Here is a 114,510-nt window from a genome sequence, read left to right as displayed (position 1 = left end):
CTCAATATTTTGAAGATTGTGTTTCTGTGATTGTAAACTTTTCAAAGTCAATGATTTTTTCAGCTTAAGTAGACTACATTTCAATGGCTCTCAAGTTCATTTTTAATTACTAGCACCTTGCATTTTTTTGTCCAAATATTCCTCCCATAAGTTGAAGGATTTAGTTTAAATTATTTTGATATCTTAAGCATAAGTTTCAAGAAACAGTAAGATTTCCAAATAAAGGACTTGAAAAATATTCCAACTTACACAAATATGTGATGAAGCAATGAGCCAAACCGACTGGTACCAAGAATTTTTTAGTTTTGACTCTGACTTATGCAAGTCAAACTTAACCCAAGAAGAATTTTTATAATATCATCTCATAAGCCACTTATGTTGTATATATCAAGGATGTTAAGCACACCAAATCATTGTGTGTAATTATTGATTAGGCTTCCAGTTGAAATTAATGGTTCAGGAAAGTTAAAGTAGAATCATCAGGGAGATGATGGTCTCTGGGAAAGTTAATGAAAATTGTCAAGCAATCCCAGTAGTGGTACATTAAACATGCCCTTTCAGAGAGTCATTCAATATATGCAAAGACTGTTTAAGGCCTTGTTCTAAGCAAAATTAAGTTGTTCCCTCCTAAAACAAGCTCCAAAGAAACAAAAGGCAATCTATTTCACACTTTTCAAAGAGGATGCCTTGAATTGAGATAATTATAAGGAGGAAAATAAAATAAGAACTTATATGGGGAAACCAAAAAGTAGCAGATTATGAAATAAGAAGCCATTCACCCTCAAAAGAAGTCAAGATTTTTCCAAATATCTTATTCTTGTTTTTATTAGCCCTTGTCACTTGTCAAAATTCTCTCAGTATCAATGTTGGTTTCATCAATGCACATGCAGGCCTGGCAGTTTGTATTTTTGTACATGAGCCGTGAATCACTACCCTTATTTGCTGAGATGAGCTAAATCAGTAATATATTCTGATAGTAATGTACTTTGAAGGCAATCGACAGATGGCTGAAGCCCCATTGGTATCTGTCGATTGGCTTTAAATAGCCTTGAAGTCAAGGAGTATGCTATTTTACTTCTTTCAATTTTTATATGCTTTAACAGTGGCTTAAGTACCCCCTTTGTTTAAAGAATTTAAAAGAACTTGCACAGCACAAAAATAAATTCCAAATCTGCTAGATGGAACAACGATCGGGCTCTTTTAATAATCTGAAACATAAAAGTTTTTCTCGCAATCTGGGTTTTCCAGTAAATGCTGCTTTATAGTGGAATTGTATGTTTTAGTTGTCATTTTTAATCTGCAAGATCCAGAAGGCTGTTCTCTTTGGGGGAGTGTTTTGTTTCTAATGCTGGAAGGGACATGCTGTTCTATTCTATCCCCCAATCGATAACTGTTACCAATTTCTTTGATGTTTCTACCAAGGATATGCCTGTTTCTAGAAGATTGAAAGATTCTAGGCTCTGCAAACGTACCTGGCACTTCACTATTCTTTTCCAAATAGATTGAAGTTCGTGACTATCATAACAAAAACCACCCGATAGACAAAAAATTAATTACAAAAATGGCAGCCTCTTTGTTGGTCTATATACAAAACGCAAAGTGGTTGACATTTAATACCATAGTCATTTCATTTTATACCTTTCATACCATGAAAGAATTTGGAATAAATAGAAATCAAGAAATACATATTCAAATTATGCAGAAAAAGCTACATTGGCATTCAAATTCAAAAACTATAATCTTGAGAACAGCAAAGAAACTTTCACTGTCTGGGACTTAAATCTTGGAGCGACATAAAAACCTTCCATCAGGGCCCAACAGTAAAGAGTTTTCATTTTATGTGTAACCTTTTTGCTTGTATTAAAATCCTTTTTATAAAAATAACCATCATACAACACAGGCCAATAGACAATGAAATGTTGTTAATTTGAATTTAAGTTCATAACCTCAATAGGGGATTCAATATATTTAAAAAAATATTTCAAGAATCTGTAGGATGAGAAAATTCAAGAATGCATACAGGTATGGTAAATTTACATTATATTGACTTCTCTCTTTATTTGATCTATTGAAAGCCAAGTCTGTAGCATATGGCCTGTGCACACAGTTTTTTGTAGACGTTTGTCTAATGCACAACAAAAGGTAGGGCTGCAGCAAGTCATTCTTCAAAAGAGTTCTCCCTGTCAAATTTCAACAGGTGAAAAATATCGAAAAAAATTGTTCATGTGGAAAGAAAATAGCTTGGGAGCCATTTGTTTGGAGAGAAGATACAAGAAAAATATCTGAATTATGTTAGGTAGTAGATAGTGTGGTTGAGGGGTACTCTCCAGCCAAGGGAAATTTTTTCTGGATCAGGCCCTTTAGATTACAGTAGATTGGCCCAGTATTCAATTCAAGTCTCGGTATTTTAAATTGATGTTAATTGAAATGACCTACTTTTCTCCTGCTAAAGCCACTGATGAGGTTGTGGTAAAGAGATTTAAGCCTATGAGCTTAGCTATCTAAATTTGCTTGAAACTGTGGGTATATGCCGTAATTAACCGCAAAACGCTTGAAACCGTAAGTTTTCTATTAATCAAATCAAATAATGCATTTCTTTTATCCCTGATTTTACAGAATGCTTTGGAAATAACAATAATCCATTAGGGCCAATAATTAACACCATGAAACTCATTCTGCAGACTGAATTGTGTTGAAATTAACTGACTGAGTAATCTTTCAGGGGGTTACACTTCAATCAAACATCCAAACATGTGTACTCCTGTTACAACCCCCCTAAAAAAGCTGATATTTTTCCTGCAAAGCAAAAAGAAAGTGGGACCAAATTGAATTGGAAAGTGTACCAAAATAAATGAGCAGGCCTGGCTAAAGTGCAAGAGCAAGAGCAATAACGTCTGCTGGTACATCTGAGAAAGCAATTTTTTTCAAAGTTTCCAATTGTTTTAGAATGAGAAACAATTCAGCTACAAGTTTCATCTAAGCTTTACCCCATTGTTAAAGTGATATATTTTGCAAAAAGAGAATAAGAAATTTTCCAAACAGCACAATCAATATGTTCAAATATCTTGTTGTGATTATCTATTCTGTTGGTGATGCTGTGGCAAACTATTGGTTGAATCGATCATTTAATGGAGGCTTCCAAGTGCAAAAGTACAGCACAAACAACCAATGTGGGTGGAGCATGCAAGAGATGGAAATTGTGATTGATGTTATGGTCCAAATATTAAAAAAGCTGAAAGAATCCTTAATTATATAATCAAACAATATCAAGCAATAAAACTGACTGCCATTTCGTTTGTTGCCAAAAAAAATTAATGACTTAATGGTTTCAAATTTTCCCTTTTTGTCACAAGCTAAAGTTTGTTTAAACTCTCTAACGCTATATTTGTTATAAGATAAAACCATTGTCATTCTAAAGTAATTTTCTGGTAGTGATTCTTTGAAAATTTACTGGTCTTTGAACAATAAAAGTGACTCGTGAAAAAGAAATGAAAGCGAATGTTGTATTGCTGTCATTGTTTCCAGAGCAAACAAACTAACTGGATTTTCCAAAAAGAATTCAGGAGAGAAATAAGTTTGCCTACAGGACCTTTCTTATATTCATGCATGATGTATGATGGGTCATTGAGCCTTACTTTATGTCTTTTACTTTAAACAAATTTATATCCTACATATTACATGTGAAAAAATCTTGCAGGCACCTTTTGCAAAACAGTTTGTGCTTGCAGGCTTGAGAAATTTTTTAGGAAAATCTGTAAATGAGTGACCCTATGCTAAATTATAACCAGGAGTCAAAATTCTGTGAAATTCCCCAAAGTGCTTTGGCAGAAATTGATGCTGTGCACACTTTTCAAGGATAATTAAGCTGCATCTTATACATTGGAAGTGCACATCAACAAGTGGGCTCTATCGAGCACGCACTCGTAGAGGGCACCCAAAAAAAGCTTTGGAGAGTGAGCGATTTATAGAGCCCCTCAAATAAAAACAATATTATCACGGGGCAAAATTAATTTTTGACATTTGTTGAATAAACTTGATCAAGCATGAACAATCTTCCCAACAGACCGCAATATTTTCATTTGCGTAAGTTTACCACTTGCATATTCTCCAGCCAATTTATTTGATTTTCAAGATAGTGTCAATATTTTGTTGAAGTATTATTTTCTGTTTCTTCTTAACAATTAAAATCACCTAGATGCAAATCAGTGACCACATTTCAGCCCAAATTATATTCAACTTAAATGTTCAACTTAAAGCCATGCGTTTTGATGAAGCAATATGTGAACATAACAGTAGTGATACTGCCAGTGATAAAAGCTCATCAAGTGATGACAACTTACATATCTAGAAAAATCTGAACAATTTTGAGACTTTGTTTTATAATATTTCTACATTCATAATAATATAGTGTTTAAAAACTGTTTGTTGCATGTTTTGTTATTTTATATTATGGTGCTTTTTGGTATTACCGTTGAATTTCTACCGAAGCTTTCGATATGAAGCTCTCGATCTTCCTAAGCTCTTGAAGGATGCTCACAAGGACATTCTAATATCAGAAGTGCGAAATAGAGCTCCTAGAGTTTCTAAGGGGCTTTTTTTATAGAGCACCTCCATTTTGCTTAGACCAAGGCCTGACATAAATAAAACTTGCTACAAACATTAGACTGAAACTTAATAGTGTGCATACATTGCACAATATGGCTGCACTCCTGCACACATTTTTTAATAATCTTTGACAAACACGAATCTTGTCTAGTTTGCCATGCTCTGCAGACTGGTTTAAAACCAATATGGGCTTGTACTTCAAATATCAGCTAACTGATAGACAAAAACAAGTGATAAAAACAACACTTACCATTGATGATCGAATCCATCTTAAGCTTCTTGATATGCAACACAGAATTCCCATCACTTTTCCACAGAACTTTGGTGCAATGTCATCTTTGCTTCTAGTTGAAATGCTTGAATTGGAAGGCAACTTTTCTTACCAAACCCATGAAGTTGCAAATACAAATCTAAATTAATTAACAATAATGGGTTAAATATATGTGGCAAATAAATTCAACATGAAGAGAACGGAGAACATAAAATTAAAAGAGGAAACACAATCAGCCCTACTTTTACGTTATCAAATTCATGAAGACAGCTGTATGTTTGCATGTGGATGCCATGGAAAAATAAGTTGATACAATAGATTCTGATACAATCTGCTGATATAATCTTTGTCTCATTATCTCGAATGATTCTTGCAAGAGTGGAGACACAGAGATAGTTCCACCAGATTCACTAAATGTCGACCCTAGTGCTGGTGGGTGATTAATCTAACCCTAGAACCCTAACATTTCTAGATAAACTCTTCAGGCATGTTGAATTGCAGGGGGATAAATTAATTATTTTGTAAAAAAAGATTTCATTTTGGTTGAAGCTTTTTTTACATTACTTGCTTGTTGCTAGAAGAAAGGGAATACCCATATACGAAGCCGCGTTTAATTGACACTTGGCCATGGGAGCCCTTATTCTAAAAAATTCTTAGGTAATTTCTTGATTAAATTGTCAGACAAAATTTTGAAATTATTCATGAAAGATAGGGGAATATGTTGATGCATTGATAATGTACATTGGTTACTGTTTTGTGTTTGCTTATCAATTTTGAAAACTCGAAAGGATGCCTACATAATTGAGATATGATCCTTACAACTTGCATGAGCCGTATATACTGCTGCGACCCAACATCAATCTTAAAATTCAAATTCTTGTAATTCAGCAACCACAATTTTGGCTTACAATTTAAATATTAATTGGCTGTCTATAAAAAATTAAAATGATAAAATATCAGTGTTTTTATTAGTATGCCTGCCTAGGATGCTAAGAGAATTGAGATAGCTCTCGAGCCTAGCACCCTATTTAGTTAACGAACATGATAAAATTTACACAAATTAGGTAGCAAAATTACATACAATATTATTCAATAGGGTTTTATGTTATAATTATATGATATAATAAGACCAACAAGATACAATAATCAGTACTTCATAATGTAAATAAACGATAGAGAATTCGAAATTTTGGAAAAACAATTTACAAACTTTATGGAAAACAAATCAGGCTAAAAGGGAATGGAAGGTTTTGAGTATGAATGAAAGAATTGGTGGTTAGGCCTTTAGAAAATAATGGCCTTGAAACTTTTACCCGGGGTTTACTAGTTCAAATATAAGCTAACTGAAAAGCGAAAGAGCATTAAAAACCACTCACCATGGAATTAAATTATCTTTAGCTTGTGAACAACAAACACAGAACTCCCATCACTTCTCCACTCAGAACTTTGGTTGGAAGCCATCTTTGCCTCGGTTGAGTGAGGTTGCTGGCGCCTTCGCATAACCCGTAAAGGTGCCGATACCAATCTATAAAGTTAACAACGTAGAGTTAAATAAATGTGGCAATTCGTCGATGTTCTTTTTGATCAAAACAAAAAGTTTATGGTGAATAGGTCAGAGAATAAAATATCTTGAAAAAAAAGGAAACATCAAAGAAAAAACTTGAAGAAGGGCAAGAATTTTATTCTTTCAACTCAAAAGTTTGTAGCAGAAAAATCAAAGATTAAAGTAACTGAATAACAAATGAGAAGGGTCGAAAAACTTTGATCTTAAACAGCAGAGAAACACCTGGCAACTATTAAGACCTTTTAAAAAATTGATTTGATTAAGTCAAAGGTTTATGGAGAAATAATCAAAGATTAAAATAAAGAATATTGAGAAAAAAATTAGAATAACTGAAGAACCTCTGCCCTAAATCATCCAAAGAAATACCCTGAGAAAAAATCGAACGTTTTCAATCTTATCTAAGTGTTGATTCTAGCATAAAATAAGGCCCCTTATTAACTGAATAAAAATGAAAAAGATCATAGATTCTGTGCCCCAAAAAATTCCAAGAGAGAACTACAAAAAGACAAACTTTTTCGATCGATAGGTAGAGTTGGAAGAGAAATAGTCAAGGATTAAAGTATCTTGAAAAAAATTAGAATAACTGAAGAACGTCTGCTCTAAATCATTAAAAGGAATACCTTAAGAGAAGTCAAACGTTTTCAATCTTATCTAAGTGTTGATTCTAGCATAAAATAAGGCCCCTTATTAACTGAATAAAAATGAAAAAGATCATAGATTCTTTGCTCTAAAAAATTCCAAGCGAGCCCTACAAAAAGACAAACTGTTTCGATCGATAGGTAGAGTTTGAAGGGAAATAGTCAAGGATTGAAGTATCTTCAAAAAAATTAGAATAACTTAAGAACCTCTGCCCTAAATCATCAAAGGAATACCTTGAGAAAAATCAAGCGTTTTCAATCTTATCTAAGTGTTGATTCTAGTACAAGTTAAGGCCCCTTATTATCTGAATAAAAATGAAAAAGATCATAGATTTTGTGCCCCAAAAAATTCCAAGAGAGACCTACAAAACGACAAAATTTTTCGATCGATAGGTAGAGTTTGAAAAGAAATAGGCAAGGATTAAAATATATTGAAAATAAATTGGAATAACTTAAGAACCTCTAAACTAAATCATCAAAGAAATACCTTGAGAAAAATCAAGCGTTTTGAATCTTATCTAAGTATTGAATCTAGTATAAAATAAGGCCCCTTTTTAACTGAATAAAAATGAAAAAGATCATAGATTCTGTTCCCTTAAAAAAGTCCAAGAGAGACCTACAAAACGACAAACTTTTTTGATCGAATGCTGGAGTTTAAAGAGAAGTAGTCAAGGATTAAAGAATCTTGAAAAAAAATTAGAATAACTTAAGAACCTCTGCCATAAATCATCAAAGGAATACCTTGAGAAAAATCAAGCGTTTTGAATCTTATCTAAGTGTTGAGTCTAGTACAAAATAAGGCCCCTTATTAACAGTATAAAAATGAAAAAGATTATAGATTCTGTTCTCCTGAAAAAGTCCAAGCGAGACCTACAAAACGACAAACTTTTTTGATCGAAGGCTGGAGTTTAAAGAGAAGTAGTCAAGGATTAAAGAATCTTGAAAAAAAATTAGAATAACTTAAGAACCTCTGCCCTAAATCATCAAAGGAGTACCTTGAGAAAAATCAAACAATTTTCAATCTTATCTAATTGTTGAGTCTAGTATAAAAAAGGCCCTTTATTAACTCAATAAAAATGAAAAAGATCATAGATTCTGTTCCCCCAAAAAATCCAAGAGAGGCCTACAAAAAGACAAACTTTTTTGATCGAAGGCTGGAGTTTAAAGAGAGGTAGTCAAGGATTAAAGAATCTTGAAAAAAAATTAGAAAAACTAAAGAACCTCTGCCTTAAATCATCAAAGGAATACCTTGAGAAAAATCAAGCGTTTTGAATCTTATCTAAGTGTTGAGTCTAGTATAAAATAAGGCCCCTTATTAACTGAATAAAAATAAAAAAGATCATAGATTCTGTTCCCCCAAAAAATCCAAGAGAGGCCTACAAAAAGACAAACTTTTTTGATCGAAGGCTGGAGTTTAAAGAGAAGTAGTCAAGGATTAAAAAATCTTGAAAAAAAATTAGAAAAACTAAAGAACCTCTGCCTTAAATCATCAAAGGAATACCTTGAGAAAAATCAAGCGTTTTGAATCTTATCTAAGTGTTGAGTCTAGTATAAAATAAGGCCCCTTATTAACTGAATAAAAATAAAAAAGATCATAGATTCTGTTCCCTTAAAAAAGTCCAAGAGAGACCTACAAAACGACAAACTTTTTCGATCGATAGGTGGGGTTTGAAGGGAAATAGTCAAGGATTGAAGTATATTGAAAAAAATTAGAATAACTTAAGAACATCTGCTCTAAATCATCAGAGGAATACCTTGAGAAAAATCAAGCGTTTTGAATCTTATCTAAGTGTTGAGTCTAGTACAAAATAAGGCCCCCTATTAACTGAATAAAAAACAAAAAATCCGACGTTCTGTTCCCCTAAAAAATCTAAGAGGGCCCTACAGAAGTACAAACTTTTTCGATCGAAGGCTAGAGTTTAAAGAGAAGTAGTCAAGGATTAAAGAATATTGAAAAAAATTAGAATAACTTAAGAACCTCTGCTCTAATTCATCGAAGTAATACCTTGAAAAAAATCAAACAGCTTTGAATCTTATCTAAGTGTTGAGTCTAGTACAAAATAAGGCCCCCTATTAACTGAATAAAAAACAAAAAATCAGACGTTCTGTTCCCCTAAAAAAATCTAAGAGGGCCCTACAAAAGTACAAACTTTTTCGATCGAAGGCTAGAGTTTAAAGAGAAGTAGTCAAGGATTAAAGAATATTGAAAAAAATTAGAAAACTTAAGAACCTCTGCTCTAATTCATCGAAGTAATACCTTGAAAAAAATCAAACAGCTTTGAATCTTATCTAAGTGTTGAGTCTAGTACAAAATAAGGCCCCTTATTAACTGAATAAAAATAAAGAAGATCATAGATTCTGTTCCCTTAAAAAATTTTAAGAGGGCCTTTAAAAAGACAAATTTTTCGATCGATAGGTAGAGTTGGAAGAGAAATAGTCAAGGATTAAAGTATATTGAAAAACATTAGAATAACTTAAGAACCTCTAAACTAAATCATCAAAGGAATACTTTGGGAAAAATCAAACAATTTTCAATCTTATCTAAGTGTCGATTCTAGTAAAAAAAGGGCCTTTATTAACTGAATAAAAAAGAAAAAGATCATAGATTCTGTTCCCCCAAAACATCCAAGAGAGGCCTACAAAAAGACAAACTTTTTTGATCGAAGGCTGGAGTTTCAAGAGAAGTAGTCAAGGATTAAAGAATCGTGAAAAAAAATTAGAATAACTTAAGAACCTCTGCCCTAAAGCATCAAAGGAATACTTTGAGAAAAATCAAACAATTTTCAATCTTATCTAAGTGTCGATTCTAGTAAAAAAAGGGCCTTTATTAACTGAATAAAAATGAAAAAGATCATAGATTCTGTTCCCCCAAAACATCCAAGAGAGGCCTACAAAAAGACAAAATTTTTTAATCGAAGGCTGGAGTTTAAAGAGAAGTAGTCAAGGATTGAAGAATCTTGAAAAAAAATTAGAATAACTTAAGAACCTCTGCCCTAAATCATCAAAGGAATACCTTGAGAAAAATCAAGCGTTTTGAATCTTATCTTAGTGTTGAGTCTAGTACAAAATAAGGCACCTTATTAACAGTATAAAAATGAAAAAGATTATAGATTCTGTTCTCCTGAAAAAGTCCAAGAGAGACCTACAAAACGACAAACTTTTTTGATCGAAGGCTGGAGTTTAAAGAGAAGTAGTCAAGGATTAAAGAATCTTGAAAAAAAATTAGAATAACTTAAGAACCTCTGCCCTAAATCATCAAAGGAATACCTTGAGAAAAATCAAGCGTTTTGAATCTTATCTAAGTGTTGAGTCTAGTACAAAATAAGGCCCCTTATTAACTGTATAAAAATGAAAAAGATTATAGATTCTGTTCTCCTGAAAAAGTCCAACAGAGACCTACAAAAAGACAAACTTTTTTGATCTAAGGCTGGAGTTTAAAGAGAGGTAGTCAAGGATTAAAGAATCTTGAAAAAAAATTAGAATAACTTAAGAACCTCTGCCCTAAATCATCAAAGGAATACCTTGCGAAAAATCAAGCGTTTTGAATCTTATCTAAGTGTTGAGTCTAGTACAAAATAAGGCCCCTTTTTAACTGTATAAAAATGAAAAAGATTATAGATTCTGTTCTCCTGAAAAAGTCAAAGAGAGGCCTACAAAAAGACAAACTTTTTTGATCGAAGGCTGGAGTTTAAAGAGAAGTAGTCAAGGATTAAAGAATCTTGAAAAAAATTAGAATAACTTAAGAACATCTGCTCTAAATCATCAAAGGAATACCTTGCGAAAAATCAAGCGTTTTGAATCTTATCTAAGTGTTGAGTCTAGTACAAAATAAGGCCCCTTATTAACAGTATAAAAATGAAAAAGATTATAGATTCTGTTCTCCTGAAAAAGTCCAAGAGAGACCTACAAAACGACAAACTTTTTCGATCGAAGGCTGGAGTTTAAAGAGAAGTAGTCAAGGATTAAAGAATCTTGAAAAAAAATTAGAATAACTTAAGAACATCTGCTCTAAATCATCAAAGGAATACCTTGTGAAAAATCAAGCGTTTTGAATCTTATCTAAGTGTTGAGTCTAGTACAAAATAAGGCCCCTTATTAACAGTATAAAAATGAAAAATATTATAGATTCTGTTCTCCTGAAAAAATCCAAGAGAGCCCTACAAAAAGACAAACTTTTTCGATCGATATGTACAGTTTGAAAAGAAATAGTCAAGGATTGAAGTTATTGAGAAAAAAATTAGAATAACTTAAGAACCTCTGCCCTAATTCATCAAAGGAATACCTTGAGGAAAATCAAGCGTTTTGAATCTTATCTAAGTGTTGAATCTAGTATAAAATAAGGCCCCTTTTTAACTGAATAAAAATGAAAACGATCATAGATTCTGTGCTCTAAAAACTTCCAAGAGAGACCTACAAATAGACAAACTGATTCGATCGATAGGTAGAGTTTGAAGAGAAGTGGTCAAGGACAAAAGTATTTTGAAAAAAAAATTGGAAAGACTTAAAAACCTCTGCTCTAAATCGTACAAGGAATACCTTGAGAGAAATCAAACAGTTTTGAATCTTATCTAAGTGTTGAGTCTAGTACAAAATAAGGCCCTCATTAACTGAATAAAAATGAAAAAGATCATAGATTCTGTGCTCTCAAAAATTCCAAGAGACCTATAAAAAAATGTTTTACGATCGATAGGTAGAGTTTGAAAGAAAGTAGTCAAGGAATAAAGTATTTTGAAAAAGAACAAGAATGACTGAAGAACCTCTGCCCTAAATCATTAAAGAAATACCTTGTGAAAAATCAAGCGTTTTGAATCTTATCTAAGTGTTGATTCTAGTAAAAATAAGTCCCCTTATTAATGGAATAAAAAAAAATATCCTAAATTCGATGCTCTAAAAAATTCCAAGAGTAGACCTACAAAAAGACAAACTTTCTAGATCAATAGCTAGAGTTTAAGGAGAAGTAGTCAAGGACTAAAGTATTTTGAAAAAATTTAGAAAGACTTAAGAACCTCTGCTTTAAATCATCAAAGGAATACCATGAGAAAAATCAAACGTTTTTGAATCTTATCTTAGTGTTGATTCTAGTAAAAATTAGGCTCCTTATGAACTGAAAAAAAATGAAAAAGATCATAGATTCTGTTCCCTTAAAAAAGTCCAAGAGAGACCTACAAAACGACAAACTTTTTCGATCGATAGGTAGAGTTTGAATGGAAATAGTCAAGGATTGAAGTATATTGAAAAAAAATTAGAATAACTTAAGAACCTCTGCCCTAATTCATCAAAGGAATACCTTGAGAAAAATCAAGCGTTTTCAATCTTATCTAAGTGTTGAGTCTAGTACAAAATAAGGCCCCGTATTAACTGAATAAAAAACAAAAAATCATACGTTCTGTTCCCCTAAAAAATCTAAGAGGGCCCTACAAAAGTACAAACTTTTTCGATCAAAGGCTAGAGTTTGAAAAGAAGTAGTCAAGGATTAAAGAATATTGAAAAAAATTAGAATAACTTAAGAACCTCTGCTCTAATTCATCGAAGTAATACCTTGAAAAAAATCAAACAGCGTTGAATCTTATCTAAGTGTTGAGTCTAGTACGAAATAAGGTCTCTTATTAAAAGTATAAAAATGAAAAAGATTATAGATTCTGTTCTCCTGAAAAAGTCCAAGAGAGACCTACAAAACGACAAACTTTTTCGATCGATATGTACAGTTTGAAAAGAAAAAGTCAAGGATTGAAGTTATTGAGAAAAAAATTAGAATAACTGAAGAACCTCTCCTCTAAATCATCAAAGGAAAACCTTGAAAAAAATCAAACAGCTTTGAATCTTATCTAAGTGTTGAGTCTAGTACGAAATAAGGCCCCTTATTAACAGTATAAAAATGAAAAAGATCATAGATTCTGTTCCCTTAAAAAATTTTAAGAGGGCCTTTAAAAAGACAAATTTTTCGATCGATAGGTAGAGTTGGAAGAGAAATAGTCAAGGATTAAAGTATATTGAAAAAAATTAGAATAACTTAAGAACCTCTAAACTAAATCATCAAAGGAATACTTTGAAAAAAATCAAACAATTTTCAATCTTATCTAAGTGTCGATTCTAGTAAAAAAAGGGCCTTCATTAACTGATTAAAAATGAAAAAGATCATAGATTCTGTTCCCCCAAAAAATCCAAGAGAGGCCTACAAAAAGACAAACTTTTTTGATCGAAGGCTGGAGTTTAAAGAGAAGTAGTCAAGAATTAAAGAATCTTGAAAAAAAATTAGAATAACTTAAGAACCTCTGCCCTAAATCATCAAAGGGATACCTTGAGAAAAATCAAGCGTTTTGAATCTTATCTAAGTATTGAATCTAGTATAAAATAAGGCCCCTTTTTAACTGAATAAAAATAAAAAAGATCATAGATTCTCTTCCCTTAAAAAAGTCCAAGAGAAACCTTTAAAACGACAAACTTTTTCGATCGTTAGGTAGAGTTTGAAGGGAAATAGTCAAGGATTGAAGTATATTGAAAAAAAATTAGAATAACTTAAGAACCTCTGCCCTAATTCATCAAAGGAATACCTTGAGAAAAATCAAGCGTTTTGAATCTTATCTGAGTGTTGAGTCTAGTACAAAATAAGGCCCCGTATTAACTGAATAAAAAACAAAAAATCATACGTTCTGTTCCCCTAAAAAATCTAAGAGGGCCCTACAAAAGTACAAACTTTTTCGATCAAAGGCTAGAGTTTGAAGAGAAGTAGTCAAGGATTAAAGAATATTGAAAAAAATTAGAATAACTTAAGAACCTCTGCTCTAATTCATCGAAGTAATACCTTGAGAAAAATCAAGCGTTTTGAATCTTATCTAAGTGTTGAGTCTAGTATAAAATAAGGCCCCTTATTAACTGAATAAAAATAAAAAAGATCATAGATTCTGTTCCCCCAAAAAATCCAAGAGAGGCCTACAAAAAAAAAAACTTTTTTGATCGAAGGCTGGAGTTTAAAGAGAAGTAGTCAAGGATTAAAAAATCTTGAAAAAAAATTAGAAAAACTAAAGAACCTCTGCCTTAAATCATCAAAGGAATACCTTGAGAAAAATCAAGCGTTTTGAATCTTATCTAAGTGTTGAGTCTAGTATAAAATAAGGCCCCTTATTAACTGAATAAAAATAAAAAAGATCATAGATTCTGTTCCCTTAAAAAAGTCCAAGAGAGACCTACAAAACGACAAACTTTTTCGATCGATAGGTGGGGTTTGAAGGGAAATAGTCAAGGATTGAAGTATATTGAAAAAAATTAGAATAACTTAAGAACATCTGCTCTAAATCATCAGAGGAATACCTTGAGAAAAATCAAGCGTTTTGAATCTTATCTAAGTGTTGAGTCTAGTACAAAATAAGGCCCCCTATTAACTGAATAAAAAACAAAAAATCCGACGTTCTGTTCCCCTAAAAAATCTAAGAGGGCCCTACAGAAGTACAAACTTTTTCGATCGAAGGCTAGAGTTTAAAGAGAAGTAGTCAAGGATTAAAGAATATTGAAAAAAATTAGAATAACTTAAGAACCTCTGCTCTAATTCATCGAAGTAATACCTTGAAAAAAATCAAACAGCTTTGAATCTTATCTAAGTGTTGAGTCTAGTACAAAATAAGGCCCCCTATTAACTGAATAAAAAACAAAAAATCAGACGTTCTGTTCCCCTAAAAAAATCTAAGAGGGCCCTACAAAAGTACAAACTTTTTCGATCGAAGGCTAGAGTTTAAAGAGAAGTAGTCAAGGATTAAAGAATATTGAAAAAAATTAGAAAACTTAAGAACCTCTGCTCTAATTCATCGAAGTAATACCTTGAAAAAAATCAAACAGCTTTGAATCTTATCTAAGTGTTGAGTCTAGTACAAAATAAGGCCCCCTATTAACTGAATAAAAAACAAAAAATCAGACGTTCTGTTCCCCTAAAAAAATCTAAGAGGGCCCTACAAAAGTACAAACTTTTTCGATCGAAGGCTAGAGTTTAAAGAGAAGTAGTCAAGGATTAAAGAATATTGAAAAAAATTAGAATAACTTAAGAACCTCTGCTCTAATTCATCGAAGTAATACCTTGAAAAAAATCAAACAGCTTTGAATCTTATCTAAGTGTTGAGTCTAGTACAAAATAAGGCCCCTTATTAACTGAATAAAAATAAAAAAGATCATAGATTCTGTTCCCTTAAAAAATTTTAAGAGGGCCTTTAAAAAGACAAATTTTTCGATCGATAGGTAGAGTTGGAAGAGAAATAGTCAAGGATTAAAGTATATTGAAAAACATTAGAATAACTTAAGAACCTCTAAACTAAATCATCAAAGGAATACTTTGGGAAAAATCAAACAATTTTCAATCTTATCTAAGTGTCGATTCTAGTAAAAAAAGGGCCTTTATTAACTGAATAAAAAAGAAAAAGATCATAGATTCTGTTCCCCCAAAACATCCAAGAGAGGCCTACAAAAAGACCAACTTTTTTGATCGAAGGCTGGAGTTTCAAGAGAAGTAGTCAAGGATTAAAGAATCGTGAAAAAAATTAGAATAACTTAAGAACCTCTGCCCTAAAGCATCAAAGGAATACTTTGAGAAAAATCAAACAATTTTCAATCTTATCTAAGTGTCGATTCTAGTAAAAAAAGGGCCTTTATTAACTGAATAAAAATGAAAAAGATCATAGATTCTGTTCCCCCAAAACATCCAAGAGAGGCCTACAAAAAGACAAACTTTTTTAATCGAAGGCTGGAGTTTAAAGAGAAGTAGTCAAGGATTAAAGAATCTTGAAAAAAAATTAGAATAACTTAAGAACCTCTGCCCTAAATCATCAAAGGAATACCTTGAGAAAAATCAAGCGTTTTGAATCTTATCTAAGTGTTGAGTCTAGTACAAAATAAGGCCCCTTATTAACAGTATAAAAATGAAAACGATTATAGATTCTGTTCTCCTGAAAAAGTCCAAGAGAGACCTACAAAACGACAAACTTTTTTGATCGAAGGCTGGAGTTTAAAAAGAAGTAGTCAAGGATTAAAGAATCTTGCAAAAAAATTAGAATAACTTAAGAACCTCTGCCCTAAATCATCAAAGGAATACCTTGAGAAAAATCAAGCGTTTTGAATCTTATCTAAGTGTTGAGTCTAGTACAAAATAAGGCCCCTTATTAACTGTATAAAAATGAAAAAGATTATAGATTCTGTTCTCCTGAAAAAGTCCAACAGAGACCTACAAAAAGACAAACTTTTTTGATCGAAGGCTGGAGTTTAAAGAGAGGTAGTCAAGGATTAAAGAATCTTGAAAAAAAATTAGAATACCTTAAGAACCTCTGCCCTAAATCATCAAAGGAATACCTTGCGAAAAATCAAGCGTTTTGAATCTTATCTAAGTGTTGAGTCTAGTACAAAATAAGGCCCCTTTTTAACTGTATAAAAATGAAAAAGATTATAGATTCTGTTCTCCTGAAAAAGTCAAAGAGAGGCCTACAAAAAGACAAACTTTCTTGATCGAAGGCTGGAGTTTAAAGAGAAGTAGTCAAGGATTAAAGAATCTTGAAAAAAAATTAGAATAACTTAAGAACATCTGCTCTAAATCATCAAAGGAATACCTTGCGAAAAATCAAGCGTTTTGAATCTTATCTAAGTGTTGAGTCTAGTACAAAATAAGGCCCCTTATTAACAGTATAAAAATGAAAAATATTATAGATTCTGTTCTCCTGAAAAAATCCAAGAGAGCCCTACAAAAAGACAAACTTTTTCGATCGATATGTACAGTTTGAAAAGAAATAGTCAAGGATTGAAGTTATTGAGAAAAAAATTAGAATAACTTAAGAACCTCTGCCCTAATTCATCAAAGGAATACCTTGAGGAAAGTCAAGCGTTTTGAATCTTATCTAAGTGTTGAATCTAGTATAAAATAAGGCCCCTTTTTAACTGAATAAAAATGAAAAAGATCATAGATTCTGTTCCCTTAAAAAAGTCCAAGAGAGACCTACAAAACGACAAACTTTTTCGATCGATAGGTAGAGTTTGAATGGAAATAGTCAAGGATTGAAGTATATTGAAAAAAAATTAGAATAACTTAAGAACCTCTGCCCTAATTCATCAAAGGAATACCTTGAGAAAAATCAAGCGTTTTGAATCTTATCTAAGTGTTGAGTCTAGTACAAAAGAGGGCCCCGTATTAACTGAATAAAAAACAAAAAATCATACGTTCTGTTCCCCTAAAAAATCTAAGAGGGCCCTACAAAAGTACAAACTTTTTCGATCAAAGGCTAGAGTTTGAAAAGAAGTAGTCAAGGATTAAAGAATATTGAAAAAAATTAGAAAAACTTAAGAACCTCTGCTCTAATTCATCGAAGTAATACCTTGAAAAAAATCAAACAGCGTTGAATCTTATCTAAGTGTTGAGTCTAGTTCGAAATAAGGCCCCTTATTAAAAGTATAAAAATGAAAAAGATTATAGATTCTGTTCTCCTGAAAAAGTCCAAGAGAGACCTACAAAACGACAAACTTTTTCGATCGATATGTACAGTTTGAAAAGAAAAAGTCAAGGATTGAAGTTATTGAGAAAAAAATTAGAATAACTGAAGAACCTCTCCTCTAAATCATCAAAGGAAAACCTTGAAAAAAATCAAACAGCTTTGAATCTTATCTAAGTGTTGAGTCTAGTACGAAATAAGGCCCCTTATTAACAGTATAAAAATGAAAAAGATCATAGATTCTGTTCCCTTAAAAAATTTTAAGAGGGCCTTTAAAAAGACAAATTTTTCGATCGATAGGTAGAGTTGGAAGAGAAATAGTCAAGGATTAAAGTATATTGAAAAAAATTAGAATAACTTAAGAACCTCTAAACTAAATCATCAAAGGAGTACTTTGAAAAAAATCAAACAATTTTCAATCTTATTTAAGTGTCGATTCTAGTAAAAAAAGGGCCTTTATTAACTGATTAAAAATGAAAAAGATCATAGATTCTGTTCCCCCAAAAAATCCAAGAGAGGCCTACAAAAAGACAAACTTTTTTGATCGAAGGCTGGAGTTTAAAGAGAAGTAGTCAAGAATTAAAGAATCTTGAAAAAAAATTAGAATAACTTAAGAACCTCTGCCCTAAATCATCAAAGGAATACCTTGAGAAAAATCAAGCGTTTTGAATCTTATCTAAGTATTGAATCTAGTATAAAATAAGGCCCCTTTTTAACTGAATAAAAATAAAAAAGATCATAGATTCTGTTCCCTTAAAAAAGTCCAAGAGAGACCTTTAAAACGACAAACTTTTTCGATCGTTAGGTAGAGTTTGAAGGGAAATAGTCAAGGATTGAAGTATATTGAAAAAAAATTAGAATAACTTAAGAACATCTGCTCTAAATCATCAGAGGAATACCTTGAGAAAAATCAAGCGTTTTGAATCTTATCTAAGTGTTGAGTCTAGTACAAAAAAAGGCCCCTTATTAACAGTATAAAAATGAAAAAGATTATAGATTCTGTTCTCCTGAAAAAGTCCAAGAGAGACCTACAAAACGACAAACTTTTTTGATCGAAGGCTGGAGTGTAAAGAGAAGTAGTCAAGGATTAAAGAATCTTGAAAAAAAATTAGAATAACTTAAGAACCTCTGCCCTAAATCATCAAAGGAATACCTTGAGAAAAATCAAGCGTTTTGAATCTTATCTAAGTGTTGAGTCTAGTACAAAATAAGGCCCCTTATTAACAGTATAAAAATGAAAAAGATTATAGATTCTGTTCTCCTGAAAAAGTCCAAGCGAGACCTACAAAACGACAAACTTTTTTGATCGAAGGCTGGAGTGTAAAGAGAAGTAGTCAAGGATTAAAGAATCTTGAAAAAAAATTAGAATAACTTAAGAACATCTGCTCTAAATCATCAAAGGAATACTTTGAGAAAAATCAAACAATTTTCAATCTTATCTAAGTGTCGATTCTAGTAAAAAAAGGGCCTTTATTAACTGAATAAAAATGAAAAAGATCATAGATTCTGTTCCCCCAAAACATCCAAGAGAGGCCTACAAAAAGACAAACTTTTTTGATCGAAGGCTGGAGTTTCAAGAGAAGTAGTCAAGGATTAAAGAATCTTGAAAAAAAATTAGAATAACTTAAGAACCTCTGCCCTAAATCATCAAAGGAATACCTTGAGAAAAATCAAGCGTTTTGAATCTTATCTAAGTGTTGAGTCTAGTACAAAATAAGGCCCCTTATTAACAGTATAAAAATGAAAAAGATTATAGATTCTGTTCTCCTGAAAAAGTCCAAGAGAGACCTACAAAACGACAAACTTTTTTGATCGAAGGCTGGAGTTTAAAAAGAAGTAGTCAAGGATTAAAGAATCTTGAAAAAAAATTAGAATAACTTAAGAACCTCTGCCCTAAATCATCAAAAGAATACCTTGAGAAAAATCAAGCGTTTTGAATCTTATCTAAGTGTTGAGTCTAGTACAAAATAAGGCCCCTTATTAACAGTATAAAAATGAAAAAGATTATAGATTCTGTTCTCCTGAAAAAGTCCAAGAGAGACCTACAAAACGACAAACTTTTTTGATCGAAGGCTGGAGTTTAAAAAGAAGTAGTCAAGGATTAAAGAATCTTGAAAAAAAATTAGAATAACTTAAGAACCTCTGCCCTAAATCATCAAAGGAATACCTTGAAAAAAATCAAACAGCTTTGAATCTTATCTAAGTGTTGAGTCTAGTACAAAATAAGGCCCCTTATTAACTGAATAAAAATAAAAAAGATCATAGATTCTGTTCCCTTAAAAAATTTTAAGAGGGCCTTTAAAAAGACAAATTTTTCGATCGATAGGTAGAGTTGGAAGAGAAATAGTCAAGGATTAAAGTATATTGAAAAACATTAGAATAACTTAAGAACCTCTAAACTAAATCATCAAAGGAATACTTTGGGAAAAATCAAACAATTTTCAATCTTATCTAAGTGTCGATTCTAGTAAAAAAAGGGCCTTTATTAACTGAATAAAAAAGAAAAAGATCATAGATTCTGTTCCCCCAAAACATCCAAGAGAGGCCTACAAAAAGACCAACTTTTTTGATCGAAGGCTGGAGTTTCAAGAGAAGTAGTCAAGGATTAAAGAATCGTGAAAAAAATTAGAATAACTTAAGAACCTCTGCCCTAAAGCATCAAAGGAATACTTTGAGAAAAATCAAACAATTTTCAATCTTATCTAAGTGTCGATTCTAGTAAAAAAAGGGCCTTTATTAACTGAATAAAAATGAAAAAGATCATAGATTCTGTTCCCCCAAAACATCCAAGAGAGGCCTACAAAAAGACAAACTTTTTTAATCGAAGGCTGGAGTTTAAAGAGAAGTAGTCAAGGATTAAAGAATCTTGAAAAAAAATTAGAATAACTTAAGAACCTCTGCCCTAAATCATCAAAGGAATACCTTGAGAAAAATCAAGCGTTTTGAATCTTATCTAAGTGTTGAGTCTAGTACAAAATAAGGCCCCTTATTAACAGTATAAAAATGAAAACGATTATAGATTCTGTTCTCCTGAAAAAGTCCAAGAGAGACCTACAAAACGACAAACTTTTTTGATCGAAGGCTGGAGTTTAAAAAGAAGTAGTCAAGGATTAAAGAATCTTGCAAAAAAATTAGAATAACTTAAGAACCTCTGCCCTAAATCATCAAAGGAATACCTTGAGAAAAATCAAGCGTTTTGAATCTTATCTAAGTGTTGAGTCTAGTACAAAATAAGGCCCCTTATTAACTGTATAAAAATGAAAAAGATTATAGATTCTGTTCTCCTGAAAAAGTCCAACAGAGACCTACAAAAAGACAAACTTTTTTGATCGAAGGCTGGAGTTTAAAGAGAGGTAGTCAAGGATTAAAGAATCTTGAAAAAAAATTAGAATACCTTAAGAACCTCTGCCCTAAATCATCAAAGGAATACCTTGCGAAAAATCAAGCGTTTTGAATCTTATCTAAGTGTTGAGTCTAGTACAAAATAAGGCCCCTTTTTAACTGTATAAAAATGAAAAAGATTATAGATTCTGTTCTCCTGAAAAAGTCAAAGAGAGGCCTACAAAAAGACAAACTTTCTTGATCGAAGGCTGGAGTTTAAAGAGAAGTAGTCAAGGATTAAAGAATCTTGAAAAAAAATTAGAATAACTTAAGAACATCTGCTCTAAATCATCAAAGGAATACCTTGCGAAAAATCAAGCGTTTTGAATCTTATCTAAGTGTTGAGTCTAGTACAAAATAAGGCCCCTTATTAACAGTATAAAAATGAAAAATATTATAGATTCTGTTCTCCTGAAAAAATCCAAGAGAGCCCTACAAAAAGACAAACTTTTTCGATCGATATGTACAGTTTGAAAAGAAATAGTCAAGGATTGAAGTTATTGAGAAAAAAATTAGAATAACTTAAGAACCTCTGCCCTAATTCATCAAAGGAATACCTTGAGGAAAGTCAAGCGTTTTGAATCTTATCTAAGTGTTGAATCTAGTATAAAATAAGGCCCCTTTTTAACTGAATAAAAATGAAAAAGATCATAGATTCTGTTCCCTTAAAAAAGTCCAAGAGAGACCTACAAAACGACAAACTTTTTCGATCGATAGGTAGAGTTTGAATGGAAATAGTCAAGGATTGAAGTATATTGAAAAAAAATTAGAATAACTTAAGAACCTCTGCCCTAATTCATCAAAGGAATACCTTGAGAAAAATCAAGCGTTTTGAATCTTATCTAAGTGTTGAGTCTAGTACAAAAGAGGGCCCCGTATTAACTGAATAAAAAACAAAAAATCATACGTTCTGTTCCCCTAAAAAATCTAAGAGGGCCCTACAAAAGTACAAACTTTTTCGATCAAAGGCTAGAGTTTGAAAAGAAGTAGTCAAGGATTAAAGAATATTGAAAAAAATTAGAAAAACTTAAGAACCTCTGCTCTAATTCATCGAAGTAATACCTTGAAAAAAATCAAACAGCGTTGAATCTTATCTAAGTGTTGAGTCTAGTTCGAAATAAGGCCCCTTATTAAAAGTATAAAAATGAAAAAGATTATAGATTCTGTTCTCCTGAAAAAGTCCAAGAGAGACCTACAAAACGACAAACTTTTTCGATCGATATGTACAGTTTGAAAAGAAAAAGTCAAGGATTGAAGTTATTGAGAAAAAAATTAGAATAACTGAAGAACCTCTCCTCTAAATCATCAAAGGAAAACCTTGAAAAAAATCAAACAGCTTTGAATCTTATCTAAGTGTTGAGTCTAGTACGAAATAAGGCCCCTTATTAACAGTATAAAAATGAAAAAGATCATAGATTCTGTTCCCTTAAAAAATTTTAAGAGGGCCTTTAAAAAGACAAATTTTTCGATCGATAGGTAGAGTTGGAAGAGAAATAGTCAAGGATTAAAGTATATTGAAAAAAATTAGAATAACTTAAGAACCTCTAAACTAAATCATCAAAGGAGTACTTTGAAAAAAATCAAACAATTTTCAATCTTATTTAAGTGTCGATTCTAGTAAAAAAAGGGCCTTTATTAACTGATTAAAAATGAAAAAGATCATAGATTCTGTTCCCCCAAAAAATCCAAGAGAGGCCTACAAAAAGACAAACTTTTTTGATCGAAGGCTGGAGTTTAAAGAGAAGTAGTCAAGAATTAAAGAATCTTGAAAAAAAATTAGAATAACTTAAGAACCTCTGCCCTAAATCATCAAAGGAATACCTTGAGAAAAATCAAGCGTTTTGAATCTTATCTAAGTATTGAATCTAGTATAAAATAAGGCCCCTTTTTAACTGAATAAAAATAAAAAAGATCATAGATTCTGTTCCCTTAAAAAAGTCCAAGAGAGACCTTTAAAACGACAAACTTTTTCGATCGTTAGGTAGAGTTTGAAGGGAAATAGTCAAGGATTGAAGTATATTGAAAAAAAATTAGAATAACTTAAGAACATCTGCTCTAAATCATCAGAGGAATACCTTGAGAAAAATCAAGCGTTTTGAATCTTATCTAAGTGTTGAGTCTAGTACAAAAAAAGGCCCCTTATTAACAGTATAAAAATGAAAAAGATTATAGATTCTGTTCTCCTGAAAAAGTCCAAGAGAGACCTACAAAACGACAAACTTTTTTGATCGAAGGCTGGAGTGTAAAGAGAAGTAGTCAAGGATTAAAGAATCTTGAAAAAAAATTAGAATAACTTAAGAACCTCTGCCCTAAATCATCAAAGGAATACCTTGAGAAAAATCAAGCGTTTTGAATCTTATCTAAGTGTTGAGTCTAGTACAAAATAAGGCCCCTTATTAACAGTATAAAAATGAAAAAGATTATAGATTCTGTTCTCCTGAAAAAGTCCAAGCGAGACCTACAAAACGACAAACTTTTTTGATCGAAGGCTGGAGTGTAAAGAGAAGTAGTCAAGGATTAAAGAATCTTGAAAAAAAATTAGAATAACTTAAGAACATCTGCTCTAAATCATCAAAAAAATACTTTGAGAAAAATCAAACAATTTTCAATCTTATCTAAGTGTCGATTCTAGTAAAAAAAGGGCCTTTATTAACTGAATAAAAATGAAAAAGATCATAGATTCTGTTCCCCCAAAACATCCAAGAGAGGCCTACAAAAAGACAAACTTTTTTGATCGAAGGCTGGAGTTTCAAGAGAAGTAGTCAAGGATTAAAGAATCTTGAAAAAAAATTAGAATAACTTAAGAACCTCTGCCCTAAATCATCAAAGGAATACCTTGAGAAAAATCAAGCGTTTTGAATCTTATCTAAGTGTTGAGTCTAGTACAAAATAAGGCCCCTTATTAACAGTATAAAAATGAAAAAGATTATAGATTCTGTTCTCCTGAAAAAGTCCAAGAGAGACCTACAAAACGACAAACTTTTTTGATCGAAGGCTGGAGTTTAAAAAGAAGTAGTCAAGGATTAAAGAATCTTGAAAAAAAATTAGAATAACTTAAGAACCTCTGCCCTAAATCATCAAAAGAATACCTTGAGAAAAATCAAGCGTTTTGAATCTTATCTAAGTGTTGAGTCTAGTACAAAATAAGGCCCCTTATTAACAGTATAAAAATGAAAAAGATTATAGATTCTGTTCTCCTGAAAAAGTCCAAGAGAGACCTACAAAACGACAAACTTTTTTGATCGAAGGCTGGAGTTTAAAAAGAAGTAGTCAAGGATTAAAGAATCTTGAAAAAAAATTAGAATAACTTAAGAACCTCTGCCCTAAATCATCAAAGGAATACCTTGAGAAAAATCAAGCGTTTTGAATCTTATCTAAGTGTTGAGTCTAGTACAAAATAAGGCCCCTTATTAACAGTATAAAAATGAAAAAGATTATAGATTCTGTTCTCCTGAAAAAGTCCAAGCGAGACCTACAAAACGACAAACTTTTTTGATCGAAGGCTGGAGTTTAAAGAGAAGTAGTCAAGGATTAAAGAATCTTGAAAAAAAATTAGAATAACTTAAGAACCTCTGCCCTAAATCATCAAAGGAATACTTTGAAAAAAATCAAACAATTTTCAATCTTATCTAAGTGTCGATTCTAGTAAAAAAAGGGCCTTTATTAACTGAATAAAAATGAAAAAGATCATAGATTCTGTTCCCCCAAAAAATCCAAGAGAGGCCTACAAAAAGACAAATTTTTTTGATCGAATGCTGGAGTTTAAAGAGAAGTAGTCAGGGATTAAACAATCTTGAAAAAAAATTAGAATAACTTAAGAACCTCTGCCCTAAATCATCAAAGGAATACCTTGAGAAAAATCAAGCGTTTTGAATCTTATCTAAGTGTTGAGTCTAGTACAAAATAAGGCCCCTTATTAACAGTATAAAAATGAAAAGGATTATAGATTCTGTTCTCCTGAAAAAGTCCAAGCGAGACCTACAAAAAGACAAACTTTTTTGATCGAAGGCTGGAGTTTAAAGAGAAGTAGTCAAGGATTAAAATATATTGAAAAAAATTAGAATAACTTAAGAACCTCTGCTCTAATTCATCGAAGTAATACCTTGAAAAAAAATCAAACAGCTTTGAATCTTATCTAAGTGTTGAGTCTAGTACAAAAAGGCCCCTTATTGACTGAATAAAAAAGAAAAAGATCATAAATTCTGTTCCCCTAAAAAAATCCAAGAAAGGCCTACAAAAAGACAAACTTTTTCGATCGATAGGTAGAGTTGGAAGAGAAATAGTCAAGGATTAAAGTATATTGAAAAAAATTAGAATAACTTAAGAACCTCTAAACTAAATCATCAAAGGAATACTTTGAGAAAAATCAAACAATTTTCAATCTTATCTAAGTGTCGATTCTAGTAAAAAAAAGGCCCTTTATTAACTGAATAAAAATGAAAAAGATCATAGATTCTGTTCCCCCAAAAAACCCAAGAGAGGCCTACAAAAAGACAATCTTTTTTGATCGATGGCTGGAGTTTAAAGAGAAGTAGTCAAGGATTAAAGAATCTTGAAAAAAATTTAGAATAACTTAAGAACCTCTGCCCTAAATCATCAAAGGAATACCTTGCGAAAAATCAAACGTTTTGAATCTTATCTAAGTGTTGAGTCTAGTACAAAATAAGGCCCCTTATTAACAGTATAAAAATGAAAAAGATTATAGATTCTGTTCTCCTGAAAAAGTCCAAGCGAGACCTACAAAACGACAAACGTTTTTGATCGAAGGCTGGAGTTTAAAGAGAAATAGTCAAGGATTAAAGAATCTTGAAAAAAAATTAGAATAACTTAAGAACCTCTGCCCTAAATCATCAAAGGAATACCTTGAGAAAAATCAAGCGTTTTGAATCTTATCTAAGTGTTGAGTCTAGTACAAAATAAGGCCCCTTATTAACAGTATAAAAATTAAAAAGATTATAGATTCTGTTCTCCTGAAAAAGTCCAAGCGAGACCTACAAAACGACAAACTTTTTTGATCGAAGGCTGGAGTTTAAAGAGAAGTAGTCAAAGATTAAAGAATCTTGAAAAAAAATTAGAATAACTTAAGAACTTCTGCCCTAAATCATCAAAGGAATACCTTGCGAAAAATCAAGCGTTTTGAATCTTATCTAAGTGTTGAGTCTAGTACAAAATAAGGCCCCTTATTAACAGTATAAAAATGAAAAAGATTATAGATTCTGTTCTCCTGAAAAAGTCCAAGCGAGACCTACAAAACGACAAACTTTTTTGATCGAAGGCTGGAGTTTAAAGAGAAGTAGTCAAGGATTAAAGAATCTTGAAAAAAAATTAGAATAACTTAAGAACCTCTGCCCTAAATCATCAAAGGAATACCTTGAGAAAAATGAAGCGTTTTGAATCTTATCTAAGTGTTGAGTCTAGTACAAAATAAGGCCCCTTTTTAACTGAATAAAAATGAAAAAGATTATAGATTCTGTTCTCCTGAAAAAATCCAAGAGAGGCCTTACAGAAGTACAAACTTTTTCGATCGATAGGTAGAGTTTGAAGAGAAGTAGTCAAGGATTAAAGAATATTGAAAAAAATTAGAATAACTTAAGAACCTCTGCTCTAATTCATCGAAGTAATACCTTGAAAAAAATCAAACAGCTTTGAATCTTATCTAAGTGTTGAGTCTAGTACAAAATAAGGCCCCTTATTAACAGTATAAAAATGAAAAAGATTATAGATTCTGTTCTCCTGAAAGAATCCAAGAGAGGCCTACAAAAAGACAAACTTTTTCGATCGATAGGTAGAGTTTGAAAAGAAATAGTCAAGGATTAAAATATATTGAAGATAAATTGGAATAACTTAAGAACCTCTGCCCTAATTCATCAAAGGAATACCTTGAGAAAAATCAAGCGTTTTGAATCTTATCTAAGTATTGAATCTAGTACGAATTAAGGCCCCTTATTAACTGAACAAAAATAAAAATGATCTTAGATTCTGTTCCCCTAAAAAATTTTAAGAGGGCCTTTAAAAGAAAAATTTTTCGATCGATAGGTAGAGTTGGAAGAGAAATAGTGAAGGATTGAAGCATATTGAAAAAAATTAGAATAACTTAAGAACCTCTAAACTAAATCATCAAAGGAATACTTTGAAAAAAATCAAACAATTTTCAATCTTATCTAAGTGTCGATTCTAGTAAAAAAAGGGCCTTTATTAACTGAATAAAAATGAAAAAGATCATAGATTCTGTTCCCCCAAAAAATCCAAGAGAGGCCTACAAAAAGACAAATTTTTTTGATCGAATGCTGGAGTTTAAAGAGAAGTAGTCAGGGATTAAACAATCTTGAAAAAAAATTAGAATAACTTAAGAACCTCTGCCCTAAATCATCAAAGGAATACCTTGAGAAAAATCAAGCGTTTTGAATCTTATCTAAGTGTTGAGTCTAGTACAAAATAAGGCCCCTTATTAACAGTATAAAAATGAAAAGGATTATAGATTCTGTTCTCCTGAAAAAGTCCAAGCGAAACCTACAAAAAGACAAACTTTTTTGATCGAAGGCTGGAGTTTAAAGAGAAGTAGTCAAGGATTAAAATATATTGAAAAAAATTAGAATAACTTAAGAACCTCTGCTCTAATTCATCGAAGTAATACCTTGAAAAAAATCAAACAGCTTTGAATCTTATCTAAGTGTTGAGTCTAGTACAAAAAGGCCCCTTATTGACTGAATAAAAAAGAAAAAGATCATAAATTCTGTTCCCCTAAAAAAATCCAAGAAAGGCCTACAAAAAGACAAACTTTTTCGATCGATAGGTAGAGTTGGAAGAGAAATAGTCAAGGATTAAAGTATATTGAAAAAAATTAGAATAACTTAAGAACCTCTAAACTAAATCATCAAAGGAATACTTTGAGAAAAATCAAACAATTTTCAATCTTATCTAAGTGTCGATTCTAGTAAAAAAAAGGCCCTTTATTAACTGAATAAAAATGAAAAAGATCATAGATTCTGTTCCCCCAAAAAACCCAAAAGAGGCCTACAAAAAGACAATCTTTTTTGATCGATGGCTGGAGTTTAAAGAGAAGTAGTCAAGGATTAAAGAATCTTGAAAAAAATTTAGAATAACTTAAGAACCTCTGCCCTAAATCATCAAAGGAATACCTTGCGAAAAATCAAGCGTTTTGAATCTTATCTAAGTGTTGAGTCTAGTACAAAATAAGGCCCCTTATTAACAGTATAAAAATGAAAAAGATCATAGATTCTGTTCCCCCAAAAAACCCAAGAGAGGCCTACAAAAAGACAATCTTTTTTGATCGATGGCTGGAGTTTAAAGAGAAGTAGTCAAGGATTAAAGAATATTGAAAAAAATTTAGAATAACTTAAGAACCTCTGCCCTAAATCATCAAAGGAATACCTTGCGAAAAATCAAGCGTTTTGAATCTTATCTAAGTGTTGAGTCTAGTACAAAATAAGGCCCCTTATTAACTGTATAAAAATGAAAAAGATTATAGATTCTTTTCTCCTGGAAAAGTCCAAGAGAGACCTACAAAACGAAAAACTTTTTCCATTGATAGGTAGAGTATGAAGAGAAGTAGTCAAGGATTAAAGTATCTTCAAAAAAATTAGAATAACTTAAGAACCTCTGCCCTAAATCATCAAAGGAATACCTTGAGAAAAATCAAGCGTTTTGAATCTTATCTAAGTGTTGAGTCTAGTACAAAATAAGGCCCCTTATTAACAGTATAAAAATGAAAAAGATCATAGATTCTGTTCCCCCAAAAAACCCAAGAGAGGCCTACAAAAAGACAATCTTTTTTGATCGATGGCTGGAGTTTAAAGAGAAGTAGTCAAGGATTAAAGAATCTTGAAAAAAATTTAGAATAACTTAAGAACCTCTGCCCTAAATCATCAAAGGAATACCTTGCGAAAAATCAAGCGTTTTGAATCTTATCTAAGTGTTGAGTCTAGTACAAAATAAGGCCCCTTATTAACTGTATAAAAATGAAAAAGATTATAGATTCTTTTCTCCTGGAAAAGTCCAAGAGAGACCTACAAAACGAAAAACTTTTTCCATTGATAGGTAGAGTATGAAGAGAAGTAGTCAAGGATTAAAGTATCTTCAAAAAAATGGAAAGACTGAAAAACCTCTGCTTTAAATCATCAAAGGAATACCTATAGAAAAACCAAACGTTTTTCATCTTATCTAAGTAATGATTCTGGTATAAAATAAGTTCCTTATTAACTGAATAAAAATGAAAAATATCATAGATTCTGTGCCCCAAAAAATTCCAAGCGAGCCCTACAAAAAGACAAACTGTTTCGATCGATAGGTAGAGTTTGAAGAGAAGTAGTCAAGGATTAAAGTATCTTGAAAAAATGAGAATAACTGAAGAACCTCTCCTCTAAATCATCAAAGGAAAACCTTGAGAAAAATCAAACTTTTTTTAATCTTATCTAAGTATTGATTCTAGCATAAAATAAGGCCCCTTATTAACTGAATAAAAATGAAAAAGATCATAGATTCTGGGCCCCAAAAAATTCCAAGCGACCCCTACAAAAAGACAAACTTTTTCGATCGATAGGTAGAGTTTGAAGAGAAGTAGTCAAGGATTAAAGTATCTTGAAAAAATGAGAATAACTGAAGAACCTCTCCTCTAAATCATCAAAGGAAAACCTTGAGAAAAATCAAACTTTTTTTAATCTTATCTAAGTATTGATTCTAGCATAAAATAAGGCCCCTTATTAACTGAATAAAAATGAAAAAGATCATAGATTCTGTGCCCCAAAAAATTCCAAGCGAGCCATATAAAAAGACGAACTGTTTCGATCGATAGGTAGAGTTTGAAGAGAAGTAGTCAAGGATTAAAGTATCTTGAAAAAATGAGAATAACTGAAGAACCTCTCTTCTAAATCATCAAAGGAAAACCTTGAGAAAAATCAAACTTTTTTTAATCTTATCTAAGTATTGATTCTAGCATAAAATAAGGCCCCTTATTAACTGAATAAAAATGAAAAAGATCATAGATTCTGTGCTCTGAAAAATTCCAAGCGACCCCTACAAAAAGACAAACTTTTTCGATCGATAGATAAAATTTGAAGAGAAGTAGTCAAGGATTAAAGTATCTTGAAAAAATGAGAATAACTGAAGAACCTCTCCTCTAAATCATCAAAGGAAAACCTTGAGAAAAATCAAACTTTTTTTAATCTTTTCTAAGTATTGATTCTAGCATAAAATAAGGCCCCTTATTAACTGAATAAAAATGAAAAAGATCATAGATTCTGTGCCCCAAAAAATTCCAAGCGAGCCATATAAAAAGACGAACTGTTTCGATCGATAGGTAGAGTTTGAAGAGAAGTAGTCAAGGATTAAAGTATCTTGAAAAAATGAGAATAACTGAAAAACCTCTCTTCTAAATCATCAAAGGAAAACCTTGAGAAAAATCAAACTTTTTTTAATCTTATCTAAGTATTGATTCTAGCATAAAATAAGGCCCCTTATTAACTGAATAAAGATGAAAAAGATCATAGATTCTGTGCTCTGAAAAATTCCAAGCGACCCCTACAAAAAGACAAACTTTTTCGATCGATAGATAAAATTTGAAGAGAAGTAGTCAAGGATTAAAGTATCTTGAAAAAATGAGAATAACTGAAGAACCTCTCCTCTAAATCATCAAAGGAAAACCTTGAGAAAAATCAAACTTTTTTTAATCTTATCTAAGTATTGATTCTAGCATAAAATAAGGCCCCTTATTAACTGAATAAAAATGAAAAAGATCATAGATTCTGGGCCCCAAAAAATTCGAAGCGAGCCATATAAAAAGACCAACTGTTTCGATCGATAGGTAGAGTTTGAAGGGAAGTAGTCAAGGATTAAAGTATCTTGAAAAAATTAGAATAACTGAAGAACATCTGCTCTAAATCATCAAAGGAATACCTTGAGAGAATTCAAACGTTTTCAATCTTATCTAAGTGTTGATTCTAGCACAAAATAAGGCCCCTTATTAACTGAATAAAAATGAAAAAGATCATAGATTCTGGGCCCCAAAAAATTCCAAGCGAGCCATATAAAAAGACGAACAGTTTCGATCGATAGGTAGAGTTTGAAGGGAAGTAGTCAAGGATTAAAGTATCTTGAAAAAAATTAGAATAACTGAAGAACGTCTGCTCTAAATCATTAAAAGGAATACCTTAAGAGAAGTCAAACGTTTTCAATCTTATCTAAGTGTTGATTCTAGCATAAAATAAGGCCCCTTATTAACTGAATAAAAATGAAAAAGATCATAGATTCTTTGCTCTAAAAAATTCCAAGCGAGCCGTACAAAAAGACAAACTGTTTCGATCGATAGGTAGAGTTTGAAGAGAAGTAGTCAAGGATTAAAGTATCTTGAAAAAATTAGAATAACTTAAGAACCTCTGCTCTAAATCATCAAAGGAATACCTTGAGAAAAATCAAGCGTTTTGAATCTTATCTAAGTATTGAATCTAGTACAAATTAAGGCCCGTTATTAACTGAATAAAAATTAAAAAGATCATAGATTCTGTGCTCTAAAAAATTCCAAGCGAGCCCTACAAAAAGACAAACTTTTTCGATCGATAGATAAAATTTGAAGAGAAGTAGTCAAGGATTAAAGTATCTTGAAAAAATGAGAATAACTGAAGAACCTCTCCTCTAAATCATCAAAGGAAAACCTTGAGAAAAATCAAACTTTTTTAATCTTATCTAAGTATTGATTCTAGCATAAAATAAGGCCCCTTATTAACTGAATAAAAATGAAAAAGATCATAGATTCTGGGCCCCAAAAAATTCCAAGCGACCCCTACAAAAAGACAAACTTTTTCGATCGATAGGTAGAGTTTGAAGAGAAGTAGTCAAGGATTAAAGTATCTTGAAAAAATGAGAATAACTGAAGAACCTCTCCTCTAAATCATCAAAGGAAAACCTTGAGAAAAATCAAACTTTTTTTAATCTTATCTAAGTATTGATTCTAGCATAAAATAAGGCCCCTTATTAACTGAATAAAAATGAAAAAGATCATAGATTCTGTGCCCCAAAAAATTCCAAGCGAGCCATATAAAAAGACGAACTGTTTCGATCGATAGGTAGAGTTTGAAGAGAAGTAGTCAAGGATTAAAGTATCTTGAAAAAATGAGAATAACTGAAGAACCTCTCTTCTAAATCATCAAAGGAAAACCTTGAGAAAAATCAAACTTTTTTTAATCTTATCTAAGTATTGATTCTAGCATAAAATAAGGCCCCTTATTAACTGAATAAAAATGAAAAAGATCATAGATTCTGTGCTCTGAAAAATTCCAAGCGACCCCTACAAAAAGACAAACTTTTTCGATCGATAGATAAAATTTGAAGAGAAGTAGTCAAGGATTAAAGTATCTTGAAAAATGAGAATAACTGAAGAACCTCTAAACTAAATCATCAAAGGAATACTTTGAAAAAAATCAAACAATTTTCAATCTTATCTAAGTGTCGATTCTAGTAAAAAAAGGGCCTTTATTAACTGAATAAAAATGAAAAAGATCATAGATTCTGTTCCCCCAAAAAATCCAAGAGAGGCCTACAAAAAGACAAATTTTTTTGATCGAATGCTGGAGTTTAAAGAGAAGTAGTCAGGGATTAAACAATCTTGAAAAAAAATTAGAATAACTTAAGAACCTCTGCCCTAAATCATCAAAGGAATACCTTGAGAAAAATCAAGCGTTTTGAATCTTATCTAAGTGTTGAGTCTAGTACAAAATAAGGCCCCTTATTAACAGTATAAAAATGAAAAAGATTATAGATTCTGTTCTCCTGAAAAAGTCCAAGCGAGACCTACAAAAAGACAAACTTTTTTGATCGAAGGCTGGAGTTTAAAGAGAAGTAGTCAAGGATTAAAATATATTGAAAAAAATTAGAATAACTTAAGAACCTCTGCTCTAATTCATCGAAGTAATACCTTGAAAAAAATCAAACAGCTTTGAATCTTATCTAAGTGTTGAGTCTAGTACAAAAAGGCCCCTTATTGACTGAATAAAAAAGAAAAAGATCATAAATTCTGTTACCCTAAAAAAATCCAAGAAAGGCCTACAAAAAGACAAACTTTTTCGATCGATAGGTAGAGTTGGAAGAGAAAAAGTCAAGGATTAAAGTATATTGAAAAAAATTAGAATAACTTAAGAACCTCTAAACTAAATCATCAAAGGAATACTTTGAGAAAAATCAAACAATTTTCAATCTTATCTAAGTGTCGATTCTAGTAAAAAAAAGGCCCTTTATTAACTGAATAAAAATGAAAAAGATCATAGATTCTGTTCCCCCAAAAAACACAAGAGAGGCCTACAAAAAGACAATCTTTTTTGATCGATGGCTGGAGTTTAAAGAGAAGTAGTCAAGGATTAAAGAATCTTGAAAAAAATTTAGAATAACTTAAGAACCTCTGCCCTAAATCATCAAAGGAATACCTTGCGAAAAATCAAGCGTTTTGAATCTTATCTAAGTGTTGAGTCTAGTACAAAATAAGGCCCCTTATTAACAGTATAAAAATGAAAAAGATCATAGATTCTGTTCCCCCAAAAAACCCAAGAGAGGCCTACAAAAAGACAATCTTTTTTGATCGATGGCTGGAGTTTAAAGAGAAGTAGTCAAGGATTAAAGAATCTTGGAAAAAATTTAGAATAACTTAAGAACCTCTGCCCTAAATCATCAAAGGAATACCTTGCGAAAAATCAAGCGTTTTGAATCTTATCTAAGTGTTGAGTCTAGTACAAAAAAAGGCCCCTTATTAACTGTATAAAAATGAAAAAGATTATAGATTCTTTTCTCCTGGAAAAGTCCAAGAGAGACCTACAAAACGAAAAACTTTTTCCATTGATAGGTAGAGTATGAAGAGAAGTAGTCAAGGATTAAAGTATCTTCAAAAAAATGAAAAGACTGAAAAACCTCTGCTTTAAATCATCAAAGGAATACCTATAGAAAAACCAAACGTTTTTCATCTTATCTAAGTAATGATTCTGGTATAAAATAAGTTCCTTATTAACTGAATAAAAATGAAAAATATCATAGATTCTGTGCCCCAAAAAATTCCAAGCGAGCCCTACAAAAAGACAAACTGTTTCGATCGATAGGTAGAGTTTGAAGAGAAGTAGTCAAGGATTAAAGTATCTTGAAAAAATGAGAATAACTGAAGAACCTCTCCTCTAAATCATCAAAGGAAAACCTTGAGAAAAATCAAACTTTTTTAATCTTATCTAAGTATTGATTCTAGCATAAAATAAGGCCCCTTATTAACTGAATAAAAATGAAAAAGATCATAGATTCTGGGCCCCAAAAAATTCCAAGCGACCCCTACAAAAAGACAAACTTTTTCGATCGATAGGTAGAGTTTGAAGAGAAGTAGTCAAGGATTAAAGTATCTTGAAAAAATGAGAATAACTGAAGAACCTCTCCTCTAAATCATCAAAGGAAAACCTTGAGAAAAATCAAACTTTTTTTAATCTTATCTAAGTATTGATTCTAGCATAAAATAAGGCCCCTTATTAACTGAATAAAAATGAAAAAGATCATAGATTCTGTGCCCCAAAAAATTCCAAGCGAGCCATATAAAAAGACGAACTGTTTCGATCGATAGGTAGAGTTTGAAGAGAAGTAGTCAAGGATTAAAGTATCTTGAAAAAATGAGAATAACTGAAGAACCTCTCTTCTAAATCATCAAAAGAAAACCTTGAGAAAAATCAAACTTTTTTTAATCTTATCTAAGTATTGATTCTAGCATAAAATAAGGCCCCTTATTAACTGAATAAAAATGAAAAAGATCATAGATTCTGTGCTCTGAAAAATTCCAAGCGACCCCTACAAAAAGACAAACTTTTTCGATCGATAGATAAAATTTGAAGAGAAGTAGTCGAGGATTAAAGTATCTTGAAAAAATGAGAATAACTGAAGAACCTCTCCTCTAAATCATCAAAGGAAAACCTTGAGAAAAATCAAACTTTTTTTAATCTTATCTAAGTATTGATTCTAGCATAAAATAAGGCCCCTTATTAACTGAATAAAAATGAAAAAGATCATAGATTCTGGGCCCCAAAAAATTCCAAGCGAGCCATATAAAAAGACCAACTGTTTCGATCGATAGGTAGAGTTTGAAGGGAAGTAGTCAAGGATTAAAGTATCTTGAAAAAATTAGAATAACTGAAGAACATCTGCTCTAAATCATCAAAGGAATACCTTGAGAGAATTCAAACGTTTTCAATCTTATCTAAGTGTTGATTCTAGCACAAAATAAGGCCCCTTATTAACTGAATAAAAATGAAAAAGATCATAGATTCTGGGCCCCAAAAAATTCCAAGCGAGCCATATAAAAAGACGAACTGTTTCGATCGATAGGTAGAGTTTGAAGGGAAGTAGTCAAGGATTAAAGTATCTTGAAAAAAATTAGAATAACTGAAGAACGTCTGCTCTAAATCATTAAAAGGAATACCTTAAGAGAAGTCAAACGTTTTCAATCTTATCTAAGTGTTGATTCTAGCATAAAATAAGGCCCCTTATTAACTGAATAAAAATGAAAAAGATCATAGATTCTTTGCTCTAAAAAATTCCAAGCGAGCCCTACAAAAAGACAAACTGTTTCGATCGATAGGTAGAGTTTGAAGAGAAGTAGTCAAGGATTAAAGTATCTTGAAAAAATTAGAATAACTTAAGAACCTCTGCTCTAAATCATCAAAGGAATACCTTAAGAGATATCAAACGTTTTCAATCATATCTAAGTGTTGATTCTAGTACAAATTAAGGCCCGTTATTAACTGAATAAAAATGAAAAAGATCATAGATTATGGGCCCCAAAAAATTCCAAGCGAGCCCTACAAAAAGACGAACTGTTTCGATCGATAGGTAGAGTTTGAAGGGAAGTAGTCAAGGATTAAAGTATCTTGAAAAAAATTAGAATAACTGAAGAACGTCTGCTCTAAATCATTAAAAGGAATACCTTAAGAGAAGTCAAACGTTTTCAATCTTATCTAAGTGTTGATTCTAGCATAAAATAAGGCCCCTTATTAACTGAATAAAAATGAAAAAGATCATAGATTCTTTGCTCTAAAAAATTCCAAGCGAGCCCTACAAAAAGACAAACTGTTTCGATCGATAGGTAAAGTTTGAAGAGAAGTAGTCAAGGATTAAAGTATCTTGAAAAAATTAGAATAACTTAAGAACCTCTGCTCTAAATCATCAAAGGAATACCTTAAGAGATATCAAACGTTTTCAATCATATCGAAGTGTTGATTCTAGCATAAAATAAGGCCCCTTATTAACTGAATAAAAATGAAAAAGATCATAGATTCTGGGCCCCAAAAAATTCCAAGCGAGCCATATAAAAAGACGAACTGTTTCGATCGATAGGTAGAGTTTGAAGGGAAGTAGTCAAGGATTAAAGTATCTTGAAAAAAATTAGAATAACTGAAGAACGTCTGCTCTAAATCATTAAAAGGAATACCTTAAGAGAAGTCAAACGTTTTCAATCTTATCTAAGAATTGATTCTAGCATAAAATAAGGCCCCTTATTAACTGAATAAAAATTAAAAAGATCATAGATTCTGTGCTCTAAAAAATTCCAAGCGAGCCCTACAAAAAGACAAACTTTTTCGATCGATAGATAAAATTTGAAGAGAAGTAGTCAAGGATTAAAGTATCTTGAAAAAATGAGAATAACTGAAGAACCTCTCCTCTAAATCATCAAAGGAAAACCTTGAGAAAAATCAAACTTTTTTTAATCTTATCTAAGTATTGATTCTAGCATAAAATAAGGCCCCTTATTAACTGAATAAAAATGAAAAAGATCATAGATTCTGTGCCCCAAAAACTTCCAAGCGAGCCATATAAAAAGACGAACTGTTTCGATCGATAGGTAGAGTTTGAAGAGAAGGAGTCAAGGATTAAAGTATCTTGAAAAAATGAGAATAACTGAAGAACCTCTCCTCTAAATCATCAAAGGAAAACCTTGAGAAAAATCAAACTTTTTTTAATCTTATCTAAGTATTGATTCTAGCATAAAATAAGGCCCCTTATTAACTGAATTAAAATGAAAAAGATCATAGATTATGGGCCCCAAAAAATTCCAAGCGAGCCATATAAAAAGACGAACTGTTTCGATCGATAGGTAGAGTTTGAAGAGAAGTAGTCAAGGATTAAAGTATCTTGAAAAAGATTAGAATAACTAAAGAACCTCTGCTCTAAATCATTAAAAGGAATACCTTAAGAGAAGTCAAACGTTTTCAATCTTATCTAAGTGTTGATTCCAGCATAAAATAAGGCCCCTTATTAACTGAATAAAAATGAAAAAGATCATAGATTCTTTGCTCTAAAAAATTCCAAGCGAGCCCTACAAAAAGACAAACTGTTTCGATCGATAGGTAGAGTTTGAAGAGAAGTAGTCAAGGATTAAAGTATCTTGAAAAAATTAGAATAACTGAAGAACGTCTGCTCTAAATCATTAAAAGGAATACCTTAAGAGAAGTCAAACGTTTTCAATCTTATCTAAGTGTTGATTCTAGCATAAAATAAGGCCCCTTATTAACTGAATAAAAATGAAAAAGATCATAGATTCTGGGCCCCAAAAAATTCCAAGCGAGCCATAAAAAAGACGAACTGTTTCGATCGATAGGTAGAGTTTGAAGGGAAGTAGTCAAAGATTAAAGTATCTTGAAAAAAATTAGAATAACTGAAGAACGTCTGCTCTAAATCATTAAAAGGAATACCTTAAGAGAAGTCAAACGTTTTCAATCTTATCTAAGTATTGATTCTAGCATAAAATAAGGCCCCTTATTAACTGAATAAAAATTAAAAAGATCATAGATTTTGTGCTCTAAAAAATTCCAAGCGAGTCCTACAAAAAGACAAACTGTTTCGATCGATAGATAAAATTTGAAGAGAAGTAGTCAAGGATTAAAGTATCTTGAAAAAATGAGAATAACTGAAGAACCTCTCCTCTAAATCATCAAAGGAAAACCTTGAGAAAAATCAAACTTTTTTTAATCTTATCTAAGTATTGATTCTAGCATAAAATAAGGCCCCTTATTAACTGAATTAAAATGAAAAAGATCATAGATTATGGGCCCCAAAAAATTCCAAGCGAGCCATATAAAAAGACGAACTGTTTCGATCGATAGGTAGAGTTTGAAGAGAAGTAGTCAAGGATTAAAGTATCTTGAAAAAGATTAGAATAACTAAAGAACCTCTGCTCTAAATCATTAAAAGGAATACCTTAAGAGAAGTCAAACGTTTTCAATCTTATCTAAGTGTTGATTCTAGCATAAAATAAGGCCCCTTATTAACTGAATAAAAATGAAAAAGATCATAGATTCTTTGCTCTAAAAAATTCCAAGCGAGCCCTACAAAAAGACAAACTGTTTCGATCGATAGGTAGAGTTTGAAGAGAAGTAGTCAAGGATTAAAGTATCTTGAAAAAATTAGAATAACTGAAGAACGTCTGCTCTAAATCATTAAAAGGAATACCTTAAGAGAAGTCAAACGTTTTCAATCTTATCTAAGTGTTGATTCTAGCATAAAATAAGGCCCCTTATTAACTGAATAAAAATGAAAAAGATCATAGATTCTGGGCCCCAAAAAATTCCAAGCGAGCCATATAAAAAGACGAACTGTTTCGATCGATAGGTAGAGTTTGAAGGGAAGTAGTCAAAGATTAAAGTATCTTGAAAAAAATTAGAATAACTGAAGAACGTCTGCTCTAAATCATTAAAAGGAATACCTTAAGAGAAGTCAAACGTTTTCAATCTTATCTAAGTATTGATTCTAGCATAAAATAAGGCCCCTTATTAACTGAATAAAAATTAAAAAGATCATAGATTTTGTGCTCTAAAAAATTCCAAGCGAGTCCTACAAAAAGACAAACTGTTTCGATCGATAGATAAAATTTGAAGAGAAGTAGTCAAGGATTAAAGTATCTTGAAAAAATTAGAATAACTTAAGAACCTCTGCTCTAAATCATCAAAGGAATACCTTAAGAGATATCAAACGTTTTCAATCATATCTAAGTGTTGATTCTAGCATAAAATAAGGCCCCTTATTAACTGAATAAAAATGAAAAAGATCATAGATTCTGTGCTCTAAAAAATTCCAAGCGAGCCCTACAAAAAGACAAACTGTTTCGATCGATAGGTAGAGTTTGAAGAGAAGTAGTCAAGGATTAAAGTATCTTTAAAAAAAATTAGAAAGACTGAAAAACCTCTGCTCTAAATCATCAAAGGAATACCAAAAGAAAAATCAAACGTTTTGAATCTGATCTAAGTGTTGATTCTAGTAAAAATAGAGCCCCTTATTAACCTAATAAAAATGAGATTCTGTGCCCTAAAATGTTCCAAAAGAGATCTATAGAAAGATAATTTTTTTTTATCGAAGGCTAGACTTTGAGGAGAAGTAGTCAACAATTAAACTATATTGAGAAAAAAATCAGAATAACTGAAGAATCTCTGCCCTAAACTATCAAAGGAACAGCCTGAAAGAATACAAACGTTATGATCGAAGGCAAGAGTTTATATACAAGTAGTCAAGGATTTAGTCATGTTGATAAAAATATAGATTGACTGTAGATACTTCTCTTTAAATTTAAACTTCTTTCGTGTCTTAGTTAAGTGTTCATGCTGAATAAAATTAAAGATATTTTGAAATGTGTTTGCCTTTCAACTTCTTGAAGATACAACTTTGTATGGCACTAGTGTTTACAAACATAACTATGATTTAATGTTCTAAAGTTTAGCCAACAGCAGAAAAGGTTAGAAAATTCCGTGTTTTGAAGCCAAATATGACACTTTGTTGCTGAAGAGACATTCCATAGGTTAACGTTTTAGAAAAAACATTAGGTTAGAAGAAGTAGAGGAAGAAGAAAAGGTAGAAGAAACATTTAAAATTAAGACTTTAATCATTAATTTTTAAACTTTGGTGAAGGTTTATCAAACAAGAATTTACTATGGGAGGAAAAAACGATAAGAAATCAACTGTCAAGGAATTAACTTGAAAGGTCAAGGAATAAACTTAATGTCAGGTGCAGGCACGTAAATAATAGGGAGCGTGGTGGCGTGACCCTCCAAAGTTTGGAAAAACCAATTTCAGTTGGAAAACTTAACAGATTACTTGGCTTTTTCAGAAAAGTCACAAGGGTTGGAACTCCAACGATCAAAAAAAGGAAAACTGAAAGCAAAGTTTGATTTCCATGGCAAAGAGTTGGTCACTCACAATTCGAATTGAAATTTGTAAAAGGTGCCTCAAATATTTAGAGAAGAACCTTCAAATGTTTAAAAGCCTGTGTATGTTGGTAGGCATTAATTCCTGTGATCCTTCTACTTATTTTCAGAAATGAACAAAATAACACTCACCACTCCTAGATTCATCAACGGGCTTTTTTTGCCATATTTCCTATTGTGTCCTTTAACCAATCAAGTTGATGTTTTTGAATCAGCACTTCTTGTTTAGCAATTTGAGGCTCTCCTGTAAGATTACTATCTTCTCGTGACTATGATTTTTTATCTGTAACAGAATGAATATTTTGTGACTTCTATTGCACTGAAAGAGCTCTGATTGTTAACAACAGAATCGCATGACCATAATATCAAATGCTTTTTAAAGGATATCGCCAATTTGCTGTTTGGGATCAACATTATTTTTTGACACCGGCAATCCATAGTTTTGATGTATTAGTGTTTACCATAGCTTTGGAGAGGCGACAGACAGATTAGTTTACATAGATATTTATGATATAAAGTTTGAGTGAAAAGATTCTATCTAATGAAATTACTGTTTACCGGTCTGCCATAAAGGTCTTGATGCTGTATAGACAAAGCAGTACACGCTTTTGATGTATAGAACAGAACGGTTGTAAGTTGCTACTCCAAATTTCACACTTAATGCGAACACCAGGCAACTGTTCAGGCAATTAGTTAATTATATTTTATCTATACCATCAAGAAACCCAGGCATCATTTCTTTAACCTGATTTAAGATGCGTCAGACAGCAATAAGAATGCAACCCATAGATGAGGCCCTATAAGGGGTATTTGAAATATGAAATAATTGCGATTTTTGGAGAAAAAATATAAATATTTAGGTTTTTTAGCTTTGAAATATAAAAAAATAAAGATTCCCAGAATGAAATATCAAAATAGCAAAATAACTGAGTGTTTTATAAATTCTATATGAGGATTATTTATTTGATCGCAGAAGCCACACAAAACAGCGATAATTGAGCTGTTTAGATTTGAGGTCAAGTTAATTCTGCGTGTCAGTTCACCTTTAAGTGTTTCCAGAACCCCACCCAGCTATTCATAGATAGAGCGAGTAGCAAGTTAAGTTCAGTTAAGTATACTTCAGTTAAGTTGGTATCAAAGAATTAATAAACCCAATTCCTTAATTGGAAGCAGGATGGGCCTTTTGATAATTTTGAAATATGAAATAATGTCAACCCCCCTTGTAGGGCCTCATAGAAATGGAAATGTTACAGCATTTATATAAAAGCTACACAGCTAGACTTCTCTTCGCAACCATCGCTTCTCTTCCATTTTTACGCTAAAACTAAAGCTTTAAAACCATGGTTAAAAGTTTAGATCCAATGGGAAACTTGCAAGGACATGGGAAACTTCTTCTCTATACCAAAAACCAACTGATACATGCATGCATCGCTAATTATGTTACAATCATTTTCATCCAAGGAGCAGAAAAAGCAGAGCTGCTTTCAGTATTGCTACAAGGAAACTTTCTGAAGAGGTTTGATCAAGTCATGAAACTGTCACGATTACAACAGCTTAAACAACAAACAGTAGAAGCCTTTAACTAGCCCCCCCCCCCCATATTTTTGCGTGATACATTATTGGCCATATTTTCGTGATTTTTTATGCGCGATTTCGTGAATTAAGATTCCTACGTAAAGCGTGGAACATGAGTTTTTGTTGCTTTATGTCGTGAAACGGCTTTAACTATCCGTGAACTTTTGAATGAAACTTTGAATGATAATTTTAAAAATTGTCTCAATTTGGTGTGTAATAAACCAATAATAGTTAAATCTCAAATTAGCATTCAAAGTTTGAAAGTTGTGTTGTAGTCTTTCAAACAGAGCTCTGATGAGCAATAGTTGATATTACATTTGTTGTTTGCGTGAGAATGAAAATCCAATTTTTGCAATGCGTGAATGCGTGAAAAGTAAAAAAATTGTGCGTGAATGCGTGAATCACAACCACTATGGGGGAGCCCCTAAATAGACTTATTTTTAAAAAACTCGCTCTAAGAAAGACGTTCTAGTCACTCAGAAAGAAAATTAAGAGACAATTAAACATTGAAAGATACAGGATTCCAAAATTGAGTGATTTTTTATCAAAGTGATTGACGAGTTGAAACATAACTATACGAGTAGTCTCACAGAAGCTTCACAACTCGCATCTTATCTCTTACATTCCATTATAAGATAATGTGGAATACAATAATTTTTCAAGAAAAACCTGATCTTCTCATTAAGGTAAAAGAATCTTTAAAAAGTAATGAATAATGAAATTTTCCCATGATTAAAAAATGGAATACTCAATTTCGACTCTTTTATTCATTTTCTCAAACTCTATGAGACAACATCGGTAAAAAGACTCATTAGGGTATCATTTCAAAAACTGAAATCGTTATGAAAACAAGTTTTTGCATCTAATTTTTACCTGGATGTAGTGCTAGCATGGGCTCCGACGCAGGTTGGAAATTGGGGGGAGGGAACAAGGGAGATGATTACAATCATAGCAAAAGATTTATGTTTAGCAAAACTCTATTGTTTCGAAAAGCTCTATTGTCTTGCTAAAATTTGAGGGGTATGGCTCCCTGGCCCCCCTTTGTCGTAGGTCCTTGCCAAGGGGCTCAGGGGTGCTGAGCCTTCTTTTTAACGCCACAAATTATCCGATTTCTATATTTCCAATTGTCTTTAGCAAACTTTTCGCAAGAGCCCTCCTTGTTATTTTGATGGCACATATTGACGCAGCCTCATATACGTGCAAGACTTTTTATGCTTATATATATATAATATGCTTCCCACATCTAAATACAGCATCAGAACGGAAGCGAATCTCTTGATGTGATGATAAAGGTCACGAACATTTCATAACACCATTCATGACATCATAATTAAGAAACTCTTAAGAAACAATGAGTATTGAAATTTCCAGAACATTAGGAAACTAGAGTGCTCAACATTGACCTTCGTTTCTTATAAAAAGATGAGTGTATACCAAGAAGAGATACCAAGGAAGGACTAGATTGGCATATCATTCAAAAGCCACAAAATCCAACCTGGAAGATCACCTGATGACCTAAACCTGCTTCTTTGTAATAGCTGTACAAAATACAGTCAGCGCATTTAGAGTGAACCCACACACTTATTTTGGACTTTGATCAGTTTTACATTCCAAAGAATTGCAGGTCAGTTGACGGTACTTGATTGTGTCTTCCTACTTTTTTCGTGAGTTTCTTGTTGTTTATAAACAAATTTGGCAAGAAGGCCCTGTGGTTTTACAAGATTTTAGACGGAATTTCCCTGCAAATAATGAAAATCTAATCAAAACTTAGAAAGATACTTATTTCTTCACATCACTTGAATTTTTTATATACTGGGGGCTGGTCCGATCCATCCGATATTTGGGGGAAAGAATTTTCTTCTTGATCTGATAATTCTGGGTACCTGGTTCGATAATAATGTTCCTTTTTGATATTATGGGTCCAATGAATACATAACAATATCAAAAACAGGAATAATAGATATGTTCAAACTGATTATTATAGGAAACAGTCAAAATTACTATGACTAATGGTATCTTACATGCTCGACACAAAGATTTGATATTTTGTGTGTTTGAAATTTTTTAGCTGAGAAATTTGGATCTGTAAAGTTTGTTTTCGTTACTTTTAGGTGAATTTTGATGAATGCAGATGGACCTCACCGTACAAAAAAGTTTAAGCAACTCCCTGGGCCCCATACACCCCTGATCACAGCAAACCCCGTATGAAGTAAGAATATTCAATTTCAGATACGTTTTCAGTCCCGGTGTTACCTGAAACCGAATTCTTAGGGATTACACTTATTTTTTTCTAAAGAAACAAAGGTCGATGTTGAGTACTCCAGTTTCTAAATGTTCTGGAAATTTCTAAAAGTTTCTTAATTATGATGTCATGAATGATGTTATAAAATGTTCCTGACCTTTTTTCTCATGTCAAGAGATTCGCTTCCGTTCTGACGCTGTATTTAGATGTGGGAAGTATATTTTATCCCTTGTGTCTTAAGTTTTAGGCCAACGGGGCAATCATGTTCTTGGATTTTATTGTCCTCAGCTTTATCACGGTTTAATAGTTTCTTATTTCTTCGAGTACTGGAGTTTCTGAAATCTTTCTGACTATCCAGTACTCGTTTCTTATAACCAGTTTCTTATAAAAAGAAATGAGTGTATGCCTCTTGGATGGTTGGCAAACCAATGTATTGGGTATACAGTCAATACTTTATGGCAGGGCCAGCATATTAAGGTCTTAGACAGTGACACTAACGCGTAAGCCTCATCGCAAAAGAAATGGAAACGAATAAAAATTAACAATATTCACCTCATTACCGGGACACCTGAACATAATACAGGAAAGGGTAGGGCTAAAAGACTTCGGGGAGGGGGGCTCGATATGTTAAACTCATAAGCAGGTTAATTGCATAATGCTTTTTTTATTTTAGCATAATATTACCCTGGGCTAATTGTGGCCAAAACATAAAACGTTGAACTATTCATTGAACCTGGATTTGTTTCTCCTGCTGTGTAGCAAGAAGTTTTCACTGAAATAATATGAGAACCTAATTTTGTTTGCAAAAAAATGGAAAAGCAATAAAAGTTTGAGCAGTACAAATATATGTCATGTGAAACAGTCCTTCCAAAGTTGGCTGGCAAAAATAAAACTAAACTGTAACACATAGAGCAGGTAAAATGATGGTTTGAAAATAAACAAGGTCCAAATATTGTCTTAAATTGATACTACATACCTTCATAATATTATGTGTCATCATCAAGTGCCTCGGATCTGATTGCGTAGGATATTTCTACTGGGATAAGTACACCAGTCTTCGATAAAAAATGTTTTGGAAGCCATGTTGTTTTTCAAATCGAAAAGTTTAGACGGCACGTGCGTTGCAGGGCATGATGGGAAGGCAAGTCTCCTTCGTAGGAGAGAAACATTAGTATTGAAACAAATCGAGTAAAGATGTAGTGATTTGAGCTTCATTGTCTGTGCATATCGCAGCTTATTGCGATCTAATCAGAGATTAATTCATATATGTAGAGGTGGGGAGGAACTATTCCTCAAACCCTCTTAATAAACAAACACCAAAAAGAGGGGCCTAACAAAGACTTTTGTTGAGAAATTAGATGCATATTTTCTAGGATTTTGTGCTAAGGAGGCACAGAGAGGCCCCTTGTTAATGCCAATTTCTACTCTTGCAATTGTTTTCCAACATTTTACAATAGGATTACACTGGGTACTCTGATAATTTCGACAGCACTACACCCCTGGATTTTATGCACCAACATTGGAGAGACATTCAGATAGGGATGAAGAAAAAACAGTACACAAAAAGAACCTACAAATTCTTATGGTTAAAGTACATGTCGGAATTCTTTATTAAGAAAGACATTGCCACAACCTTTACATTAAAGAACTATGCAAGCTCTCCTTGACTAGCGTCCATGAATAGCTATGTAATCAATTTGCTATCTTTTAGAAAGAGTCCATTGTGGAATGCCGTTAGTGATGACTCGAAATTGAAAACGCCCATCATAAAGTTTAAAAAGAAAATACAATAATTGGATACCAAAAATTGCTACTTTTGCATTTGGATTTGTTACATGTTGGACAAGTTTCTTAAACTCATTCAGCTGGTTCACAAATTCTTTTATCGCTCAAAACAACCTTAAATTGCGTTCCCAATACTACTTGGGTGTTTCGAATCAATGTCTTGCTTATAATTTGAAAAAAGAACCTAGTCATTATTCAAAAAACCTGTGGCCCCAGACCTCCAAAACTTCAAAAATTTCCAATTTTCCTAAGTATTTTTTGGTCAAAACAAACAATGCCTTAATTTACCTTCGCAACATCATTTAAAGTGGAATGAATCATTTATCATTTGAATGAATTTCTAGCTCACATTCTAAAGAAAGGTCCTAGTCATTTTTAAGAAATCCATGTCCCCAGACCTGCAAGAAAGTTTAAAAATTGTCAGTTTTCACAATTCATATTTTCGCTCGAAACAACTTAAAATGCCTTTTAGTGAGGATAAATAGTCACTTATATAAAATCCCGTATATTCATACATTTTATATCTTTTTAGATGCTCTTTCGGCAAAAGAATCCCCCGTCAATTTTCTCATCAGAAAAATGCAATTTTGCCAACCCTATATCCTCACTTTTTTATCAAAAACTTGTAGGCTCGTTAAAAGGGTGTAGATGAAATCTTATATGAGAATTTAATAGAAAAAACCAATAAAATCCCGTATATTCTTTCATTTTATGTCTTTTTGGATGCATCTTTGGCAGAAAAACCTCACATCGGAATGAGGCAACTTTATTAGTAAGGCTATAGCCTCACTTTTACCAAACATTTGAAGTCACGTTGAAAGGATCAGGATGGATCCTATAGTGGGGATAAAATGCCTTTTTAGATACTCCTTGGGCAGAAAATATCCAAATAAAAAAAGGCCAATTCGTCAAACCTATAGCCATATTTTCAAAAGGGGCAAATGCAGCCATTTGTACTGTGAAGCCAAAAAAGTACATAAATCTTCAGTCTGGTCAGAGCATTGAACACAAGACGAACAATGAATGAACTTAAAGTATTTCAAATATATCCATCCACAATCGTGGCCAAAACTCATTGGTACTGGATTAAAAATTTGGCATGTTATAAGCTGTTGCCCAGAAAAAAGGGACATATCAATTTCTCCTCTGCCCTTATATCAATGTTGGTGTGGCGAGAGAGCTAAATGTCTAAGCATTGAATTTGAGCTCATACAGTCCCTTCAAAAGTGATATATGGGGGGGGGGGGAGCATGTTGAATAAGAAAGGGTTTGAATCAGTAATACAGTTTCGCGATTGCAGTCTTGATGATCAGCTGTATTGAAAAACAGCAGATTGCTAAGAAAACACGGTATGATAAATTAACTATAGATAAATTGATTTCTGAAAAAAAACAACTGTTGCTTGTAAGAAATCTGTTTATACTACGGTCCCCTTGTTTATTAACAAGGTTCGAAAGTATCCATGACACTACCGTGTACGGGGGTCTGGCTTTAGGCACAAGTATGTTTGATTTGCGGCAAATGAATTGATTCCAAAGTTGCCGGGAAACAAACAACCAGCTGACGACTTAAACCGACATTTGATGGCATCTGGCCAAGATCAGCTTGTCAATGATTTAAACCTTTGGAAGACTTCAAGGATATGCGACTCTAAATCAGTGGTGAAAAGCAAACTGGCCAATGTGTCTTCATACTTTTGGATCTCAGAATGGTACTGAAAGGGAAGATAGCAGAATAACTGAAAAAGAAGAGAGAAGTTCTAACGGAAAGGAAGATAGCAGAATTAAAGAAAGGAAGATACCTTAATAACTGGAAAGAAAGAAAGAAGTTCTAATTGAAAGGAAGATTGCAGAGATACTTAAAAAAAAGTGCAGTATAAATGGAAATCTGAATAGTGGCATTTATGGAAAAGAAGATAGCAATTGTCATGGAAAGGAAGATATCGGAATTAATGGAAAGGAACATAATTACTTTGAAGGAGGATGCTAAGAAGTATTTTCTGAAATTGCAGCTCGGTAAAAAGGTTACAGCATGTTGTAAGACGAGAAAATGTATTTGGACAATGTAGAAAGCAACATATGAAGAAAGACTTGAAAATTGAGGAATTAAAATAAATGTCTCTGGTAAAGAGGCCTTTTAAGTATGCAAACGAACGTATTTTGGATGCATTACTTACAGTTAAAAAGATCTCCTGGAGCCTCTGCAAGGTAAATCTGAACCACGAGTTGAGCTTGCTTTTCTGCTGTTGCTCACATTGTACTGCATGCTCAGTTAGAACAAGGATGAACCGCTGCAGGAGACAAAAATTAATGACGTCATACAGTGATAAAAAGCACGCAGTTTTTATATGAATTACAGATCGAAAAGCGTGTAATCAGGGTATTCATTAATTTTTTAAGTAGAAAATTGACAATTAAAAGCAGGCATCTATAAGTTGACTGAAGTTTGTGCAGTCTTACTAAAGTGAGGGTGAAAGTAAGCGGCGAAGGTTTTGGGAGCAAGCCGTGGACCTTCTAATGAAATCCCTGTGTAATACAGATAAAAATAAGCCGAGTAAGTCTGCCACTAGACGGAGAATGTCGTTTTGCTACGGCATGAGAAGAAGAATGCGTCTTTTCTTTACACATTAAATTGACAGCTGACAGTAACTTCTATAATTTGTGGGTTTTTGTAGCATTTTGGCCTTAATTCACCATTACACCTAACGTTTTATCAAGGCTCTTTCGCCATTCAGCTAAACGCGTATTTTTCAAACCGCCATGGTCACAACAGCGGGAGACTTAAAGCCACAGGGAAACAAGTTTGGTATTGGGGCAGTCAAAATAAAGAAAGAAACAACACAAATAAGTCAACTAATTTATCATGGATTTTTACAAACAATTCGATGTTCCCCGAGGAAATAATTTCAAAAGTTTCAAAAATAAGCAGTTGGAATATGAAGTCTCTATGAACAAACCAACTAACCATGTCTTTGCAATCGCCCAATTTAAAATTTTCACGAGGAAGATAGGCATACCTGGAAAAGTATCAAGAAAAGCTCTTTCTGGTCTCGTTCTGCATTTTCCAGCCTCTCTGACAGCTCATCCGTCTCATACTCTTTTTGCTCAATCTCAGCATTCATGTCCTCCTTCGCAGAATCCTCTCCGCTGTCACTGCTCGAATCTCCCTATAACGATAATGGTTAAAAATGTTCTATCAAGATCTTGAGGGGAGGGATGTGGATCAATACATGGAAGTTTTCGATGAAAATCAACAACTGAAGACAAGAAAAATTATTTTAACAAGTCTACCAAGAATTCTCCAAGAACCCATAAACCTATAATCTACCTCACTTTCTCTCTTCCCCTAGCAACACAAGCTCTTCTCACCGTATCGTAAACTATTACAGCTTTTTCTTCTTCTACGAACGGTTAACACAAAAAAAGTGCTCAATGGCTTACCTGCTTTTTGGCTTTCTCTATTAGTCTGTTCATTTTTTCTTTTGTATCTTTAAACTCTTTAAGAACCTAGCAAAAAACTCCAACCTTTTACAACAAAAAATGTTCCCTGATGTCCATAATATCTTTGGAATAATTTCTATTCTGAAAATGATGAATAGTGAATTTTGATTATGATGTTTCAAAACTGCTCCGATTTCCTATTCATCAAATTCTGAGAGTTCATTTGTGAAAACATTCAACAACTGTTTGAGGTTCTGTGCCAAACAATTTTAAAAAAGTTTATGCTTTCTTCACCTGCTTCTAATGAAAATGGGTTGGATTTTGATTTTTATTGAAGGGTCGAATTAAATTTTACATCGTTGTCCCATAGTTACTAAAATACTTTTGAGAAAGTTCGTTCTCACAAAGACCAAACTTTTTCTCTTGGCTTTTTACCCTCTAAGTTCCAATTTACGGTCTTTTCCAAAGAAACTCCAGCCCTCTTCTCAACATCCTAAAATACCCTTTATTGCAAATTTACTCGTAAGGATTCTTCAAATGATCTTCAATCTGATATAGATAATATAATCAGACATTACAGAATTCGATAAACGAAGCATTGCGTGTTTGGTTTGTAGAACAGAATGGTTCGAAGTTACCATTGAACTTGTCCTGATCTATACATCAAAAGGGTGAGCCGGTAAATGCTGACCGGTAAAGAGTAATTTTAAAAAACGAAATTTTTTACGACATAATGAGCAAAGATAATACAAAATCATATTATATTGAGATTCTTAAATTTTTGTTAATCGCTTTACTTTGTTTTTATGTTTGATCATCTTCTTGAGTGTACTGTGGAGCATTACCCAGATATAGCATCTGCAGAAAGAGAGAAATTTATCCTGTTAACTGTTGTCATATTCTTGCTTATTGTTCGAAAAGGACATTAATCAATAGAACTAAACAATCCTAATGCTTAAAGTAAACAAAGACATATCTCAAGAAATGTTGAATGTAAAAAATGTTCTTTATTCCAACTTGTAAAAATACCTATCAGAAAAACAGTCGACTCCCCTCTCACTAGGACTCATCCCCCCCCCCCCCCCCCCCCATCATCTGGTCTTATAGCATATATTGTGTCCTATAACTCCAGAGTAATCCTGATACTAGAGAGAGAAAGGCGACTCGAAGAATAACGTGCGATTCGTGCCTGAGGTTAGCGTATGACTGATCTTAACACAAAGAAACTATACGACTTATACACATATGATTACGAGGTTAAACTATTACGAGGTTACAGTTACGTTAAAGGTAATGTGCCCATTTAAAAGGACTGCGTGTACCCAACTTGTCAAGCCACCCATCAAAAGAACGGATTGCGATTGGTTAGTGTTCTTGCAATGCAAAACTGCTCACATGAAAAGCTGACCTCGCAGCAGGTTAGATAATCAGAACGACCGTAATGACTGGGGCAATGACATGAAAAATCACATGTTTCTAAAAACCTCCGCAGAGTCGCTTGCTTTAGCTGGACACATTACCTTTAAGCCTACTACACTGGGCTACACTGGCTAGAGGCCTGAAATATGCAAGATTGATTTCTGATAATCCTTAAACCCGAACTAGTGTAATGAACTGAATTTGGCGACTGAGGTAATTTGCAAAGCCCAATTGAAAATCTGAGAATGATTATCACATACCTGGTGAAATCAGCATTCATCTCTTTCGAGAATATCCAGTTGACAACTGTGCTACAGTTTATAATTTGCAGGCGAATCAACTTGTCAATGACTATTGTTAACATCTGAAATGAAAGTTGAAGTTTTAAAATAACTGACAATGTTCGTACGAGTCATCGATCTGATAAAAATGGCGCCAAAGGTAATAGGTGTGTAGTTTGATTGATGCATTTAAATAATAGATTGATGCTAAACGATATGACACTTTTCTTCAAACAAAACTCGGCTATTTGAAGAACTATCGGCTCTTTTGAATTATCCAACCAACATTTGCACAAGGCAGACAGTTTCCCTCACATTGGATGGAGAGAGGCTTTCTGCATAAACGGAAGCTAAATGTATGCTCCTACCTACGATATACACTCCATTTGATCCTCTTTAAGCTCAAAATCTTATCCTGACTTAGTAACAATGTGAAACAAACGAAGTTAAGCAAAGTCTCTAAAAGATCTGGTTATTTGTGGCAATGACGTCATCCCAACCCACTTTCTATACTTTCTTTTAAAAAACGCAACAAGCAAGGTTTATAACAAGCAAATATCGAGCACCTCACGAGCAGCTCACAGTGCATACGCCTTGAAACTGTGTAGTATTGAAAGCATTCGATAAACATAGATCATTTATTAAGAGAAGTCAATACAGACCAAAAAGCTTAGGGTGAAAATCGAGCAGTTACCTGTGGATTCCTTAGCCAGAACTCTCTTATGGCAAAAAGACACTGCAACTGTCCATTTGGAGATGTGATCAAAGATTTGAAGATTGAGTTAAACCTGAAAATAAACAAAGAGATGTTTTACAGAAACACTGCCAAACGGAAGCATCAATAGTGAAGCATTAACAGTAGAAGCCAAGATTTGCTAGAACGAATAATGGTTTGGTCAAAACGTATTTAAAAATTCTCTTTCAAAGCACTGTTGCAAGAGGATTGCAGGGAAAACCTGAAGATGTTTTGTTCTTTTACACTTATTTAAAAACAAACGATACTCCACGAGCAGACTGCTACTGAGCCCCGATTATTTTAATATATCTACACCACAAGTGATTTCTTCTCCTCGTTAACAATATGTCCAAGTTAATAAATACAACCATAGGCCTTGAAAGACTACAATCCCGGACAAAAATGTTGAGATAAAATGTAATTTTTGTGATTTTCTACTTTACCTTACCCCTGTAAATTCGAATCCCCATTTCCCCCTAATCAATGTTGGATTTGTAAATTCTATCATTCCTCCTTCAAAAACATGCGTTCAACATTGAATTGGGGGTGGGGGAAGTTATTTTTTAAAGGAAAACGAAAATATAAGCTTTCCTTGAAAAGTCTTACATGGATACATGGCTCGATAGCTTGCCCAAAGTTCTTTCCATGTGTCCATCAGCCTAAAATTGTTTAATTCTCATTGCTGTTCTATAAAATATTGCGGTTGACCATTCATTGTTATTTAGCCAAATTAACTTGGATATTGTATATTTAGTATAATTATGTTAACCGGTATATTGTAATTAATCAATTTTATGTTGAAAAAATATTTTGAGTTTGAGTTTTAACCATTTTTGTCCGGGATTGTAGCTGTTTCCTTTTGAACCGTGTTAGTTGGATTGAGAAAACTTACCATAAAATAGACGGCGGCATGGAATTTTCTCTCTTTATTGGCAGGGAAATCTCCAAGATTCAGTATTGAGGATTAGAATCTAAAATACTTGCTGAATACTCACTTGGACAAAGCACTGTATGTGTGACTGATTGACTTGACACCCGCACGCAGAATTGTTAGGGTGGAGATTTCAACTCGAAGCGGAGCAAACGTGCCATCGTCAAGCTGGTTCCCTATAAGATAGAAATTCTCTGTGAAAAACTTCTCAACCCTACTTTATAAAAACAGCAGTTGTTTTAGGGGCTATTCAGTAATGGGAAACATGTGAAAACATCTGGAAGGGTGTTTTCAAGTTTTTAAAGAGTTTTGGGAGATGGGGTGAACGGGTTGAACTAGCCCCCCAGCAGAAAACACATCAAAGTTATTGCCAAGGAAAGACATCGATTTAAAGCTAAAATCAAAACAAGACAACATTGCAATAATACTCTAGTGCTATTGTTAACTGTATAATTATCTAAAGGTTATTTTCAGTTAACAAACATGACGCAACAACACTGTGCTAACCAATGGTGTATCCCCATCCCATCCTTGACATAATCTTGCGCCTTGCCTTGTCCAGGGTAGGGCTGACCCGTTGTACAGCTAATTAGTACTGTTTCTATATCCTATAGCTTCACACAGTGGCGGATTTAAGGGGGGGCAACTAGGGGCAGTTGCCCCTCCTTCGACGAGTTGAAACAAGTCTGGCGCCCCTTTTTTGGAAAGTGTGCGCTTCTTTTGAAGAATGAGAATCAGGTGAAAACGTTTCTGAGACCGATAGGCTAATTTGCTTCAAGGGTTACCTCAAAGTTATGTTGTTTATTCCGAAAATGGATCTGAAATTGTTGCATACAGCGTACTCTCGTCATCAATTTTTGAAAATGTTTCAGCGCCCCCAATACCAACTGCCCCTCCTTCAAGTGTGCTCTGGATCGGCCCCTGGCTTCACAAAGAACGAATATCCTGTCATTGTTTCGATATCGGGCAAAACCAAAGCACAAACATACCTTCATCATTGGTCAGCATGTAAAAAGACTTTTCTGTATCCGATATTTCGTTGATAATGTTGATTAATCCTTCATTGTTGGTTTTCGATTTGATCGCATTGATGAGCGATCTGACAGTCGAATGTCCAGGCTCATCAGCTATAAAAATATGCAACAACGAATGCCATTTAAAATTCATCCTAACCTACTCCAAACTCGTGCATTTTTGATAAACTTAGTATCAAGGCTGGTTTTCATAAAACTTAATTCGACGCATTCATCTCAATTCAGGGTCCACTATTATCATGACATTTGAAAAACGAAAATCGTGTTTCATCTTAATTCAACGTAATTCAACAGATTTTGTCGGGAGAAACAAATTTTTTGATTTCTTCCAATGAATTACGTTCTAGTAGGATTGTTTCAGATAGGTGGCTTTCATAAGATAGATGGCATATAATTGATCATGGACTCTGAATTGCGATGAAATACGTCGAAATGCATTAATGAAGACCAGCCTTAAAGAGGAAGAAACATAACCAGTCTAGCAAACCGTTTATCAGAAGTAAGAATCAAAACTTGTATTTTATAGAGAAATATCTTGATAATAAAGTACGACTGAAAAATAATTTGGAAAAGCACGCACTAGCGCCTATCACAAAATTGTACTAATATTTGAATTTTTCTCATCTACTGGAAGTAAGTATTTATAAAAGGAAGGACGTTTAAAAGGAAGCAAGTCTAAAAGGAAGTTGGTTTAAAAGGAAGTAAGTTTAGAAGAAAGTAAGTCTAAAAGGAAGAAAGTTCAAAAGAAACTAACTTTAAACGGAAGCAAGTTTAAAACGAAGTAAGTTTAGAAGAAAGTAAGTCTAAAAGGAAGTTAGTTCAAAAGAAATTAAGTTTAAACGGAAGCAAGTTTAAAACGAAGTAAGTTTAGAAGGAAGTAAGTTTAGAAGGAAGTACGTTTAGAAGAAAGTAAGTCTAAAAGGAAGAAAGTTCAAAAGAAATTAAGTTTAAACGGAAGCAAGTTTAAAACGAAGTAAGTTTAGAAGAAAGTAAGTCTAAAAGGAAGTTAGTTCAAAAGAAATTAAGTTTAAACGGAAGCAAGTTTAAAACGAAGTAAGTTTAGAAGGAAGTAAGTTTAGAAGGAAGTACGTTTAAAAGGAAGTAAGTTTAAAAGGAAGTAAGTTTAAAAGGAAGTAAGTTTAAAAGGAAGTAAGTTTAAAAGGAAGTAAGTTTAAAAGGAAGTAAGTTTAAAAGGAAGTAAGTTTAAAAGGAAGTAAGTTTAAAAGGAAGTAAGTTTAAAAGGAAGTAAGTTTAAAAGGAAGTAAGTTTAAAAGGAAGTAAGTTTAAAAGGAAGTAAGTTTAAAAGGAAGTAAGTTTAAAAGGAAGTAAGTTTAAAAGGAAGTAAGTTTAAAAGGAAGTAAGTTTAAAAGGAAGTAAGTTTAAAAGGAAGTACGTTTAAAAGGAAGTAAGTTTAAAAGGAAGTAAGTTTAAAAGGAAGTAAGTTTAGAAGGAAGTAAATTTAAAAGGAAGTACGTTTAAAAGGAAGTAAGTTTAAAAAGTAAGTTTAAAAAACAAAGTAGAGGTAACTTACTGCTCTCCGGATCTTCATATCTAAAATTTCCTTGCGGATTTAAAGGCATCAGTGAATACAAGCTTTCTGGAATCTTTTCGATGACATATTGGCGATAATACATTCTAAAGGGGGAAACACATTTAATTAAAACTGATCATTTTAATCTCAAAAGGAATCAGTTAATTGCGAGAGAAAATGATGAGGAATCAGTTAATCTCAAAAAAAATGACGACGAATCAGTTAATCTCAAGAGAAAATGACGAGGAATCAGTTAATCGCGAGAGAAAATGACGAGGAATCAGTTAATCGCGAGAGAAAATGATAAGGAATCAGTTAATCTCAAGAGAAAATTGACGATGAATCAGTTAATCTCAAGAGAAAATGACGAGGAATCAGTTAATCGCGAGAGAAAATGATGAGGAATCAGTTAATCTCAAGAGAAAATTGACGAGGAATCGGGATATCGATATGGATATTCATTTGCAGGTGTTGATCGAAAAGTGTGGGACAGAATGAATGCCTAACCTTGTGCAGCGTTCGAGAACCTCGACAATAAATCTGACTTTAGTTGATTGCCTGTCAGCCTGGGCGAATTCACTCCTGGAATACAAGGGAATATGATGCTAATAGATGGAAGGATGGGCAGAATAAAAACATTATAGAACGGTGGGACATTAATCTACTCTGTGTCTTCGTGTGAGATTGCCACACGAAACATGTTCAGTGACACTGGAAATCATTCGCACCATTTGTCTCTGAAATAATCTGATTTAAAAAAAAGCATCAGTGAAGGAATGATACAATCAGAGACGAAACGATCTTAGTGAAAAAAAGCTAAACATAAGCAAAGGACCTTACAAAGATCTTTTCTCTAGCCCATGAGTAACTTACGAACTACTTCAGAACACTACGAACACGAAACCAGGAGAAGCAAAATCTCATCGATCATTAGCTACCTATATAGTTATTCAAATATTGATTACTGTTTACCGGTCTGTCATGAAGTGCTCGATGCACGAAGAGAGTTGTACGCCGTTGATGCATAGAACTGGGCAGTTCTATGCTGCTACTCCAAGTTGCCTGATGATCGCATTAGGCGTGAAAAAACGGAGTTGCAACTTACAACCGTCCTGTTCTATACAAAAAAAGCGTACAAGCAAATATCAATTGATTAGCAGCTTTCCATTGGCCCAAATTTAGCCGTGAAAATAACATGGTGAAGCTGGCCTTGATATTTTTTTAGTTCGGAACAACTAGTGGTGTAAAAAAATACAAAATAGCAGTGTTTTAAAAATAAATGTAGAAATAAGTAGTGTTTGCGATCGTACACCAACTTTATGCTTCTGGAGCAAACTTATCAAAAACTTAAATTTATCTTAAAATATTATGTTGATCTTATCTGGCTGTAGCTTGTTGTGCTGGATTTCGCATAGTTGAGATAACCATAAATGAAGATTAACTGTCTCATAACCGATGAAATAAGCACGAGATACAAAAAGAATACTTTCTAACTGCTCGTTATAACATACAATCTCTGCCAAAAGTCTTGGGATACTAACGTCAACTTTCAAAGGCAAATTCAGCCCCCCCCCCCACCCCTCGTAGAAACAATGTTGATTTACTGTAGAAAATAGAATGGGGTTATTGAGTACGCTGTTTCTTGTGGATTGTATTATATTTTTCTATACTTTCAACATTATTCTGGGGGAAAAGGGGGACGGAAGTAGTGGTATTCGGGGAAAAAAATGAAAAATAGAAAATCAGAGCGCAAAATGTTGGGTGTTCCAAGCAATTTTGGCGGTGATTGTAGCAATCCTAACCAGATAAAAGACTTTGTCTACAAAAACCACATATTCGTTTACAAACTTTGCATCAAATGTCACCGCTTTGAGAAGGGTTTGAATAAATTATCAAAAATATTTTACCAGTCGTCCCAAGACCATTTGCATTGGAAGTTGCCAAGATGGTATGTGAACCAGTCGACAAATCTGAAATGGATCAATCAATACTGGATTATGGATTATTTTTATGTATTCCTCAAACATAAAAAAATTACATTTTCTAGCATATATGATACATAGATATACTAGCTTGCGTGTTGTACAATATAAAGTGACAATGTACTTTAAAATAAGGTGAAATAGTACAAGGAAAATAAGAGCGAAATTTAAAAACAAAGTTTCGACCGTAGCATGTTATCATACATGATATAGTTTACAATAACTACGGGATTTGTTCCTAATGTTGAGCCCCGAACAAAGTGTGGAATATAACAAAGCTTAGCCCTCGGTCGTGGTTTAAGAGATCCCACAAAGAGATCAAATTTGTAGGCTACACTACTTCTTATATTCTGTTGTAGAAAATGCAAAATTGTTAGCTAACGTTTACGTTTTTTGAAAACCTGACACATTTTAGTGGCCAAAACTGCTCTAACACCTCTTACGATATCAAGGGGTGCGCGTAGTGGTAAAAAATTTAAAGGCACTTTGTCCCGACGAAATTTCGATGGCCATTTGAATTTCCCATTGGCTGGACTACACAATAGACCTATTGTTACCCATCCAATCGGCAACGTAAGGCTAATTCTCTATTTTTCTAGATCGTAAACGCGCTGTAAAGCCTATTGTTAAATCTAAAAGGTTGACTGACTAGACACAGTGCCGTTAACCTTATACACATTAAACTGACTTACCGATCAATGCACGTGACATTCATTGAATCGAGTCGGTCAAACAAGAGCTCTACAGCATGTGCTACCTATCAGGTTGGTTAAAGGAAAAGAAGAAAACAAACACGTGGAATTAGGTGGACTACTGATAGATCCCTCCACTGCTAATACCTTAAGATGCTATTAAAGATTAGCTTCTCAATCGATGGATAATCGAATGCACCTCTGTTTTTGAGGCCTAAGGCACTGTTTACACGAGCCCGGGTTGGCTGCCACCCACCTTAGAGGGTCAGCCAGTCTATAATCAAATCTCTTCAAACGTTTACATGATAATAGCAGTCAACCTGGGTCAACCCGTCTTGCCGGGTAACCCTTGTCCAGGGTAGGGCTGGCCCGCTGAGATGCTTTAAAATATTAGCTTCTCAACGGTTGACCAATAAAATGCGTAAATTTTTTTACAGGAGCATGTTGACCTGAACCAGAATGAAATCTAGCCAGGGCTCGTGTAAATGGGGCCTAATTTTTGGTCAACACTTTGGAATTCAGCATGCTACCAAAAGAAAAAATTCTATCACGGCTAACCCCTTGAGATGCTGTAAAAGATAAGATGCTCAACCGATGGCCAATCAAATGCATCTCACTTTTTGATGATTAACACAGTTTAGAGTTCGAGAGTAAATGTAGGCTAAAATAAAGGAAATGTCGTATAAGAAACAATGAAGAAAAAATCCAGAAATCATCTTAAAAAACTAAGCAAGGATACAACTCCTGGAAAAGAATTTGGTTGTAGCTTGCATAATTCAATGGTGAGCGAGCCATAGAACAATGGAATATGCTGCGGCTGTGGAAGGCGGAGGAGATTGCCAAGAATAACCTAGAAAAAGAACCAAAAGATTGCTAAGATACACAATATAAGAGATAAGGATATCAAAGCTTGAAAAATGGTTTATAGAAACATAAGAAAACTGGTATCTGTATTCCAGTTCATAGCAAGGAACGATCCTTCCCAAAATTGCTATAGCACCTAGACAAGATCTCTACAATTTTGAAGTTCCCTCCCCTCCACCACCCCCACCCCCATATTACAATATGAGTTAACATAGAAACTTCTTGGGGTTCAGTGACAATTTAGCCAGGATTGGAAACATACACACTTCTTATGAAGGAATGATCATTTGGTGACGTCATTAATGACTTGGAGAGCTAGTTAAACCCTGGAGTTGTCAATCATTGAAGGTGTATACTGTTGTGCTTCTACTAGGCTTGGCAAGGATTGTGGATACAGAAAGATAAGTCGATGCAACCCGTTGGAGCAACTGGTTACATGTTGGTTACAACATCGCCATATATATTGATCGTGAACCATTTCATACAGCCTTACCATACAGTCATGAACCATTATTAGGCCTTAACAGAAACACTCCACAGAAAAACAAACTCACTTCCACAATGATGTGTTCAAGAGGCACTTTCCCTTTCATGTAATAACTCAGTAACTGGTTTGCACTGCAATAAAAAAAACATTCTTCTTACGAACTACATTATACATCATCTATCTTCTTATGTATTATCGTCGTTCGGAATTCGTATAAAGAAAGGTAAATTCGGAAAGTGTACCGATTCAAAGCTTAGCTCAATCAAATAAGAATTGTGACTACGAGTCAAGATAACCCAAGGCAAGCAACCAATGTCGCCAAAATTGAAATTGGATGAGATTAATTCACATGGGACTCTTGTGCTCAAAGAACAAGCTGGCACCCTGTTTGTATCATGGGCTTTTGCAGCAGGATTTACATAGCTATAAGCCAATATTTTTAGTAATTGAGACACCTATAGATATCTAATGAGTCTTGTGCAAGGCATCTATCATTCTTAAAGAACAGTACCTCAGATTTTAAGAAAACTCTATATTTATTGATTGGCGTATAAGGAGAGTACATCAAGCATATCATGATTATAAAAATATGAAAAATACTGTAATTAAAAATCAGGAAAAAAAGTGTACATGGACACTGTGACTTCTCGAAGCAGGAAATCTGAAACATTACTAGCTGAAATAATTGATGAATTACTTGAAACATTTAGAAAACAGGTTAAAATTTATTATGACAAAATGTTTTGACTAAATTGACTGTTATCAAAAGCTCAAGAAAAATCACTGATCAATGAAAATTAACTCAACAAATTTCATGCTGGGACCTCTCGATGGTAAACTGAACTTCCATTGGCTGTAGCAACCCAACGAAACAGAGCACCGATTCTTTCAAGGATAAACAGTGATATTTGCATATGAACCTTTGGCATATGAAAATTTCTCACATTTTGGTCTTTAATAGACTCAGTTGTTTGTCGGACGAAAAGAACTTTAATGTGATGTATAAACCTTTCGCTCATGCCAGATTACTTTTTGATTAAAAAATTAATGAAACAACTTAGAAATTTCACGAAACCGCATTTCAATTAACCCGTGTGGATACTGTAAAGGGCAATTCTTTAATTCTATTGTACCAATATGAAATTGTTTATTTTTCACCGGCTAAAACAGTGCAACAAACAAATTCAGATATACATTTAAGCTCAGGAAGTCCATGAAACTGTGCATATAAAGTCTTCAAGGGTATAAAAACAAGCATTTACCATTCCTTCCTGTCCTTGTAATGAGCATCCATTACTCGAGAAATACTTTCTTCAACCAAATAACGCTCCACGGCATGCGACCCTGGTAGAGGCAGTTCCTGCAATCATAAGATTCATAAAATTGCCTCAAACCAATATCATCATCATCATCATCATCATCATCATATTTATTCACGAAAACCCTATCAGCTACTAGTTTTTAACCTAAACGAAAATGCTGATTATATTTCCATCTAGTGGCAAAGAAAGCAAAAATAGAGACTAGAACAGTATGGATTTGCTGGTCTTCCTAGAGATCCTGCTTCGGGAAGGATGCTAATTTTGTAGGAAATCCTTCAGTTTTCTTTTGAATGTAGTGATTGTGGGATTTGTTCTAATTCGCAATGAGATGTTACTCCAAGTCTTTACTCCAGAATAAAAAAATTCGTTTTGGTTGAAAGTTTGATACGGAATCTACTGGTCAAAACAAAACTGTAGGAACAATAAATAGAATTGCCTTACAAATTTCGACTAAAACAGTCTTGATAAAGGCACTAGATTCAGATCCACAGTTATCAAATCAGTGTGATATAGACCGATGTTTTTATGAATCGCTTTAATACAACCTCTTTAATAAAGGCACAAAACATTCAAGGTATTAAAAAGAACGAAAATGATGCATATCAAGACCAACTATTACTGGACAGTTCCATTTGTGTAGACAAAGCTTGTATTTAGTACACTTGAAGCCTAGAAGCAAAGTCGAAATGCTCCATTGGACGCAAATGCTACAATTTGCTCCAAAGGACCAAAGTGGTCTGATCAACGCATGCGCATAAGGCTGGTTGGAGCAAACGCGCGAACAAAGCGATTGTGGTCAGGCTAAAAATGCGCTTCCCTTCATTTCCTTATGGGAAGAACATAAAATTTTCATATTTCATGAAGTTTCTGAAATATTTTAGAAAGAATCAAAAATTTATTATCTAAGTATTTATTATTCTAAAGAAAGAAAAAAACGCATTGGCAACAATAAATCTACAACCCCTGCCAAAAATCACTGGAACACCCTGCTGTCAATGAACGAATTGGAAAACTAAAGTTTTAAGCCGAAAGATACAGTATTACACCCCAAATAATGTTGGTTGAAAACAGTGGCGGACACTTGGTCAAATATTGGGGGGGGGGGGCAAGCCTATTGTTTTAATAAGATGACGTCACATTTCCTATTGTTTTAGAACAAAAGACAATTGTTCTCTAAAGTATTGGGGAGGGCGATCGCCCCCCCCCCTCGCCCCCCCAAGTGTCCGCCACTGGTTGAAAAGCCTGTCACTTAAACCATCTGATAGAACGATACATTTAACGAATTCTATGTTTTGAAACTATTCAGGAATGTTTCCAGGGTAGGGTGATGCCAATGAAAGCATGGTAACTTTTAGAGTAGTGTACCAAGACGATACAGCCGATAGAACGATACAAGAAACTATGATACAGTTGGTCAAAAATAGAGGAAAAAATGAAAATGACTTACCTCGGGACAATCTGTGTAATCGAAAATTCGAAAGACCACTGATGGCAAAGGGTACGAAATTCTATCTGAATGTGGCGGAATTTTGAAAGGAGGTATTGGATGCTAAAAAAGAAATAGGATTGAAATAGAATAAGAAATAGATTGAAATATAACATGCTTGTTTGAAATAGAATTGAAATGCTAAGGAAGAGCTCAGATAGGGGGAAATTTACAGATCTTTAGAATGATCTGATTAAAAAATATTTGTCTACATTGCTGGTCAAACAATCGACCTCTTTATTATTATCGCTAGTAGTTCTTTTTAGGCCAATTAGGCTAATTTAGGCCAATTTACAAAGCATATACTATCAAAAAAATACACCATAAAACCCTAACCCATAAATAAAAGTTTTACAAATCCTACAGTTGCAATACTATCATTCCTACTAATGGAATCGCAAAAGTTTTTATCTCTTTAGACGAAGGAAGTATTTCGAAAGAGACAGGGGGCACTAGTGTGTTTTCTTTCGAAAGACAAACTGCATGAAGGAACCAAATGGAGAGTTGGGACTAAGGCAAGTCCAAATGTTCATAATAGGTCTCATGATAATAAAGGCATTTTGTCCCACAGTTCCACAAAGCACTTTGGTACATTTATATAGAAATCTCTTTGCTTCGAGGAAAACACAGGACTGTTTAAAAATACAGGAAACCTCTTAAATGAATAATTGGAGTGAGCAATAGTTAATCAGAATAAAACATTACCAGACGTGAACTTTCAAAAATTTCCAAACAATAAAATTTACTAACAGGACATCATGTTTGATAGTGTTTTAATGTTTGAAAATGATTAACGACTTACAGGCATGGCTTTGCACAAAACAGCGTGAAATTCAATGTACGGTCGGCGTATATGCTTTTCCTACCAGACAAAAAGATTTCATTTTATCTTCTAAAAGACTGTATCTATCAAAAATCTGATTACAATTTATAAAATGGGCAAAATTACTTTAGATAAAAGAACAAACAAGGCAAGCAATTGATAAGAAACGAAAAGGGACAAAAAGTGGTAACAAATTTGGCATTAATAACTAAAAGATAACAAAAAACCGAAACGACATGTAAATATAAAACAAATATTGCATCACATAGAAAATCTACAATTTATTTTAAGAATTACACTAATTTAAAGCTCAAAAATGGTAAGATAAATAAATTATCAAGAACAAAGCAATACGACGATGAGAATCCATTTACTCTGATGAAGCCCTGTATGCTGGGGCAAAATATTAGTAATCGTTTTATTTCATTTATTTTGAAAATTTATCTCATTACATTGGATTCTCGTCGTCGTATTGCTTTGTTCCTGTATATCTTTCGTGTTATGATTCATCGCAAGATTCACAGAATCTGGCGGACAGTCTATTTTGCGGTTCTTCCTTCTTACACAAGATCCATCATGTCGGAAAGTGGATTGAAAATGGAACCTACCTCCCATCCATCACTCTTCATCTTCTCGATCTGAGCCCATAAACAGTCGATGTACTGTGATACAAAAGAAATCCCATTTTAAAGTTACAAAAGGTACTATTAACAAGTCTAGTCTCTCACATAGTGCTCGATGCCGTATAAGCAGGGTTTTGAATGCTTTGGTGAATAACGCAAAAAGGCTGAAGGTTGCAACTAAAAGTTTCAAGCTCAATGCGATCACCAGGCAAACTATTTAGACGTTCTACCCCCTAATGGTACTGAAACAACCATATTAGTTTTTCAAAAAAATAAAGCTGTTTAATCAATGATTGGATAGAATGACCGGACAGCAAAGGCCTACTTGTAAGAATGATTGACAGGGCTTGTTCACACATTTGATTGGCATGTCATGACAATGAATATGTCAGTCATGGTCGTCACGACAAAGAAAAAAATTCAGCAAAGACATAAAGGCTGCAGACTGAGAAGGGATCAAATCGGTATCGCGGGGTATTCATTGAATGAGAAGAACTGCATTCAGAGTATGTAAGTCAAATGGTATGTTCTTGCCTCTTCTTGAGGATGAGGGTCATCAGTCGACCAGACACGGAGGGCCTTTGTGTGACGTTTGCTCCTCTTACTAAAATAACAAAAACATTAAAGACAACATCAAACATTATCTTGGTAGTAAAAAATATTAAAAATGGCTCAGAAAAACAAACTTTTAAGTCACATTAAAGCTGTTTACAAGTCATTTAATAGATTTTTCCACACAATAGGTGTTTAAATGGTTCAGGTTCCCAAGATAAATAAAAGGACCCTGCCGACATGTAGGTCTGATCATATTACTTATTTGTTCGATTCATATTAACCTCATTCTATTACTAGATGCACAGCCACGCCATTCTGATATATTCAATCCTTGTTTTGTTAGCCTGCTCGAGAAGAATCAACTTAACTGCGAGCAAGATGTATAATTAGAATTATATCTTAATTTGTAACTTTTCACTATAGAACTGTTTTTCTTTTAGATTACAAAATAGTACTAAGTGTATTCAGCTCGTTGCATTCCTTTACAATAATTTTAGACTCTTTTTATTCAATATATTATTTAAGAAATACAATTCTACACCTCATATTTATTAGGCAGTGTACAATTGGGGGTTTATTTTTCGAAAAGCAAAGTGAAACGTAAGGAAACTTTTCATTTTGAATTCCAATTAAAACTACAATTAAAAATTGGCGGCCTTCATTTCGAATAAAAAGTAACAAAATGGAACTTAAAATGACAGTTAGGTTAATCATTACAATGAGAACGCGTTAAAGTCCATTAAATCGGGATTCGGCCAAGGTTTATTTCTTTTACAGAATACATAATAAGTACAGCGTATTGCTATGTTCATGACTTTCGATAGAAGCCGGCGTTGGCGAGTTTCATTAAAATCCAGATCTTTGAGCACATTAGAGTGAGAATCATAGGAAGAAGCAGAAAGAATGCCAAGGGCTCCTATCGACACGTAAACAAAGTAAAATAATTTCAATTCTTTGAAGACCTTCAGCAGAGCTGTTTTTCAAGGGGCCGCCATAAACTATAAATGCTAAAGTTACAAGAATACAAAATCAAATTACTATTCACTATTTACGGAAAAAATACATTAAACTAAAAGCCTTTCACAATATAAAACCTGGTACAATACAGATAAATTAAAAGCATTTTACAAAAGACATTTAATTCCTTGATGTAAAGTCTTCTAGCAACTGGTGAAACAAAGCACAAATACAGAAAGCAAACCAATTGAATACAAAGATAAGGAAAATTCAACATTTATCAGTTTGCACTCGCAACAAAAACCAGAGTCAATAAACCATAAATCAGTCAAACTGAAATACCTTATGATCTCTTCCAAGGCTGACAGTAGCCTCTCTAGCTCCTTGCCTCGTTTCGACGCAAGTTCTTTACCGCACTGGAAAAGGAGATCGCCTTTCTTAACTAAAGATTGCTATCGATTGCGCTGATTAAAGTTCAATTATAGCTATAAACTGAAATACAAATGGGTACAAAAATAACAAAAAAACCAACAAAATATCTTAACACAGTCTTGAAAGGAAAGATGTAGCTACATTTTGCGAATCAAATGAGCCCCTTGTCTTTCTTTATAAAGCATAAAGATTGCCAGCCATTAAGGCATGAACGACCAAGATATTCAACGAAATATTGATAGGGTGCCTCATGGCTCAGTAGTTAGGGTCGCGGACAACAGATCCAATGGCTTTTGAATCGAGTCACTGGCATGACCATACTTTCCCTCAGAGGGAGTAGAGTCACCAGCTCTCTGTAACGCCAGGCGTAGAATCACGAGATGTGGTCACATCGAGAAAATGGACCAGGACACTGTTCGATAAGCATAGCTTCTCAGTGTCCTAAAAACTACATTCGTAAGCTTGGTAGTACGATAAAGATTTCCACCTACCCATGGCAAGCTTGAGAGCACAATGTAAACAAACCAATCAGATCGCACCTGAAAACCATAAACATTCAATTCTGATGGAAGTCATAAATCAGAAGCAAATAATTACAGATTTCGTTAAGTCAATACAGCAAAGGGCAATACGTTCTTTAAATTTAGAGACTGGACTGAAATTTAAAGAAAGATTATCAAAAACAAACATTGGTTATACTTATTAAGTTCGTGTCATTTAGCAAGAGAAATAAGATAACAAATGTAAGCCATTTGCCAACAACAAATCAATCAATTCACTTTAATCTGGCCCCAGTGAAGAAATGGCTGCAACTGCCATTAATTATCTGGTTTTGCATTTAACTTGAGATTAATCTGTTTGCTCCTTGACCAGGGGCGGCAGTTGGTCAAATACTGGGGGGTCAAGCCTATTGTTTTAATAAGATGACGTCACATTTCCAATTGTTTGAGAGCAAAATACCATTGTCCTCTAAAGTATTGGGGGTGGTCCACCACTGTCCTTAACTCAGCACTAGCAACATAAGTGCACACCAAGACATGAAATCCAACCCGACCATGTGACCGGGCGGACACAGGAAATTTTTCATGAATAAAGATCTGTAGGGTTTTTTTCAAAAATATACTCTTTTGCAAGAAGCGCTTGTCTTTCTTTCGTGTTCGAGTAAGGAAAAAAAACATGAAGACAAAAAAAATTTAGCTCCCATTCACACAGGAAATTTATGCATGATTTTTGTCTGGTTGCAAGAAGGAAAATTTTTTTTCATGCCCTGGTGTACCCCCTCCCCAACATGACCCCACAGCACCCCACCCAACAGCAACCCCCATCCCACCCCACACCAGCCCCTACAGTAGCTTAGGTCATGGATCAGAGCATTTGCTTGCTTTTATGATCTTAGCAGCATGGAAAATTTAGCCGCTTAATATCTCCTTTTGCCATTTGATTGAAGCAACATATTTTTGGGGCATTATATGAGGCATTCCATCTATTTGAAATTATGAAAAACAGATGTTGAAATGGGAGAAATTTTTATACTTTTAGTTAACTTTTACCTCAGTTTAGAATGCACATATGTAACTGGGTTCATACCTGTGGAATATTTGGTTGCCCAGCCATGTTTATGAAGTTTTCCAGGAAAGAAATCAAGGAAGTAGCAACAAGGAAGTTGCAGTTAAGCAAGTCAGATATGAACCGAACCTGTGAGGAGATACAATAACAAAATCAATATCAATGATATTGCCTTTTAAGACGGGATACCATACATATATGTATATCATAGAGAATACCATATTTACAAAGATAACCATTTCAGTAAAGAAAAAACAGTAGTCATCTTAATTGTATTATATAAGACTCCATAGCATATGATTTCTGAGAGGAGTTTCAATATACAGTTTCGAGGGGAAATTTGTTCAGGAAAAAATGTGTTCAGGGTCAGCTGGACTGCTTTTTTCATTTTCCATGTTACTTAACAACATTATAACATCTGTGTAACAGGGACAGCTTAGTTGTGCTGATGATGATAGATAAAATCTTTTCTGATAGAAGATAAAAGAGCATTCTGATAAAACTCTGGTCATGCATGCATAGTGGAAAACTTCAATACACACTCTTTTTTAAAAGAACAAGTATTATGAAGTTCAGACTGGCTGTTCTTAATTTTTCCGAAAATCTGAGTATGGATTGTCCTTGACTTGTTCTTAAATTTTGACCAACTTTGAGGCTTGTGTTCTTACAAAATTGTTACTTATAAAAAAGGAGTGAAACAGACAGAGTGTACCAACAGTCTGTTATTGACAGGTTGTGTTACTGGAAGGTGTTTGAAGTCAGGTTGTGTCTGCTATAAAAAAAGCTCTGTTATTAAGTGTGTCCATTCTTGGGGTATGTCCCTTATTGGGAAGTATCAGTCAATGGGGGGTTACCATTAATGGAGGCTCTACATAGAGAAACAACCCACCATCAAACGTGCCCTTTCAAACTGTTGAGCAGCCATCATGTCTTCAAGGTTCCTTATTGCCATTTCCAACAGCTATGCAATAAAAGAAATACAAAAATTATTTTAAAAACTGATTTTTATTCAAAATAATCAATGACTGGGGTGATAGAGAGCCATCAAGTATTTTCCAGATTCAACTGTAGTATCTATCCACTTGGCATCCTTACAACCAAAAAAAAGTTGAATCTCTTTTCCCTGTCAAATTATTTGTGTAGACTAAAGATATTGAAAAGTCATACAACAAAGCTTCCCAAGGGAGTAGTAAGTCTTGCAAAATACAAATCAAGTATACAAACTTTCTTTCTAGTTCATAATACCTCCAACATAAAGATGAAGTACAAAATATTTTAGTTACAAAACAATTGAAAATACCTCTCCTCCAAAATCAAAATTCTTCTCATTGAGCAGGCCAACAAGTGTTGAATATATAGTGATCTTTTCTGGTAAATTTGAAATGCTACAAAAACATCAGCAGAGAAGATTACTTTAAAGAGAGCTGGCATAAAGAACAAACGAACAAAAAATAAGGGAATATTTAAAATTCAAGACAAGTGAAAGCAAATGACTATGATTTTAGAAGAAATGTGTATGGAGCAGTATATACAGGATGTAATCATTGCAACTATAAAAAGTTTTTGGAGAACTTAAAAATAATGTTTGCAAACATTCTTTTGGAAAATTGATCGTGGAAAATTCTCTAGACCTTTACCCTAGTTAGTAATGTCATAACCTCACCCCATCTTTAGGCAATTTTGGCACTTCCACAGATACTTAACAAGTAGGCTAAAAATTGCAGCCTCACACACTAGAGGGCAAGAAGATATTTAAATGTATAGTTTTTCTGAGATTATATTAATTGCTTACCAGGTACTTAATATTCTAAGGATAAGATCCTTATAGTTTGGAATATCAGTCTCTAAGACAGCAGCAAGTCCATCCAAATTGCTTTTGAGTGAAGAAGTGCTCTGGAAATATAGATTTTAAACAAATGAAAATCAAAAACCAAATTAAAATGTTGTCAAGTTATCTTTAAAATTTTTAGCAAGTGATAGCTGATGCTATTGAAACAAATGGACCCAAACTTTCTTCAGTGTTTGAAGTAGTTTGCACTGAATCATATAGATTTACAAACACAAGTAGGAAGAAATGCAAGCACTTGAAATATCCCCATGGAACTTTTTTGCTGCTTATATCAGTACATGGACTCATATTTCCTAAAAAACATGTCATAATGTCTGTGAAAAGGCTAAACATTTCAGTTGAAGATCCATATAATATTAATTTTGCATCCTAAACTATTCTGACATTGTGCTATATCTTCAACAGGTACACTAGACATTCAAAGTGATAATATTTTCATTCCCAAATACCAACCAAGTTTCCTGACAGGTGAAATTTTTATATTTATAAGCATCTTTAAGTATGCATATCATAAGGCTCGGAATGTTACCAGGAATGTTCAGTGCAATATCTCTGGCTCTCTTAAATCATATGAAACTATGATATTATAATGCTTAAATCAAAACTTGAAACGATAAGCTATGTTCATTTCAAAAAAACTCTTGCTTGAAGGCATTGAGTCATGGTAAATATGCCTTCTTCAAGCCGGTCATTTGCTTTCAGCATGACCGGTGTAGTTTCATATGACACAGGCATCTGTTGTTGACAACTGGCTATTGACAGAAGCTGCTTTGTAAATCAGTACAAGGTGGGCACATGCGATCAGTAGCAGATCAACAAACAGCATTACAGCATAAGAATCATGACTCAGCATATTTGGGTATACCCTTTTTCTTTTATCATGACACAAAGCCTTTGATGGTAAATAATATAGTCAGGCAAATTTTCAGATTTGACCTTTCATCTATAAGTTGTAACACCTTGTTCTTTTCACTAGATATCAGCTGTCTGTACTCATCATTAGTTGAAAATAAGTACAAATTTTGACCTGACACTTTCAAAAAAAATTCCAGTTTGTTCTGAAATAAATTGTGACAACATTTAACATTGAAGTTACACAGCAGATTAATATATTCATATTATCTACAATATAAACAGATGTTGCCTTATAAAGACATTCAATTACCTTCTCTCCAACTCTTGTGATTAAGGACTCCAGTCGATCTTCAACATCAATAGGCTCAGGACGTCTTCTTTTTTTCTCCCTTGAATCTGTTAACAAAGCCTTCTGTTACTACATTTCTTCTCAAAATATTTTCTAGAAACTTCTATCATGATGATACAAAAACAGATATGGCATGATATCCTCGTGCCAAGTCACACTTTGAAAATAAGTGACCTTCGCACGTCAATTTTTTCAAAGCTACCAGAAATAATATCGCTACTTGATTCTAAGTCAACTTAGCATCATGAAAAGTTATTATCACTTCTGCCAATTTGAGACACTTTTACAAAGATTGCTGGTTGAAAAAGTCAATGCTGGAATGATACTAGCCTACAACACAGATTATGAGAGAAGGCTTTATAAACTAAGAGGTTTTGTACAAAAAACACACTATTAACCTTAAATACATTTCTAAATACTCCCTACCCCCTTACTGGTTTCTTGCGACCTTTTTATTATTCTACTTTTATCAATTATCTTTACTGTTCTGTTATGTTCACTTCAAACTAAAATCTATACATAAATAATGTTATTGAGTACTTCAAACTGGGCACATGACTCGATAGCTCATCGTGAGCTTTTCATGTGTCCTTCAGCATAACAATTAAATACCAATCGATTTTCTGATCTTTTAGTGTTCTAATTTCAAAATTTCTATAAATTATATTTTAAATCAGTACATTGTGATTAATTTGTTTGCTTGCTGGAAAAGATTTTGAGTTTCCTCGATAACAGCACTGATTGTAAGTAGAGCTTTTTCGATTATATCGTTGGGCCTAAACCCTAAATGAGAAGACTTACCATTATCTGGATCAAAGTTTCTATATCTCTTGCGATCCATAGTTGCTCTCTTAACAGTTTAGTTTGATTTTATCCGTAATTTATGTGTCTCGCTGTTGAAGTCTTTGTGTCATTCTATCACAGTTGAGCTGCCATATTGACTGTCCAATTTGGCCCAACCGCATGCGCCAGAGCCTCATTATCAAAGAGAGATATTGTTACCAGGAAACAACGAACGCTATTAACACATGTTGTCAAGTTAGGGACCTGTATTTGACAACCGAACTTGATTGCCATTTTGGGATGGTAAGCTAGTTAGTGCAGTATCCAGAAAGGTAGCCACTTTTAAAATATTCCTCTCATGGTAACATAACCGAGACATTCACATCAAGACTACTTCTGTTAACGAAAGGAGTATGCCTGATAGCAAATTTGGCCAACTGCCCGTTAACTTGGTTGAAGATACAAGGTACAAAAACAAGTCGATGTATGTGTCTGATTTCTGCTCAAGAAGACCACAGATTCCTGCAAGACGCCGAGCAAAGACTAAAGAAACTTTACGATATGCAGAGGATGTTGTAAGTATATTGTCTTCGTCTCCGTTAAAATAAATGAAAATATTATAAATTTAGAAATAACAAAAAAGCGACAGTAGGTCATAACAAGTGTTTTCCTTTATCAAATTGGAAACTAAATTTGCAATTTTCTCAAAGATTTCATCGAAATCTATTTCAAAATACACTCATTTTTTTATAAGGAACAAAGGTCGTTGTTGAGTGCTCCAGTTTCTTAATGTTCTGGAAATTTCAATACTCATTGTTTCTTAAGAGTTTCTTAATCATGATGTCATGAATGATATTATGTTCGTGACCCTTTTTAACACGTCAAGAGATTCGCTTCCGTTCTGACGCTGTATTTAAATGTGGGAAGTATATTTTTTACCTCTTGTGTCTTAAGTCCTAGGCCAACAGCGCGATCATGTTCTTGGATTTTACAAAACTTCGTTGCTCTCAGTTTTATCACGATTTAATAGTTTCTTAATTTTTTTGCTTCGAGTACTGAAGTTTCTTAAATTTTTTTCTGACTGTCCAGTACTCGTTTCTTATAGCCAGTTTCTTATAGAAAAATGAGTGTATTGTGGATTTTCAAACAAGTTAACTGCATGTGAAAATTAAGGAGAATTTTGAAACAGGGTTTCTTCTGTTTTGTCATGTTCAATTCATGAGATCATAATTTTTTCAATAGGTTCTGTTCCATTCGCTTATTCTTGTTTCTTCTCTCATTCCATTCTGAACTTTATTTAGCGCATTTGAAATGGCAGTCTTTTTGTATGAAACTAAATACATTTCTGTATTCAATTTGTTGAAGAAAATAAAATCAATATTTCATAAGTTGACCTTTTGTCTTATCGACATTTTGAATTGAAATGGCGTCGGGCTCCCACGTCTCAATAACACAGTCTATCAAATAGACAATAAAATAGTTTGACCAAAACAGTGGTTTAATAACATGACTAGTTCAAGAAGCAAGAGAATGTTGCCTGTATTGACATAGGAGCAAGTAGCCACGACTCTGTAAATAACAGCCCTCAATAAGAAATGGCTTGAATTCAGTTAATGTAAACGGTAACCATGTGAAGTTGATCTATACAAACAAATTTCTTGTCAAACAAAGTCATGTTTGCGATAACACGATTGTTCTGAAAATGCGGTAACCCAGCTATTTCTTGAAGAAACGTATACGAACAAGGGAGAAATAATGTAACCAAAGGTTTACTTAAATAGAATCTTGCTTTTGTGATAGCCCAGTAGCGTAACCAATTTTTTGAAGGGGTACGAATGGCCTTGGGGGAGGGTGGAGCTGCCGAGTGTTCGAGCGATGTGTATCCTTTTAGGGGAGTCCGGGACAGAGTTCTGAAGAGACGGTCAATGAAGAAGTGGGGAGGGAGGTTATAACGGCCTTTCTCGAGATTCAGTTAGATTTAGAGCTAGCATTATAAAAAATTTTTACTGAATTCTTAGACCTATGTGTCCGCGTCCACGCAACCCCCTGATAATGCCACTGTACCCGATGAAAGAGGTTAATTTGTTCACAATGTTGGGAAAATTATATGTTATGTCTCGCCAACTTGTTGGCATGGCGACTAAGTCAGCGTGGAGGAGTCTTATATCTATGCCACACATCAGACTTAAACAGTTTAACGTAAATACATAAATTGCAAATGATCGTTTTTCTTTGTCTCATGTCTCCTGAAAAATATGGCCTTATTCTAAGGCTCAGTGATAACCAGTCATTGAAAAGGGCAATCGAAAATGCAGTGATAAGTGAACAATTGCTCACAATAATCAAGAATTTATAGTACATAAAGATATATATATTAAAAGGCAGAAAGACACAGCATTACTCGTAATAGTGTGAAAAGCAAAGCAAACTAATCGAAAAGAATCTTTCATATTGGCGAGCGAAGGAGCGCAGCTTGCAGCTAGAAAGACCCATAAAGAATCAATCTTATAGTACCACTGATCAGTGCATAGCACGGACTAGACGACATAAAACCTCGGTTTCGAAATGGCTCGGTGTCGAATTGAGGTTCGGGATACAGATCTTGGCAACAAAGTTCAAAATGACAAAAAAAATCGAACAGCTACTTTCATCAGAGATCACTCTGTTTCCCTAATAAAAGAAACCCTGTTCTGAAAGCAACGCTGCATAGTATAACTCTGGCCAGAAATGACGCAAAAAAGGTGCGGTCTTAAGGATTTCTCATCGGCTACGCCCATCACCCTGCCACACTGAAGTAGCTAGAACTTCCAATGGATGATTTACACTCATGTGTCTTTTGTTTTTAGCATAACCCAGCGACAAGATTTTTGAATGACCACTATCAAACAAGCGACCATATCGACTTAAGGCGACACTGTCAAAAGGTTTTGAACACTATCGAGCGAACAAACAGTCGGCAAGATGACCTTGGAGTTACGAGAGGTGAGTTTTCTATACAAAGTGATGTGAGACAGTTTAGCAAAATGGTTTTGAAATTAGTTGAAAAATTTGAGGAGACATAAAAAGAGCCCTTGAAATACCAACATTATCCTAAAAGACAAAAATCTGCGAATGGTCACATCCCCATCAGCCCCTACCCCCTATTGTACAAAGAATAGGCTTTTTTCCTCCCACTAAAGTTTTTAATAAATTTTATATCGTTGTCAAATTCTTTACGCAAATAAGACCAGCTCGTTTATTACCAATACTGAATTTTCAGGTAGAAAGACGCCTTTGTATAACGGCATACCAGCCACTCCTGTTGAAAGAGACGACAGTGAGCCCATAGCTGAGCTGCTGCCAGCAAGTTTGAGGAGAATCGAAAGTGCATGGAGGGAGGAAGTCAATGCAACAAAAAGAGATCGAGGTACTTGATGGTGTTGATCCATGCCTTTGTATGAAGAATATTAAACATTATTTTACAGCTATATTTTACAGAATAAACGTATTTAGTTTATGCTACTCAAGCTTTTTAGCCAAGGCCCCCCCCCCCCCCGGTATCTCGGTCCTTTGTTACATTCTAGTTCATCCTGTTCTATTATATTTTACTATATCGTGTACTATTCTATTTCAGGTAATATTTATGGAAAGGCGGGGGCAAAGCAGTGGTATCATCAAAGATTGGTAGGTACACTATGAGTTTAAGAAATAGCAATAATTTGACAGATGTTCATCAATTTTATTACCAAAATATAACTGACTCATTGACATAAAAGAGAATCTCTTAGTTTAACGATAAATCATAACAGCAGTTTTGACGCACCATAATTCGAGGCGGTAAGAGGAAGATTATTTAATCAAAACTCATGTGTCAAAACACTGCTATTTGTTTTTGTTGCTGACATTTCAAATCTTTCAAAATACAAACTCAATTATATCTCTTATGATGGTTTTGAATATTTTTAGAAAGAAGATGCTGCCAAAAGAAGCTACCCAAAGCTCGTACCTGGGTTGAATACCTGGCTGAACGACGCAAACGAATACGGTAAACATAAACTAAATCAGATCTAGCTGGCCCAATTAGTGTAGCCAAGCCGGCCCAAAAAGGAACGGTTGAAAGTAAAATGAACAGGGTTCCATGGACCTACTTTTACGAAACTTGGTTACGGTCATGGACAACGCACTTAAATTCTCGGAAAAACTAATTTTCATGAAACGTGTTCCTCTAAATAAAAAAGCTAGAGAATTGCCAGCAAATTTTACCCCCATGGCAAATATCTACTTAGGAATCACCGGGAAATTTTTATCTAAACCAAATCGATCGTTTTTAAAACCATATCAGTAGCAAGGTCCTAAATTGGGACTTTTGTGCCAGACAGCAAGCAAAACTGCGTTTTGACAAGTCGAATACCTCTTCTAAGTCTTCCTTCTCAATGTACAGAGGGCCCCAGCTACTGAATGTAAGACTTGCCATTGCAAAAAGGAGAATGCAGAAACATTTGTTTTAATTTCAAAAAAGGCTTGTCGTTAAGAAAACAAGAAAATCTTGCTTCTATAGCAAAATAACCTATTTACGAACATTTTAAGATATTATCTAAGCCATGTCGACGATCCAAAAGTTCCAGAAAGCAATTAAAACAAGTGAACTATCATACTCGTTTGCACTATCCTACTCGTTTTTTCTCCCTAGTCCAAATCCAACAATGTCCTGCAGTTACATGAATAAAGATAAGGCAACATGGCTTCGCTTTGTAACAAACGGGTAATTAAAAAAGTACCCCTATCTCAAATATAACAGAGTTCTACTACAGTATCTTAAAGACCAACTAAAAGTATTTTTTTTAACTGATTTTATATTTTCCCATAGAAAAAATGGTGGTCCATGACTTCATGAAGAATGTGTCAGAAACCATTAATAATGAGCCTCCTTCTCGCGATGTTCAAAAATTCAAAGAGGCTGATTTTCCAGTGCCGCCGTATAAATCTGATTATCCCAAAATTGAAGAATACTTGGATACAAACATTGACAAAAACGAAAGGTCTGGCTTTGATGGTATCGTCAAGGCCCCGTCTCTGCCAGACGAAGAGGACTTATTTCTAGATGAGCAAATCATCCAGCAGAGCCTTTTAGATAACCAACTATCGCAAGCAGCTCTGGAAAGAGAAGTAGAGGAATACAAGAACGTCAGTTTCAGGCATCCAACAAGAGAAACTATCGTTTCACCGCCTGATAGAAAGCTGCTTTACTCAAGGGGGTCGTCGCGGAGCTCTATTGCATTAAATAACAAGAAAACAACTGACGGAAGGTTAACGGATGATGATTATCATTATGACCTCTCGAAACAAAGATCTCACAGTGCGATGTCTATGCATGCAACTGGAGACAAGGTTTCAGATAGGCAAAGGCCTAAAAGCTCTTTAGGAATTTATGATCCAAAGTATTCAAAGGGTAGGCCAACTAGTTCCAGCTCCTCTTCAAGGCCATCGATAAATATAACGAAACGAGCAAAGAGTGTCGAGGTCCCTTTTCGTGCTGGCACACCTGAGGTAGTACAAAGAGTGCATTCTGCAGGCTCAGGTAGGAGCTCTGTATGCAAGCTACGGAAGCATTTTCACAACGACCCAACATGCTCTAGTTGCCAAGAAAGGGAAATAAAACGGATGGCTGAAAAGTTAGCAGAGTAAGTAATATAAGGAAATTTCTTATCATTTAAGGGTTTATTTCACAGTGGAAATTTAGCTATGCGTTTGTAGAGATGATAAGTGACGCTTTTTAAAGGGATTTTGTTAAGGTCAATATGCATTTCTGTAATCAACGCATAAAAGATGGCGAGACGAGTCTGGATTCAGACATTCTTTCACAGACAAAATGGGCGTTGCAATAAGTTATTCACCAACCTTTTTGAAGATCGCTTTCTTTGAAAAAAGCAAACGTTTTACAGCATACTGAAGCTATTCCTCTGACACATTTTAGAGTATAAATCCTTAGAATAAGGACCGAGAAAATCAAGAATGAAAATATATACCAAGTTGTGGATCGAAATAGGCTAATAAGAACATCGCGAGCACATGGCCGGCATAGTTATCCAATCAGTACCACGTGCCTATAGAAAAATATCAGTTTGTTGTAAAATGTTTGCTTTTTTCATAACAAATTCTTTACCACAAAAAATTATTCTTTACCACAAATTCTTCTTCATGTGTCCACTAATTTCTCGACAGCAACAAGCTCCATTTTGACAACAGGAATATTGGACGGGGATTTACACAAGAAAATTATCATGTTATCAAACCTTTTTACAGAAAACATTGTTTAATATTGGTTGCACAATATGTGCAAGTCCGTCCTTGTAAGATTTTTTTATTTGTTTTTAAAAGTCTGTTATCGAAGCACACAAGGCCGATTTCGGTCTTTGAATGGCAAGATCTTCTAGCTTCAACATCGAAAACATGCCGTTGTACGCTGGGCTCTGGTACTTCTAATTGTAGACTCTCTGAAGAAAACTTTTCTGCAGAAATAAACCTTTAGGACGGAATCTTAACTCTTAAAAAGTTAGGAAGCTACACCCATTACTATAGTTCTTCCAATTAAATAACTTCTACTCTTCGAATTTGCAGCATGCAACCGAAATCTTACGACAAGCTGAAGAAACAGCAACGAGACCAACCAAAGATGGCGGTTTCAAAGATGTACAAAGCATCTTTTGATGACTACAGCTTTCCTGCAGATGACTATATCTACAATCAATCTGTGTTTGGGAAAGTTTCTGCTAAAGATAGAGGTTTCTTTATAATCCATCCAGAATGGGTTTCTGAGAGAGCCAAGCCGAAGAAGGGCTACAGATGAAGCTAGCGAAAGGACCGCTCGAATCAGGGTATTTTCAGCAAAATACCCGATCGAGTATTACATTTAAATAAGTTATTAAACATTCATAGGTAGTCAGTTTATGATTTTTAATAAGATATGATCTTTATAATTTATACGCTATTAGTGAACTGATTAGAACATATTTAACAAATATCGAGGTCTCTATATTGGTACAGAAAATGTCAAAATTCACCTTGTCTAAATGTCAGATTTCCGCAAGATTTGTAAGAACTTGTTTATTGTAAATTTTGTCGTGCGAAGTAAAGTAAAAGCGTTTTATAAGATATGACAAATGTGATTTGGATTGATTTATTTTATTATAGTAAAACCGGGTAATGAAAATAGATTACTGTTAATTGCGCCCTGGTCTATGTCTTTTTATTTATTCTTTGTTAACCAAAGTGGATTTGATCAGCAAAACGTAATATTTCTTGCAAGGAAGCAAAGAATACAAGCGCCAACTTCGAAGGTCCTATTGGTGTATTGGAGTAACGCTAAAACTTCAGAAATTGACAATGATATCGGAATTACATGGGCTCCGACAAAGGTTGAAAAGTGGGGGGCCAAGGGAAAATTTAACACCCATAACAAAAGATTATGAAAAAAACTCTATGTTTTGCAAAAAATTATTTCTTTAACTAGAAATATATTCTTTAACAGCAGTGTCTTCAGAATGATATTCATATTGGGAGGGGGGTGGGGGCGTTGTATTGATCCTCATTTCACTCTTAAAAATGAAAAATAGTACAGCGTGACAATTATTTGGGGGATGCAAACCCTCGCTACAGACAGGCCTGAACATAATCTTAGGCCAGCAGCAAAGAAATAATGAGGCAGATAATGGCATGAAACTTGTATTTTAGAATTTATGGAGAAATGAAGATTTTTGGGATTTGACCGCAAAAATCATTCCGGTTGAAACTTTACCCCACTCTTATAAAATTTTTAGCTTTATGTCGTCATAAAATCAATATCATGAACAATAACATAGTAAAAAATTCCAAGTTTTTGTAACTAAAATTCTTGCCCTCAATCCGAATCATGGGTCAAAAACTTTGTACAAAAAAATTTGAAGAATTTTTAAAAATGGGGCTGTAAGTTTAATCGGTGTACTGAAAACGAGTTCGAGAACAGAGCTCATTTAAAGGAGCCCAACATAAAAGGAACTCATTACTGCAAAACGAAAAGAAGAAATGCAGCCTGAAATGCCATCTTTCGGTTTTCATCTTATATGTGTCGTAGTTGGATTAGAAAAAATTAGCTTTCACAAAGTTTTCACAAACATTTTCCGTTGCATCTTGAAGCTTGACGATTTGTTAAACGGTGGAAAAGCTATGGCTCCATGAAAATCTACTTCCTAATACTAAAAAGTCTATAACAACAAAAAAGCATTGTAAAGGACAGGATAATTTAGTTTGCGTAAAATTTAGTCCAATGTCACTAGAATGTCTGGCGTTATGCAAAGAACAGGGTTTCAAGCAAAGCATATCACAAATAACAAAATACCAAACTAGTCGAAAATTGGCATTAAAAATTGGGGGCTGAGTCCCCCTTATATACTTACTTTTAAGAACTTAAATTTGCTCCAACTTGAACATAAGATGGATTTGGATAGTTTGTTTCGACAAAAAACTAGAAATGATTCGGATGGGTACAGTTTCTAAAGCTAATTATGATGAAATTTTGGGATTTTTGCAGTAGTGTATCTCAAAATATCACCTTCAAACTGGCATTGAAAAATGTTGATTGAAGTTAATCGAAGTAAAATATTTCATAATATTTTCGTTTTGCGTAAGGATTGAGATTTGATTAATGTTTATTCATATGACGTAAGGTTGTCAAATTAAACGTATGAGTCAGCACAGATAGATGCTTTTCTGAGTGCGAAAAACCATCTTTATTGCAGCGATGCTTAAAGGTCAAGATCCCGCAGCTCCCAGGCAAAGGCAGTCACATCCCTTAATACACAGGGAAGATAATTGCTTGAAATGCCGGGAGAGGCTAGTAAAAGAAATAGCAGACAATATAGCGAGGTAAGAGGAAATTTCATAGTACAGCGAGTTTCCACTCTTAAAGGGTCTTTAGAACCTTAATTTGTCTACAATAGTCACGTTCAAAAGTTGACAACCCATGGCCTAAAATAAGCGTGGGTCTGACTCACTTTGTGGAGTTATAACTTGAAATTGTGGAACAGTAATTGTGCAAAGTGTTGATTTGTTAATAGTGCACGTTCTTAAAAGTGCAGCATAGAACTAAGATAGAATTAGGAACATTTTTTCAATGCGAAGTGAATGTCCAATCCCAGCCTTATGTATTGCACTCATTTTTCTATAAGAAAATTGCTATTAGAAATGGGCAATGGGCATTAGAAAAGAATTCAGAAACTTCAGAGCTCGAATGTTCAGTACACGCGAAGAAAAATGAATTGCGCTTTATAATATTGTCGTGCTGTTTTGAAGGAAGATGGACCCTGTATACAGCTTCAATATCAAGACAATATCTCAAATTAGTTTGCTGGTATGACTTCTCTCGGTGGTAGCTGGAAGGAACATTTACTTGGGAATGTTACATAGCAGTGACTATAGTCCTCCCCAACCTTTTTGCAAAAATAGGTGAGAAAATGTTTTGAAAGACTACGCCAGCGAACCAATTAGTAGCAGTTCTTCTTGACTGGGAACACGTTTTTGTTCTTTTTCATGGTACATTATCTTGTTTGATCAAAGATAAATTTGTATTTTATCTAACTCGCTTTTGTAATTTTACATTAATTGAAGTCTTCTCTGAATCATTATGTTTATGAATAAGGACAGAAAGAGGCAATTTTTTCTGAAATGGATGTTTTCTGGTGTTTCAAAGAGCGTGGTCGTAAAAAATTTAGGGGCAAGCCCCCTAGCTCCGTTCAAGTCAACACCTTGTGGGCTGGTGCGTGATGTCTGCGTTACAGACAAGATTAGGGTACAGATCATACTTTCAATTTACGCGAAAAGGGAATAGGAAGAGATAAGCACAACTTTTACATCAGCGAGAGAATAGATTATTTGCCATCCGTAACGAGGTTCTCGTTTATAGTATCAAAATGTTCTGAAAAACAGATTTGATGACAAAGGAGTTGATAGGCTGAATGCAATCAAAAACTTTCCATAAAAAAAAGAGACTTAAGAAAGCTTCACCCAGCTTTTGTCCCGGACAAAAAGTTTCATCCAATCATGCATTGAAATAAATGACTAAGATCACAGAGATCTGAGACTTGAGCAAACCCTAATTCAGGTTGATTCCCACCTAAAACAAGATACATGCAGGTGGGGAAAGCGTAACAACAGAAAAACGTAACAAAACAATTGCAATAAATGTGCTCGATCTTCCAAGTTTCGAGTTCTGTCAACTACTGCAAAGATGTGGCTCCGAAAAACCAAAAACACTAAAGTCTGGGAAGCAAGATTGATTTAGAAGGGGGTTTTGAAGGTGAAAGGAAATAAAAAACAACTTTGACAGAGATCCGAAGAGACCATGTAAAAGGGTTTCCTTTCGATAACTTTTTGCTGACAAGTTAAGACATCTTTTTATGGTGCTAATGTTTTTATCAACTCAATCCATATATTGAAAAGAATCAGCTTCTACTACCTACACTTCGCTCATTTAAGATTTCTCCTAATTAGGACATGCTATTTGCACTATGGTGGCAGTTTCTATATTTGACCCGCCCATTGTGCCAATCCCAGCAAGGTACCAGACCCAATTTTTATAAAAAATGCGGATCTGTAAAAATTTCTTATTTTAGGCCCTGTGACAACCCCAGGTTTAAAAACCCCTTAAGTCATCAACGCTGCTGCTATATTCTCAAGCATCCTCCCCCTGTCAAATTTTGATTCCCTCAATAGAAGTGGTTGCTAGAAGTGTTCAATAGAACAATCATAGAGGGAATGGAAACAACTTTGAAAATGCTGAGGATTTTTTCACGTATTTCAGCAATTTTTACAATTTTGTTTCTTTGTTTGGCTTTCTGTCGATTATTTTACCTATTTAGAGAGCTCCCCCTTAATCAATCAATCTTAAATACAGCCATATAAGTTTTGAATAAAACTGAAACTGTAAACTGTAAACTGAAAACTGAAACTGAAAACTGAAACTGAAAACTGAAACTGAAAACTGAAACAAGGCATGTAGCCTCTTCTGAAAGAATATATTTACTCAACGGGATATTTGCACTAAAATGTTTTAGACTTGAAAACACTGTATAAGACGCATGAAAACATGCGTATAATGAAAGCCCACTTCACTTTTCGACTCTTAGATTGATGATTTTAAATCCTTTAGACTGAATCGCTTCACCTTCGAAGCCATGTCTGCATGACCTTCATGGTACCACAGGCCGATATGCATTTCATGCTTTATAAAGAAAATCTCTAGTTATACATCAAAAGTTTTGAACTTTATAGTTCACATAGCTTTAAATTACTGTTTACGTTCTCAAATGAAACTCTATGTTGGGGACAAAGAAAAAAGGTGATTAACTATTATTTCTTTTATACTGGATGTATGTCAGTTTAAATTTGGTTCATTAACATGGATGTTATGTAGCATAGCAAAAAAGTCAGGATAGATAGAAAAAATAAATGAGACGACTAGCATTTTCTGACTATTCATTCTCCTAGCGACAAGGATCTAGTTGCCAACTCGAAGGAAACTACAATCCATATTTAATCAATAAGAATCTTGGAATTTGCAGTAAATAAAAATCACACCCAGTAGCGGCGCCATGGGGGAGGGGACGCATCCCCCAGGCCCCCCAGTTCTCGGCAGGACCAATTTTGTATTTCGTCTAAATCGATGAGAAATATGGGAGAGGGGTAATATTACCTCAATGTGCTTCATGTGGTGTAATCCTTTGATTTTCAAACTGCCTTACGTAATCATAAGCTAGTCATGGGCGTTCCCTTCGGAGAAAATTGGCGTTCCCTGTTGTGAAAAGGACGTTTTCTGTTGGGAAAAAGGGAGTGGCCTCAATTTTTTGATTTTGTCCCCCTCCCCTAGAGCTTAGTTGCTGGCGTCGCCATTGCTTACACCAATCAGAATCATATTCTTAAGAAGGATCGTTTTTTGCTAAAACTAAAGAGTCATAGCTTTTGAATTCAATATCCTTTAGTGATACCAAAGTTTAGATTTTTGGTGGCAGGTCAGATCACTCTGTTCCCAAGAGCCGAAAATCTGATTAAAGCCTGGTTCATGAACTTACTCAAAAAACCCCCTTTACATTCCAAAAGCCAGAACTACCAATAATGGTATCAGATCATTAAGTTTTCAAGGGCCTAAAATGTGGAATTCACTCCCGGAATCAATAAAGATAGCACAAAATACTAGAAAATTTAAGAATTTGATCAAAACTTGGTTCCTTGAAAACAAGTGTGCATGGTCGTTTTGCATTGAATGAACTGTCCTATGCAATCCTTGAAATTGCTTCATGTTAGTCTTAATTAGTGTATATTCACTATTGTAAAAACTATATAAAAATTAAATAATTTACAATACAAATACAAATATAAATACAAACTTGAGATCCTTTCGATGCTCCTCATAAAAAACTAAGAAAGGTATGGCTAGAATACGAGCACGAACATAGGAAGGGTTTGAAATCAGAAATTCACTCAGGTTCAATCTTGGTAAAGGGACTTGAAATATGTTTTTTGGTTTTTTTAGACAAGAAAATCAAAGTTTATCGCATTCATTAACGGATACCATCAAGGACCGCGACGCAGGGAAATTCACATATGAGCAGGACAAAGAGAATGGTGGAAGGAACCAAGAAAATACAATGAGGATTGCTTCAAGGGAACTAGAAGATGGGCCAGCCCAAGGCTTCTTCACAATCCACTCAGACTGGGTCTCTGAAAACAAGAGGCCCTTTCATGCTTATCGACCATCAACAGGATTTTATAACGAGCTCTCACGCTGGATAGAAGAAAATCAAAGTGAAATCATCAGCAGACCTCAGTAATGATGAGAAGTAAGAGAAAAAAGTCGATGTAAACAGGGAACATTCGAATATTGCTGCAAGTTAATGATATACCATCAATGAAACTTCCTCCATATAAAACTGATTCATCACATTGCCTTATAAACATTTAAAGCTTCAAAAGGCCTCAAAATTTCACTTCTTTGCTAATACGAATGGTAACGAAACAGATGTGCTAGAGTGCCGTGTGAAACCGCAATAAATTAAATCGAATTAAAGTAGACTTAAGGTTAAAGTCACACCAAATGTTACTTCAAAATTTGTGACTGTAAACGGAGTGTGACTGTAAGCGGAGCTAAATTAAGTAGTTTTTGCATATTTGGGTCTAGATTTTATGTGACTGTGACTTTAGGCGGAGTGATGATAAGCGGAGTCGCCTGTACCAATTTCAGATAAAAAACTTTAATGGCAAGGGTGGCGAAAAATATTGACATGTAATATCAGTTATATTTTTTAACCTCGTCAAGGGAAAATTCAGCAATCATTACAAAAGATTTTGAAAAAGCTCTGATGTTTTGCAAAAAAATGACCATCCACAGATAATTTCCCCTCCAGCTAAAATGAAACACCTAAATTTAGACAAAAGAGGACTATATTCTTAAACAATAATAAAGGGTTGTCCCCACTAATCACATATCTAGTGGGAATCACGTTCAATTATAATCCTGATCTATAAAAGATTTCACCATGTTTAAAAAGTCTGTTTTGGGTGAGTTACAGACAAAGAAATTCGTCCACACCCTCGTTGGGCCAAGGAAACACCAATTTTAGAAATGAATTGTGAATAGAAGGTGATCCTTCAACTATTTGGAAATCACCATACATTCAAATACTGAATTACAAATATATGAACTTCCGTTGCCAAAAACACTTTCCAGAAAAGAGAAAGGTGACACGACAAGCTACATCTGATTTAAATTATTTAAATGCCAATTTATCATTGGAAACGAGATTTAGGGTCAGTAGATTGGCACAAGCTTACGAGGGTTTGGATTGGGGAGGGGACTTGGCAACTTACAAATTCATTACTGGCGTTTTTGTAAAAAGGATTTTTATTTGATAAAATGAAGGCCACTCTCCTTGCTAAACCATCGATGGGTCTGTATAAATGTATGATAATTTCATTTTATCATTTACACTCTCTTTTTAATAATAACAATTTTATAAGAACACGAGCCTCAAAACTGGTCAAAAGTTAAGAACAAATTAAGAACAAGCTGAGGCTGAGCTTCTGCAAAATGAAATTTTGAACGAAGTTTTTTCTCAAAATCGAGGATTTTTAGCGATGTGTGGGTGCTTTTTCGGTGAACTTTGTTGGCAAATGAGGCCTGAACATCCCCTTAGAGCGAAAAGCTAGCAATAGCACTGCTTACCTCCCTTTTAATTTAAGAACAAATTAAGAACAATCCAGCCTCAGATTTTCGACAAAAATTAAGAACAGTCAGCCTGAACTTAAATTTACTCGTTCTTATAAAAAAAGAGTGTACTGCCAAGATATGAAACGAAAGTTGCTTTCTGGGGCGACCCCTAATCCTCTTTTCACAAGGGTATTTCGAGTGGAAACCAAGTACACAGTGTTTATAAGAATAAATTTACAAGAACATTGAAGCTAGAAATTGGCGAACTTTTAGATTTGGTTAAGCATTCGCCATTAAAATTCGAAAATGAATGTCAAACAAATCGTCACTGGAATTTTGTAATGATGACAATAGGAAATGACCTTATCCTTGATAAAGTTGTATTCGGCATCTCTCCAAATTCTTTCAATGCTCTTGGGAGACGAATAACAAAACCAGCTATCCCCAGAGCACAGCATAACCAAATATTTATTTCCTCAAGCGAATAGGTGCCTCAGAAGGAAGTCACCTGAGTATTGATGAGAAAATGATCTGCTAATTTCCGATTCACGGCCTAGGAAGGGACCTTTTAGAGACCAATTCTTTCCTATTATCGTGAGAATTACCTTAGGACGGGCCTAATTCCTAATCAATTTAACGTTATTCTCTTGAGATTAGATGCTTCTTCCTTCTCGTGCAAAGATGGTGAAAAGATTTTACCATCAATGGCCGCTACTCACATCCGCCAGACATTTTCTGAAGACAGGGTGATTATGTGAAGTTTGATGATGGATACCTTGTCAACTTATTGAAACCAAAAATGACAGAAAAACAACAACTCTAATGACACTGTTTCTCGATACAAAAGATTTTGAGATCGAAAATCGAGATCTAAAATCTGGGTTTGCTCGATGAATTGTGGCTTGACAATTTCGTATGACAATTGATCGTCCTTTTCAAAGAATAATTTACACTCATTTCTATACGTACCAGATAAATTTAATCGAGGCTTTATGCTATAACTTTTTTATAAGGAAGTCTGATTCTTTGATGTTCTTGATGTTAATGACAAAATCTCCTTTGTTTTGTTGACAATGGAGAAAATTTCCAAAAGAACATACTGGCATTTTTCTAATATTGATTTTATGTTTTTGGAAAGTCGTTCCTCGGTGTTCTTACAAGATGTGTTCTTATATAAAAAGAGGGTAGCTACATTGCAGCGAGCTGTCACTGGAATGCCTTCATGAAATTTCTATTCCATTACATTGACCTATTCTATTACATTACCAAGGAAGGTTGAAAAAATGAAATAAAAATAAGCAAAGTGCAAAAACATGAACAAAATCATAAACAATTTCAAAGAATAATAGAATAAACATTTTTCTGCTGGTATCAATTAATCAATTAATTGAGGTTAGTGAAACGTAGGCGAAATTATCGCAACACTGCGCTTTGTAACTAAGCCAGTACTGCTACACAAATGGTATAAAGATGATGAAACCAAGACTTCTTTCCCCTTTTACTGCAGCTTTAAAACTATTTGCTTCGCAAAAAGCGGGTGGGTGGGTGGGTGGGGACCCTGACGGCGTGGACCCTGATACAGCCCCCTAAGAAACCATATTTTTCAGAAAATTTAAGAAATGCCACTAGTTTGGTTAGAAGATGAAGAATGGGAACAAAGATAAAAACGGTTTAGCAATGGATTTATTATCCAATGATAGTTTTAGGTAACATCAACAATGATTAAACATTGGTTCATAATAAAGAACCAAACAAAGATATTCATGAAAAAGACCGAAAATATGATGAACAAACTTGTACTTGAATAAAATATTAAGGAATGTTTCAAGTCCGCATATTGAAAAAAACGCATAAATTAACAGTGTAAAAGTTGTTACCTCGATTTTTTGCTGATGTTTAAATAATTCCCTTTTTTAAGAACCATTTTCTTCTCTCGCTTACTTTTCCTAGGAAAAATACAAAACATAATAAGATATTGATTAACAAGGAGTTTTAAAAGTAGCATTGAAAAAGCAAACATTTTAAATATACTTAAGCTTTAAGTCTGACACTCTTCAGGGTATAAAACGTCAGAACATACATCGAAAACTCTACACTAGGAAATATATATACCCAGTTGTGGATCGAAATAAGCCAATCAGAAACGCGAGCAAATGACTTGTTCAAGCAAATGAGCCGTTGAGGTTACCCAATCAGTGCCGTTTGTCTGTTGAAAATATTACCAAGGGTAAAAACTAAGTCGTATTATAAACAAAATGGCAACTTTTTCATTCTGTTTAGATATTTGCTTTTTCGGAAACCTTTTTTTAATTTCTGTACCAGCAAATACTAGTTTAAAAACAATTAATATTTGTTCCAGGTTACTAAACAAAAACCATTAGCAATTAGGGGTAAGATGGTCCTCAGAATTTTTTACCATTGTCAATCATAAGACTGAAGGTGGTGTTCTCTCATCATTTGGACCATTTATTTTTGGGCTGTCGGTGCGCCAATCGCAAAGCGGCCATAAATAAAACCCCAACCGTTTTTGAGGGGGTTGAGAAGAAAAATAATGGCCTTCGTCCGCCGACTAGCAGCACCTTGTTCATGCAAAAAGTCGCAAGCCATACGGCCATTAACTAATGCACGAAAAAAAGAAGTAGAAAGTCAACATGCATTTAAATAAAAACCCTGAAAAATTTCTAGACATGGGTTGGGTGGGCAGGGTCGCAAAGGAAAAACCTTTCCTCTCCAAAGTCCAACTTTGAGTTGTCGTGCAACGTGTGAGAATGAAACTGTGCTAAGACAAAGTTTATATACCCAAGGCCAATGCACACTTGCACGCTTGTTACTTTAGCCGTAAAAATAACACAATGTAAAGCTTACTCGAGCACTGCTACAATAAACACAAACTCCACAAATGTGCAATCTGTGCCCAAAAAACAAAAGCCCAAGGGGCACCTAAAAGGCGTACCCTGTCACATATTAAACGTGATTAAATTTCATTTAATCAAGCTTTATTAAGAAAATTCAGTAGCCAGATTCGACACACTGTTTAGGAAACATGTCACTTTATTCATTCATTCATATTGAAACAAAAGAATTTTTGAGTCTACATCACTGACCACGAAAGGGTATTTACTGACAAGTTGAGTGACCCCTCCCTCTTCATTTTGCAGATACGCAACAAACCCCCACACATTCCGTGCACAAACTACCCACAATCTATCAATTGCTTTCCCACAAATTGCGTAAATGACGTAATGAAAGCCAATCCTCAATGGTTTTGCCATTTTCTGATTTTAAATGTATAAGAAAGTGTTGAAGGATATCAAAAAGGAAAGGACAATAAAAATTATTCAAGAAATATTACAAGTCTCGAAGAAAGTCGTTTCTTATCTAAATTGAATAGCTGACTTCAACCCTTTTTAACCCTTTTTAATTAGGGCTAAAATTATTTGGCTGAAGACATCTTTTTTGACGTACCTTTTAGAGCAAATCAACCCGGTTTCCAGTGCCAACAAATGTTATGTCATAGATTAAATTCCAACACTCGTCCTATTTGGTTCCAAAGTAAACATATTACTTATTCACCAAGCGTGCTTTAAAGTTTGCAATTTTTTACAAGTAAACAACATATTGATAGTCAATCTTAAAATGAACCCTATCCCATGCCAAAAGTTAAGGGCGCAAATCCGAATAGTTGGTTGGTTTGTCCGGATTTTAATCCGGATTCGTTTATTGTTTTCAATAGTATCAAGAGCTAAATGCAACTAACAAACAGAAAAACATTGACAAGAAGGAATCCACATCAAAGATTAATCATGACGGCGAGGAAGATTACAGTTTAACAATAATGTGAAAGTCGCACAATCATTTCCGTTCCCTCTAGCTACGCCGAAAAGGTCACGTTTAGCTAATAATCAAGTCATTTATAAAAGACTTGACGTTGAAAATAAATCCAGAAGAAATCGTTCACAGAGACTGAGCATCTTGAGATTTTTGGACAATTTTCTATCTATGCCCAACATGCTGCAATCACAATTTACAACCATACTTTTCCTATGCGGAGTTCTGTCTTTTCAAGTATTTGTCCAATGCGGACCGTTGGAGGACCAGCTCTTTCTGAATGGTAAGTCGACAAAAATTCAATTCTCTATTCTATTCTTCTGTGTATTCTATATATTCTGATTACTCTATTCTTACTCTATTCTTCTGTGTTTTTCAGTGCTGCCTTATAAATACTTTTGTTTATGTTCCTCAACTTTATACTCGCAAAGTTCGTTTTTATCAGGAAAAGGGCTCAGATTTTTGTCCCAAGGCTTTGCTTAATCTAAAAGCATTATTGCATTTTAGTTATGTATGTATGTATAATTTTGCCATCAAATAATTACAATTTAAAAGAAAAAGATCTAATTACAGATGTATAAAATTTACAGATAGAAGTTAAAAACATAGACTAAAAACACCCCAGGTTAAAAATGGCAGGGATAGCATTAAAAAGATCATAACGATCTTGTTTCCATAATGGTCCCTCCAGAGGTGTTATAAAAAAATGTGTACATGAAAAATTGATTTGTATCCAAAACTAGGAAAAAAGTAATTCTGGAAAAATGTTAACTAGCACCTTTTCGTTGACTGAATTTGGGTTTTCAATAAAATGTGTAGGGGCTATCCTCCTGACTTTGTAGATCATCAAAGAATTTATCTTTGAGCTTGTGTTTGAAACTATTGACGTTCTTTGCAGATTTTAGTTTTGACGGTAGATTGTTCAAATTTTGGGACCAAGATATGAGAGGCAATTTTGCCCTATGTTTTTCTTTCGGAAAGGTTGATTCAGTTTGTTTTTAGATCTTCGAGTGATTCTGTTCTGGCCAACTGGTAAGAACATTCTGACATGTAGGGTGGGGCTGAATTATCAAAAAAATTGAAAACCTTTGCAGTCATACATTGTTCAAATCTCTCTTTCGTGGGGAGCCAATTGATATTTGTGAATTCCTTCATTCCTATATGTGCTCTGTTATTTAGATTCAAACAAAATCTGATACATTTATTTTGAGCTGTCTGAATTCTTTTGGTCAATCTTTTGTTTAAGTATGGAAATCAAGCACTGCTTGCATAATCAAAATGGGGCTGAATTAGTGAGTTTGCTATAAGTATGGAAATTCTGATTAAAGTGTTTTCAAGATTCTGATTAAACATTTAAAGGTGTTTTCTTTTGAAACATTTAATCGATTGCAAGGGAGAATGAAATCATGGGGGCACATAGTCGAACAATTGCTGAAGCAGTTGGCAAATTAAAGGTTCAGGCACATAAGAACGCAATCGAAGTAAAAGAACAAGGTAGAAAGCCTAGGCAAACCCCAGGAGTCACGATCAATTTTCTTAAAGATGAGGGACCAAAGCTACAAAATCTTAGCTATGTGGCCAATCAATGGTGGTCGACCCTTTTTTTTCTCGCGGACCTAAATTGATTGTTGCGCCACTGGAGCCAGCAATTGTCACAATAAAACGTATTTCCTCTTAAGAATAACGAAATATGTGATTTGATATCAGAATAGAACGATATCTTAAGTTTATTATAACACATGAGACACTTTAAAGGAATCGCCCATAACTAGGGATTGGCACCTCATCTTTGGTATCTTTAGAATACTAGAGAAGATGCAAAAACGCAACCTTCTTTATCTTGTAATAAGATTCTTTTTACAAACGAATCTTGAAATCTGATAGTCTCTTTTTTAGAGAAGCACGCTAAATAAGAATACCGAGGTTTAATTTTCCAAAACAAGGATAATAAGAAGAAAAAACATCGTGCTTTAGAAAATTTCCTCCCATGTTAAGGGACTGAGAATATTTCATCAGAGAATCAACCATTCTATTAAAAATTACTTGCTAAACTATTTTTGAGTAGAGAATGTAGTTGTAGATAAGAATATCGCGTCTCGGCAAAAATCATCTGGTTCTCACAAGAAATAGTAAATTTTGAAAACCACGAATTTTAGTTTCAAGACGCAGGCACTTGGGATAGTTGACTCCTATGAAGTAGCAGTTCTCATTGACCGGGAACCATTTTTGTTCTTTTTCTGGGTGTTTCATCTTGTTCAATGATATGATATATTTTCCAACTTGGTTAGCTTGGTTTTTTTACCCTCAAGCTAATTTTATCTATTTTTATAGTTATTGATATCTTCTCTGAACCAGACTCTTTATAAAAATTCAATAGAAATAAGCAAGCATCTTCTAGAAGGGGCGTGTTCCGGCGTTCAAGAGGGCGTGGCCTCAAAAAATGTCGGTCTCACCCATTTCAGCCCCTCCGCTTTTAGAGTAGTGCGCGGCCCCTGGCAAGACGAATCTTTACCAGACCAATAGGTTTCAGTAAGTTGGTCATCCCAAAGAAATCATAGTTACCTTAAATTTTTGACATGAATGTTTTGTAAGATAAAAAGGGACAATGTGCAAATTACATGACTTCCTTTCAACTTCATTAGCTAAGCGAACTTTATTTAAAGAGCCCATCTTGCTTCAATTCAACAACCAACTCAGTAACTTGGCAAAACCAGTTTTATACTTGAGGTATCTTGAAACTGTATTTTGAAATAGTATATAAGATACTGCTTGATGAGAAATAAGTATCCTGTAATAAGACACTCTTTTAAAAATGCTTGGTTATTTTAAAGTCATTAATAATTTCTTTATCTAGTAGGAAAAGCTGAATAAACATTATTCATGAATGGACAGTGAGAATGGCCCATAACGATTATCAATCAACTTTTAAAGAACTTTTAAGTTATTACAAGAATCAAAAAATCGACTCTCGTAAGAAATTTCACAATATCTTGTGATAGATATAAATTAAACATTTAACAGTTTAACTATATTTCAATTTCTATGAAAGAATGGCCTTATAGCTTCCGATTTAGAAGTGAAATCCCAACTAAAAACAACAAGGCCCCATTACAAAATTTATGGATTTATTACTGTGTCATGTAGATGTTGCCAGATATGGAAACTCGATCCCCCAACGAAATGAAATACTCCCTGTCATCACATATATTCAAGAAAAATGTCTTCATCGTTCGATTGTACTTGTTGCTTTAGCAAATAGTACATATGCAATATGAACAATTTTTTTGCGGTACAGAATTTGAAAATGGCTTTGAAAAAAGCAGACATTTTACAACATACTAAAAGCTTTTTCGTCTGACACTCCTCAGAGCATAAAACGTCAGAATAGGTTCCGAAAAAACACGATGGAAAAATATATACCCAGTTGTGGATCGAAATAGGCCAATCAGAAAAACGCAAGCACAAGACCGGTATAGTTGACCAATCAGTGCCGTGAGCCTAAAGAAAAAAATTACCAATGGAGTCCAAGAGAGAAAACGAACTCCTTTTGTCTACACAATGGCGGCTTTTTCGTTTTTATGTAGATTGACTCCAAAACTGCTAGATGGAAGGACGACCAGGCTCTGCCAATTATCCGAAACATGTCGTCATTATAGTGTTTTGCACAATCTGGGTTGTCTAAAAGATGTTGACCAATGGCAGAATCACTTGTTTTAACAGTGTTTCTAGACCTACAAGATCGAGGAGGCTGTTCTATTTGAGGGGCAGTTTTGTTTCGTATGTTGGAAGGGACATGCTGTTTTATCCTATCCCCCAATCTTTGGGTTGTGCGTCCTACGTAGCCAGAATCACACTGGCACGTAAATTCACATATGCAATAATGATGAAGTATGATTTATACTGAGAGATGGCAATTGGTTTTGATTAGCATGATATGTTTTAATTAATTGGTTTTAATTAGTGTCAGTGTAGCAAGGTATTGTAACAACTTTGAATAAAGAAACAAATCAATCTTATTTGCATATTCATTTGCTATCGGTTAGATGTTTGGGCAATTCTTGTACGTCAGCCCAGCCCAAACCGGAGACCATCGTCAAATATTTAAAGAAATGACTCAATCTTTTTCAAAAATACTTGGCACCAACGAAAGGTAAATCAAAGGTGTCATCTTTTGTTGCTAAGCAACCATCACAACAAAGTACGTTACCACAGCAACAACCGAAAGCATTTCACTTTCAACGTTACAAAGCACTAGGCCCAGATGAATTAGAAAAAGAGAAACAACGACATTTCTACATGAAAGCTCAACTGGCTTATAACTCCCTCTTTAAGCTCGGAATACATTGCAGTGGGCTTAAGAGGAATCGAAAACAGGGGGAAATGAATGGCTCCATTTTTGCAAAGTTCATATGGCTAATATGTTAGGGGATTTATATAATACAACAAAACCTAGCCCCATAAATTATGTTTCCCTAACAGTTATAAACCGCGAAGAAAGCAGCCATAAAGATTAATGGCTTCATGTCTTCTTACGTAGATTTTCTACCCACGCCCAAACCACAGTGTGAGGTAGATTTTCATAGAGGAATCCGAAAAAGGGTTTAGTACCTCGTAGGATTGATTTTCACCATTCCCAGAGCTTAAAGATATCATCCAAAGCTCCTTTTGACATGCAAAAGAGTTGATAAACTTGAAATTAGTATGGTGAAAATAGTTAACTTAACAAACATAGACATTGTTGGCCAGAGTTTAAGTAAAGTTGAAGTTTAATCTAGCTTATTCATGCTTCTAAGTGGCTAGAGCTAGAAACTGTAGACTCCAGTTATAGTCACGCCATGAAATGAAAGTTTAGCATATTTGGGCCTAATTTTTTATGTAACTGCAATCAGTAGTGTATCTTAAAGCGGAGTGACACTAAAAACAAAGTTTAAGGATTGGCTGATACGTATATGGCTTGTTTAAGAACAGTCTTAGAGCAGTCAGAGGAGCAACTTAGGACCGTCCTGCTTTGAGGCTGATCTCCACGAGGTGAATTTCGCAGCGAATTCGCGGCGAAGTCGCTGAGAAAGGATCAAGGCATGCGCAGTTTTAATTTTTGATTTCGATGCGAATTCACACTAAAGTAGAAAAGAGTTCTACTTTTTCGCGACGAAATATTTCGCAGCACCTAATAACGAATTGAAGCATGGTAAATTTGCTTGATTTGTAAGAAGAAAGTCTTGAAACATTCGCCATTCTTGCAGTTCTGTAAAATGGGCGCCTTAAGGTTGAGTTTTGGGAGAAATCAATAGATTCTTTCGCAGCGAATTCGCAGTCCCGTGGAAATCAAAAGACAATTTCTAAGAGAATTCGCAGCGAATTCGATGCGAAATTCGCCTCGTGGAAATCAGCCTTTATACGGCAAGCGTAAGACTTGTTATCGATTTGGCTTTAATTTTATTTTATCCTATATTCTTTCTTTTAGATACCAGAGACATCGCAAACAGTGTGTCGGTGGAGAAATCACCCGAAGAGCAAAACAACTTGATTAGTGGTAGGTTTGAATTACATTGTCTAGACAGTTAGCTACCCAAGAATGTAGAAAAATGTGCTGCAGGCTCTAATTGTTCCTTCATTAATTTTAAGCTTAGTTAATTTTCGATGCCTCGATCAGCAAGACTCGCTGCTTTTCAGGAGGCTGTTGCAAAATCAAATTACAATGAAAGAGAAATATTCACAATGTTAAGCAAGTGTAAAAATTAAACGCTATTTTATATTTTACCTACATTTAAAGGTAATTAAACTGGGCCTAGCTTGACCTTATGCTCTAATTCTAAACCTTTGTCCCATAAAACGAAAATGCCCGTAATGTATTTTCTTACATTGGGCTGCTGTTATCATAATTCGTCTTAATTCAGACACTTTAATATGCCATTCTCAGAAAAGCTAACGGAACTTAGATACCCAAAGGTAAATGGTTTCCCAACTTCACGCCTATCCGGTTTTCATGAGTATAAGCGGACAGGCGTCATAATCAAATTAGTACGGAATCTTAAAAGCAACGGATTACCAAATCCTTAATCCACAAAAAAGCTTTCTTCCGGCACTTTAGTTCTACAAAAGCGAGAATCGATTAACGTACACAGCAATGAACCGATACTGAAAACGTATGAAGCTGGGAGGAGTAACAACAAACTAACGTTTTTTACAAAGCAATTCTAGGACAATATATTAGGGTTTCCTTGAGGAGTTATACATTTTTTCGCGGTACAGAATTTAAAAATGGCTTTGAAAAAAGCAAACATGTTACTAAAGCTTTTTGTCTGCCACTCTTCAGAGCATGAAATGTCTGAACATAGATCGAAAACTCTACGCTAGGAAATATATACACCCAGTTGTTGATCGAAATAGGCCAATCAGAAACGCAAGCACATGACTATTAAGATTGCCACCAAGGCTACCAATGGAGTCCTAAGGTGAAAACGAACTCCTTCTGTCTACACAATAGTTGTTATACATCCCATTCTGCCGGCAAATATGTATCATATTTTTACTTGAAGGCGTTCACATAATATGAAATCTTCTATAGAAACAAAGATACAGAAGACTTCTGACACATATGCAGTACCTTCACATCTACCAACAACTGTGGTCACACCAATAAGAGAAACAGGCATTGTGAATGGAAATGCGAAGGAGCTGAGTACGTCATCAAAACCGACAGAATCATTTGAAACAACATCACAGATAAGTATGTATGAAAGAATGTTATACGAAAGAAGCTTGAAATATTAGTGACAAAATACCACATCAGTAACATCTTTCTATTATTTTTACAAAATATTTTCTTCAAATAAGAATCAGCTAACGAAAAAATGTCTCCTTTATTAGAAACTATAACTATTTTTTCACCAAATAACTAAACTGTCTAGGCCGTTGAATATCTAAAACTATACAAAAATTAATATGGATGCATGAAAAGGTAAAACATGCCTGAAGAAAGAGACCCTGAAATAGGCCGTCCATCGTTTTCCATGAATCTTGTGATGAACAAAACAGACAGGAATAACGCAAAACAACGAGAAGCTTATATTATCAAATAAGTTTTTCATAACCGTATATTTCATAAATAAATTCAAATTTTAGTTTTTCTTATTGGGATTATCTTATTGCATTGGTACTCGTCAAAAAAGGTGCCATTAGCATGCAGTGTTATGGTTGAGCTTTTTTCGTGCCAATTGGAAATTTTGCTTTTACAAAAGACTTTTAAGAAATATTACAGTTTGCAGTAGATAATTGTGCTTATTAAGTTTAAAGGCAGTGTGTCGCGCTGTTCGTTTTGTTGAATTTCGCGGGTCCTCGAAATTAGAGAAGCGTGACAAATTAGAACAACTCATCGTTAGCATCATTAAGCGTCCTTTGTTACGAAATGAAAATTCACTGAAATAGAAATTTTGTTCTTTGTTTCGATAAACCATTGAACGGCGCGACGTACTGCCTTTAATAACGGTGTTCATTCTACAAAAGGTCCTCTGAAGAAGTCATCAACAAAAAGCACATTAAAGAATAAAGAAGTAACTACACAGTCAACACAGATTACCGAAAGTGCAAGTAATCCTTCAACGCTTGCTCCCAGATTGCAAGTTACAGAAACCTCTAATCTTCCAATGAAAGAAACCAACAAAGGTAACTTCATAACTTTTACAAAATTTTGAAAGATTTTTCAAGCTTTTACAAGATAATCCAGTTCTCTTCATCTAAATAGTTTTCCTTCGATTTCACGGTACATGTTTCAATGGATTTATTCATTCGCATAAACTGTTCATCCAATTAATTTTCATGGCTTGTTTCAACGAAACACCTGTTTTCCATATTCCAGCTATATTATCGGAGCAAATAACCATTTCTGAAAGAAATATTACAAGCATTAAACAGGGGGCTGGCTTTCTTGTTTTGGCTTAAAGTCCGCGCAACTTTCTCTGTTTTTAAATCAAGATATTTTAGCTCTGCTTCTTAAAGGGTAATCTGTCGGCTTTGGGCTCAGCAAACCTTTTGGGCTCTCTCAGTGCCATTGGAAATCTGTCACACACAGTGGCGGCGCCAGCTGCTGCAGAGTGGGAGGGTAATGGGTGTTACCCGTGAGACCACGCCCTATTGGCCTCGTTTCAGTGATTTGTATAAGGTCAAATTTCCTTAAGAAATATGATCTACCCCTACCTAGTGCTTTTAATCCGTTTTTAGACGAAATATGTAGACCATGCTTCGACAAAAGTGGGGAGGTAATTACTTCCCCCCCCCATACCACCCCTTGGCACCGCCACTGGTCAAACATTGTGTAAGAGTGTATTGTATTTATCAATCTTTAACTTTGTATCTTTAATTGCCATATCTTTGGTAAAAATGTATTGAATAAATTGGAAATATATTGCTAAATTTTAAATCATACTTGAAAATGTTTATCACTTTGTTGAATTCAGGTGTTTAAAGTTACATTTCTCCTTGTTGCTATAGTTACAAAATCCAATGCAACAGTGACTGCTTCAACAAACCTAAGTGCAACACCAACAACAAAAAGGCTTACCACAGAAATCAACAGTATGTATCAATATATGAGTATAAATATATATATTTATAATCTCAGGTTTATTTCTTATGTAAAGCGTTTCTATTTTTCTATTCAGTCATCATTTATGCACACCGTAAATCCTTGAATTGCCCCCCTCAAAAAGCCCCCCTCCCCTCGAATAAGCCCCCACCCTAGAACTACAAAATGTCAATAAGCCCCCCCCTCCCTCGAATAAGCCCCCACTGCTACCTTAAAATCTCAATTGGACCCCTCAATTTGATGAGTTTTGCAATTGGCATTACCATCACAACAAATTCATACTTTTGGTGGTAATTAATTAAATGCTCATAAAGAAATTCCTACTAAAATAAACCAGGTCTTTCAATAACGTCTTCTTAATGTCAACAATAATTCTATAAGCCTCCCCCCTCGAATAAGCACCCATCCAAAAATATCAAATATAAATAAGCCCCCAGGGTGCTAATTCGAGGATTTACGGTATTCTCATATTTGTTAAAACTACACATTTTCACAACAAACCTAATAATATAAGATTAATTTACTTAAGGTTTTCAAAACACAAACACTAATAACAAAGAAATCAATTGATAAAAATGCTCAAAACCAAATAACTATTTCACCATTGAGAGCAAGATCAGATGTGCTTCAGCAATCAAAAACTAAAATCGACCAAAAAGATCAATTTTCAGACAAATTTTAGCAGACACATTGGTGCAAGGATTAACATGTTTTTCAACAATTCAGATTTCAATTTTAAGAGTGGCATGGACACCATGTCCCGGACCATAACACCACTGAGCCTGATGCAGATGTCAACTGATCATTTTCTTTTGACTGCTAACCAACCATAACAAGGACCTGTGTTGATTGCTTTTTCGGGACTATCACTGGTGGACCCCCTCAATGTACCCCCTACACCCCTACCATAATCATTTATATGAACCTTTTACTTCAACTTGATCCATTATCAAACTTTTATTGGGCTTGCTAACTAGGTCTAATTTTGCTTCATCTGAAGGTGACCTAGTAAACATTTTAGAAACTGACTATAAAAATTAGGGACAAATCTTGTTCAGCTTATTAAATACAATAATAAATTTCAGTTAAAATTATGCAGCTGTCTGTTTAAACCTATTTGATCCACAGCAATAATAACCAATCTGTGTGATAAATGTATGAAGTCTGTACGTTTTTCTATAATATTAAGGGGTTATCAGCACAATTTCTTAAAGCAATAATTGTTTTTGTCAGATCAAATTAAAGAGAATATCGCCAACAGAACAACAACAGCCATACCAACAGCTACAGAGACACCAGTGAAAGCAAGTTAGTATTCAAAAGAAATTCAACTTATTTTTAAATGCACTGAAACAAAAAGCTGCATCTTGTAAGAAAGGCACTTTAAGATTATTGAAAACTTGTGATTATCCTTAAAATATGACCTCATGTGTCAATGAGTGGAGAAATATAACTAACTTTCATCAAGATAATAAGAGCTCTATATTGAACCTTTTTATAATAGATAAAGGGTTGGATAACGTGTTCATAGAGTTGTGTAGTAGACGATTCACAGGACCGGTCTTGTTACCAGTGCGTGTGTTTCTTATATGCAGTGGTGTCGCATAGCTATTCTTGCTGGGGGTGTAAGAGATGCAAAACCATATTTTACCGACAGAAAATCTTTTGTTACATTAATATTTTGTTATACATTAAATTCTACCAACGAGTTCTCTGAAAGTTGAGGGTGTACACCCCGAACCCCTCTCCCACCACATGCTACGCCCCTGCTTATATGTTCTTTGTAGGGTTGCCATCCTAAAAAGTTAGGAATGGGGGCTTTGCTGTAGGCCACTTTTCAGGGGCACATGTATACAAGATACTTTTGATGACTTGAACTTTCTGATATTGTGTTGTATTCTTTTTGCAGAAAGTTGTGTAGACAAACTTGGCACTCATTCCTGCAAAATTTTGGCAAAAAGATATCCTAATTACGATCTTTGCAAAGTACTAAAAGTAATGAGTATCCACTGCACAAGATATTGTGGTCTTTGTGGTAAGTTTCACTATTTGCATACCTCATGTGTTACCTAAACGCACAAAGGGGCCAAACAACAGTAACAGAGCAATAAAAATACAGATGAAAAATTGTATTTATAACACTACCGTAGAATAAATGAAATGGTTGGGAACATCATAGTGTGAGAGCAATTAGGGGCAAAAGCGGTTGTTCATTGCAAACAAAGGACTCGTGTACCCCAAAATGCCTTTTTGACTTTAAGAAGCATTCTCCAGGACATTTCAAAGTTTCAATTACAAAAGGATTTTGTTCAAGGCTTGGTTCTGAAATTCCTTAACCGACTGCCAAATTTGTATACAGAAAATCCCTTAGCCGTTTTTTAATATTCTCTTAAACTATTTCTTAACTTAACGTAAAAAACCGTGCAATGAATGATCTATTTTCTTCTTACATTTTAAAAGTCTATACCGTACCAAGCACAAGGCAAAGAGGAAAAGCTTTTAAGACTCACGATATTTTTTAAGAGAAGTGCCGTGCTTTGAAGACTGGTTTAAGGGCGTTCCACGATCTTTAACTTCGAAAAAATTTATTTTGTAAATAGCCATCAGAAAGAACTCGCCGCTCACTTCCAGTATTGTTTTGCTCACATGATTGTGCGATTAGAATTTCGCGCCATGTTTCTGTCTCGATTTCGTAAACGTCTATTCTATACATTATATGAAGATAAAAGTTATCTTGATTTTATATTATATATATGAGATAAAATTTGTTGCAACCAGGCACAAATTTTCTGTAATAAAATTAACATCTCTGAATTGGCAATAAACACTTCGTGTTAGAGATACTTTGATCAAATTAAAAAGCACCTTTTAAGTGGCTTCATGCCGAGGTCAGTTGGTCTTTGAAGCCTTTTAATGCAATTTTTGGAACTAAAACACAAACAGGATACATAGCTGATCCCGTAAGATTATTTGATAAAATTTTCAAGAACTTTAATCTTGATAATGCAATTAATACTTCCGACAATAACATGTTATAAAACGTAACACAAGTTATAGACAAACAAGTTGCTTTGGGTTTGAAAGTAAGCAACCTGGAATTGATAAGACTGGGGAAAAAATAGATGGCTGAGAGCAAAGATGTTATCTTTGCTGAGAGTGATTCCATTTTGCAGAAACATTTATAAGAAATTAGCCATTTTATATTGCTTTTAATGTGAGTAAGTTAGGTTTTCACATAGTTTTCACACGATCCACTACTGTGTTTCAGGGGTGCCGGTGTAATATGCGTTTCGGTCCCCCCATGCGAAAGTGTCCGGGGGGACCGAAACGCATAGCAAAAAGACACTATGCAAAAGTGTCCCCTCTATAAAACAATAGGGGGACACTTTTGCATAACAAAACTGTATGCGAAAGTGTCCGGGGGGACCGAAATGCATAGCAAAACGACACTATGCAAAAGTGTCCCCTCTATAAAACAATAGGGGGACACTTTTGCATAACAAAACTGTATGCGAAAGTGTCCGGGGGGACCGAAACGCATAGCAAAACGACACTATGCAAAAGTGTCCCCTCTACAAAACAATAGGGGGACACTTTTGCATAACACAACTGTATGCGAAAGTGTCCGGGGGGACCGAAATGCATAGCAAAACGACACTATGCAAAAGTGTCCCCTCTGTAAAACAATAGGGGGACACTTTTGCATAACAAAACTGTATGCGAAAGTGTCCGGGGGGACCGAAACTTATAGAAAAACGACACTATGCAAAAGTGTCCCCTCTACAAAACAATAGGGGACACTTTTGCATAACAAAACTGTATGTGAAAGTGTCCGGGGGGGGGGACCGAAACGCATAGCAAAACGACACTATGCAAAAGTGTCCCCTCTATAGAACACTATAAAACAATAGGGGGACATTTACCTAAAAACTGATTGCCCTATCCAAAACATCTATGGAAGAGGTCAATAATTGAAATATCGCTCTGGTTAAATTATTCATCAAAATGTCTTATTGATAGGATCAATAAAATATGATTGACTTTCTTCAAATTTGTAATGGTATAACTATTGCTTCAGTGAAATTACCATCAAATTCTTAAGAATTGTAGTTTGCAATTTCGACATTAAGAATTGTAGAAAATATCGTGGAAATTGAATGGAAACAAAGTAACGTTTATTCATAACTGTATGGCAAAAATTTAAGGGAAACGTAGAACACTTTATTTAGATCTTATAAAGAGAGGAAATTACAGCTGAAGAGGTAGGACTATTGACACATGAACATAGCATACAGTGGAATCCTGATACAATGAACCCCTGGTTTAACGAACTTCCGATATAACAAACTATTTTCTGGTTCCCTTCAGAAATCGTTATATCGGGATTCCACTGTATTTGTTATGTCAAACGAAATCAATAGGTAAAACCAATATATTGTTTCATATTCATGTGAGACCATGCTATCCACTATCTAGGTCTTGGCTACCGTAAGCAGACGTATGGCCTTATAATGCGATTCAAGGTGCACACAAAATTTAGCCTGGGTATACATTCCACTGCAAAGTTCCCAATGGCAGAGACAGAGAAAGAGTGGGTGGGACATCTCGGTGTAATTGATTTTGTATTTCGCCGAATTCTGATGAGATAATTCTGGGAAAGGGTAATATTTTAGGAAATTATTATACTTTATTCTGTGTAACCAAAAAAATTAGTCTTGAGGGCATCCTACTTGTAAAATAGTTACTTTCTGGGGTTAAAAAGGCACTTTTTGACTGCAAAAAGGTGTGGAAATTTTTTCATTCTGTCCCAACCAGTTCCATAACACTCTCTTGTCATATACTTTAATCATGTCATGTACTTTAAACAAATTAATTTAAGTTTCTGATCCATCATTCTCCAAGGCCTTTTTTGTTAAAAAAAGGAGAAAAGGTGGGTTTTTTTCAAGTCTTAACCTGGGTTGTACAAGAACAACTATAAAGTAAATTACCATATGATTATATATTAGCATTATTGTATTAACTCCTTACACTGGTTAATAATAGAGCCGCACTAGCATATTTAGTCCCAAGCATAGATGAGCCTATGAACTAATGTGAAAATGAAATCTAATGAAATTTGAATAATCATTGAATGCTGAATTTTTGTCTCTGTAGTTACAAAAAGGCATTTTATGAGTCGAATAAAAACATTTCATTATTATGTATATGAACAAAAAGAAGTTATTTCTCAAATTTTAATAGATAAATATATCTCCTTAATCATGCCTCCTCGATTTACTTGCGACACGAGGCGACATTCTGTGACTTATACAACTTTTCTCTTCAAATGAATATTCAAGGGCGGAAAGCTATTTCAAGGTTTTGATAGATTTTGAAATTGAAACTTTGGACTTGAATATTAATTTGTTTTTGTGTTTCCATTTTTGTATTCCGTTTTTGGTTAAACTTCGATTTATTGCTAATACTCCGATTCTTTCTAAAGGGAAAAAAGTGGAGTATCTGTCTTCAATTCTGAAATGAAGAAAAATTGATAAAATTCAACGAGGGCTATGTTAAATGATTACTGTGATTTCTTTTAAAGACAATCAGCAAACATTAGTCTTGTTGTTCTGGAAAAAATCAAATCTCATCCAATTTGTATTTGAATTGACCTGTACCAAAATACACCATTGTATGGAATTTCTCGTAGCGAAAAGAAGTTTCATTATGATGAGTTTTCAGTTGCCTATTTATAGGCGCGAAGGTGTCCAGCTTTATCTCCGTTGATTCTTTGTAAGCAATAGCGAGATAATGTTTTCAACTTTAACGTTGAAAAATAATCCCATTTTACTCAGACTCTTTGATATCAGAAGGAAGAATGTAATTCTTTGTCAAAGAAGTTTATATGTCCCCTCCTTTGCTACCCAACTTTGTCGTTGATATTCTAGTTGTACCTTTACATAAAACCTTTCAGTAAGGGGTCTCTGATTGGGCAATTGCAAGATACAATTCGCCATTAATACATGCTGATGCTAGATAGTTTGATAAAAAAGGGTCGAGTTTCATATATGGTGATTTGAAGAGATGTGTACATATTGCGAATTTTCCAATTTAGGGGCAATATTATGCATGCTTGTATCGTGCATAAAACAGTTTTACATAAAATTTGATCTTTAGAATTAATCGAAATTCACTTGCCTGAATCTAAACTCAGACTACGATATATTTGGTAGTTTTCAATTTGAAAGCTCGGTATTGCGGTAAAACGAAAATTTCCTTGCAGAATTGCGTTAATAGGAAATTTTCTATGCGGAATCCTGGTATCTGATCTCACCCAAAGAGCCACCCCCCCCCCGTTCCCTTGAAATTTGAGGGAAAATTGCAATTTATAGACATCTGTTACTGAAACATCTTGTCTCCAGAAAGTCAGAACAGCTTCCAAAGGTCCTTGTGCCAAATAAAAAATTTGCAGCCCCCATGCCTACAGTAGGATGGTCTCCACTCCAATAAGTAACTAATCTTTTTATATTGAGACTTTGTATGAAATATCAGTTGTAAACCTCTTCACTCCCTTTATTTTTTTCAAAACCACCACAATTTCCTTTACCTCTTCTGAAAGATACACTGAAAGGCTAAGTGGCCATATTGAACTTTGTAATGCCCCTATTTGCATTGAAATCTGTTATTTGTTTGCCAAACAGGGAAATGCCTAGGTACTACCTACCCCTGATGTGGCTAACACAGTTGATTTTGTGCATTTTATATTCATATGCATTTATTCTTATCATATCCATAAGGAATATTATTGATATGTTTTTTTTAATAGGTCTTGCTAATGAAAGTTAAGAACCACAAAATTAAACTAACATTGTAGTCTCTGAACTGGTTAGAAGGTTTACCAAAGATCTCCCAAAGGTCTGAAAAAAGGTCTGAAAAAAGGTCTGAAAAAGGTCTGCCAAATACCTGAAAGCATTAATAAGAAAAGCATTGAAAGTTTATATTACATAAAATCTTTATTTGTCTGATAAATCTGACAATAAATACATGCATTTTGAGAAAAACAGCTCTGATTTTATTGTTTTTTCTCAATTATTATTTCTCATTTTTATGCAAAAAAATCTGAACACAAATGTCTATTGTGTAAGAGCTGTGCAATAAACCCCTTAGTGAATGAGGGCTAAGTCAGAGATCATGTCAGGCTTATTCTAGCAAAAAAGTACAATCTCATGGTATTATACAGTAAACATTATGACCCCACAATTGTACAAAACAAATAAGAAAATTTTTTCATGATTGTCAATTGTTTAAACCATTTTAAAAATTTTAAGAAACAAAAATAATGTATTCTTTCCATCTATCAAAGTAATGTGAACCCTAAGACAGTTGTAGTGTTTACATATTATTAATGATGATGACATCGTCATATCAAATTTACACTATACAAGAAACATCTCATCCATTGTTGTCTTGTTTAAGTTTATTGAGTAAGAGTTTTCAGAAGATGTATTATTTGAAAAAGAAAATGCTCAGCTCAGCATCAATAGAGAGTGTTTGAAAAACCAAGAACAATAATTGTCAATGTCAAGAACATCCAAATTGAAAAGCAGACATTCTGAACAATATTACCTCTTAAGCAAAACAAAATTAGCAATATTTTATGTTTATACTTGTAAATATCAGTACAGAATATTCAAGATAAAATGTTTTCAGACAAAAATTTCCTCAATTTAAAAAAATTAATAGGGGGATTTGGATCATTTATTGATATAGAAGATGCCTAAACTTGAAAAGTATACAGTTTATATACACATCTAAATACTTTGCCTACTTTGTCTCTTAGTTGAAAAGAAAGGATGCAAAAATTCCACCTTGATTCTAGAGACTTTGATAACTTTTTTCAGAGGTGTCATAAAGTTTAATGGAGGGGCTGTCCCTTTTAACATGGGGTAGAATATCTTCCCCGTCTAATGTATGCATGCTTCAAGGGGGCACTAGCCCCATATCTTTTCAGTAGCAGCATCTTGGAAAAAATACTATTAAATGGGCATGATTAAAGACAATGTCGATATTCACGATAAAGTTTACTATATATTCAAATTGTAGCAAGGCTTAGGCCAAACAGAGCAGGGACGAATAAATTATATGTCAACATTCACGCCTTTCATATGCAATTAATGTTAGATTTGTACATAGCTTTTCTTTACAATCAAGTATGCACGAGTAAAAAAATTGATTTTAAACACAAGGGAGCGTTTCTTGTGAATAAACCATCAGTTTTTGCCACGATTTCACGAATCAAGCTGATGGGCCTAAACTCACCGTATCAACTTTCTATTTCGGCTTACTATTATCATCTACCGCAAGAAATCTAAGCAATCTTTGCATTATAAATAATATATTTTTGGATTTCCAGTAAATTTAACAGTCATCTTGAACTTTAGAATATATCAGCATCTTGAACTTTTTCTCGAAGCTTCGCTATACACTTCCGCCATTACCACTTGGTCACTGAAACGCTACCCGTTTCACGAAGGTTACTGAAACGCATATACTTATCGCCTCAAAGGGGACACTTTTGCATGGGGGACCGATTAGCATACTACACCAACACATTTTGGAGTGAGGGGCTCTAGACAAATTAGCAAACATTAATGGTGGTTTTTCCACCCTCATCCCTGATGCCACAAATTTAATACCATACTTAAGCAAGAGATTGAGGGGGCTACAGCCTTTAGCCCCCCCCCCCCCCACCCCAGCTTCAGCTTGCCTAAAAACCACGTATTTCATGAATTTATGCAAGGTACTCAGACCACAGTATATAGTAAATCAATTTTTTCTCACTGAAGACCGATCATCGATAATTTGCTATCTTATTTTATCGTTTCAGGTGCCAGGATACAAGAATTAAATAAACACGTCATAAAACCAGGTAATCCTTGATAACTCATATTGATAAACTTCTGAAATTAAAAACAAAAATTTCATAAAACTTAAATATTATTCTTTATTGACCAACGGCTTTGCTGTAATATGAGCTCATAAAAAGGAAGAGAAATTAATTTCGGAGAAACATTGATGAAGAATCAGCCATTTTATATTTTGGCAATGTGAGAAAGGCTCTTGCACGATCAACCATTTTGTTAAACAATACGAGCGTAATTCTTAAAATATATAACGAATTCAGACATATGTAGATAGTAAATCATTTTCTATAGCTATAATTTGATATCTTCTTTGATCCTTCAGGTACGGTAAAGCAAGAATTAAAAAAGCAAATCAGAAAACCAGGTAATTCTTAACTTCAGAATTTAGCAATTACTATTTCATTAAATTCAAATTATTCTTTTTTCGTTATCAGTGGCCGAAATGTAGCAAAAATTCAAGCAATCTTATTCTAGAGATTTCCTACGACTGCTTTCCCTCTAATAGGCGGGGTTTGGGTGGGGAATTTGGTACAAAATTAGGTACAACCTATAGTAGAATCTACCTGGTTTGTCATTTCATGGTCCTAAAACATCTATATTCATGAGAAAATGGCTTTCTGATGAAAAAAGAGAGACTTCTTATAAATCATACCCCAGGGGCGGACACTTTGGCAAATATTGGGGAGCAAGCTTATTGTTTTAATAGGATGACGTCACATTTCCCATTGTTTTAGAACACAAGACCATTGTCCTCTAAAGTATTGGTGGACAGTGGCCCCCCTCGCCTCCCCCAAGTGTCCGCCACTGTCATACCCTACATAAATCTTCTTATATATCATACCCCAAAACTTTATTAGAAACCAATCTTTAAAATGGGATTTTTAAAACCAATGCTTGATCCTCTCTTGTTTATAGTTTGCAAAGATTTTTCAAAGATATTCTGCAAGCGGTTCCAAATACATTGTGATGAGGATTCGCTCAACGGGAAAAGGATGCGATACTACTGCCGTAAGAGGTGCAAAACATGTTAATGTGAGTAGCACATTTTGCAATTTTACAGAAAAGTTATAGAGATCTCACTGAAAACAGCATGTTCGAAAATTGCGTCCTTGTGACATGTCCTATACCATAAATCCTCGAAATGCCCCCCCCCCCTCGAAAAAGCTTCCCTCGAAAGCCTCCACCCTAGAACTACAAATTATCAATAAGCCCCCCCCCCCCCTCGAATAAGCCCCCACTGCTACCGTAAATTCTCAAATTGTACCCCTCAATTTGATGATTTTCGCCATCTGAGGTTGCTTATGGCGTTTTATTGAATTGCCACAACAAATTCATACGTTTGGTAGTAATTAATTAAATGCTCATAAAGAAATTAATACTAAAATAAACGAGGTCTTTTAACAATGCCTCTCTAATGTCTCCAATACTTTCATAAGCCCCCCGCCCTCGAATAAGCCTCCATTCAAAAATTTCAAAAATAAATAAGCACCAGGGAGCTAATTCGAGGATTTACGGCATCTAAGCCTATCCTGAATACATATCACAAGCTCTGGAAGGGGGAAAGAAAAGAAAAAACTTAGACCAAGCCTTTTTTACTGTCAGAAAAAGCCCGTTTACCAACAAGGAACGTCAATTTTGTCAATAAGGAAAGCCAATGACCAACTTTTGGTTACGTAAAGCCAGTTTCAAAATCATAAGAATGCATCACAAAAATACATTGCCAAAATTGTACCCCATCCCTAACCTTTCCTCATCGAAATTAGACGGAATCCGTTGAACCGCTACTGTTTTAAACATTTACATTGCTTTAAAAATTACCATTTGATTCCAAATTTTCTGCAATGAAAAACTTCCCCTACAATATTTTTACCATTTTCCTACAAAGTAACATTAAAAAATTCAAACAAAGTAAAGTTTCTTATAACCAACTTTCTCTTCTTGCCATAAGTATGTATTCCTAAAATTTTGAAACATGTATTTCGGAAATTTGGTAGCATGTTTGCTTGAACATGGAAACAAAGCATAGGAAAGTACTTTTTCCTCTGCCACAGAGTCATGCCATGTTACGTCAATGTAATGACTAAAGGCAAGCTAGCAAGGTATTTCCTTTGTTGAGGTAAACGGACATTGATATCCAGAGGCGGATCGAAAGTAACGTGACAAGGAGAATGACGCATTTGATTGGTTCCTTCTTTTTGACCAATTGGCTTTTCGATGCAAATTTCTATTTACCTTTAGAGATTATCCGATGTTTTAACTTTGAGGAGTATCGGACAAAGTGTGCTTAAAGACGACATGCTTCCGCCATTCCGGTCATCTTCAAATTTTGTGGTACAGAAATTATCTGGACATGTAGAGCTTTTATGACAATATTCTAATGCTGGCATTCTTTTTCAGCCCTTGGCAAAAGACAGAAGGAACTTGGTTAAAAATGCGGGTGGAGAACTCAAGTCATGACTACTTTATTTATTCTTTATGTTGTGATAAATATGCTGAAAAGCTGGAATTTTCTGTAAAATTTCTTATTGGCATCATTAATAGTTTCTTATTTTAAAGAAACTTTATGTAAACTTATTTGATGATATAAAAAAGAATTGATGATTGCTACATTTGAAAATTCTTTGATTTATCATATTTCTCCAACAGCAATACACCATTGTGCTAGATTATAGACGAAGTAGCAAAATGATTCATTATATACCTACTCAAAATGTTTGTTTTTAATTTTGTGGTGTTTACACTGAGTTAGATGTTTTTGTTTGCGCTTTTATTCTGCATTCATGTTGAAACAAATAGATAACGAATGAAAAAAATACGGTTTTCTTATAACTAATTATCATTTTACACGCAAACTGGTTGCTTAACGCACGAATTTTATGGCTGCACACCACAGTAGCTTGACAAGAAGAGTGACAGGAGAATTGACATCTGTGAACCATTCTGCATGCGCCATCCAAACTACGATTATTTTTTAAAAAATCTTTTAACATTCAAATTGGCAGAAACAGACTGTATCTCGCAATTCTGATCTCTCACGAATCAAAGCAATTAACCAGGGAGTATACTTTAATATGACCATGATATGAGGGCTCAGCCTAGACTTTATCACGGACACCCAAAATATAAATATCTGCCAAAATCAAAACCGAAAGATCTAAATTTTGCGAAATAGCATTTCAAAAAGTTTTGTGCCTTAGCATGTGTATTCCAAAGCCAACGTCCTTAACGAAACATAGTCAATTTAAAACAGCAAATTGAAATAATATGGGGTATAGAAATTTAGAACGTTTTGCCAAACCAATTGAAAATAAAAAAGTCGAGAATTTCAGTTCCAAAAAATAAGCAGAGTGCTCCAGTGAAAAAATTTTCGAGTACACTCCATGGGGATCATTGAACTTTCTTTTTTGTAAGAATACATTAAAATTTTTCAGCCTCGATTTTCTTGAAAAACCTTCGTTTTTGAGTCTGAATACCTTTTTAAAGTATTATTACTTTTTCAAACCCGATAAAGGAAACATCTCCTGCGCTTGAATGAAAGAAAAACAGGTTTTTAAAATAGCGAGATTTTCCCGTCATGCAATTCTCTGTTATGAATATGGCAAAACAGGCAACTGCTGGAAATGACTCACAATTATGCGAGCTGAGGCTGAGCAATATTCTTACAATATTCTTAAAAATTGGATGATTCCGAGTCTGAATACCCTTATAAAGAAAAAGAGAGCACCAGTTAACCATTGAAGTAAAGTATTCACTTTAAAGTTTTTACGTAGTATTAAGTATTATAAACTTATGTGGTTTGTAGTGTTATACTAAGACTACAGTAGAAACTCGCACTAAAGAACCTAGGTTTTTTTCTGGCAGCCTGAATAGGTTCTTAATTAACTGGCTGCTATTCTAAATTCCAGTCTAAAAGGTTCTTAACAAGGCTCTTATATACGTACAGGCCTTGCACACATTAACAATGTTTTCCACCGCAATAATTCTCAAAAAGGGACACACTTAAACCAGCTTTTTTAAAGTTAAATTTTAACCAATCAAATGAATTTGTGTTGTTAGATTGTCCAATTAGAATACAACATACCATAACCTGATTAACTCTAAAAACCCTTTTTTCTTATATATATTTATATATATAAGAACCTTTCAAAATTTCTTGATTATGGGGTTTAAAAGATTAAATTTCAGCCTCAATGTTCTTATAAAAACAGGTTCTTTTATGCGGGTTTCTGCTGTATGAACTTCGGTTTCTTTTGGCATTGTGTTTCCATAACTCTGATAATGAGGACAGGACAAATATGATACAAAATATCACCTCTACTAAAAACTGTACATATTACAGCTGGGATTGTTGATGAAGGTTTGTTTTTCATTTTTTTTAATAAAAATGTTCTTGAATTGCTTCTGGTTTATTTGAGTTCTTTAAGCAAAATCTTTCCTTTTGAAATTGGAAACATTCAACGAATATTAGAAACAGAGTTATCGCCAAAGGTGATTCCGGAGAAGTGGTTTTTCTTGATGTAAGATCTAGATAACATGTAAAAAACTACTTTGTGGCTAGGGGATCTTTTAGGAATTTTTGCTGATGGGGATTTAGATGAAAAGAGCCTTTTCAGAACAAAAAGGAGTATAAACGAGACAAAAAGGAAAGGAAGCAATGTACATAAAGCAAACAGTGCACTTAAAGCAAATGGGAACATTTGGGCCTTTTAAAATTCAACTTCATTTTGAATGTTTAGCTACACCAAAAAAAATTCTTCGCAAATGTTGTAATTTTTGCTGTAGACAGCCGAGTGTGGTTTGTCGAACATCGGTCATTTCAGGCTTATGTTTCAAAAGCAACACGTAAGGTAAAAATTATAAATAAAGAGATTCTTACATAAAAACAATTTTTTTTGATAGAAACTATTCTGTAAGAACACGAGCCTAGAAATTGGTTGGAAGTTAAGAAAAAGTTAAGAAAAAAAATTGACTGAGTTACTGTCAAATGCAAATTTAAAAAAGTTGTGAAACCCCTTTAAAAAAATTCATCTCAGAAATAAAAAGTTTTTGCCATGTAGGGGCTAGGGATGCTTAGTCGGTAAATTTTTCCAACTTGTCAGCGAAAAACGGATGCCTCATTCACTTTGTTGACAAATGGGACTTGACTACAACAGCTAGCAATTACACTGCCTTGCTTACAAATTCATAGTTTAAGAACATATTAAGAACAATCCAGCCTTAGAGTTTTGAAAATTATAAAACAGCCAGCCTGTATCTTGATTGTACTGTCAAACTTTCATATTATGAGTTCTAAGCTCCAAACGCAAAACTTTTTGCAGTACAAAATGTTGATAATAATAATAAAATCTATACATTTTGTTTAAAATTGATTAGAAAAAGTAAATAACGAAGAAAAATTGTACGTTGACTCCAATTTTTGCAACTAGTAGTCGGTCACATAAAATTAAAGGTAGCCAAGCCACGTAACCAGGTAGGAGAAAGATTCAGTTGTCGTGGTAATTCTTACATCACTGGACCAATTAGTAACGGAATTCCTTTCCTACTCATAACTGCAAAAAGAAAGCGGTATTCTAGCAACAGGATGTTTCTGTCAGTTCTACGAAATGCACTGGTATCTTACTCATCAAAAACAATGAGTTTGTTGTCATAGTTGTCATGACATGAAAACAAGGGAGGCTATTATTTAAAACGAGGTCTCATTCTGGACCTTTGATCGTGCCAACATTTATTCTATTTAAAGCCCTGAGCTGTCAAGTTCAGTTGAACCAAAGTACTTTAAATATTTTTGTGAAACTGAACACGTTTCTATTGTATAAATATTGTTGTCAATTGAAGCTGAGTTGACAGTTGAAATCGATAAACAGAGGGCTGAGGAACGACAGATGGCCTAACCACTACGCGGTTGGATCGAAAACAAAGGTTCACGGTTCAGATTTTAAATATTTAGATAGCGGAACTGGCGCAAATATCAGGGCTTACCTTTTAGCGAGGATTGTTGATGGGATTCTACAAAGATAATCAATTTGCATCCATTATGAAGTCGAGGAAATTCTCTGTTGCCGGCATGAAATTCTTAAAAGATAACAGCAAATTATCTTTGGCTGAAGACGATATTATTCGTGAAGGATATTTGTTTAAATACTCATCGTCAGTTCGAAAGCAATGGCGTGCAAGATATGTCGTACTCACAAACTCCGGCCTGTACTTCTACAAGCACATGGGTGATTTTAAGTCCTTCCCTTTGGAGATGCTTCCTGTTCAGAACCTTACAATGACTTTGGAAGAACTAGGAGTTGGTAAATCGAAAATGTTTTGCATTAAGTTATCAATGCCAACTCTTCTCAGCAAGAAAACCCTCTTACTGGGGTGTCATAATGGCGAAAACCGAGATGAGTGGATGACAGCTATTCTTCAAGCTTTAACAAACCAAAGGATGGAAAAGCGAGATCAGGAAAGAATTTCGGGTGTTTTCGACCAACTAGACGGACATGCCAAAAGACATTCGAGATCGTTGACTGACTTGTCGTTGTTTGGAGCGAAGAAACCTGATAGACCAAAATCGGCTGAATTCTCATGGCTGCTTAATGTCACTCAAAATAGAGACAATGCAGATTTTAAGAAACTGCGAAGAGCGAAAGCACTATCACTCGTTGAAAACATAAATGTCCGCAATGATTTTTTTCTTGAATAAAAGTATACTCAACCACAACCCTCCCTTTCAGCGGTTACCAATTTCAGTATAATGTCAGATTAAGCAACAAGTTTCCAAGGAGACTTTTCTGATTGATTCCCTGTGTTTCTTCCCAAAATTTTTGCTATTAGTAAAATAATATTTTCAATCCAAGCAAATATTCAACAGTGGAAACTATGAAATGTAGTCATTGTTATATAACTTGTTGCTGCAGAAGTTTGTAGTCATATGATTAACAGGCTCCTAGCATCATGTCAGCCATGCTCATAGGCAGTTGGGTACATTGGGTGCAGCCATACAAGTGACACCCCCTTGGACTCAAGTATAGAGTTAATTATTTATCTAGTTGTTAGAACACAATGTACTTAATCTGCAAAAGCTGTTTTTGCTAGGAAGGGTGTATCTTTTGAGGAAAACAATTTACAGTATTTCCTTTCCTACTTTACAGTATTTGGTATATGAGAACCTCAGTGAGTATTCTTATACTTCTGTTTGTCTTACTCAAAACCCCAGATTTTAGATGCTTAAAATCTTAAATTGATCGAGAAAAACTTATGTTAAATAGTGAATAATATATCAGATATAAATGTAAAATTATTCCTTCAGTATCTTGTTTTCAGTATTTGTATTAATCAGAATTGTACACTTCACTATCAAGAGAAAACAATAATATATTTAATGATCTTTAGTAGTTGACTGTAAATATATCAAGTTTCAGAACCATCATATATTATTTAAGACCTATTTGGTGTAACTGTGATTCTTGTTGAGTTTTCAATGTATCTCAGATTTTTTTAAATTTCTTTAAGAATCTGAATGCCTGTATCAATATTTTAATTTCATGTACAAATGAAAGAGTAATATAACTGAAGACAACTTTTCTGTTTCTGTATACCAATTCATGTTTTCTTAGCAACATCATACCTTAAAGGAAATTTTTGTTCTGCCTGATATTTCATTCATTGGTTATGGTAAAAGAAAAAATATTTGTCTTTTTCAATCAAAGAGCAACAAAGATCACAGAGCATATTATGAATTGAGGGGGCTTAACAGTTATCAGGGGCTAAACATACTAAAAACGAAGAGCAATACGATTTTTGTATGGTTTTAAGTATATTTTGGAAAATATTTGAGGGGCTAAACCACCTCAACCCCACTACTTATGTGGTCTGTAAAGGAAAATATCTGTAATTATTTGTAGTTTTTGTTAGAATTCCAATGTATGATGTAGGCAGTACTATCTGGACAGAAAAGCAATGTTTGTTACTGAAGATGATGATGATGAACTTTTTATCATGGTTGTACTTGCAAGCATGCTAGAGCCAAGGGGCACTTGTTTACATAAGCATGATATTGTGGCATCAAAAATAATGGGGAAAACTACAACAGGAGTTAGCAAACTCGCCTACAGCTCCCCCCCCCCCCCCCCACACACACACACACATACTCCAAAATGTGCTCCGGCGTCCTTAACTTTTGAAGATCGATAATCATAGTCAAAGTTTATTTTCTTACAGCGTAAACAAGCACACTGGTACTTCGTCTCAGCGAGGTAACGAT

At 34.2% G+C, this 114,510-nt stretch overlaps 5 protein-coding genes and 1 long non-coding RNA gene across 7 annotated transcripts in view; 4 read left to right on the top strand and 2 right to left on the bottom strand.

The window, feature by feature from the left end:
* LOC148957812 (uncharacterized) overlaps positions 1–6,383 on the bottom strand; it is a 9,178-nt gene extending 2,795 nt beyond the window's left edge. Inside the window, exons 1-2 of the long non-coding RNA XR_016145134.1 lie at positions 6,253–6,383; positions 4,856–5,015 (exon numbers count right to left, since the gene is read on the bottom strand). This is a non-coding gene — a long non-coding RNA (uncharacterized LOC148957812). The remainder of the gene's footprint in view (positions 1–4,855; positions 5,016–6,252) is intronic.
* Positions 6,384–47,084: 40,701 nt separating this feature from the next.
* Positions 47,085–100,027, bottom strand: LOC135687097 (nuclear cap-binding protein subunit 1-B). Of its 2 annotated transcripts, XM_089114588.1 has the most exons (30): positions 99,867–100,027; positions 86,822–86,890; positions 70,748–70,921; positions 69,908–69,993; positions 68,686–68,786; positions 68,194–68,278; positions 67,783–67,854; positions 66,915–67,022; positions 65,819–65,866; positions 65,238–65,311; positions 63,918–63,987; positions 63,369–63,422; positions 62,740–62,799; positions 61,899–62,000; positions 60,392–60,489; positions 59,197–59,260; positions 58,518–58,628; positions 57,779–57,843; positions 57,012–57,074; positions 55,612–55,686; positions 55,105–55,208; positions 53,529–53,666; positions 52,604–52,715; positions 51,567–51,660; positions 50,852–50,955; positions 49,970–50,030; positions 49,173–49,238; positions 48,749–48,898; positions 47,909–48,022; positions 47,085–47,446 (listed from the first exon to the last, which is right to left on the bottom strand). In XM_089114588.1, exons 3-30 carry the CDS (start codon positions 70,785–70,787, stop codon positions 47,333–47,335), a joined length of 2,433 nt encoding a protein of 810 aa, XP_088970714.1. In that variant the 5' UTR covers positions 70,788–70,921; positions 86,822–86,890; positions 99,867–100,027; the 3' UTR covers positions 47,085–47,332. The 2 variants fall into 2 exon arrangements, with proteins under 2 accessions (XP_088970714.1, XP_088970713.1); XM_089114587.1 differs by lacking the exons at positions 86,822–86,890; positions 99,867–100,027 and having other exon boundaries at positions 70,748–70,933.
* LOC135687098 (uncharacterized) lies at positions 70,988–77,932 on the top strand. Its single transcript, XM_065203555.2, has 7 exons — positions 70,988–71,304; positions 73,576–73,711; positions 73,989–74,135; positions 74,343–74,392; positions 74,675–74,753; positions 75,576–76,389; positions 77,327–77,932. The coding sequence occupies exons 1-7, from the start codon at positions 71,143–71,145 to the stop codon at positions 77,553–77,555; spliced, it is 1,617 nt and encodes a 538-aa protein (XP_065059627.2). The 5' UTR covers positions 70,988–71,142; the 3' UTR covers positions 77,556–77,932.
* LOC148957811 (uncharacterized) lies at positions 78,083–85,075 on the top strand. The gene is made up of 2 exons (XM_089114593.1): positions 78,083–79,609; positions 83,271–85,075. The coding sequence occupies exons 1-2, from the start codon at positions 79,485–79,487 to the stop codon at positions 83,566–83,568; spliced, it is 423 nt and encodes a 140-aa protein (XP_088970719.1). The 5' UTR covers positions 78,083–79,484; the 3' UTR covers positions 83,569–85,075.
* LOC135687099 (uncharacterized) lies at positions 88,704–108,866 on the top strand. The gene is made up of 11 exons (XM_065203556.2): positions 88,704–89,055; positions 94,237–94,305; positions 95,341–95,502; positions 96,279–96,437; positions 97,263–97,346; positions 98,590–98,664; positions 99,266–99,391; positions 106,223–106,264; positions 106,582–106,623; positions 107,175–107,291; positions 108,657–108,866. The coding sequence occupies exons 1-10, from the start codon at positions 88,944–88,946 to the stop codon at positions 107,288–107,290; spliced, it is 987 nt and encodes a 328-aa protein (XP_065059628.2). The 5' UTR covers positions 88,704–88,943; the 3' UTR covers position 107,291; positions 108,657–108,866.
* A 3,089-nt stretch (positions 108,867–111,955) lies between these two features.
* On the top strand, positions 111,956–113,821 carry LOC148957810 (arf-GAP with coiled-coil, ANK repeat and PH domain-containing protein 2-like). Its single transcript, XM_089114591.1, has one exon. The coding sequence runs from the start codon at positions 112,258–112,260 to the stop codon at positions 112,948–112,950; it is 693 nt and encodes a 230-aa protein (XP_088970717.1). The 5' UTR covers positions 111,956–112,257; the 3' UTR covers positions 112,951–113,821.
* Positions 113,822–114,510: the final 689 nt, after the last annotated feature.

The sequence above is a fragment of the Rhopilema esculentum genome, chromosome 20 (genome assembly GCF_057945365.1).
Source record: "Rhopilema esculentum isolate cy_ngs chromosome 20, ASM5794536v1, whole genome shotgun sequence".
Taxonomy (NCBI): domain Eukaryota; kingdom Metazoa; phylum Cnidaria; class Scyphozoa; order Rhizostomeae; family Rhizostomatidae; genus Rhopilema; species Rhopilema esculentum.
This window is presented reverse-complemented; position numbering and strand designations above follow the sequence as displayed.

Coding starts and splice junctions, on each gene's coding strand:
- LOC135687097 (XM_089114588.1), bottom strand. CDS start 70,787: ATGGATCGCAAGAGATATAGAAACTTTGATCCAGATAATG. Junction 65,312..65,818: donor TGCTCTCAAGCTTGCCATGG/GTAGGTGGAAAT, acceptor CTCCTTTTCCAG/TGCGGTAAAGAACTTGCGTC. Junction 48,023..48,748: donor TTTTCTTGATACTTTTCCAG/GTATGCCTATCT, acceptor TGTCTCCTGCAG/CGGTTCATCCTTGTTCTAAC.
- LOC135687098 (XM_065203555.2), top strand. CDS start 71,143: ATGCCTGATAGCAAATTTGGCCAACTGCCCGTTAACTTGGTTGAAGAT. Junction 73,712..73,988: donor TGACCTTGGAGTTACGAGAG/GTGAGTTTTCTA, acceptor CTGAATTTTCAG/GTAGAAAGACGCCTTTGTAT. Junction 74,393..74,674: donor AGTGGTATCATCAAAGATTG/GTAGGTACACTA, acceptor GAATATTTTTAG/AAAGAAGATGCTGCCAAAAG.
- LOC148957811 (XM_089114593.1), top strand. CDS start 79,485: ATGCTTAAAGGTCAAGATCCCGCAGCTCCCAGGCAAAGGCAGTCACAT. Junction 79,610..83,270: donor ATAGCAGACAATATAGCGAG/GTAAGAGGAAAT, acceptor TGGTTTTTTTAG/ACAAGAAAATCAAAGTTTAT.
- LOC135687099 (XM_065203556.2), top strand. CDS start 88,944: ATGCCCAACATGCTGCAATCACAATTTACAACCATACTTTTCCTATGC. Junction 94,306..95,340: donor GCAAAACAACTTGATTAGTG/GTAGGTTTGAAT, acceptor AATCTTCTATAG/AAACAAAGATACAGAAGACT. Junction 95,503..96,278: donor TGAAACAACATCACAGATAA/GTATGTATGAAA, acceptor ATTCTACAAAAG/GTCCTCTGAAGAAGTCATCA.
- LOC148957810 (XM_089114591.1), top strand. CDS start 112,258: ATGGGATTCTACAAAGATAATCAATTTGCATCCATTATGAAGTCGAGG.